Consider the following 136,276-nt stretch of genomic DNA (forward strand, 5'->3'; position numbering starts at 1 on the left):
CCAAATCAAAACTGCCTTAGGAAGCAGTGAGTTCCCATTACTGGAGGTCTTCAAAGAGAGAGAATGCCTGCTCAGGTACTAGTTGATCTAAATGATCTCGGAGGCTCCTTCCAGCTCTGCGACTGCACCTCTGACTCAGGCCTGGAGAAGTCATCGGGGTAGCGGCCCTCACTCTGCAGCCCGGCGGATTGACCTCAGCAGCTTCGTACCAGGTTAACAGGCAATGAGGTTCCTATCTACCAGCAGCCGAGTCTTCTAGGCCCAGAACATCTCGGAAGCTGAGGTCACCGTCCTTGAGTGACATCCTTGGATGCAGCAAATGAGGGGGAGGGGGAGATTTGTAAAGGAGGGAAAGGAGGAATGCAGCTGTTGCCATCGTAATCCCACACCAGGAGCCCAAACTGCCTCTTCTCACCCTCTGAGATCCTCTGATAAGGGCCAAATTGGCGCTTCGGTAAAACAGAAAGGACCGGAAGGATTAGTTTAGAGAGGTCGGAGTCAGTGCCTTTTTGAATCGTAGCCTCCATAATTGACAATCACACAGAAAACCAGAGAATACTTCAGCACTGCCCAACCCACTCCTACTCACGGAATGGCCTTTTCCCCTTCCGGTGTCCCCGCCCTTTGACCCCGGAAGTGAGCTATGAGGCCAAAGGGGGTGGGGGGAGCGGCCTGTGATGCTGGAACAAATATGGCTGCCTCAGTTCCCTTATGCAGCTTAAGCACTGGCCCGGGCCGGCTGCTCTTGCTGCTAGGACTCCTACAGCTTTTGGGTCACCTCGGCCAGGGCCGCGTCCACCACCTAGCGCTCAAGGTAGCAGGGTTTGGGAGGCTCAAGGAGTGGGTGTGTGGCCGAGGGCGGAGCGGGGGGCTCTTTGGGGAGGTTGGGGCCCTTCCCTCCTCTCTCCGCCCCTCCCCTCCATCTCTCCTCCTTCCCTTCCCCTCTCAATCTCTCTCTCTCCCTCCCTCCCTCCTCCCCTTCATCCTTTTCCTCTCCTCCTACTCTTCCTCAACTTCTGTATCTCTTCACTCTGTCTCCTCTTCTTAAGTTCAGTAAATATTTAGTAACTATGTCCTAGACGCTCTTGTCTTCCTCCTCCTCTCCCTCCCTCCCCTCCTGTACCTCTCTTCCCTCCTCTCCCCGGTACCTCTCTTCCCTCCCCTCCTGTACCTCTCTTCCCTCCCCCCCCCCCGTATCTCTCTCTCCCTCCCCCTCGTACCTCTCCCTTTCTCCCCCCCTGTATCTCTCCCTCCCCCTCGTACCTCTCCCTTTCTCCCTCCCTTGTATCTCTCTCTCCCTCCCCCTCGTACCTCTCCCTTTCTCCCTCCCTGTATCTCTCTCTCCCTCCCCCTCGTACCTCTCCCTTTCTCCCCCCCTGTATCTCTCTCTCCCTCCCCCTCGTACCTCTCCCTTTCTCCCCCTCTGTATCTCTCTCTCTCTCCCTCCCCCTCGTACCTCTCCCTTTCTCCCCCCCTGTATCTCTCTCCCTCCCCCTCGTACCTCTCCTTTTCTCCCCCTCTGTATCTCTCTCTCCCTCCCCCTCGTACCTCTCCCTTTCTCCCCCCCTGTATCTCTCTCTCCCTCCCCCTCGTACCTCTCCCTTTCTCCCCCCCTGTATCTCTCTCTCCCTCCCCCTCGTACCTCTCCCTTTCTCCCCCCCTGTATCTCTCTCTCCCTCCCCCTCGTACCTCTCCCTTTCTCCCCCCCTGTATCTCTCTCTCCCTCCCCCCACCTCTCCCTTTCTCCCCCCCTGTACATCTCCCTCCCTCCCCTCCTGTACTTCTCTTTCTCCTCCTGTACTTCTCTTTCTCCTCCTGTACCTCTTTTTCTCCCTCCCTTCCTTTTCCTTCCCACGTTCTATTTTCTCCTCCTTTTCCTCTTCCATCCTTCTCTTTCTCTTCTTAGTTTCTCTCCTCCCTCCTTCCTCTCCTCCCTACCTCTTCTCCCAACTATTCTTCCCCTTCTGTACACTTTTATATCATTTTCCTTTGTTTTCCAAGTTAAGGGGGTTGTCCCCCACTGGTTTGAAATCACTGGTATTCTGGGTACTGGGAAGGTCAGGAACTGGGAGGACTATTCCATTGCTCCGGAGCAAAGATGAAAGAGAAGTAAACTTTAGAAAGTACTTTAGAATTCCATCCCTCTCATTTTACTGATAAGGAAACAGAATTTGTTAATAGTCTTGCTCAAAGTTACTTTGGCAGTAAATTTCTTTTTCTTTTCCAAATTTAAAAATTATTTTTCCCCAATTACATGTAAAGATAATTTTTAGCCTTTGTTTTTTATAAAATTTTGAATTCCATATTTTTTTCCCTCCTTCCTGAAAATGATAGGCAATTTGATATGGGTTATACATGTTACACTAGTGGTAAATAGCAGAATAGGGCTTCTAGCTGAGGTTTTCTGCCTTGAAATTTCTCAAGTCTTTTTGAAGTTTTCAGTTAGAAACAAAATTACTGTTTTGTTTTGTTTTTTCTTATTCCCAGTTTTCTCTCCTAACCTTTTGACTTTCTCCCTCCTTGCTGTCATTTTTCAGTGATACTAGTGTATCTGGTGACATTTAGGAAAAGTTTTTCAGTCTACCTCCTCTCAGTCTACCTACCTACCAACCAATAATAATAGGACTGTAATTCCTTCCTAATAATTTGTGAAGTAGGTAACCTAAAGCAGTGGTTCTCAAACTTTTGTTTTCAGTATCTTTATCCTATTAAAAATGATTGAGGATCTCTCCAAAGCGTTTTTGTTTATCTGGGTTATATTTATAGACATTTACCATATTGGAAATAAAAACTATTTTTGAATTTGTAGACCCTCTAAAAGAGTTTCAGAGCTCTCAAGGATTCTCTAGACCATACTTTGAGAAACACTGATCTAAAGTATCATCTCCATTTATAGAAGAGGAAACTACGACTTAGGGATATGAATTGATCTGGCAGTGTAATGTAGTAGGAAAAGCACAGGATTGAAGAGTCTGAAATATTAGATTCTAATTCTGTATTTTTACTAGCCTCAGGACATGTTGCAAATCACTTTACTTAAGTTTTTCCCAACTTCACTTTTATCCTCTGTGAAATAAGACTTTGGAACTAGATGGTGATAGGATTTAGAGCCAGCAGGAACTTTAAAGGCCAGGTCGTTCAGGCAGCTAGGTGGCTTAGGGAATACAAATGCTTGGCCTGGAATCAAGAAGACCTGAATTCCAAACCAGCCTCTCACTTCCTAGCTGTGTGATCCTGGACATGTGACTTAACCTTATTTGCCTCAGTTTTCTCATCTGTAAAATGCTCTGGAGGAGATGGCAATTCACTCCAGTACCTTTGCCAGGAAAATCCCAGATATTATCGTCCATGGAATTACAAAGAATCTGACAAGACTGAACAACAAGATGCCCAATCCCTTCACTTTATATATGAGGAAGCCACAGTCTTAATTAGCTTGGCCAAAGTTACAACAGTGACTGTGGCAGGTTTATCCTTATCTTCTGTTTCAAGAGCCATTACTTTTCCCACTATATCATGTTTATTTAAGAACCCTTCTAGCATTTGGACGTTTGATGTAGGTAGGTTTTGTCCTTTTTGTTGGTCATGTTTGATTGTGTACAATTCATTGTGATTTCATTTGGGATTTTCTTGAAAAGGCTGGAGGGGTTTGACATTTCCTTCAGCTCATTTTACAGACGAGGGAACAGAGGCAAACAGAGTTAGGTGACTCATCACACGGCTAGTGAGTATCTGAGGCTGGATTTGAACCCAGGGAGAAGAGCCTTCCTCACTCCAGGTCACTCCACTTAACTGTACCACTGTGCTTTCTTAGTAACCTCTAGAAATTCTCATGGGCTTAATTGTAGTTTCTTTGCAGATGACTCATCATTCAATTAAAATCATTAGATTTCTTTTGTTTTCTGTGAGTGTCCTGAAGACATCACAAACTCATGATTTCCCTCCTCCCTCTTACCCACCCCAGATTTCACTCCTTCTATTTCTGTCATGGGCTGCCCTGGAGATTAAGAGAGAGCTCCAGGCCTGGAGGCAGGAAGAGCTGAGTGCAGATCTGGCTTCAGACACTTCCTCAGTGCTTGACCACCTGCTTTTTTCAGTTTCCTTATAATTTATAGTTGGCTTGCTTTCCTGCACTCTGTGGTCAAAGGCTAAACTGGTCTTTTTTCCCCCTTCCCCAGTCTTTGCAGTGGCTATCTGCCAAGTCTGGAATGCATCCTCTCTTCACCTCTTCTTCATTGAGTCTCACTTTCCTGAGGACAGCCCCAGCATACCTGGGGTACATATATCCCAAAGAGTTGGAGAAATTTGTTAAGGGATTATAGGAATTATTTAATAAACAACTGTATTTTCATATTAAAATTATTTAATATCTGTCTCTGTCTCTCTTTCTCTCTCTCTCCCCCTTCCCTCCCTCTCTCTGTCTCTGTCTCTCTTTCTCTCTCTCTCCCCCTTCCCTCCCTCTCTCTGTCTCTGTCTCTCTTTCTCTCTCCCTCTTCCTGTCCCTTTTCTTCTCTTTCTCTCCCTTCCCTCTCTTTCTCCCCCCCTCCCTCCTCTTTTTGGCAAGGACATAGGATTGAATGACTTGCCCAGGATCATACAGCTAAGAGGTGTTAAGTGTCTCAGATCAAATTTGAACTCAAGTCCTCCTGATTCCAGGGCCAATGCTTTATTCACTGTGCCATTTAGCTGCCCCAAAATTATTTAATCTCTTTATTTCTTAAATCACAGTAACTCTAGAATTCATTTGCTTTCCCTGTTGAATAAAGGTTACAGAAAAGTTTTCTAAGGAAACCAGTTAATACAAAACTGAAAAACAGTGGGAATCCTTGTTCTGCACAACCTTTTCCTGATCTCCACAACCGTTTATCCTTTCCTTTCCTATCATGTATTATTTTGTATTTATTCTACATATACTTAATTGCATACATATTCTCTCTCACCCCCTCATCAAATAATAACCTTTAAAGTAGGTTTTCTTTTTCAGTCTTTGTATCCTTATTTTTAGCATAGTGCCTAGCAAATAGTAGGTATTTTATAAATATTTTGGAGAAGAAAATGACAGATTATTTTAGTTTTTTGCGAAGAAAATCTCATCAATCTTGAAGAGTCAGACAGGACTAATCAACTAAATAATTACAGTAAATTTTTATTGAATGATTGACTCCTGGGCCAGGATACTTTCCAATATAGTTCTCATCCTTGCTCTGTGTGCTGAGAGCTCTCTGAAGGCTGAGATCATACGATCACAACATTCTGAGATAGATAATCTTAGAAATCATCTAGTGCAGTTTCTTTATTTTATAAACCTGGACCCCTGGAGGCCTAGAAAGTTTATCCAACTTGTCTGAGTCTCACACTTATAATACGTATTAGAAATTTAAATCTAGGCCCCAAGGATTTCAAATCCCATATTTTTCTCTTTCACTGGAAACCCAGAAGGGGAATTTAAATAAAAATAGCTCACTTTTCTATAACCTTTTAAGCTTTACCAAAGCACTTCCTTAAAACTCTAGTTGTGCAGATGTGCCCAATTTGCTGAACTCCTTCAGGGATTAGACTTTCAGCTCTAACCCACATGCTCTTTACCCATCTAGGGGAACTTTGATTTCTAGAAAACTTCAAATCATCTTTTAAATCATGTTCTCAATTAGAAATCCCCTAGCAAAGTTCTTTTGTATATGGAAGGAAAAAGATACATGTTCTGAAACAAATTGTTTCCCTTTTTAAAAAATCTCTTAGGAGGGTTCCACAGCATAGGAGAAAAGGCTGAGCTTAGGGTCAGAGGACCTGTATTTGCATCCCAGCTCTGTCACTTTAAATCTCTGAGCTTCAGTTTTTTCATTTGTAAAATTAGGGGATCAAATTGGAAGATTTTCAAGATTCTTCCAAGCTCTTAAGGTCAATTGTCCACATTGTTATTAAAACGAGTTTATTTTAAATTGATATGTAAGAAGGGAATAGAAAGGGAACAAGTATTTGTTATTTGATCCCCCTTATAGCTACTCCAAGATAGGGGCTTGTATTATCTCCCTTTTATGGTTAAAGAAACTGATTCAGACACTTGGCCAGAGTCAACATAGCTTCCCAGTGTCTGAGGTCACTTATGGGCTTCAAGCCCTATTTGCTGGGCCACCTTCCTGGTGCTAGACCATAAAGATTATACCATGTGTAGACTAGACTGGACAGTGCACCAGAGAGTCATGGAATTGAAAGGTGAAAAAACCCCCAAAACTTTTATGTTTCTGTCTCTCTGTCTTTGGCCATCTGTTTCTATCTCTATCACATACACACAATCAGTTGGGACATGTTTATATTCATGCATCTGAAGAGTGCTCATATAAAAAGGTGGTGATAGGAGTTATTTTCATAAAACTCATGACATTGATTTTTTAGATATAGTTGGTATACTCTGGATTTTAAAGTCTCGATATAGAAAACATTTTAATGTTTAGTAGTTTCTAACTTTTAAATCAGGGGTGATTACTGACTGGCCCATGGTCCATATCCATGAAATCATTTGGTCTGGTGCTGCCAAGACAACCACCTTCAATGAATAATGAGCTAAAAGCTAGGTACAACAACCTCCCACTGCTTGAGTTTTTAAATTGATAATTTTGTATGGCCAAAAGTGACATCATAAATACCCAAATGGGTAAAAAAGATTTCCCACTCCTGTTTTAAGTAAAAGTCTCATTTGGGTATTACAGCTAGACTGAAGAGATTTGATATATAATACTTTGTGCTCTTTGAAGGAAAGGCTATGAAGAAGAATCAAATGATTTGCAGGTTAAAATGAATTTTAGAAATAAATGTATCTTAGGAACTTTTTGATGTTTTTTATGTTAAGTAACTGCTTCAATTGTTTTATTAGATGTTTAATATATAGTAATATAAACAACTGAACTTACTGAGTAACTTTATATTTAAATAAATTTCATTATGTAACATCATTCCTTTTTTTAGTAATTTAAAGCCATTTTTCCTCATATCAAACTTAAATTTGAATCTTTACAACTTAGAGTAATTATTCTTACTTCTTCTGACTGCAGGGTTCTAATAGAATAAGTCTAATTCTTCTTTCACTTAATAGTCCTTTAAATACTTGAACTAATCAAAGGTTCTCCTCATTCTTCCCAAAGTCTTCTCTTTTTTTGGACCAATATCCTATTGCTTCACCCCATCTTCATTGGAAATCATTTTAAAACCCTTCACCATTTTGATTACCATACTCTTGAGTTGATCAAACTATCAACTTTTTTCCTAAATATGACTCAGAATTGAACACAAAACTCTAGGAGAGAGTTCATAGTGCTATTCATTGCCTCTTAATGGAGTTTAAGATTTCATTTGGTTGGTTGCTCTGACATTCTTTAGACTTATATTGACATATTAGTCTACCAACCTCCAAGATCTTTTTCAGATAAGTTTCTGTCTAGTCTTGCCACCTCCATCTTGAATTCCCAAAAGTGTTTTTGTAAAACCTATGTAAGATTTTTTCATTTAAAATTTTCCCTTTTTTTAATCATCATGAATTTGACAAGCTTCCTTATATGTTTCTTTATATGAAGAACAGAGAATTACATATGAAATCCTGAACACCTTGATTTTTAAAAAATATTTATCAAATTTAATATAATACTGTTCTGCTTATATATAATCCCTTCTGAATTTCCTTCTACAGACTCTTCTGTGTACTTAAAAAAATGTTTTATGGATGCTCTTCTTTTTTTTTTTTTTTTTTTTTCCCTTTTACAGTTATTACTCCACTCTTAAATCTGCACCCAGGGGAAAAAAAAGCATTTCATTATAATAATTACCGTTGAAGGAAATAAATCCAGATGTTCTGCATATTAGAAAAACATCAGACTCATTCTGCAGCTTTGGCCATATCTCTTTACCAAGAATTGGGGTGCATGATTTGGATAATGTAGATGCCATCATGTAGATTGCTGTAAATGTGTGAAATTAGCCTCAATTTATCTATACTTTTATTTTGATAATGAAAATACTAACTTGTATACAGAACAGCCCAGCTTTAATAGCTTAAAATTACACTAAGATTTTTGGGTTATTGCTGTATGTCAAATTGAGCCAGTACCATCATTCTCTTAGGACCATATTTGAATTAGAAAGTGTCATTAATTTTAGTCCACTGTAAATGATTTTTTTGTTCACAAGCTTTTTTCAGCATAGTGCTTTTTTATTTCACCCATTAAGAAATAAAAATGAGTTGCCTATTGTCCTACTATATGACTTTTGTGATTCTTTCTCATGCTTAGAGTCTATGAATTAGTCATGCTGTTCTGGAGTTTTAACAAACTTTTATGCTATTTGGATCACAAACAGATTTTTTTTTAAGAGAAGTCTGGAGTAGAGTAAATAATCATATAATTACTTGGCAAAGCTCTTTATTTATGTGTATGTGTGTGTATATACACACACACACATACACACACACACACACACACATATATATATATATATATATATATATATATATATATTTTTTTTTTTTTTTTTTAAAGGTGAAAATATTATGCTTTGATTCTCATTTAGTCTCCATAGCTCTCTTCCTGGATGCAGATGGCTCTTTCCATCACAAGTCTATTAGATTTGCTTTGGCAAAGCTCTTTAAAAGAAAAAAGAAAAAGAAAACGGATCCCTAGGGAATTTCAAGAATCCTTTTGGTTTCCTCTGCTTTTATTAATTTCCTTTACTACTTTAAAAGTAATCTCTCTCTTGCCTTTCTTGTATCTCTAATTTTACAATTTATTGTTTGTCATTTTCAAATGGTTTTCATTTTTAAAATAACAAAAGAAAATTTTCTATCAAGAAATTTTTTGTACTATAGAATAAATACTCTTTTTTTCCTTCACCTCTAATTTTGTTGATGAATAGAATAATTGCAGAGCCATGAACCCTATAGTTATGTTCAAGAACACTAAATAATTTCAGAATGACTTAATTTATGATAACAGCATTTCTGAACTATGTGATCAAGAAAACGATATTATGTACTTATATTATAATCCTATTTGGAGAAGAGTTTTAGAAATTTTTGGATTGTTTTTTTCCTAACTCAACTATGCACATACCTTAAATTAAATTAAATTCAGTTAGCCTATTCTTTAGTCTCTCTACAGTATACCTAACAACCGACTTCTGCTTAAAGACTTCCAAAGACTGAGAACTCACTTATTCCTTGGGGCAGCCCACAACACTATTGAACAGCTTTAGTTGTTAGGAAACATTTCTTCTATTTGTCCAGTCCTGTCCTTGACATAGAACTCTTGCTTAGACTAATCTGCAACTGTTAGATCCCTTGAGTGAGGTAAGGTAAATTTTCCAGGCTCTCGTAACTATGTGTGTATTACAGGTAAGGGTTGAATCCTATTCTTCCTGTCTCTGAGGCCTGCTTTTACTACTTACTACTACTACTTTCAGTTCTTCCTTATGTAGAACCAAAATATGGTGCTTTTTTTTGTTCTCCCATCACTTTATTCGTCTTCCCTCTATCCTTTTTCCTCCTTTTCCATGTGATAAGCCATCAAATATTTAAAGATTAGCAAGACTCCACCTCAGAGCCCTTCCCATCCAGATCTAGATCCCAGTCGTCCTCCAGTTTTTCAACTTCTGGACAGTAACTAAGTCAGTTCATTTTAATAGCTCTTTGAACCCTAACCAGAAGATCAGGAACTACTGGTAAAACCTGAGAACTAACTTGGTTGATCTCCATACCAGTTGTTACTGCTCCACCTCCTTTCTTGAGGTTTGCCAGGACTCCTAGCAAGCTGGGAAAGTGCTCTGATCTCAGGCTTCTCTAAGAATTTTAGTTAGCAGTACTAACTTTTTGTTGTTTCTGCTGCCCCTAGTAATCCTTTAGGTTTCTTACTTATTCCAGTGAGTATGCGTGGTTAGGCTGGTAAATAGTATTCGGCCATTTTTATGATTGTTCTACATTAAAGATTCTTTTTATCATATCCATTGTTATGTTTCAGTACATTCTAATATACTGAAAGGTTCTGCATATTTGACTTTTTCTAGAAAATGGAATATAATCGACTTGACTAGTCGATATTTTATTTGAACTGTTTTTGCTTAAAAACTTCCAAAATGTATTGCATACCTCCCTGCCTTTTAAAATTATAGGCTAAAATTATGAATCAAGAAACATGAACATTTCCATATAAAGAATAGAAAAACATTATAAATACTGAATGACTTTTACAGTTTGTTTTTTAAAGTGCATATTAAATATAACATATTAGTACCAATATTATCCTGAATGTCTCTGTCCCTTCTATGCTTCCTTCTTTAAATATTTTTAAATGGCTTTTCTGAATTAGCCTGCTCATCATTTCTTATAGAACAATAATATTCCATTACCTTCATATATACATTATACTTCATATAGCATATTCATTTCCTTCTCCATTTCATTTTACAGATGAGGAAACTGAAGCAAACAGAAATGACTTGCCCAAGTTCACATAACTAATAAGTGAGGCCAGATTTGAACTCCAAAAGATGTCTTCCTGACTTAAAGCCCATCAATCTAGCCACTTTGCTACCTCACTACCTAATTTCGAGCCTAAACTTAAGAGTTAAAAGGTTCTGATTGAGGATCTGTGTTTTTGAAGTTTTAACAGAATAACTATTAATTGTTCTTCCCTGTTTTAGTTATCTCTTCCTAGTCATTTTGGAAGAAAAAGTAGCTTTATACAAAATAGGTACCTTTTTGCAATTCTGTTTTTAATTTTCTGATTGCTTTCATGAGTCATCGTTTAAAAGGAACTGATTTATGATAAAACTTAAAAATCAATATTTTTTTAAATCACTGATAAGGTAATACATGAAAGTAAAGGTAAAGTGAGTCAGTTTTTTAGATACTGAAAATCTGATATTTGTAGCTATAAATTGCATCAGTAATTAACTCTGAAAATGAAGACTAGCTTTCTCTGAACTTTTTATTTTGTTTTGTGAGTCTGCTTCCTTGTTAAGCTTTGTGACATTTAGATGATCTACAGAATTTTGGTGTAACATGCAGAGAGCTGGGAAACAATTTTTATAGCCAGTATTTCTGACAAATGCCTCATTTCTCAAATATATATCTATATATAGTGAAGTCAAATTTATATTAACTGTAAGTCATTCTCCAATTGATAAATCATCAGAGGATATGAATAGGCAGTTTAAAAATGAAGAAATTAAAACTATAGTCATATAAAAAAATACCTTAAATCATTGTTGATTGGAAAATGTATATTAAAACAACTCTGACATACCACCTTACACTTATCAGATTGTCTAATATGACAGAAAAGGATAATTGTAAATATTGGAGAAAGTGTGAGAAAATTGAAACAATGCAATATTGGTGAAGTTGTGAACTGATTCAACCATTCTGGAGAACAATTTAGAACTTTGCCTAAAGGGCTACCTTTTGATCTAGCAATATTACTCCTAGGCCTGGATCCCAAAGAAATCATAAAAAAGGAAAAAGGACCTATATGTATAAAAATATTTATAACAATTCTTCATGCTACTTATCCACATCCAGAGAAAGAACCATGGAGTTTGAATGCAGATTGAAGCATACTATTTTCACTTGTTTTTTTTTTTTTTTGTTTGTTTTTGTTTTTGTTTTCTCATGGTTTTTCCCTTTTTTCTAATTCTTGTTTTTACAACATAACTAATGTGGAAAGATATTTAACATAATTGTATGTGGATAATCTGTTTTAGACTGTCTTGGGGAGAAGGATGGGAAAGAATGGAAGAAGAAAAATTTGGAACTCAAAATTTTACAAAAGTGAATGTTTAAAACCATCTTTACATGTAAACATAAAATACTATTAAGTGCAATTTAAAAAAAAAAAAGCATAGTGGCTTAGCTTTATTCAGTACTTCCATCAGTAGCCACTTTCTCCTGAATCAGCCAGTCAGATAAATCAGGAATAACAGTTGGATGTTTTCAAAATGGTGTTTGGTTTTTTAAAATTTGATTTAATACACATGGGATTCTAGTTGTGCCAGAAAAACCAGGTGTACATATTTTCCATTGATTTTAAGTACACAGATTTGCCTTGACCTAAGAAAAAACAAATTTTTAAACACTATTGTTCAGGAAAGTATTATTGAGAAAAATGTCATGTAATTCTGCTTAGTTTATTCTTTATGGCAGAAAATTTGTATTTATTGGGCTAGTTTAGTTAGTTGTGGAATATTTAACTATTGGAAATAGTAAAATCACTCATAATCTTATTATAATCCATGGTAGAGCTGGAATAGCTCTTAGAAGGCCTCACATCTAGCCCTTTCATTTTATAAGGCTTCAAATAAGAGAAATATAGTTTGCTGTCCTGGAAAAGGAAGAAGGAGTAGAGGGAAAAAGAAAAATTGAAAACTCAAAATCTTACATGATGAATGTTGAAAACTCTCTTTAAATGTAATTTAGGGAAAAACTACTGTTAAGTTAAAAAAGAAAAGAAACAAAAAGAGGGGAAGTGACTGGCCCAAGATCACACAGTAACTGAGCCAGGATTTCAACTTGGATTTATATATTCAATTAATTCAATATATATTGAATATACATTCAATACTATTTTTTAATCAAACTGTGAAGCTCTTGAGTTGGGCCTTGTGAAATTCTCTACTATAATTTTTTAAAGTAGAAATAGAAACTAAATGGTGCTTCCAGAATTCTAGCACCTAGTACAATGTCTTGTATATCATATAAGTACTTTATAAATAATGTTGAATTTAATTGTTAAAAATCCTTTTCCTAATAGTCAAATTTAGAAATAATAGTTATGTAAGCCTTTTAAACAAAATAAGCCATGAAATTTATTTGCTCCTAAATTTTATTCAGCTTCATCAAACTTAAATATGTATTCCTTGATGATGTCATTTTTTCTCCCTACTCTTGTCATTAGGAGAATGAAATAGAACTATGCACTTGTGAGACAAGTACTTGGCTCTGCTTCTTAGTCATGGCAGAATTTCTTCCTTCACAGGCTCCCCAGAAAGAGGATTTAAGTAAGGTGCAAGTATAGAGTATTTGGATTTGGATAATAAAAAATTCTTTCTCTTTCCACTTCAATTTCTAGATGCTTTTTGAAGCATTGGTTAGTATTTGTGGACTGTGATTGGGAACTTTGAGTACCCAGCTGACAGACCTTTAGCTACTTTAAAGTTGATTGAGCTGTCAGTGAAAGTCTATAGGCTAAAGAAGAGTGATGGAAACCTCAGATCTTAATTATAAAAAGCATGTGAGACTGCCATTGTGATTGTTTTGTAACTTTTCATTTATAGTTTGAGATTAACAGTAAGTATTACAATAGACTACTCAGGAAAAAAAAAAGAATGACAAATTATCTGTTTTTATTGTTATACTCAAATGGGAAGTAATGGAGGGCAAATCCAGTTTAAAGAAAGCTTAGTAAGAGATCTACGTAAAAAATAATTTCATGAACATTTAAAGAAGAAAATAAGAGAAAGAAAAAATGGAAACACATTTTTTAATATCAAGGACAGTAGAGAAAGACATTTAGATATGAACAATGTATTCCCAAAGGTATCTCAAACTTAGTATGTCCTAAACAGAACTTTTTCTCCTGAATCCCACTTCTTCTGAATTTACCTATTTCTGTCAAGGACACCATCATTCTTGGATTCACCTAGGTTTGAAATCTCTAAGAAGTCCTTTACTCCTCATTCTCCTCTTCACCCCATAAATCAAATTAGTTGCCAAATTTTGTTTCTACCTCCCGTATTTTCTGCATTTGCCACTTTCCTGCCAATCCTCCTTCAGGTATTCATTCATCATCTCTTACCTGGACTACAATATCATCAACTGGTACCATAATGCCAGGGAGATAGTAGGTATTTTAAAATGCTTATCGATTGATTCTCAAGGGTGAAGACTAATTCTTGTTTGAAAACAATGACTGCAAATTGGAAGTGCTTTACAAAGGGAACCCACACCAGTCCAACTTTAAAAAAAAAAATACATTGATTTTAGTTGATATTGAATATTACCATGGGAAAAAACTAGGTATTCACACTTTTGAGTCTTTAACTCTTTCTTAATAACATCTTTATATTTGTCTTTAAATATAATCAACTCATTTGATAGTAAGATCATTACATTGAAGTTTGCAGGACACCATTTATACTTCGCTCTTAACAGAAAAATGCCACGTGTGACTTGATTTATCAAGACTGAGAAAGTTATCTCCAAATTGTTGCTTAGTAGCAGTCTTTGCTCCTGCTACTATATTCAGTACTTGGTGGTAATTTATTGTTAAAAGGCTGACCAAACCTATTAAGTTCTTATATGTAATATCACTTTTAATATTTTATATTACTTTTTTTAAAAAAAATTATTTTTTCCCCTTTAGGAATGAAATAATTACTAATGAAATTTCTGAATTTCTTTATAAAATAAATTGACAAAGGATTTTCTTGAATGAAATCATTCTCTAAATAACAATTTAATCATTTCTAGGAAGGAAAGAAAAGGTATCATGATTATGTATTTTATTGAATATGGTAACAGAGGAATGCAGAATGGAGGAAATGATGGGTAGATTAGGCAATTGAATTGAATATAAGACAGCTTTTGCATGCTACTAAATCTATCACTGTAAAATGTATTTCAGGATGATGTGAGGCATAAGGTTCATCTCAATACCTTTGGTTTCTTCAAAGATGGGTCCATGGTGGTCAATGTCAGTAGCCTCTCAGTTAAGGGAAATGAAGGTGGCTCTGCAAAGGTAGGTATATTTTCTTCTGGTTTTAAGAGATTTGCCTTTTTTACCCATTAAATAACACTGCTGAAGAACACAGAAGAAATTAAGGTTGATGAAAACAATGTTACTTTATTAGATACTGAAAGTTTATCTTTTTAAAATTAATTTTTAATAGTATTTTATTTTTCCAAATACATGCAAAGATAGATTTCAACATTCATTTTTGTAAGACTTTGTGTTCCATATTTTTTCTCCTCCTTCCTTTACTTCCTCCCCCAAACAGCAAACAATCTTAATATAGGTTAAATATGTATGATTCTTAAAGTTTATCTTTTTTTTTAATTTTTATTTTTTATTATATTATAAGCTTTTTATTTACAAAACATATGCATGGGTAGTTTTTCAACACTGACCCTTGCAAAACCTTCTGTTTCAATTTTTCCCCTTCTTCCCCTCATCCCCTCCCCTAGACAGCAGTCCAATACATGTTAAATATGTTAAAGTATATGCTAAATCCAATATATGTATACATGTGTGTGTGTATACACACACACACACACACACACACACACACACACACACACATATAGTTATCTTGCTGCATAAGGAAAATCGGATCTAGAAAATAAGAACAAAACCTGAGAAGGAAAACAAAAATGCAAGCAAACAACAATAGAAAGAGTGGAAATGCTATGCTGTGATCCACACTCATTTACCACAGTTCTCTCTCTAGGTGTATATAGCTGATTCTCTTCTTTACTGAACAATTGGAACTGGTTTGAATCATTTCATTGTTGAAGAGAGCCACATCCATCAGAGTTGATCATCATATAATCTTGTTGCCATGTATAATGATCTCCTGGTTCTGCTTATGAAAGTTTATCTTTAAAAATTAATATTTGATTTTTTCTTGTGTAGTTCTAAAACTCATGATTTTACATGCATGAGGATCTTCTTTTTTGCAAAATGAATACTAAGAAAATACTATATATTAAGTCATAGAGAGGAGACTATAAATCCAGAAAATTATCTGTTCTGCCTTTTGAGGAAAGAGTGTGGTCATACATAAAATCATATGGTTGTTTACCCCTATTATGTGTGTTTCCTTCCTTCTAGATTGGTTTCAGCTTGGACCGAACAAAAAATGATGGATTTTCCCCTTATCTGGTAAATGTAAAGTTCATCTAATCCTGTGTAGTTTTTCAACATTATTGTAATATAATTAATGGACAAGAACTATTATATTAATTCATGTTACTGAGAGTAGTTGCTTGCTTCTAGTTGGTGATGTAATTAAACACCATTGGGATAATATTCAGTCTGAAAAAAAAAAAAAACTTTAAAAACCAAAACCAAAACCTCTTTTCCAGTATTAAGATTATGTGTTTATTTCTTCTCAGGATGAAGATATGGATTACTGTATCTTAAAAAAAATGCAGTCTGTTTCTGTTACACTCCTGATTGTAGACTTCTCAAGTCATCTGTAAGTCATTCTTATGAAAATTCCTTCAGTTCTTTTCTGATTTAGAGCTGACTCATTGTGATAGCAATGTGTGTGCTGATTTTCACAAATTAAGTGTACAAATGAATATTTCTTCATCCATGTCAAATCTAATATAGGTATCCTAACTAGTCATAGTTCAAAGTATCTAACACTTAATGATATTCCCACCAAGAACAGTACTTAATAAACAGTAATTGCTCAGGAGTTTTGCTATCAGCATTCTGATTTATCTCAAAGGCTTCCAAAAAAAAAAAAAATCAAGTTGATTGATTTCTATAATGTCTTCTCAGGCCTGCTCTGTAGTTTTTAGTTAACATTAAGAGCTTTACTCTTTAATCTTTTTTCCTGGTTTTGTATAATTAGATTGTGAGTTCCTAGAGGGTAGGAACGGGTTTGTTTTTTATTTTTAATCCCTAGTGTCTAGTGCAGTTCCTTGCATATAGTACTAATAAATATTTTTCTTGAATTTGATGTATCATTGGTCAATTAACAAATATTTTGTTATGTACCAGCTATGTGCCAGCCACTGTGCAAGGGTTTCTGGGGATATAAGTACAAAGAATGAAACATCCCTACTCCAAATGAGCTTATAGTCTAATGGAGAAAATAATCAATACAAATAAAATATACAAAACATAAATATATAGCTCTGTGTGTGTATATAAATCTGTGAGTATATGTGTTTATACATGTAAAAAGTGATTAAATACAGGGTACTATAAGAGGGAGAACTTTAGCATCCAGACATATCAGGAAAGACTTCATGAAGAAGATGCACCTCAAAAGTCTGAACTGAATTTTAAAGAGAGAGACTCCTGAGTCAGAGATAAAGAGAGAGTGCAGTCCAAGAAGAGAGTATGACAAGTTCAAAGTCATAGAGATAGGAGAGGGACCATCATGAATGAGGAACAGAGAGAAGACCAGTCTGAAAATTGAGCTTATAAGTAGGGCAGTAATGTTCAGCAAGTCTGGAAAGATTCAGTTGGGGCAGTTTGTGAAAAGTTTTAAAAACTATATGAAAAAGTTTCTGTTTGATCCTAGAGGCAATAGAGAGTCACTAGAGTTGATTGAGTAGGGGAGTCACATGGTTAGATCTGTGCTTAAATTCCTTTAGAGACAATATGTAAAATGAACTGGAATTGTGAGACATTCAAAGTTAACCAAAAAAATAATTAGGAGGCTATTGAAATAATCTAGGTGAGAATTAATGAGGGCCTAAACTGAGGAAATAGGCATGTGGGTGGAGAGAAAAGAACAGACGTGAGAGACATTGTAAAGTTAGAAATGACAAGATTTGGTATCGCATTGAATAGTGAAGGAGCGTAAAGCATTAAGAATAACACTTGGCTTTTGAACCTGAGATACTGAAAGGATGGTGATACCACAACACAAATAGAGAAATTTGGAAACAGGAAGAATTTAGAGGGAAAGATAATGAGTTCAGTTTAGGCTTGTTGAGTTTAAGATGTCTCTAGGACATCTTGTTTGAAATGTGCAGTAAGTAATTGGTGATGCAGCCTGGGGTCATGTATGAGTCATCTCCATAAAGATAATATTAAAACCATGAGAGCAGATTATGAGCAAAGAGTATAATGATGGGAAGAAGTGGACTCAGAACAGAACTTTGATAGGCACCTATAGTTGGGGGTATATAGTAGATTAAAATTTCTTAAACTTGGTTCAGGACACCATATGGGGTCTTGTAACTGAATGTGGGGATAACAGAATTATGATTTGTTATCAGTAAATGTTTGGTTTGCATACCTGTTTTGTATATCTATATGAGACCCATAAAAATTTTTTGGGCAAAAAGGCATCAAGAGTGGAAAAAGTTTAAGAGGCCCTGATGAAGATGATGAGACAGCAAAAGGAGACCAAGAAGGAGCTGCTTTTAAATGCAAGAAGTAATACTGAAATTTGACAACTAAGAAATCCCTTAAATTTTGGAGAGAGCAGTTTCAGTTGAATGATGAGGTCTGGAGTCAGATTGGAAGAGATTGCAAAATGAGAGTGTGGTAGCATTGACTACACAACTTCTTCAAGGAGTTTGTTAGGAAAAGGAGGAAAGCTAGAGAATGATATCTTGGGGTGATTATGGGATATAGTTAAGGTTTTTAAGAATGGGGGGAATTTGGGCATGTTTGAAGACAGCAGGGAGGGAACCAGGTGAGAGGGAAAGATTGAAGATTCAAAAGAGAGAAGAGATGTCTGCCAGATGCAGTGTGCCAGAGGAGATGGAAAGGGCGGGTATAAAATACACAATCTGGGCCTGTCAGAAAACAGGAGAGTGGGAAATGATGCCCATAGCGGGAGCTCATTTATTGTAGTCTAAATTTCAGAAAATTAAGAGGCAAGGTTCTTAGATATGCAGGATGGGGAGGAGAAGGTTTGGGAAGTTTTAGGAGGAAAGAAAAGGTTTGGAATAGTTTCTGTAGAGATGAGATAAGGATCAATTATTAAAGACTAAAAGAACTGGCTTGCTGCAATGAGAACCTAGTTGAGGTTTGGGACAGAATAAACTCATGTTAACCAGTCTTAATTAGGCCCATAACTGGCAGGGATACATTGTCATTAGAAAGGTCTAGTTTAAAGTGGAGTTTGTTATAGAATGGTAATTCCAGAGGGCACAGTAGAAAAGAGTGGACTTGGTTGGGACTAGGATATGGTTGAGATCAAGTTAAGAAGATAGAATGAGGAAAACATGAGAAAGGAGCCAGAAACAATTTTATCCTACTGGGTACTGATTAATTATTACAAGAATAAGAAGGGAAATAGGAGAAACTGTATAATGCCAAGAAGTAAATTTGAAATGACAAATTTCAACTAATTTTGAACATAACATATTTATGGGGGGAAATTCTATATCTGAAAATGTTGCATTTTAGCTTTGAAGTTACAAGCTTCTGGGGATTTTGTTGATGCTATTTTTTTAAACTTAGTGTCAAAATAAAGTCTCCATCAGAAGCTGGCAGCAACTTGCCAAAAATCATCTTCAGCAACAATGAGAAAATCCTTGGTGAGAATCCAGAACCAAGCCTTAAAAGTCCTTCAGGAAATAATCAAACTCTTCAAAATCAAGGTAATCATTCATATTCAGTTTTCCAGTATCTTAAATATTTTGTTTAAAAATATTTCTAAAATAAGCACAGCTTCCCATTCGTAACATATATTTGTATTTCATTCCCTGTGTGTGATGGTTTTTCTCTCTTTTTTCCTTCTGAGACTTTAATATCCATTTTTCTCCTTGAAGTCTTCATTTTTAAGCATGTAGAAACTTGTTTTGGGGATGGGAGTAAGGCAGGAGTAATTCTATAAATTTTTGGTCAATTTGTTATTTCTGTTCATCTGTATCATGCAGTACATCTGCATTACTCAGCGAAGACTTTTAATACAGTTAACATAAAACCTTATACTCAAGTGCACTAAGTACATATGATTTGTTGATGATATTGATTTTGCTAGTAACCCTTTTATGGAATAATTTCCATAGTTCAGATATGCCATTACTCCATAGTAGAACTGTTGGTACAGGGCCTGAGGAGATAGAAGTCCCAGAACATGTGATGGCCTTACCATGTTTTTGATTCCTGAACTCTAGTTCATTAAAGAGAAGTCTCATAAAGTAAAGTGATACATCTAAACTGAATCTTGCAATAATATATTGTAAATGCTTCTGCTTCTAGAAGATGAAAAGTCTGCACAAAGTACAGAGGATTCAAAGGTAGGATAACCAGTTAATCAGTAAGTATATTTTTGTAAACAAATTTAATCACAGAGCACAGAATTCTAAAGCTAGAAAGTTCTCCAAAGCCCATTTAATACAATTCCTTCATCTTTCAAATAAGGAAAGTCATCCAAATTAGAGAAGTGACTTGTCTTGGATCGCATGACTGAAGAGTAGAGAATAGTTTAGGCAATGGTTAGCTAGATTGCTGAACTTGTAGTCAGGAAGAGGCAAATTATAATCCTCCCTCGGATACTTATTAGCTTTGTGATCCTGAGCAAGACCTTGTTCAGTCTTAGTTTCATTTATAAAATAGGGATGATAATAGCACCTGCTTCACAGAGGATCAAATTGTTGTGAGGATCAGTTGAAATAATGTGTGTAAAATTCTTTGCAAACATTAAAGCACTAAATAAATTTTAGTCATTATTTTTACTTATAATAATAATAATAATAATGATATTTGTAGATTTGGAATTTAGAACCTAAGTCTCCTAACTCTGAGGACATTATGCTGACACAATTTCATAAAAAAGAAACTAATGATCATCTGAGGATCCTTGTTAATGTCTGCATACTGTGTTTTGGCATACATATATGTATACACACACACACACACACATACACACACACATATTTATATAATTGATCCTCAGAAAGTATTGAACACCTATTTTATGTATTTGTAGTTTGTCTAGATAAGATGAGAGATGGGGAAAAAGTCCTTTTTATAATAAAGAAACATATTCTGATAAATCTGGTAGACTAAGCACCAAATTATTTAGGAATATTTTTCAGGAAATCAAATCTGAATTCTGCCATATACTTCTTTTTTTTTTTTTTTAATAACTTTTTATTGATAGAACCCATGCCAGGGTAATTTTTTACAGCATTATCCTTTGCATTCACTTCTGTTCCGATTTTTCCCCTCCCTCCCTCCACCCCCTCCTCCAGATGGCAAGCAGTCCTTTACATGTTGAATAGGTTACAGTATATCCTAGATACAATATATGTGTGCAGAACCAAATAGTTTTCTTGTTGCACAGGGAGAATTGAATTCAGAAGGTAGAAATAACCCGGGAAGAAAAACAAAAATGCAAGCAGTTTATATTCATTTCCCAGTGTTCTTTCTTTGGGTGTAGCTGCTTCTGTCCATCTTTGATCAATTGAAACTGAATTAGCTCTCTTTCTCGAAGAGATCCACTTCCATCAGAATACATCCTCAAACAGTATCGTTGTTGAGGTATATAATAATTTCCTGGTTCTGCTCATTTCACTTAGCATCATTTCATGCCATATACTTCTACATGCTGTTCCATATATGGTACTGCTTGTCCTGTGCCTTTGCACACTGCCATACATCAGACATGGACTGTTCTCCCTTTTTTCCTTGCCATCTTTTAGAAGCCTTAGCTCAAAGATCATTTTTTCCTAGAGAGCTTTCCTTACTGCCAACTCTGTCCCTTCAGTCACTAAAGCCTTCCCCTTAAAAACTATCTTCCAACAACTTTGCATTTATATTGTACACAGGGAATAGAGACTGGAGCTGTCATTTCATTGGTCTTGGGATTTCTCTGAATGAGGGAACTCCCGCTACCAATGCAGGTTGGTGTCTTATTTGCAACTTAGAGACTTGGATTGTTGCCTAGCACAATGAAAGAATGAAATATTTGTCTAGAATCACATAATCAGTAGGTATTATATATAAGACCCTGGTTCCCTGGTCTCAAGACCAGCTCTCTACAATCCTGCACTGCCTCTCTCGTTTGCAGCTTTTTATTACTTTGGGAGCAAGGACTGTTTTGGGCTTTCCTTGTTTTGCCTAAACTTTTGATTTTTGTGTCTGGCACAGTAGTAATCAACTAATGCTGAATCATTGAATTCTTTGTTGGGGAGCTTTATGGGAAAGATAATCAAACAATTATAGAGAGTTTGGAATAGATGAGATAAAAAGGAAAGGAACTGTTGTCATTTTAACATCATTTAATTTGCTGCCACCACTCTGAAGTTACTTATTATGTCATTTAGGTATCAGGAGAAAACTCTTATCCTGTTCATATCAACAAAGGGGCAGTTTCATTTCAGGTAGGTGTTCTCTTTGAATTAATTCTTTCTGTTTTGTGAAGGTTTTGTGAGAGTTAACTTTAGAATCTCATAGATGGCTTTTAAATTTTTATTATTTTTTAAAATGCTTTTTATTGTTGTTATCACATTTATTTTTGAATATGTTCTCTTCTACCCAGTGAACCACCCTCTGTAACAAAATTGTACGCGGTGGGTTTTTTTGGTTGTTTATTTGTTTGTTTGTTTTTAAAGGGAAGGCAAAAAGCAACTCAGCACAAACAATTAAGTAAATGATTTTTTTTGAGGCAGTTAGGGTTAAGTGACCTGTTCAGGATCACACAGCTAGTACATATCTAAGGCCAAATTTAAATTCCACTCCACCTGACTTCAGGCCAAGTCACTTAACTTCTGTTTACTTTATTCTACTGGAGAAAAAAATGGCAAACCATTCCAATATCTTTGCCTCCCCCCCCAAAAAAAAAAAAAAAACAAAAACAAAAACAAAAAAACCCCTCCATTATAGGATCATAAAAAGTCAGGCACGATTGAGCAACAAATGTTACTTTGAAACGAGTGCAAAGAAGTGTAGGATTTTATAAATTCCTTATAGTTATGTGGTTTTGAAGCAAATTGGTGGCATAGTGGATAGAGTGATATACTGCACTTAGAATTAGGAAGAGTTGAATTCTGATTCTGCCTCAGACCCTTATAAGCTTTGTGACCTCATATAGATTACCAACCCCTTATTCTCAGTTTGCTCACCAATAAAACAAAGGAAAAAAACACCAAAAATTAAATAAAGTTAAAAATTAGAGTCCCTGTGCTACTGGGTTCTTGAAGGATTAGATAAAAAGACATTTGTAAATTGCCTTGCAAGTCTTTAGAGTATACTAATCTAGGATCACAAGATCATTGGTTTATAGCTGAAAAGGGGCTTAGGAATCTCTTTTATTTTAAAGCTGAGGAAACTAAGACACAGAAAGGTTAAATGGCTTATGTATAAGTGTTAGTAATCATTAACTCTTTGGTTATTGGTTTTGTGGGATTTGGGTTGCTGTATGGGACACTTTGTATTCCTCTGGCCTGATAAAGAAGGTGGAAACCACAAATTTGATGGCCCTGTGCCTCACTTGAACTTTACTTTCTTTAGGTGTGTTAAGTAGTGATTAATGAAATTTGGCCTCTTAATTCAACTATTGCTTTTGTTCTTAATGTCAGAACAGTCTGGAAGTTGCACTTGAAAGCTAATGTTTCATATGATTTGAGATTATTGAGGCAGATTTTTGTTTATGAAATTCTTGTTTTCCCCACCATTATAAGTTATTTAAAATATATTCTGCTATTCAGTTTAGCTGACATATGACTGTACAGATTGCTAATGATGCATATTGCACTTTCACTCTTCCATACAAATTTCCAAATTTTTAGTTTCTAGTACATTTGTGCTTTTCAGACATATACTACTAAAACTAAAACCTAGAAAAATGTGTGGTTAGAATGTATTTTGTGAAATATTTTTACCTGAAAGTTTCTATTCATTGTAGAACAAGAAAAAAAACTTGTTTATATTCTGTCCCAGGAATCATTAAGTTTAAGTAGAATGTTTTTGTTCTTTTTTCCTTGTAATATTTTTTAAAATAGTCAATGTATATTCAGTTAAGTTTGAATATACTTACTTTTTCTCCCTGTTTTCTAGTTTTTCTTCAATATCAGTACCAGTAACCAGGAAGGTCTCTACAGTCTTTATTTCCACAAGTGTTTGGTCAGTGAAAGTCGAACTAGTGATGAATTGTCTTTCAGCCTTGATGTGAGTATTTTAAAGACAATATTCTGGAATTGATGACCAAAGAACTTTCTGAACCATGATAAATACAAGACAGTTTTATAATTATTGCATCCCTACCTGTGCTCAGCCCTGGGGTTATTCCAGCTGGCAAGATGCAAAGATTGGCAACTAAAGCTTCTCAGCTAGTATACTAAAGTAGTAGAGGCTATATCAGTGAAGAAATTGAAAAGTGAATTCGAACCTGCCCTAAAGGTTTCTGATCCTCAAACTGCTCTTTAACCATAGCTCTAAATTTCCAGAGATTGGAGGAAGTGTCATTGACTAAATCAGGATATGCATCCCGGATTTGTTTTCAGATTGAGATCACAGAAAAGAATCCTGACAGTTACCTCTCTGCTGGAGAAATTCCTCTCCCAAAGCTCTACATTTCCATGGCCTTTTTCTTCTTCCTTTCTGGGACAATCTGGATTCATATCCTTCGAAAACGGAGGTAAGTTTTCAGCTTCTGGGAAGGTCTCAATTCAGGGCAGCAGCTGATTCTGTTATATTTATCTCTACCTTGCAACTTCCTAAATTGAAAGAAATCTCTAGCAATAGTTTTTCCTAATTCCCTTCTTCTATTTGAATTAGATTATCTGCAGTTTACTTGCTGGTGTTTGCATATTTCCTACTAATATATTTTAAAAGCAAATTCAATATTTAAGTAAAATCTAGGCAACATGAATTTCTTCTGAAATAGAGATATATTATCGGACTCATGGTGATGCTAGCCTCGGAATACAAACATTAGTTCAGGTCACAGCTGTTGTGAATCTTCTTCGTTGATCCAAGTGTAGAGTTTTTAAATGAAGATAGTTCTTCAAAGCTTTTTTACTTGGCTCCTATCCTCAATTCTGTAGCCCCTGCTGTTAGAACTTCCTTAATGTGTTTCTCACAGAAGTACAGCTGCATATGTGTAGTAACATTGTTTAATTCTGTCCATATGCCCCTAAATAACTAGCTGAAATGAGAGTATTGATTTTTCAGTTAGAGAATGATGAACATTTGTTGCTTAAAAGGCTATAAATTAGATAAATTATGGTATGTGAATGCATTGGACATTTAAGCTTCTTCCTGAATGATTCTAAGTATGAATGTTTTGGTGTGTTATTTATATAATTGAATCATCTCTAAAAGCCAGGAGTTATTTTTACTGTTCTCATCTGCTTCCCGGTTGTTTGTATGTATTTTTGAATCATTTCTTTTCTAATAATTAGTGTATCGTAGAATAGGAGAACCTCTGAAGTTTATTGAGTTGGAGTGTGTGGGTGTGTGTGTGTGTGTGTGTGTGTTTGTGTGTGTGTGTGTGATCATCACACATGAACTTTGATGAAAATACTTCAGTGGCTGAATGAAGAATGGATTGGAGCAGGGAGAGATTTGAAGCAGGCAGACCTACCAGCAGACTATTACAATGATAGTTCTAGTGCCAAGGCCAAGTGAGAGTGATGACAGTGTTAAAGGAGAGAAGGGGTATATTTGGGAGATGTTGAATAGCTGAAATTGACAGGTTTTGGCAACAAATTGCATAATAGAGAGGGTTTTCCATAAACAAGACACTCCATCTCAGCTCTGGGCAATTTTGTCTGACTATCTGCTATGCCTGGAAAGCTCTCCTTCCTCTGCTGACTATTGACTTCTCTGGCTTGATAAGTCCCAATTAAAATCTCATCTTTTATAGGACACCTTAATTTGCCATTATTAATTCCCCGGTTTTCCCTTTGTTAATTATCCCCTGTTTATCCTGAATGTAGCTTGCTTTGCATATTTGTTTGCATATTGACTCCCCCATTAGATTGTAAGCTCTTTGAGGGCAAAGACTATCTTTTGCCCCTTTAGTATGCCCAGTGCTTAGCACAGTGCTTGGCTGTTTATTGATTGATAGTAAAGAGTAAAGCAGTATTCCTTGATTCTGAGCCTGAGGACTGGGAGAATAGTGTTGCCTTCTACAGTAAAATAGGGAAGGAAGGAAGAAGAAGAGGGTTTTGGGACAAGATAAGACATGTTTAGTTTCAGATATTTACTGGATATTCAACTTGATGTGTCTAAAAGACAGTTGGAGATGCAAGATAGGAAGTGAGTAGAGAGATTTTAAGATAATCATTATTTCATTTGAGTCAGTTAAGCTGACTTATGACTATAAAATAGTTAAATATATTTTAATTTATATTTAGTAACCATAAAAATTCATTCATACACACAAACAAAAATAAAAGAATATTATACATGAAACTGTAAACATCCCTTGTTTATAATTGTTAGTCTATGTTAATTTTAGGAAAGTAACAGAAACTTCCTGTTCATTTTTGTGCCCTTTTCTGAACTATCTTAACTTTGAAAAAATTATTGTTACTGCTGTTGTTATTCCTCTGCCAAAGTCCTATACCTGTGCTTCATCATAGTGTGAAGGTGACCCTTGACTTTCCAAGTAGATGGCAGATGGACAGAGGAGTGAGTCCAGGTTCTGGCAAAACTGACCAAATTAGAAATGCTTCAAGTACTGGCTCTGTGCCATTTTTTTCTGGTTTTTTTTTTTTTAAAGGCCTAGACATATGATTCCATTGATGTAGGGATCTCTTAGTAAAGAAACACTTGCTACTAAGCCAATCAGCAGCTGCTCAGACATTTAAAAGTTGGAGAGCTTCTTGAGGGACTTCTGGGTTTAGTGACTTATCCAGAGTCAGACAGGCAGGATGTGTCAGAAGCAGAACTTAAATCTGGGTCTTTCTGACTCTGGATTAGTTTTCTATTCATTATATTATAGGAAAGCGAAGTGGTACAGTAAACAAAGTGCCAGCCTTAGAATCAAGAAGTTCCAACTTAGATGCTGGCTGTGTGACCCTGAACAAGTCATTCATCCTGTTTGCCTCAATTTCCTCATCTACAAAATGAGATGGAGAAGGAAATGATAAACCATGCTAGTATCTTTGCCAAATAGGATCCTGAAGAGTCAGACACTACTGAAAAACAACTGAACTCATGATGTTGGACCTTGGTTTTCCTATATGATTATAGCTTTCATCTCCATCATTTCTTATGGTGTAATAACTCCTGTCATGTTCATACACTGTTCTTTATTCGGCTTTTCCCTTGTCCATGGGATATATGGATTATTCCCAGATTTTTTACTATTAGAAGTAATATTACTATGAATATTTTTATTTAGAAAGGCCTTTTTTCTCTTTGAAAAATATCTTCCTATTATTGAGATCATTGAGTTAGAGGGTAAGAACATTTTTCTATTACTGTATATTGTCATGTTGTTTCTCAAAAGGTTGTATCAATTAAAATATTTGGTGACAATATGAATGATGTGCCTATTTTTCCATAGCCCTGGCACTGACTTTTATCATTTTGAACTCTTTTCCAATTTAATGAATATAAGATAGTATCTCAGAATGTTTTAAATTTTCATTTCTTTTATAGAGACTTTTAGTAGTTTTTCAGTTGGTTATTAAATGTTTACTCAGTGGTCCAGGCAACTTTAAGACTAAATTGCAAAACAATTGCTAGTAGAGAATTTGGGAGGGGTGAGGGGGGGGGGGGAAGATATACATTAAAAGTGTATAGAAAGTCAGAAGTCTGGACCCACTTTCTGTTTCCCCTTCACCTCTCAAAAGTGTATTCTCTCAAGAATTGCTTGTTTAATTCTTTTGACTAGGGAAATGGATTTTACTATTAGAAATGTTTCAGTTCTTTATATATTTGAGATGTCAATTTTCTATCATATAATTAAAGTAGATTCTCCTCTTCCCTCAGCTATATCTTTCATTTTTAAAATAATAGCCTTTCATTTTTCCAGATACATGCAAAGATAGTTTTCAACTTTGCAAAATCTTTTGTTCCAAATTTTTCTCCCTTTCTCCCCTAAGACAGCAAGCAATCCACTATAAGTTAAACATGTGCAATTCTTCTAAATATATTTCTATATTCGTTATGTCGTGCAAGAAAAACTAGATCAAAAGAGAAAAAAACACACAAGAAAGAGGGAAAAAACCCAAGCAAACAGGTGAAAATACTATGCTGTGATCCACATTCAGTCTCCATAGTTCTCTTTCATGCAGATGACTCTTTCTATCACAAGTCTATTGGAATTACCTTGAATCAATTCTTTGTTGAAAAGAGCCAAGTCCATCACAGTTGTATATCTTTCATTTTTACTTTTTTGTCTTTTTTTTTTTATCATGCTTACTCTCTTTCTGTGACTAAAATTGATCTTTAAAAAAAAATTTCCTTTTATGTCAATCTTTTTTCTGTGGTTGTCCTTGGATCTAAAGAATAAAGTGAAATTGTACTTACATGATAATTATTTTTGTGGTACAGAACTTTTCATAGATTCTTCTATTTGTCAGCATGACTCAATCCATGCTTCAACAGATGTTTATGTAGTAGTAGATATGTGTGAGAAATTTTTATAGGTGTCTTAGGGGATATAAATATAAGATTAAGATTTGAGCAAGACTAGAGATAAAGGCATATGTAACAATAGAGTAATACGTAACATAATACAATGCCAGTGTGCTTAAGACAAGTATAAATTAAGTGCTATGAGAGTTCAAGAAAAGAAAGGAATCATTTTTTGAGATTATCCCATTTTATATTCGTAATGATGGTAGAGGGCTATACAGTAGGAAAAGAGAAGATATCATTTACTACCTAATAGTCAGTGACACACTGCCAGAAAGGGTCATCAAAATAGAATGTTGCAAACCTGTGCAATTGTTTGTCTTAATTGTCTTAATTAATCTGCTGTTTTTACATTCTAGATAAATCTAGTGGTGTGCCTTTGAGATTGGTCTGTTCTTATTTGCATCCTTTAATGAACTCACAAATAGACTCTAAAGTAGGAAATTGACCCAAATATCTAGGAAGGTAAATATTCTAGGCTGTATCTTCAGTTTAATTATATGACAGATTCTTGTCTCTAGCATTTGTTTCCACATTGCTGACCATTGTAGTCACACTGTAGACTATTCTCAGCAATTCAGGTGATTTTAACAATTCACTGTGGAAACCAACTCCATTGACAATAGTGGTTCAATTTTTGTAGTTCCCTTAGGTTTCATTGTATTCTAATAAATTAATCTGATGTTTGTAGCCTTTTGCAGCTCCTTATAAGACAATGAGCTGCTTCCTAAATTTTTTCCTCTTTTTTTTTATAGGAATGATGTTTTTAAGATTCACTGGTTGATGGCAGCTCTCCCCTTCACAAAGTCTTTGTCCTTGGTGTTCCACGCAGTATGTATAACATTTTTTTTTTATGAATCATTTTTCACTGGTGTCCTTTTTTGCAAATGAATAGAAAGCGTGAGTGAGTAAATTATTCTGAAGGTAGGGGAGTTAAGTGGGCAGCAAATATTAACAGATGTCTTTTTAATGAAGATCTTCATAATTCTAATGCCCATTGCTTCTCCAGATAATAAAAATCTCCTTGCATACTTATAGCATAGAGTCTCTCCTAAATGTCTCCCAAAACATTGATTCTTGCCATTTCCAGGTTTGAGAGTGCCATCTGCTGAATTATTTTCACCATATACTGTATTTCCTGCATTTTCTCTGTTCTGGCATACAGTTATTAAGACAGGGCCATTTAGTTTGTGTTTTAATATGCATGCTGCTGTTTATATATAAATGAATATTTTAAAAGTTGAGCCATCAAAATTAAGCCAATGCTTTGTGCATATAGGATGTTTGCAAATCAAAAGTAGACTTTTAGTTGAATTTTTAATGACTCAACCCCGAAATAACGTTGGAAAAAAAAATTGTTGATTAATCCACAAATAATCCTTAAGTGCCTTCAAATTGCCAGAGACCAGCGTAATATCTGCATTATTTCAAAGTTCAAGACTACTACTTCGTAGATACATTTTGTGATGGGAATTATAACTTATCTCTATTTAAGACCTCAGAGGAAATGGTAGCTGTTTTGATATATTAGTTATCTTTTTTGGACCTATATAAGAAAGTTCTTTTTCTAATGATCTGGATAGTATATTATAAGGCATGTGACTTTCAGGTTGTAGAAATGAATTTTTTTCCCCAAAAGTAATTCATGCCATAGCTTGTGTGATTCTGTATTGTTTTTTTTTTTTTTAACTTCAGTAATATTTTATTTTCCCAAATACATGTAAAGATAATTGTCAACATTCATTTTTGTTAGACTTTTTGTTTCATATTTTTCTCCCTCTCTCCCTTGCCACCTCCCATCCGCAAGACAGCAAGAAATCTGATATAGATTAAATATGTGCAATTCTTTTAGACTATTTCCATATTTATCATTTGGACAAGAAAAATCAGACCAAAAAAAACAAACAAAAAGGGATTTTTTTCATAGTATTTTCAAATCAAAATACTATGCTTGGATCCATATTTAGTCTCTAGAGTTCTCTGGATGCAGATGGCTTTTTCTATCTCAAATCTCAAGGAGATTTTGAGCTCCAAATTTTTTCCCTCCCTTCCTCTTTCCCTTCCCTTGACTTAATCTTTTTTTTTTTTTAAATAGCTTTTTATTTACAAGATATATACATGGGATATTGTAATGACCGCGTATTTAAAATCAGCCCGAGTCAGACAAAATTGGAATTGTCTTGATGATTCAGTTTTATTAGGAAAGATAAGCTTGGAAACAAATGTTAGTCACTTTCCAAGAGTGCAAATCTAGATCTAGGCCAGTTGATTCATAGGATGTGTTTACATTTCCTTAGTGAGGGCTTGTGAGGAAGTTTACTCAGGGATAGTCTCTGAAGATCTTTAATATAAGTAATTCACGTTTATCTGCCTGGAGGACTAGATGGTCATTTTTGATCCCTTCAACTTTTGTAAGTCTTTGGTTATGTGAAATTATACTCTTGTAAAGTATCTATGAAATTAGCCTGACATTTACCAGTGTAATCACATGCGAATGCAACTGGTGAAGTGGCATTGAATTGAGAAGGTACAATAGTATATTATAGTAGTTAAACTATCTGCAGATTAGTTTAAGTGAAATTGTGTGTATGATAGAATGGGATTCTACATGATAACTTGTCTTGGGTAGAAATGTTTTGAAATGACTGTGTGCTTTGTGATTTCAGATTGATTACCATTACATCTCCTCTCAGGGATTTCCAATAGAAGGTTGGGCTGTTGTTTACTATATCACTCACCTGTAAGTATCCAAGGTAGTCCATTAAATACTGCTGCTATGAAATGCTATGTAAGATTCTGCCATAAATGTGATTAGCCATTCATATAGCAATTATGTTTGCCCTCTGCCTTAATGAATAAAAGCTGTCAGTATATTCAGCAAATAATTACACAGGCTTAGGAACTCACAGAACAGGTGGTAAGCTCATGGAAAAGTGCCAGAGTCTGGGGCTGTTATTTTTGGGCTACTGGATAAAATGAGAAAATGTATAACAATAAGGAAGCTAAAATATCAGGCCTAGAATAAGACTGGTTCTTCACCTTTGAAAATTCACCACTACATAGATATTTCTCTTTCTGTTAAAAAAAAAATGTGAAGTAATAAGATACACTTTAAAATATCATTGAACATAGTAAAACCTGTTAGTTTGTTTAAAGTCTTTAAAATTTCTTTTTCAGATTGAAAGGTGCACTATTATTCATCACTATTGCACTCATTGGTACTGGCTGGGCTTTCATCAAACACATCCTTTCTGATAAAGATAAAAAGATCTTTATGATTGTCATCCCATTACAGGTGAGGCAATTCTATTCTTTGGCACTGATATCCTTTGAGGTATTGGTTTACTAACTTCTAACTTAGAGGTACAAATTTCTGAACTTTTGATCTGGGTAAAAAAGTACTTTTTTTTCACTGACTTAGACTTTTTTTTCCTACTTAATAGGATTTTACTTTTTTCTTATTGTATTTAAGAAGTTTTCAAAAAATAAAATAAAATAAATTTCTAACATTGATTTTTTTGAGATTTTGAGCTCCAAATTTTTTCCCTCCCTTCCTCTTTCCCTTCCCTTGACTTAATCTTTTTTTTTTTTTTTTTAAATAGCTTTTTATTTACAAGATATATACATGGGATATTGTAATGACCGCGTATTTAAAATCAGCCCGAGTCAGGAATTCAGGTTAAGGGAAAAATCTTCAATCTTTATTGAAGTGAAGAGATGAATAAGGATTGTGAAAGCAATATGGGCAAGAAAGATTGCGATAGCAATATGGGCAGCTGCGACAGGAAGCCAGCTGACAGAGAGAGATCTGAGCTGAGCAAACCGTCGCAGTGGCAATGCAAAAAATCTCTCCTTCCCCTTCCTTTTCCACTCCCCTGCCTCCACCCAACAAAATTGTCATTTCCTATACAAACACATCAGGACTTGCACAAAGAGTGGATGGGGGCCATTCTTTCTCCAAGCTTATATATTAATAGAGTGTGGTCCAATTACTATTTAGCCTCATGTGCTTGGGACCTCATTACATCAACTCAAGCCTCAGCCCATTACAGGATATATACAAAGACTTAGTATTTAAGCCAGCTTCTAATACTGTTTCTAAAACTGGCTGAGTCTAAACATACATGTGTATAGAAAATGTATGCACAGTATAATATTCTAGAAAGAATATTTGGCATATTGATAATCTACAAGCATAGAAAACTTTGATTTTTTTCTTGCTGAGAATGTTACTTGCAATACAAAGTAAAATTATGTTTTTAACAGATAATGAAGTTTGGTTTTCCATTTCTTATTTTATAACAAAACAGTAGAAACATAAGTTTAAATGACTTTTAAAATGGGGGAAGGGATTTTTGAAAGAACAAGGTGGTAGGAAAGAAATTGGGAGTTGGGGGGGGAAAACTACATTTCAAATAATTTGTATTTGTGGGAAATGAAACAAATTTTTACTTCAGTCATTGAAGTAATTCATCTCTAATCCATTTAAAAAGAGGAACTACACTTAAGATTTTTGAAATATCATGGTGTACTTACATTTATAATTTGGGGATATCAGTGGAATGTCAAGGAAGATATTCTGGAACTTTGGGTTTTTCATGGTACTAAACATATAACCACTGTAGCTTGGGTAATCTGGATTATTTAAACTGTAAATTTCTTCAGAGCATAAGCCATTTGATCTTTTGCAGCTATCATAAATCTCCTAATTGAAATATTATTCTTAAGAAGTGAAACTTGATGGTAAACTAAAACATCAAGTTATAAACTCAAAAATAAAATGCTTAGACAAAAATTAATCAAAAGAAAAGAGCTGATTTGTTTTGAGAGAACTGTACTAGTATCATCTTTAAGCTTTTCTTTTGACAATCTTTCCATCTTTTTGCTCTTATGGAAATCTGATTCACTTCAGAAAACAGTGCATCTGTGGGCTATCCTTTTTAGTGCCGGTTGTTCCCTTCTCTCATGTTCCCTAACACATTGGGCCAGGAAAAATAGTTGGTATGTTCCTTGTTCCCACTCTGTTACTTCTGTATCATCCTTCTGACAGTAACATTCAGCAGTAACTCCTTTGAGGTTCACTGTTTTTCACTGTATTCATCTACCATCTAGTGTAGATCCTTCTTTCCATAATCATATGGACTCCAGATCATTCTCTTTCCTTTCTCAAGAAGTCCCATTAACTAGTTTTAGTTTTTCTTTTCATCCTAAGTGCCACCTTCATACTTGGGAACTTTAACGTACACGTTTATGCCCTCTCAAATAAATACTAAGACCTCTCAGTTCATAAGAGTCCTCCATCACCATACTTTGCAGCTTCATTTGATCCTCTCCCACACAGATCCCAGTTCGCTTTTAGAGTTTATCATGATACATTATTGATGCCATGATTTTGAACCAAGAATTCTTCTCTTGCTTGGCTTCATTGTTCCTAAGCCTACTCACCCTGGTATAGTTTCCAGTCTCCCCATTCCATTCCATTCTCTTTCCCTGTTTGGCCTCATTTCCTTCTTTTCACAGTCTGGACTGAACTTGTAGTTGATCTATTCAATTATACATGTTTACTTTTGACTCCATTCTCTTCTTGTCCTGCTGTCAGTCCTCACCCTGGATTATCCTCCCTCCTCCTCCTACCTCTTCTACCCTACCATCTGCCTTCTTCACTGTCAGTTCATTAGTTGACAGAAATTTAAATACCTAGTATGTGCTAGACACTATATTAGATATTAAGTGAAGCTAAAAATGAGAAAACTCTTACCCTCAAGAAATTTATATTCTATAGGGGGAGATATCATATATGTATACAAAATAAATATAAGATAAATAAAAGTACTTCCAAACTGTTGAATACTGTAGTTGGAAGTTATATATCTTGACTGAGTTTTCCCTTCCATCAAACAAAATGTTTATTTTTCCTTGATTGACATTCTGTCCCACTCCATCAGTAATTATTCCAAATCTTTTTTGCCTTTCTTCAAGCCTCCATTGCTTCTTCTATTTTCTGCCTCCTTATAGCAGTTTCCTAGGAATTTGTGCTAGATGGTTTTCTCCTTTTTCTATATATACAAGCTTTCTTTGAAATCTCTCCAAGTCTTATAAGTTCATTTATCTTTACACTGATGTTTCTCAGACTTGGATATTCAGCTTTAACCCAACTTGAACTCTAATCACATATTGTTATCTGTCTACTGCTTATCTCTTCCTGGATATTCCATAAGTATCTCAAATTTTACATATCTGAAAAAAAAGCTCATTATCTTTGTCCCCTTCTCCTGCTTCTCCTTCAAACTTCTCTGTTTTCATTGAGTGCATGACAGTCCTTTCTGTGAAGCTAGATTCACAACCTCAGAGTCATCCTTACTTTTTATTTCCTATATCTGTTCACTTGTTCACTCTACCTCTGTAACATTTCTCCATCTATCCTCCTCCATTTATAAAATTAACACATAGTATTTGAGGCCCTCATCACCTAGGCTATTGCAATAGCTTCATGTTGGATTTCTCTGATTCCATCCTCTACCAATCCAAGTTAATCTTCACACAGCTGCCAAAATAGTCTTTCTAAGGTACAGGTCAGACTGTTGTCACAACATTGCTCAACAACTTTCAGTGGCTTCCATTTGCCTCCAGGATAAAATTCTTTTATGATGTTACTTCCATCTACTTTTCCAGTCTATTCCATGCTATTCCATGAATTCAACATTTCAACCAAATTTGACTACTAGCCATTCTCACAAGTTTATAATATGCTTATCTCTTGCTTCCTTGCATTCCTATAAGCTCTTCCCCAGGAATGCAGTACACTGCTTCTTTCTCTTTGCTTCTCGGAAACTTTGTCTTCAAAGTTTACTTCATAAGTGCAAATTAAAGCAATTCTTGAGGTACCACTTCACACTTAACAGATTGGCTAAAATGACAAGAAAAGATAATGATAAAGTTGGAGTGGATGTGGAAAACTGGGACACCAATGCATTGTTGGTGGAACTGTGAACAGATCCTGCCATTCTGGAGACAATTTGGAGGTATGCCCAAAAGACTATAAAACTGTGCATACATACCCTTTGATCCAGCAGTGTCTCTCCTCAGTCTGTATTCCAAAGTAATCATAAAAGAAGGAAAAGAACTCATATGTGCAAAAGTATTCATAGCAGCTCTTTTTGCAGTGGCAAGGAACTGGAAATTGAGTAGATGCCTATCAATTGGGGAATGGCTAAATAAGTTATAATATATAAGTGTAGTGGAACATTACTGTTCTTTAAGATCAGAAAAACCTGTAAACACTGAACATGAACTGAGATTGAGTGAAGTGAGCAGAACCAGGAGAACTGTACACAGTAATAGCAAGATTATGAGATGATCGACTATGACAGACTTAACTTTTCTCAGCAATACAATGATCCAAGGCAATTCCAATAGACTTGGGATGGAAAATACCAGTCACACCCAGAGAGAGAATTATGGAGACTGTATGTGGATCAAAACTTAGTATTTTCATCTTTTTTTTGTTTGTTTGCTTTTTCTTTCTCATGGTTTTTTTCCTTTCTGGTCTGATTTTTCTTGCGCATCATGACAAATATGGAAATATGTTTAAAAGAAAACATGTACATGTTTAACTTATATCAAATTGCTTGCTATCTTGAGAGGAGAAAGTAAGGGAAGGAGAAAAAATCTGGAACATAAAATCTTACAAAAATAAATGTTGACCACTATTTTTACATATATATGGAAAAATAAAATTATATTAAGGAATAGAAAGGGGGAAAAAAGCTTACTTTATACACCGTCCTCTCCTGGAAATTTTCTTGATTCTTCTCCCTTAACTCCTGACTCTATAAGCTCTTTGAGGTCAGAGTCTTTTTCATTTTGTCTTTGTATCCCTACCACCTAACACAGTCCCTTAAAATGAATTAAAACTAACTTTTTCCTGTGAAGGAAGAAATAGGAGATTTGGAGCTTATAATTTTCATTTTTTCCATCTTGTCACAACATTGCAATTTCCACAATATCAAATCTCGAAGAGCTTCATTATCTAACGTTCTGAGACCCATGGAAGGATCATTTTGAACTTGTATGGTATAGGGGATGTGGCTATGGGCCATAAAGTGCCAACTGCCCACCTGCTGAGAAGCTTAACCTAAGCTGACACCCAATTTGCGTAAAGCACAAGAATTAGATGGGTTGTTGAAAGTGTAGGTGGATGGATAGTTCTTCTGTTTGGCTACTGTTCTTGGGTCTTCTCTTTCATGTGCCTCTTCAGAATTCAGTGACTGATAATGTTCTGCAGGTTCTGGCAAATGTGGCTTACATTATCATAGAATCAACCGAGGAGGGAACAACCGAGTATGGCTTATGGAAAGATGCTTTGTTCTTGGTGGACCTGCTATGCTGTGGAGCGATACTCTTCCCAGTGGTGTGGTGAGTAATCCAGAAGTGCCCCATCTGCAGAAATCAGAGTCTCTGAAAGTCTATGTTCTTCTGGATAGTAACAGCTATCATTGAGAGAAGTATGAAAATGTAGCCTCATTAATGATAATGTATATATTTCCTAGATAAAAGAGCTCCAATAGATAGCATTTTTCTTGCCAAGAAAAAGATAAGCGAAATAGATAAAATAAAACTAAAGACAGATTTCAGTATGGAAACCAAATCTAAAGATTTTAGATTTGTTTCTTTTAATTAGCTTTGATTTAAAGACTATGTCCAAAAGTAGTAGTAAATATGATGATTCATGTAGTTAAAGAAATGATTCTTAGGGGAATCCTGCCTGAGATTCAAATAGTCAGCGAGTATTTATTAAGTACCTGATAAATGCCAATTTCTGTGCTTGGTCCTGGGGATACAAAGATAAAAGATAAGATTATCCCTTCTTTCAAGGAGTTTATGTTCTACCAAGGGACACAGCATGGCACATATCCAAACGCACAAAATACAAAGTGGTTAGGGAGCAAGGGAACTAGTGGTTTGGAGATCAGGAAAGGAAGACTTCATAGAAGCTGTTTTGATTATTTCTAGAAGGAAGGGAGTCATTCTCTGAGACAGAGGTGAGGACTAAGTGCATTCCAGCACCAATGATGGCCAAACACATATGGAAGATGGTGTGTTGTCTGTGAGGAGCAGAGAAACCAATTTAGTTGGACCCCATAAAGTACAGGAAAGTGTAAAGAGGGCAGAAAAATAAATTGTGTTTAGTTGTAAAAGGCTTTCAAAGCCAAAAACAGGAATTCCTATTTCATATTGAAGGTAGTTGTGAATCACTGCAGTTTATTGAATGGAGAGTAACTGTAGAGCATGGATCAGAGTGGGAAAAGACTTGAAATAAGAGGATCAATCGGAAGCTATTGGTAATAAAACAGGTGAGAGGACATGAAAGCTCTAGTTTAGGTAGTGTTTACATGAATAGAAAAAAGAGGTTAGGTGTAAAAAATGTTGTAGAGGTAGAAATGGCATGATTTGCAAATGAAATGTTTATGTAGGATTGGAGAGAATGAGGAGTTGAGGATAATGCTGAGGATAATGCTGGGTATTGGTAATATCCTTTTAGACTTATATAGGGAAGGAATATAGATATAAATATAGAGATAGAGAAAAATATATATTAGGAAAAGTTTGACAAAAAGAATAAATGAGTTTTGTTTTGGATATTTTGAATTTGAAATGTCTTTGGAATGTTTCTAGTATCCAAAAAATAGTAGGAACTGGACGTGTTTGATTCCTGAACTGAACATGAGACTGGGACTGGTTATATAGATCTGGGAGTCATCTGCGTAGAGGTCACTAAGTATAGTACAAGAAGAGGCTCAAAACAGAACCTTGTATTATATGCTCACTTGGGGGACCTGATGGATGGTGGAGAAAACAGTTTAATTCATTTGATTATTTAGTTCATGGTATTAATAAAGCAGGTATGATATTTATATGATGAATTTAATACCTAAATGGATTAGTTAAATTTGTTATGTTTCATGGACCTGGGCTACAACCTAATCCTCAGCAATCTGCCTTCTGAAAGATAGCTGTTAATTTCAAGAATGAAATGTGAAAGAATATATCAATTAGTACAAGTTGTTTTTTTAAGCTTTGAAGAAGTTTTTTGCAATTTGCACTTATCATTGTTATTTTAACACACACATTAGCTTTGAGTACTGATTCCAGGCCCTTATAGTCGCAGAGAGATTTGTTTATTTATTTACCTACCTGACTTCATTGTACTGCCAGAAATCTTCCAAGTGACCCTTCAAGTGAGAAGTTCTCAGGAAGGATCCATGGAGTTAGAGAAATAAATTTCTTACTGTTAGATTAAAATTTTTTTTCTTTCTTTTAAATAAATGCCCTGGAAATAATTTTGTTTGTTTGTTTTAGTTTGTTTTAATTTTTGAGGTTGGTTTTTTTGGTGGAATTTTTTTGGGGGGGATCAGACTTAAGATTTCACAGATGTGGAGAACTCCCAGTGAGGAAATTTCTTTTACTTATGTATATGTGTAACTCTTCAGCTACTTCTACTTCCAGAGAGTTGCTAAAGGGCATTGAGAGTTTCATTGACTCACTCAGGTCACACAGCCAGGATGTAGTAGAAGTGGGTCTTGAATCCAGGCCTTCCTAGTTGCTTCACATCTACTACACTAGAGATATTAAACTTTTAGAAGCAAAGCTCCATTATTGTCAGAATCAGATTAAAATATAATTGTGAAATTTTAAAAAATAAATAAAACTACAATATGACACAGACAATGCTAATTTATGCTTTTCTAAGTCAATATAATATACAGCCCATATGAATCCATTTCTATTTTAGTTTGACACCATTGCATTATGATATATTCTCAAAAATGTTATAAAATTAGAGAAGAGAAGACCCAAAAGGGGGAATCACTAAATGCTAAAGAATTGGTGTTATCATAAAACCATTTACTCTGTACTGTTCTTTGTATAAGTGAAGGACACTAGCTATGTAGAGACTGATCCAAGGATTGATCTAATTAGAAATAGCATCCTATTGGCATACTTAATTTAAAATTTTATTATGAAAATTAGCTGCAGGCAAGTAGAGAAGGTAAATCAGATAACTACTAAAGTATTCTTAAGAAATGAGTTAAAATCTTAATTTAATGAAATTCTGACTGAAAAGATTAAGACATTAATTTAGTTAGTAAATTATCAGGCTTTTGTTTAGGCATCTTCTGTCACTATTTAATATGTCCAGTTTGGATATGAACTATGATGACTTATTCTCCCCACTGGTAAATATTATTTTATTTTATTTCAAAGTCTCTGATTTTTATCATGGTATCTGATTTTTTTGGTCAAATCCTGGCTCTTGGCAGAATTTTTCCTTCATCTTCACCTTTAAGCAGGGACTTTCCTAGCTAACCAGTAGAGGGCATCTCCATGTCATGCAAGTCTAAAGCACTTGGTAAAATGTTGCTATGAATTTAAAGTTTCTCATCTTTAAAATGATGGAATTAGACTAAAATATTTTTATTTCTATCAATAAAAATTCATAATTTTTATACTCCTAAGATATAATTAGGACATAAGTAGACATAACTACAATATATTTTTTATAGAAATCAAGGAATGCTTCAATGCTTAGAGAAATTTTCCTTGGTTCATGCCAATCTAATAAATATGACGATATTAACTAAAAAAAGATATAGTTTTAGTGACATACCAATCAATTATTGATTGGTTATTTTATGGAATTTGGTAAAATAATAATAATAACTTATTAGGAAGAATATTAGGAAGGAAAATAATGACTTTTTAAAGAATAAAAAGGGCTTAGGATTACTAGGTTTCAAATTACATATTAGTAATCATGAAAACTATTTGGTATTGGTTTTTAAAATAAGAAAAATAAGTCAGGGAAAGAAGCTAGATAAGAAAGACTCGAGTCAAACAACCCAGTAGCCCAATTATTAAACTTAAAAACACAAGCTATCATGGAGAAGAGTCCCCATTTAACATGAACTGCTGGGAAAGGACGCATTTGGCAGAAAGCATTTTGGTAGACTAGCATTTGTACCTACATAATCTTCTGATAGTTGATCTAAAGATAAAAGGTTGTATCATTTAAAAATTAACAGAGAATGATAGGAAGTGCTTTTTCAGATTATGGCTAGGGGAAGAATTCATAACCAAATTCATAATTCAAAGCCTTCTACCTGAAGCCTTTTCTTACTGTCCCCCATCCTCCAGCTAATACTGTCCTTTCCAATCCCAAATTTGCATTGTGTCTGTATTTGCACATGTATGTGCATGCACACACACGTGCACACACATACACACACACACACATACACACAAGAATTGTATTTTGTCTTGGTTTCTCCAGCATCTAGTAAGGTGCCTGGCACATAATAAGCACTTAATAAATGATTATGGATTTATTGACTACTTGACATAATAGGTAGGGGGGTTTTTTTGGTTGTTTTTAAATAATTGCTTTTTATTTTCAAAATATGTGCAAAGATAGTTTTCAGCATTTATCATTGTAAAACCTTGTATTCCAAATTTTTCTCCTTCCCTTCCCCATAGATAGCGTGTAATCCAATATAGGTTAAACATGTGCAGTTCTTCTATACATATTTCCACATTTATCATGCTGCACAAGAAAAAGCAGACCAAAAAGAAAAAAAAATGAGAGGAAAAAAAAAGCAAGCAAACAACAACAACAAAAAGGTGAAAATACTGTGTTGTGATCCATATTCAGTTCCCATTGTCCTCTCTTTGGATGCAGATGGCTCTCTTCATCTCAAGTCTATTGGAATTGGCCTGATTCACTTCATTGTTGAAAAGAGCCAAATCTATCATAGTTGATCATCACATAATCTCATTGTTTCTATGTACAATGTTCTCTTGATTCTACTCACTTCACTTAGCATCACTTCATGTAAATCTCTTTGAAATCATTCTGCTGATTGTTTCTTATAGTACAATAATATTCTATAACATTCATGTACTATAACTTATTCAGCCATTCCCCAACTGATAGGCATCTACTCAGTTTCCAATTCCTTAATAGGTAGCAAGGAGGGGGAGGGAATCTTTACATGAATTTGAAAAAAGTCTGATATCCAAGACATACAGGGAGTTGATATAAAAATATGAGCCAATCCTCAGTAGGTAATTAAAAGATGTGAATAGTTTTCAGAAGAAAAAATGCAAATTATCAAAAACCATATGGTAAAAAGTCTATTAAGAGAAATGCAAAGTAAAGCATGCTATTACATAAATTGATAAAAGTAGAATATAGTATTAAAGGGTTATGGAAAAAAAAGACACATTTTATGTACTGTTGGTACTGTGAATTGATTCGGTTTTGAAAAATTATTTGGAACTTTATGAGAAAAGTACTATTTATATTCTTTGACATTAAAAGGCATATTAAAAGCAATGATTGAACTTGATTCCAGGACTTAGGAGGTGAAATAATAGTTTGTCTTCTTGGTAGAGATGATTGTTATATCAGATGACTTTTGTGTAAAAAAGAGAAAAGTATAAATAAAACTTTTGAAAAATCATAACTGGGTTTAGCAAACTATAATCTGCAGCCTATTTTTGAAGGAAGAATTTTTTTTCTTTTGTAAGTTAAATTAGGCAGCCATTGGATTTGGCTCTTAGGCTATATTTTGCTGGCCCTTGAATTAGAAGAATGATGTAGAAAGATGAAGCTTACCCAGATTTTTAGAGAAGTTTTTCATACCATGGAGTTGTGTGACCTCAACAACAGTTTATTTCAGTGGATTCAGATCTGAGTTTAATGGCTAAAGGCAAAAAATAGTCTTTAATGATTAGACTTCTCTTTGAAAGAGTTCTTTTCTCTGGTACCCCGTAATCTCACTGTGGACTTGGTGCCATTTAACATTTTCATAGTGACCACTTTTTCAGTGGACAAAAAAATTGAAGAGATAAATAACACATTTGAGGGATTGTTAAGGTCTAAAAAGATCTTGACTTTTTAGATCATTGTATCAAATCTAACAAGGTAAAATGTAATAATATTAAATAGTCAGCCTTAGGTTAAAAAAATATGTTTCACAAATATAAGAGAAGCCTGGCTACACAACAGTTCATCTGAAAGTTACTTAAGGTTTTTGCATGCATTATCAGTATAAGTAAACAGTTACTTATACTGAGTAAACAGTGTAATATGGTATATAGCCAAAAAAGATGAATGCAATCTAGGTTCTGTTTATACAAACTCCAGAACAAGAGAAGTACTATCACTTTTCAAATTTGTCTTCCCTCGGCAGATTGTTTTCTGCAGTGTTAATTTTCAGATGCCTCATTAGCAATCACATTTCTCAGTTAAAGTGTATACAAAAGTATAAACAAAAGTTGTCATGTTAAGGGATTTCAGAATCATGTTTTGTGAGGACTGGTTAAAGAAAGTAGAAAGATTTGTCATAGAGAAGGAAATATTTTAAGAGGGGAACCTGATAGTTGTGATTAATGTGAAAAACTATTGAACACTATGTAATTGCAATGATCATTCTTGGCCTTTGAGAGGAGATAAGAAACTTTTCCTCAGAAAATTGGGACACTTGGGTACAGTGTTGGCTTTTAACTTCACTCTTTTTCTTTATTCCCTGCACAGGGAAGGGAAGTTGTGGTTGGAGCTTGGCTGTCATCTGGGATAGTCTTGACATATTTGGAAGTCTGAAATAGAAAAAGGCTTGGGGATGTACTTTTGAGCTATTAAATAATGTATTCCTATTCCAGCTTATTCTTTGCTGTAGTGACTATGGCTGTAGCATTTTACATCCTTTTAATTTTGGAGTCTTGTCCTTTTTAATCCTGTAATAGTAAAATTGTTTCAACTGTGCTTTTTGCCTTACATATGTTTATTGCATTTAAAATGCTGAACTTGCTAGAAACTTGGCATATAATATAGATATATCTAGAAATGGTGGCTGTATAAACAAAATACATCAATAAAACCTTTTTTTTAAAAGAAGAAATAAAAGATTGCACTGTATCCAGAGACAGCTAGGTGGTTTAACTAGATAGAGCCCTAGGCCTATCAGGCTTAGTCAGTAGAACCTAAGTTGAAAGCTGACCTCAGACACAGCCTAACTGTGTGACCCTGGGCAAGTCACTAACACACACACACACACATACACACACACACACACACACACACACACACACACACACACACACACACAATTCCCCATAGTTTAAAAAAAAATACAACTAAAAAAAACAATATCTGAAGGGAGATTTGATTTGTTCTGCTTGTCTCCTGGGGACAGAATTAGGAGCTAAGGACAAAAGTTGCAAAGAGGCTTGGTATAAAGGAAAACTTGCATAGAGCACTCTAAAAGTGGATTGATTTGCTTCCAGAGCAAATAGGTTTGCTCTTATTAGAAGATTCAGACAAAGGATGAACAACCACTTGCCATACGTGTAGTAGAGGAAATTTGTTGTCACATGGGACTTAATATTAGATGGTCCCAGAGATCCTTTCCAGTTCTGGAATTCTGATTTCAAATCTAGTCTTTAGAGACCAATTGATCTATCCTCACTTTATTTTAAAGAATATGTATTTGAGGTTCAGAAATATTAAAGAAAATTTCCCAAGTTATAATTAGTGGCAGAACCTGAAAAAAGAAATGTAAATTCATGAGCTAACTTGTACTCATTGAATATTTGTTTTTAGGTCAATAAGACATTTACAAGAGGCCTCAGCAACAGATGGAAAAGGTACGTTCATTTATTTTTAAGGCCACTTTTCTGATATTTGAGACTACACTAATTTAATAGATTTGCAACTTTCCTATATTTTTGAGTGCCAGAGTAAGAAAAACTATTGGTTAACAAACTCATGTTCTTATTAAATGGCAATCAATGTAGATTGCTAAAATGAATGTTTTTGGTTTTCCAGCTGCCTGGCAAGCCAAGTTGGGTTAATGTTGTTTTGGAAAGAAGCTAGTATTTAAGAGTCCAGGGACTTAGCTGTATGTGGGGGCTGGGAAGATTATTGTTTAATAGAATGACTCATTTCATCTCCCCTCATGAGTGTGATTTTCACCTCACAAACTGAATTGAGAGCATAAAATCCTGTTCTTCGTTGGCTGAGGTAACACTTCCTTGTGAAAATGAGTGGCATCACTTCCAGCCTCTGGAGTTCAGATGGGTATGTGTAAAGCAATCCTTCCTGCTGTTTTGCTTCACAGTTGATTTAACAAGCTGCAGAAATAGATGTGTTCTTATTAATTTAAAATTGTGACTTGGATAACCAGGAAGGACCTTTAAAATTTGGTGATTTTAAACAAGAGAGCCATTAACCTCTACCTTTTTTTCCCCCCTCTAAATTTTTTGTAACCTGTTTTGGTTTGGGGTTTGTTTTTTTTAATTTGTTTTCCCAGTTACATACAAAAACAAATTTTAATTGTTTTTTAAAATTTTGCATTCCAAATTCTCTCTCATCTTCATTAGAAAGACAAGCAATTTGATAAAGGTTATATATGTTCAGGCATGCAAAACATATCTCCATATTAGTCATGTTATGAAAGAAAAACAAGAAAAATAAAGTTAAAAAAATATGCTTCAGTCTGCATTCAAAGTCCATCTTTCTCTGGAATTCTTTGTAATTGGTTTATTAGATAATTGTATTGCCGAATATTAGGGAAGCCATTCACAATTGATCATTATAAGATATTCCTATTACTATGTACACTATTCTCTAGTCTTTTCTGGTTTTTCTGAAAGCATCCTACACATCATTTCTTATAGCACAATAGTATTCCATCACAAACATATATAACAGTTCATATATGACAAATGTTTAGCCATTCCTCACGTGATTACCATCCCATTGGTTTCTAATTCTTTGCCAATTCAAAAATAGCTGCAAATAAATGTTTTTTATACATATAGGTCCTTTTTCTCTTTTTGAAAAAATCTTTTTGGGATACAGAATTAGTAGTGTTATTATGTCAAGAGGTATACACAGTTTTATAACCCTTTGGGCATAGTTTTTAATGCTTTCCAGAATAGTTGAATCAATTAACAACTCCACCAACAATGCTTTAATATTCCAATTTCCCACATTGTCTCCAACATTTGTCATTTTCCTTTTCTGACTTATTAGCCAATCTGATAGGTATGATCCGGTACTTCAGAGTTGTTTCATTTCTTTAATCAGTAGTGATTTAGAGCATTTTTTCATATGACTATAGATAGATTTGATTTCTTCTGAAAATTCCCTGTTAATGTTCTTTGACCATTTATCAGCGGAGTAATGACATACTCTTATGAATTTGACTCAGTTTTCTTCATATTTGAGAAATGAAGCCCTTATCAGATGATTACTATGTTATGTTATTTTTTATTATTATTATTATTAATAGCTTTTTATTTACAAGTTATATGTGTGGGTAATTTTACAGCATTGACAATTGCCAAACCTTTTGTTCCAATTTTTCCCTTCTTTCCCCCATCCCTCCCCCCGATGGCAGGTGACCAATACATGTTAAGTATGTTAAAGTATAAATTAAATACAATATAACATACGTGTCCTAAGAGTTATTTTGCTGTACAAAAAGAATCGGAGTTTGAGATAGTGTACTCTTAGCTGTGAAGGAAATCAAAAATGCAGGCAGACAAAAATATAGGGATTGGGAATTCTGTGTAATGGTTCATAGTCATCTCCCAGAGTTATTTCATTGGATGCAGCTGGTTCAATTCATTACTGCTCTATTGGAGCTGATTTGGTTCGTCTCATTGTTGAAGAGGGCCACGTCCATTAGAATTGATCGTCATATAGTATTGTTGTTGAAGTATATAATGATCTTCTGGTCCTGCTCATTTCACTCAGCATCAGTTCATCCTCCTGCTGGTCATTTCTTACAGAACAATAATATTCTATAATATTCATCTATGACAATTTATTCAGCCATTCTCCAAGTGATGAGCATCCACTCAGTTTCCAGTTTTTGGCCACTACAAAGAGACCTGCCACAAATATTCGTATATGCTATGTTATTTTTACTCTGTTTTTCCCTTTTTTTTTTATTTTTTTCAAACTCTCTTTGTCCCTCCCCTTTCACTTCTTTCCTTTTACTCTTGCCTTCCTTAAAAATGTTTTACTACTGACCACCACTTCCCCCAATTTCTTCTTCCTTCTATCAGTCCCACCCCTTTCCCTCTACTTATTCCCTCTTTAAGCTAAGTCTGATGAGAGTAAGGTTCAGGCATTGTCCACCCACTCTCCCCATCTTCCCTCCCATTATAAAATCTCTTTCATACTTCTTTTTCATGAGATAGTTTACCCCATTTTACTGCTTCCTTCTCTCTTCTCAGTGCAGTCCATTTTCTTACCCCTTAATTTTATTTAATTACATATCATTTCATCATAGTCAGCTTATACCCATGCCCTCTGTCTATGCAGAATCCTTCCAACTAGTCTAATAATGTTAAAGTTCTTGGGAGTTACAAGTTATCTTCCCATATAAGAATGTAAACAATTTAACTTTATTGAATACCATATGATTTCTCTTTCCTGTTTACTTTTTCAGTATTTGTGAATCACATTTTCTATTTATCTCTGAACTTTTTTTTTTTTTTTTTTATCTCTGAACTTTTCATCGGCATTGCTTGAAAGTCCTTTATTTCATTAAATATCACTTTTTCCCCCTGAAGAATTATACTGAATTATAATGTGTTGGTGACTCTTGGTTGTAATTCTGCTCCTTTGCTCTTTGGAATATCATATTACAAACCATTCAATCTTTTAATGTAAAAGCTGCTGAATCTTGACTGTGACTTCACAATATTTGAATTAATTTTTTCTGGCTGCTTGCAATATTTTCTCCTTGACCTGGGAGCCCTGGAATTTGGCTATAATATTCTTGGGAGTTTTCATTTTGAAATCTTTTTCAGGAGGTAATTGGTATAGTCTTTCTATTTCTATTTTACCCGCTTGTTCTAGGCTATCATGGTAGTTTTTACCTGATAATTTCATAGAAGATGATATTTATGCTCTTTTTTTTTTTTTTTTTTTTTTGTGATCATGGTTTTCAGGAAGTTGAGTAAATTTTAAATTCTTTCTCCTTAATCTATTATCCAAGTCAGGTTTTTTTTCCCTCCAGTAAAATATTTCACATTTTCTTCTATTTTCTGTTTCTTGATGTCATTAGCTTTTATTTATCTAGTTCTAATTTTTAAGGAACTAGTTTCTTTTTTCTTTTTTTAATTATTATTATAGCTTTTTATTTACAAGATATATGTATGGGTAATTTTTCAGCATTGACAATCATAAAATCTTTTGTTCCAATTTTTCCCCTCCTTCCCCCCATCCCCTCCTCCAGATGACAGGTTGACCAATACATGTTAAATATGAATTAGTTTCTTCAGTCAGTTTTTGTATCTCCTTTTCCATTTGACTAATTATACTTTTTAAGGAGTTCTTTTCTTTGGTAAATTTTTGTACTTCTTTTTCCATGTGATTATTTCTCATCAGTGCCTTTTTTACAATTTGACCTAGTCTTTTGGGGGGGAAGGAGGAGGAAGACAATCGTGGTTAAGTGACTTGCCCAGGATTACACAGCTAGTAAGGGTCTGAGATCAGATTTGAATTCAGGTTCACCTAGATTCCAGGGCTACCTAGCTGCCCCCAGTTTGTTTTTTAAATTGCTTTAGTTTGTGTATGTGTGTCTATGTCTATGTCTGTGTCTTTTTTCTTGATTTTCTTGCATCACTCTCATTTATTTTCCCAATTTTTCCTCTGCCTCTTTTATTTAATTTTAAAAAATCCTTTCTGGTTTTTCCAAGAATTTTTCTTGAGCCTGAAATCAATTCACATTTTTCTTTTAGTCTTTGAATGTAGCTATTTTGACTCTTGTAGTCTTTGTGTTTTGAGTTTCCCTGTAACCATAGTAACTTTATATAGACAGGTTCTTGAGGATTTTTTTTAGTTGTTTGCTCATTTTTCCATCCTATTTCTTGACTTTTAACTATGTCAAAGTTGTGCTCTGCTCCTAGGGTAGAGGGGACATTGTCTAAGTATCAGGTTTTTCATGCTCTGTTTTCAGAGATAGTTCTGGGAATCTATAACTTTTCAGTTTCTCCATTGTGGTATGAAGTGTTGATAGTTATGGTCATGTCCCTTCAGGCTTGTGCTCTGAATTGTGAGTGACCACAAATACTTTTTTCTGCCCTAGAATTGTCACCAGGATTCCTGTTCCTGCTAGTACCTCTCTTCACCTTGGGACAGTGACCTGAAACTCTATATGGGCAATGCAGCAGAATCCTGCTCCCTGCAAAAAATGTCTCTGATCAGTTCTCTGATCCCTTTCTATTTCTGAGCTGACTGCAGAAGCTATTGCTTCAAAGACTTGCTGCTGACTTGCTGGAGTATGGTCCATACTAGACTGTACTCCTTCTTACCTCAATGACATAAACCTTTCTATGATCTTCTTAATTATGTTGGGCTAGAAATTTGTTTCACCCTGTCCTTTTATTGATCCCACTAACCCAGAATTTGTCTCAGGATATTATTTTAAAGTTTTTGGAAGGAAATTTGGGAGATCTCAGATGAGTTTCTGTCTTTATTCAACCATCTTGGCTTGTACTCTATAACCTGTTTGATTTTTAAGAAAATTTGTTGCATATATTTCTACCTCCTTTTCCTCTTTAAAAGTATAATAAAGTTAAAGTACTGGGGAATGTTTCCATTGCTTCTAATCTAAAGTATGCATTGCAACCTTTATCTGGGACATAAACTATACATAAGAAATGTCATTCCTGACTCAAAACTCTGCAGCACATCAGCTTTTTAGGAAGTAAAGTTTAAATGCTGTAAACTAGCATTTAGTATAGTGTATCACACTGCAGCATGGTATAGTCTAAGAGAAAGCCCTAGTCTTGGAATTAGGATGAGCTGATGTCGAATCCAGCTTCAGACACTTGTCAGCTGGGTGACTCTGGGCAAGTCACCTCAGTTTCCTCATTTTTAAAATGAAGCAATGGACTCAGTGGCCTGCAAAATTTCCTACAGCTCTAACCCTATGATTCTGTGATCCCAGCTGCTTCATAGTATTCTCTTCTACATGTTCTATAATCTGGATGCTTAGACTGTCTTTTACCTGTTGTTTAAATTTTAATTCAGATGCCATCCCTCTAAAAAACTGATTCCCTTCAGATTTGGAACATCGTTTTACTTATGTCTTTCTTATGTACTTAATATATTAATGTATCTCTTATATTCTCTCATTAGAGGAATATATTCTGTGGAATACCACACTGTCTTACACATAATATTTGTTGATTTGATTTTTATTACTATAGGTATTAGGCTCATAAATTGGTCATTTTAACATCATAGCAGATTCTAGTCTTTTTTCAAAAATGTATATACCACCACAGTAGCCATAGGATTGCATATACATTGGTACTGCTTCTTAATGCATATTGGTCTCTCATTTAAGTTGCATTTTTGCTTATAAACACACATTATTATTATTATACATATTATTATTATTAACAACTATATCATATTGTTGATTTATTTAATCTTATTAACTTTCTCCTATGAACTGTATATATGTACACATATATACACGTTTCTCTCAAGTCAAATACTTTTAATTTTAAGTTTTAAAATAAAAGTTTTTATTGATCATTTATGTTTTCCAGTTTCCCTCTGTCTTCTCCCATCCAACAAGCCAGTCATTATAATGAAGAATTAAAAAGAGCAAAAGTAAACCCAATTCAGGAAAATTACCCAATTTATTCCAAAGATTTGATATTGTATATGATGAACCATAGCTATAGTTACCCACCTTTTTGAGAAAGTGGTTGGAGTGTCTTTATTTCTCTTCTTTGGAGTTAGGCTTGTCATTGTAATTTTTCAGCATTCAGTTTAGATTGTTTGGCTCTTGATCTTTCCATTTATGCTTTAGTCATTGCATATATTGGTTTCCTGATTCTGCTTGTTTCGTTTTCCTTTATTTCATATATGTTTTTACATTGCTTCTTTGCAATTACCATAGTGATCACATAACTTTTAGCCATTCTTCAATTGATAAGACATCCACTTTGTTTCCACTTTTTTTGCTATTTAATCATTGTGTTTATATGATCTTTCTTTTTTGTCATTGATCTTCTTGGGATATATGATTCACAGTGGAATTTCTGAAACAAAGGATATGGACAGTGTGGTTTCTTTATCTGTCATTCCAAATTGCTTTTCAGAATGGTTGGACCAATTCATAATTTTACCAACAGTGAGTTGAGTTGCATTATGAAAGCAAAGAAATAGCCTTTTTACATAAAGCAAATGAACAAGTCTGAGAGCTGAATATGCTTTTAAAGTCATTTAAGCCAACTTCCTTTTTTTATTGGTGAGGAAGCTGAAGCCCAGAGAGGAAAGATCAGAGTAATGACTGAATGAGAACTTGAACCCATTTCTTTGGCTTCATATACAATGGTTTTCCACTTATGCTGCTGATAATTAAATGGAGAGATTTTCCTCCCTTCAGTTTTCTTTGTTGAGTTTAGATATTTGGAATTTCTTCTGGCATTGTGTTATATCCATCTCCATTATTTTAACTCTGATTAATTTTTTTTTTAAGTCCTGAGAAGTACTTTTCTTAATTGAGGGAAAATAAATGCCTATTTTCCCTCTCCTTCTCTTTATTTCTCTTGTTTTCCTTGCCTCTCTACCCTTCATTTCTGCTTTTCCTGATTTTCTTTTACAGACCTCCTGCATTCTTTTCTTTTTTTCATCCCTAAAGTATATTGAAAACATGAGGCAATCACTGTCAGCAGCATGTGTTAACTTATTGTTAATGTTTTCCTTCCATTAACCAATAGTTGGTCCCAAGTACCCAATAACATTTCACTTTGTCTTATCCAGAATGCCAGGAAGTCATTCCCAATAACATTTGATGGCACTTTATGTTCTACTGCGATTTCTGCTTGTGAATGAAGCTGTATTCTATGCTCTTCTTGGTTGAGAGAGTATCAAGGAGGAGATCATAATTGCTATCCAAGATCCTCAATGAAGGGAAGCAAGGTTGAGCAGACATCCATTGAATTTGTGACCTATGACAGTACTATACAGTCTGTCTCGCAGTTTGTGGTTTTTCCACAAGGTGACAGCATGGGGCCTTTTCAGTGACCAATTTTGAAAGGAGAGACAATGTACAGAATGACAGAAAGTGGAGAGTGACTAGACTTACTAAAGTAAAACTGTTTCATTGCCACGAATGCAAATGAAATGGGCATGAAATGTAACTCTTTCTTTCACTTCTGGTTTCTTATCTCTTCACCTCTGAAGTTACAAAGCAACTTGGATATCTATAAAGGGTATTTAGATAATATTAAGGTAAGGTAGATATTATTTAATCTGGACAAGACTTTGGTTTTTCTGGTTTAAAAAACCATCTCTGTCCATCAGGCTATTCTATCCTGGTGCCTCTTTTTCTGTTTCATTTCTGGAATTTTACCATCTTTGGAAATTTCTAGACTATCGTAGGCTAGAAACTATTAATTTCCTAGCTAATTGTCTGGTCCCTGTCCATGACCTCACAGGTGGAAACCAAATTATGCCTGCCTGAATGGAATCTCTCCTCTTGCTCCAAAGTACCTGTGCAGCTCTGGTCTAGGACTTAATGTAATTTCTTTATTCTCAAATAATGCCTGAGTGATTCCCATGATTCCCAAATTATTTAGTCCGTCCTGCAGCACTGGTCCAGGATTCCTAGATCTTCATGATCTCCCTTTTCCTATCATGTTCTGCCTATTCTGTCTAAGACTTCTGACCATATACTTTCCCCATCCTTCTTAGATGTATTTTTCTCTGTCTTAGTAGAAGGAGATTTAGGGTTTATTCTAGTTTAGAGCTACTCATCCTAGCCTCATTGAAACAAGAAGGTTGAGATGCTATCCTTGCTTTAGATGTTGTTTTTAACTCCTAAAGAATAAAGAGAGAGTTAGTAAGCTGCCCTTGTACTCTTTGTTCACTTGTCCTTGCTCTCTACTTCCTTAAATGCCCCCCCCCAGTTTTCCCTTAAATATGCCAAATAAAAGGGTCTGTTGCTTTTAGTATTGATTGCATGTTTAATTCTTTGGCACAGCTCTTGGACTCTGACAGATGTTCTATGTTGCTTCATAATATTCCATTTATATTGCTACATATTTTTGTATTAGTTCAGAACTTTTTTGATCAAACATTTTAGGGGACTGTTAATGCTTTTTTTTGGTCAAAGGAGTTATGCTGCACTCTAGCTAAAATCTTTTGCTATTTGGGAGCCCAGGGAAATATTACAAACAAAAAGGCAAATCTTTGTTAGAATCAGGTTTTTAAATCTTAAAATATATTTCTTTCTTTGGGCTAGTGGGATATATTGTAACAAAGTCAAATTAGGTCTACCATCTAACTTCAGATTTTGGGGTTATGGTGTGAATTGTCCATCTGTTCTAGCATTCAACAGTAGAGCTATTATAAAGGTCTGACTTATCCTGATGGCAGTGAAAAAGTACAACAGAATTTGTAGATGATAGCATTTTAAACTGGAAGGAACTTTAGAGGTAACTTAACCTTTTTTTGTTTCATTGGAACCCTTTGTCTGTCTGGTGAAATTTAGTGACTCCTCACTAAAAAGATATTTTTAAATAAAGAAAACATAATATTTTAAAGGAAACCCGTTTTATCAAAATACAGTCATCAAAACATTTTTAAAAACAAGTTCATTGGCCCAGGTTTAGAACCCCATCTCTCATATAGCCCTTCATCTCATACATGAGGAAACAAAAGGTAACGAGCAGAAGTGATTTGCCAATGTCTCTTCATGAGATTTAGAGATTTATGCAGCAGAGCCAAAATTTGAACTTGTTTTGTTTTCTGTTTAAGATAGCATGAGCCCATCGGTTTTAAGTTTGCATCCTTATTGATCTCTGTGATAAAGACTTTCTGTCTAAGATTTTGCTTTTTTTTTTTTTTTTACTTCAAATATGCCTATATACTAATAATAGTAATAACTACTTATCTGTTATTAACAATTATGGGGGGCAGCTAGATGCGCAGTAGATAGAGCACCAGCCCTGAAATCAGGAGGACCTGAGTTTAAATGTGGCCTCAGACACTTAACACTTCCTAGCTGTGTGACCCTAGGCAAGTCACTTAACTCCATTTGCCTCAGCAAAAAACAAAACAAAACAAAAATTATGGTAATAATAAGCTTGTATTCATAAGAGACTGTACAAATACTATCTAATTTAATTCTTGCAAAAATCTTGGCAGATGAGAATACTATTATCACCCCTACTTTACAAATGAAGAAAGTAAAGTAGACAGAAGTTAATGTCTGATGCTAGATTTGAACTCAAGTTTTTCCTGACTTTGGGTATAATGTTACGTGCTATACTCCCTGGCTTCTAACATTTATATAATATTTAGAAATTGCAACGCACTTTACATATATTATCTCATTCATGCCTTTTTACTGTCTTTGATTCCACATATTTCATCTATTTCTAAGATCTATTGATTTTATCTTTGTAACATATCTCAAAAATATTCCCTTCTTGGGAAAGTGACCTGTATGTGCAAAAATGTTTGTGGCAGCCCTCTTTGTAGTAGCTAGAAACTGGAAATTGAGTGGATGCCCATTAATTGGAGAATGGCTGAATAAATTGTGGTATATGAATGTTATGGAATATTATTGTTCTGTAAGAAATGACCAGCAGGAGGATTTCAGAAAGGTCTGGAGAGACTTCCATGAACTGATGCTGAGTAAAATGAATAGGGCCAGAAGATCATTATATACTTCAACAACAATACTATATGATGATCAATTCTGATGGACATGGCCATCTTCAACAATGAGATGAACCAAATCAGTTCTAATAGAGCAGTAATGAATTGAACCAACTACACTCAGTGAAAGATCTCTGGGAGATGACTATGAACCACTACATAGAATTCCTAATCCCTCTATTTTGTCCGCCTGCATTTTTTACATATACACATATCCATACAGTTATTGTATCCATAAAGTATATGTTAAATACTATATATATATATATATATATATATAAACATACATACATACATACACACACACACACACACACACACACACATATATATATATATATAATATTTAACATATATTGGACTACCTGCCATCTGGGGAAGGGGATCGGGGAAAGGAGGGGAAAAGGTGGAACAGAAGGTTTTGCAAGGGTCAGTGCTGAAAAATTACTCATGCATATATCTTGTAAATAAAAAGCTATTAAAAAAAAAAAAAAAGATATTCTCTTCTCTCCTCTGACCCTGCCAGACTGTTACAATTGTCTGCTGCTTGGTCTTCTGTCCACTTGTCTCTCCCTATTCTAATCCATCTTCTACTTAGCTAAAATGATTTATCTTCCTAAAATGCAAGTCTGACCATTATCCTTCCCTTCTGCTGAATAGGTTCAATAAACTCCTATTGCTCCCTATCACCTCCAGACTCGAATATAAAATACTCTCTTCAGCATTCCAAATCCTTCATTATTTTCCTCACAACAGGCACATGCGCGCACACACACACACACACACATACACACACACACACTCACACACACATTTTCTGTCTCTCCTTTCTTCCCCCCCTTTTCTCTTTTCTTTCTTTCTCTTCTCTCCCTTCCTCTCTCCCTCCTCTTTCTTTTCCTCCCTTCTTCTTTTTCTCCTTCCCTCCCTCTCTCCTTTTTACCTCCCTCCTTTCTTGCTCCCTCTCTCTCTATCTCACTCTCTGTTCATCTCTCTCTTGGGATTTTCTCTCATAGCTGTAATCCTCTCACATCTTTAATGCTTTCCCTCTTCAATTCTACCTCTTGACTTCCCTGGCATTTTTCAAGTCCCAACTAAGATTCTACCTTCTACGGGAGGCCTTTCCTGGGCCCTTATAATGTTAGTGCCGTTTTTCTGTTAATTATCTCCAATTTATCCTGTATGTGGCAGCTTGTTTGTATATAGTTATTTGTATATTGTTTCTTCCATTAAACTATGAGCCCCCCCAAGGTCAGATACTATCTTTTTTTTTTTTTTTTTTTTTGATATTCCCCAGTACTTACCGTAGGGTCTGACTTTGAAAGTGCTTAATAAATGCTTTTTGACTGATTTACTAAAGTAAAATAAGTTACTTTTCCTAGCCTTACTAACTATATCTCTTCTGCCATGCAAGCTTTCTCCTATGATGAGCATATTCTGGGAGATGGCTAGACTGAGGCTAAAACTTACTAGTTTTAGTTGCTTCCTAGTTGTCCTGCTTCCACTTTTTACTAGCTATTATTACTCTAGAGCTTGGAATAATAATAGCCTCTAAATCCTATAAAATCCCCTTCTCATTCAGATTTCATTAACTTGTAAGAGTGGCTTGGTAACATACACCATAAATTCAATAAGCAGTGTCTCTTCTATTGGTCATTCATTTTACCTCTGCCATTGGTAAAGAATCTAAGTCCTTTCAGGAAGTATTCTGCTATTTAGATTCTCAGTAACCTTCAGAAGTATTAAGGAGATTGAGATTGGCTAACCCCAGGCTTATAGATTGAGTGGTTTGGTTTTTTTTTTTTAAGCTGTTGGCAGTGTTCTGAAAGTAGCCCACACGTACCCAAACTGCATTCATTATGTACTGTTTTCTTGACATCTGAAAAGCATTTATTAGATAATAAACTCTTGACCTTAGCGTAGTTGTGGTACCTCTGTAACAAGAATAGAAACTGAATCAAACACTGCTTGATGCTTTTTCTTTTTGGCTACTGTCACTGTGGAGCTGACTACAGACTTATGTGGCCAGATGCTAGTGGCTATTTAAAATTCCCATTAGATCTGAGGGACTCATGCCAGAGAACTGTTTTATTTCAGTATGTTCCTATCTATGACCACAGTAAAAAAGTATTTGTGGGAATTCAGGGAAATCTTTGTTTCCTTCCTGGCCATGGCTGGGCCATCTTGCTTAGATAAAGAAAATCACCCCTAAATATACTGATTTTTATTTTTGTTTTTTAAATAGATATTTATTACTAATTTTGTTTTTCCATCACCTTACATTTACCCTTGTATCCTTCTTCCTCCCTCTCCTAAGTAGTCATCCCTAATGATGTGTTTTTTGTTTTGTTTTTCTACTTATTTTTTTATTTGCTTTTTTTCCATATTAACATTTATTCATACCTCATTATATATGTAAAAATAACACAATATAATGATTCTCCTAGTTAACAATTTCTTACAGTCTTGCAGACTTAAAGACTGAGACAGTCTTATGTATTCAGATTAATAGTCATTTATATGTGATAACACTTTTCTATCTTACCCTAGTCTCAAAACAATTAGAAATGCTTGTAAACATTCAAAAAAAAAAATCTGCTCTATCTATATTGGTAACTGAATTTGTCTGATTTATAACAGCATATTAATATAACAGAATTTTTTATCTTTTTTAGATGAATTATTTTATTATAGTTTTTTATTTACAAAACATATGCATAGGTAATTTTTTCAAAATCGACCCTTGCAAAATCTTCTGTTCCAAATTTTCTCATCCTTCCCTCTCCTACCCCCTCCTCTAGATGTCAGGTAGTCCAATACATGTTAAATATGTTAAGATATATGTTCAATGAAATATATGTATACATATTTATACAGTTATCTTGCTGCACAAGAAAAATCATATCTAGAAAGAAAAAAAGAATCTGAGAAGGAAAACAAAAATGCAAGCAAACAATAACAAAGAGTAAAAATGCTATATTGTGGTCCACACTCAGTTCCCATAGTCCTCTCTCTGGGTGTAGCTGATTCTCTTCATCACTGAACAATTGTAACTGGTTTGAATCATCTCATTGTTGAAGAGAGCCACGTCCATCAGAATTGATCAGCATATGTTATTGCTGTTGAAGTGTATAATGACCTCCTAGTTCGCTTATTTCACTTAGCATCAATTCATGTAAGTCTCTCCAGGCCTCTCTGAAATCATTCTTCTGGTCATTTCTCACAGAAAAATAACATTCTATAACATTCATGTACCACAATTTGTTCAGCCATTCTCCAGCTGATGGACATCCATTCAGTTTCCAGTTTCTAGCCATTACAAAAAAGGCTGCTACAAATATTCTTGCACATACAGGTCCCTTTCCTTTCTTTGAGATTTCTTTGGGATATAAGCCCAGTAGTAACACTGCTGGATCAAAGGGTATGCACAGTTTGATAACTTTTGGGGCATAATTCCAAATTGCTCTCCAGAATGTTTGGATCTGTTCACAGTTCCATATCCCCTCCAACCTTCTTTATCATTTCCTGTCATCTTAGCTAATCTGAGAGGTGTGTTGTCTTAATTTGCATTTCTCTGATCAATAGTGATTTGGAGTACCTTTTTATATGACTAAAAATAATTTCAATTTCTTCGTCTAAAAATTGTCTGTTCGTATCCTTTGACCATTTATCAATTGGAAAATGGCTTGATTTCTTGTAAATTTGAGTCAGTTCTCTATATATTTTGGCAATGGGGCCTTTATCAGAACTTTTGAATGTAAAAATGTTTTCCCAGTTTATGGCTTCCCTTCTAATCTTGTCTGCGTTAGTTTTCTCAAATTTCCCCCTCCCCTGAGGCATTTGGGGTTAAGTGACTTGCCCAGCTTCACACTGCTAGCACTTAAGTGTCTGAGAACAGATTTGAACCCAGGTCTTCCTGACTTCAGGGCTGGTGCTCTATCCACTGTGCCACCTAGCTGTTCCTGCATTAGTTTTGTTTGTACAAAAACTTTTTAACTTAATATAATCACAACTATCTATTTTATGATCAATAATGATCTGTAGTTCTTCTTTGGTCACATATTCCTTCCTCTTCCACATGTCTGAGAGATAAACTATCCTATGTTCTTCTAATTTATTTATACTATCATTCTTTATGCCTATATCATGAATCCATTTTGACCTTATCTTGATAGCCAAGAATTTTAAAAAGAGAGAACAAATATTCAGCAACACTAATCAATATGTGGAGAAAAATTTAATCTTATTGCAGTGTTCCCCATCCATGGACACTTTCACCTCTGGACATGGGGTGGGGAGGAGAATGGTGGAGAAATGCCTTCTCATCTTTCCAGGGATCAAGCTTGGGTCTTTATAATTTTGTGACATTCAGTTTATATTGCTTTATGTTGGTTATTATTTCCATTTATGTTGTCATTGTCAATGTGTCCATTATTGTGCCATTGTGTCTTGACTCTGTCTTACCTTGTATCAGCTTATATAAATCTTTCTGAGTTTTTCTGTCTTCATTATGTTTATAATTTTTCACAGAACAATAACATTCCATTATTTTCATGTTCCCATCCATACTCTGTTTAGTTCTTTTCTAGTTGAAGAGTATCTACTTTGTTTCCAAGTCTTTGATACCACAGAAAATATTGCTATAAAGATTTTGTTGTCTAAGACACCTTTTTTTTTTTTTTAAACACTCTTGCTTACTAACCTTAAGCTATGAGTCTTATCTTTGAAATTCAGGGTTATTGTGAAGATCAAGTGAGATCATATTTATAACAAGTGCTTAGCACAGTGCTTGGCACACAGTAAGTGCTATATAAATGCATATTTCCTTCCCTTTGTATAGATTAAAAGGCACTAATATATTCTGGGTACATCTGTACCTTAAAGTGCTACCAATTTAGGGCTTAGTATTTTAGTACTCCCTTTCAAGTCTTTAGTCTTCATTTCCTCTGATTTTTTCTTGCCATCCTTTGCATTTTTGGTAGGGAAAGACCCTTACCTATAAAAAATTTTTTTCAAATCTGGATTTATATCACTGCCCTGAGATGTCCATTTAGCTACTCTTTTATGAATTTTTCTTAGTTCAGAATGACTCAAGTACTTGGTTCTTTACTCTTCTTACCCCAGGTTTTCTGTTACATCTGTGGATATATAAAAATCTATCTGAGTTAATGTTTCCATAATTCCTTTCCCTGCATTTGATTGAGAACCTAGTGGCAATTATAGCTTTGTCAAAGTTGTATCATCACTCACTTTTCAAATGGAAGTAAAAAAATTGATTCTATTAACACTGAAGATTATTGGGAATGTAGGTCTCTTTTAAGTCAGCTTTAGACACAGGCACAGAAGCTTTAAAAAGGAAGGGAAATTCTTGTGAAGTACAAAAGAAAAATGTATTAATATTCTAGTCATATTTGGATCATGTTTTGGAGGCTTTACAAAAGACCAAAATGATGCATATTGGGTTATAGGGAAAAAAACCCCTCAATATTCTGTTTCTCTTAAGGATTATGAGATAGTGAGCCTCCCTCACTTCCTACAGTGTTTTGTTATAATGTAAAGATTCCTTTATTTTGCTTAATGTAGAGCAAAAATATTTCTTAGCTGTAGACTTTTGTTCTGTTTTCTCTTCCTAAGAGTTTGAGTAGTGCTTTGAAACTTGGTGCAGTCTGGTCACGAATGGCTAGCTATTTCCTAAGGCACTGCAGCATGTCACAGTCAGCTTTGCTACTGAACAAAATGCAATAGAACCACAGTTTCCTAGGCATTGTTCTTTATATTCAGTAGAACAAGTATGAAGGGAAAAAATAGCCTCACCCTCTTCCTGACCCCTCAGGAAAATGTTCACGTTATTCTAGCTTACCATATCAAGATCTCACTAATTTTTTACAACTCAAAAAATGTTTTATTGATTTTTTTTTTTTGTACCTTAGGCACTCTGGTCATAGACATCTGCCTTAAAATCAGCAAAAACAGGCAGAACAAATAGATACAAGGATCACATTTGACTGCATACACAACAGTATATGTAGTTCACTATCTCTCTACTGAGAGGAAGTATATTTCATCAGTTGTCTAGATCCAAAATTAAACTGATCTAAATTTTAGGCATCTTTATTTTCATTATACTTGTTATATATGTTGTTTTCTTGGTTCTCCATTTTTCATACAAATTCCCCCATGTTTCTCTGAATTCTTTATTTTTGTCATTTTTTTTTATGGCACAATAATTTCATATACTATAAAAGGTTCAACCATTTCCCAATTATTTTCAATTATTTTACAACTAGAAAGAATGCTTTTACCAACCTTTTCTTTTTTCTTTTTCATTTTCAATAGTATTGTATTTTCCAAATACATGCAAAAATAGTTTTGGCATTCATTTTTGGAAGATTGTGTTCCAAATTTTTCTCCTTCCCTTCTTTACCTCCCACCTCTCCAAAACAACAAATAATCTTGATATAGGTTAAATATGTGCAGTCTTTTTAAACATATTTTCATATTATGAAAATTTTATTTCTGACATTTGCTTGATTGGAGGATATGTACAGTAAACTAATAGATTTTGAATTCATAGGATATTTAGTACACTTAAGGGCTCAGGTGCCATTTTACAGGCTTCAGCACTACTTAAATAATTTTTTTTTTAACACAAGGCCCATTTTCTCATCACGCCACTGTTAGGAAAGCACTACTTCTTTCTTTTTTGAAGCATGAACTTGAATGCTTTAACCTAAAATTGCTTAAATATAAGTTTAGAAATCACTCCATATGAGTATAGAACTCTTATCTGACCCTGCAGGAAAATAGGAGGGGAATAGGATATGGACCGGGCAGGGTAATAAAAGAGAGGGCATATTGGGCAAGGAAGTGGTCAGTAGCAAAACATTTTTGAGGAGGGACAGGATGAAAGTAGAGAAAATTAATGGGGGAAATACAGTTAGCAATAGTAATTGTAAAAAGAATTTTGAAGCAAGTTTGTCTAATAAAGCTTCATTTCTCTCTCTTTTTAGGATTGGATTTAGTTTTTTTCTTTTTTTATTATTAAAGTTTTTATTTTCAAAACATTTGCATAGATAATTTTCATCATTCATTCTTTTTTTTTTTTTTTTAATAACTTTTTATTGACAGAACCCATGCCAGGGTAATTTTTTACAGCATTATCCCTTGCACTCACTTCTGTTCCGATTTTTCCCCTCTCTCCCTCCACCCCCTCCCCCAGATGGCAAGCAGTCCTTTACATGTTAAATAGGTTACAGTATATTCTAGATACAATATATGTGTGCAAAACCGAACAGTTCTCTTGTTGCACAGGGAGAATTGGATTCAGAAGGTATAAATAACCCGGGAAGAAAAACAAAAATGCAAGCAATTTATATTCATTTCCCAGTGTTCTTTCTTTGGGTGTAGCTGCTTCTGTCCATCCTTGATCAATTGAAACTGAATTAGCTCTCTTTATCGAAGAGATCCACTTGCATCAGAATACATCCTCAAACAGTATCATTGTTGAGGTATATAATGATCTCCTGGTTCTACTCATTTCACTTAGCATCAGTTCATGTAAGTCTCACCAGTCCTCTCTGTATTCATCCTGCTGGTCATTTCTTACAGAACAATAATATTCCATAACATTCATATACCACAATTTACTCAACCATTCTCCAATTGATGGACATCCTTTCATTTTCCAGCTTCTAGCCACTACAAACAGGGCTCCCACAAACATTTTGACACATACAGGTCCCTTTCCCTTCTTTAGTATCTCTTTGGGGTATAAGCCCAGTAGAAACACTGCTAGATCAAAGGGTATTCAGCATTCATTCTTACAAAACCTTGTGTTTCAAATTTTTTTCCTTCCCTTTCCCCCACCCCATCTCCTAGAGGGGAAATAATCCAATATATGTTAATTATATGCAATTCTTCTATACATGTTTCCACAATTATCATGCTGCACAAGAAAAATCAGACCAAAAAGAAAACAATATGCAAGCAAATAGAAGCAAAAAAAAGTAAAAATGCTATGTTGTCAATCCACATTTAGTCCCCACAGGCTCTCTCCATCACAAGGCCATTAGAATTGGCCCAAATCACCTTGCAATTGAAAAGAGCTACGTCCATCAGAATTGATCTTTGTATAAGCTTGTTGTTGCCACGTACAATGATCTTCTGGTTCTGTTTACTTCACTCAACATCAGTTCATGTAAGTCTCTCCAGGCCTCTCTGAAATCATCCTGCTGGTTGTTTCTTACAGAACAATAATATTCCATACCATTCTTCTACCATAATTTATTCAGCCAACCTGCAACTGATGGGTATCCACTCAATTTCCAGTTTCTTGCCTCTACACAAAGGGCTGCCACAAACTTTTTAGCACATGTGGGTTCCTTTCCCTCTTTTAAGATCTCTTTGGAATACAAGTGCAGTAGTAACACTGCTAAATCAAAGGGTATGTACAATTTGACAGTAAGGCCTCATTTCTCAAACATAGAAGGAACTGATTCAAATTTTTAAGAAATAAAAGCCATGCCCCAATTGATAAATAATCAAAAGATATGATTTATGCCTAAAGTGCCGTAAATTCATGCATATTCTTTGATCTGACAACACCATTATTAGGCATGAATACCAAAAGAGTTTTTTTTTTAAAAAAGCAATGACCTATATGTATAAAAAATATTTAAAGCAGCTCTCTTCTCAGAGCAAAAAAAAAGAAAAGTGAGGGGATACCTATCAATTAGGGAGTAGCTAAATACATTGTGGCATATGCAGGTGATAGAATATTATTGTTCTATGGGAAATAATGAGCAGGATGCTCTCAGAAAAAAAAAAAAAACCTGGATACCTCCATGAACTCATGCAAAGTGAAATACTATATATAAAATAATAACAAAGTTCTGAGATGACCAGCTGTAAATGATTTTGTTATTCTCAGCAGTACAATGATCTATGACTATTCTGAAGGACTTATGATGAAAATTCCTATCCATGTTGCATGACTACAGATTGAAGTATTCTCTCTCTCTCTTTTTTAATTTAATTTAATTTTTTTTCCCATTAGGTTGGGAGATCTATTATTTCTTTTACAACATGACTTGTATGTGAATGTTTTGCATAATTTCACTGTGATTTCTTATTTGAGGGTGGAGATAAGGGAGAGAACCCAGAACTCAAAAGTTTTAAAAACAAATGTAAAAAAATTTGTTTTAAATGTAACGGAGAAAATATTACAATATTTAAAAATAAACAATCACAACAAAAAAGATTGGTGTTAAATCCAAACCTCTACTCATAAGTTCTTGATTTTTTTGTTTTTTGATTTTTTTAGAAGTTCTTGATCCTGTTATTGTTCTGTAGTTTCTAGACGTTTGGTTTTTTATTGTATGTTTTGTTAGTTATTCAATTGTACTCATTGCCTTTGAATTATTCCCTTGCCTAGTCTATGTAAGCTGTAGTTGATTTACTTGTGCTTAAGCTGCTGTTATTTACTTGCACATCTTATTCAATTAACTTACATATTCAGGGAAGGTCAGATTTATTCATCAAACAAAGTTTTGCTGATTGCTATCCAGGCTATTCCTGCAGGCTATGTATGACCTTTTTCATTTTCAAGTATGTTGCTGAATTGTCAATAAGGAAAGCAAAGTAAGGAAGATATTTGAAAACTCAAATTAGAGCTTAGGGTGGAATATTTGACTGACACAGCCCATAGTGTTGCAGGGGCTACCCACAGACTAACTGGAGATATAAAGGAAATTAATGATCAGATGCTGGATCTAAGAATATTTTAGGGCCAGTAAGACAGACCATTATTTGAAGGTGACTTTGCTAGAGAAATTTTGGAGGAAAAGGTGGGGAAATGTTTAACTTTGCAGTTACTGACAAACGATTTTGCAGAATAAGATTGACATTAAAAAGCATGACATCTTTACTACTAGCACAAGTATTTTTTTTAAAAACTTCGTAATGACCAGAATTTCTTTTTTTTTTTTTTAATTTAAATTTTATTTTATTTAATAATAACTTTGTATTGACAGAATCCATGCCAGGATAATTTTTTACAACATTATCCCTTGCACTCGCTTATGTTTCGTTTTTTCCCCTCTCTCCCTCTACCCTCCCCCCCTCCAAGATGGCAAGCAGTCCTATATATGTTAACTATGTTGCAGTATATCCTAGATACAATACATATTTGCAGAACCGAACAGTTCTCTTGTTGCACAGGGAGAATTGGGATTCAGAAGGTAAAAATAACTCGGGAAGAAAATCAAAAATGCAAATAGTTCACATTCGTTTCCCAGTGTTCCTTCTTTGGGTGTAGCTGTTTCTGTCCATCATTTATCCATTGAAACTCAGTTAGGTCTCTTTGTCATAGAAATCCACTTCCATCAGAATACATCCTCATACAATATCGTTGTCGAAGTGTATAATGATCTCCTGGTTCTGCTCATCTCACTTAGCATCAGTCCATGTAGGTCTCTCCAAGCCTCTCTGTATTCATCCTGCTGGTCATTCCTTACAGAGCAATAATATTCCATAACATTCATATACCACAATTTACTCCACCATTCTCCAGTTGATGGGCATCCATTCATTTTCCAGTTTCTAGCCACTACAAACAGGGCTGCTGCAAACATTTTGGCACATACAGGTCCCTTTCCCTTTTTTAGTATCTCTTTGGGGTATAAGCCCAGGAGGAGCACTGCTGGATCAAAGGGTATGCACAGTTTGATAACTTTTGGGGCATAATTCCAGATTGCTCTCCAGAATGGTTGGATTCGTTCACAACTCCACCAAAAATGCATCAGTGGTAATGACCAGAATTTCAGTAATTATAGCATTTGTTTTCAATTTACCTGGGAGGGTCAGAAATTGTTTTTGTTTTTGTTTTTGTTGTTTAATCATTTCAGTCTTGTTCAGCTCTTTACCCTGTTTGGGGTTTTCTTGGCCAAGATACTGGAGTGGTATTTTCTTCTTCTTCAACTTATTTTACAGATGAGGAACCGACACAAACAGGGTTAAGTGACGTGCTCGGGATCACACAGCTAGTAAGTGTCTGAGGCTGGAATTGAACTCATGAAGATGAGACTTCCTCTACCTAGGTGCTCTCAGATGTTTTATAAGGATTCAGAAATAAACTTCATCCCTTCTTCTATTGGTAAAGTTACTTCTAAAGACTACATTTTGAAGATAGAATCAGGTTGCATAATCCCTTTTTCCCACTGTGCTTCTGACTCAATAGAATTTTTTTTTTTTTTGGCTCATTCTTTCAGCCTGCTTCTTGTCTTCAGATCAATGTTAGGACTGGGCTCTCTATACTTCTAGAGGGAAGATGTGTTCTGGTCCTGTTGCTACTTTCTTAGGTACTGGGCTTTCTATATTTTGGGGAGAAATATGTTGTTTTCTTACATATTTGTTGTTCTAGGATCTGTCTTGGGATTAATTCAGGTTGAGATTGTAGTACTCTCACAGTGGTAAAAGGGGAAGGGGATGATTGCTGCCCGCTAATCTGAGCTCTTCAAGTTTGACCTGGATTTGGTATGAGATTCCTATCCTGGCTATTTCTCCAGGCTTCAGACTGGGCTAAAGCTGAAATGGATACCCCACTCTGCTCCTAGGATATAAACCACACTGCTAATGCTTATTTCTGAATGTCTCTGGATATACTATTCAAGGCCCACAGCTGTTCTTCATCCTGGACTGCTACCCTTAGGTGCAAGTCCCATCCTCAGTCTTCCCTCGATCTGTGACACATGGGCATTCCTATCCAAACCCTCTCCCCAGTGTCTACAGAACTCTGGCTCTTAATGTGCGGATCTCTACTAGAAAAATGATTTACAAGAACCCTTTTCTTAGATTTTCCCATTTGAATTTAGTTTGGGCATTTTCTAGATCTGTTTGGAGGAGTTTTAAAGGAAAGTTGTCTGTATTGCTTCCTGCTACTCTACTATCTTGGTTCCCCTTTTTAGTTAGCCTTAATAAATGAGCCATTTAACAAATGAGGATAATGAAAACTAGGCTTTACAACATGCTTGTCACATAATCAATCCATTGTTGAATCACTGACTTTGTGTATAGTTGTCTATGGACATTGTGTTTTCTGTTTATTACATATCTTAAATCCTTTGAGGATTCTGAGAGTTTTGATTAAAAAAAAAAAAAAGCATTATTCAGTTTTTAAGAGATCTTGTGGAAAGTAAAAGCTTTGCTTAACCATGCTCTTTCTAAAAACTGGAAAGAAGTCTTTTCCAAAATGAGAAAGTCTTAACATCATTTTAGATTCAGGTTTGCATTCAGTCTTCCTCTGATTTTTTTCCTTTCTGGTTATTCTGAATCTAATATCATCACTTTTTGAGTTTGTCTCAAGATTCCATATGGATCAATATCTGTAGAGAAAAAAGAGGAAAGGAAAAGGATAGTGTTGAGTATAGGTTAAATCTATGTAGAATCCTTCCCCTGCCTCTCTGTTCTATCTTCACCCTTATTTCCCAATTATAGTTATAGATGCTTTTTGTTTTTGTATACCATGTGAAACATTCAGTATTAAACTCTTAAAGTAAATAAATGATGATGACTGAGCATTGGTAGTCTTGTATTTTGAGTCACTGTTGTGTTATATCCTACCCCTAGGTTCTAACTTTGTCAATTGCTTCATTATTTATTTAATCATTCTGTAAGCATTTAGGAAACTCCTCAGGGAAATGAAGGAGACTGCTTCTGCTTAGGAAATAAGGGAGAGCCCCTCACCTCATCAGCACACACTGGCAGAGCACACCATAAGAAACCTGCGGAGGGGCCTGTCTGCCTGCTTTGATCTGAGGGGGAAGAGAGAACCACAGAGAACTGATTACTGATAGATGCATATTTGTGCTTCAACACAAGCAGCAGTAGCATAGGTCAGGGAGATACTGAATCTTGGAATGAGGATTTGAAGAGGTGGTGACTTCCAGGGTGTTTGATCTTCTCCTTTGTAGTAAGATCCCTTGGAAGTAAGGTGAGGCACTTGGCCTTACATTCTTGAGATAATGTGGTGGTGGCTATTATTTTTAAACAATATAGTAAAAATTGTATACATATGGCCCTCAAACATTTGCGTAAAAGGCTATCCCCTCATTTTACAGAAAAGGAATTTAAGGTTCCAAGAGGTTGTGTCAAATTACATGTACTCATTGAGATTGTGTCAGAATCAGGTTTAGAACCCATGTCTCCTGGCTTAAGAGTTTAGTGTTCTTTCTTGCTATTGATTTATTGTCCCTTTCCATTATTTTGCCTTTGTTGTGGTAGAACCAGAAATAGCATTTGTCTTCCCCTTCCTTTTCTCCCCTCCCAACTCCCTTCTCCCCCAATTAATAATCCCTTTGGCACCTAGCTTTAGTATTTTCAAAAGAATCATTTAGCAGGCACTGCTTTGTAGCTCCTGTGAAATCCTCTTGTGAAGAATAGCAATCTGAAGCTCAGGATTCCAGCCCTCTGATAACTACATCACTGACTCATTGCATAACCCTGGGGAAATGTCACATGCTGCCTAGCTAGGAGGAGTAGCTCTCTGTTTTCCCTTCTTACCAGTGAGACATCATCTTTCATTGCTTGCCCAGCACCCTGACTCTTCATGTGCCAATCAGAGCTATTGGCACCCATGGTGCTATGCCTCCCATGGACAGCCAGACTCTGAATGTCTCCAGTTCATGATTTTTTCCTACTTACTTTTCTAAACCTGAATTTCAAGGCAGGTTTGATAGCCATTGTTGTACTATAGGAGCACAGAATTCAGAACTGAAAGGTGCCTATCAAACCTCTCATTTTTCATATAAGGAAATTGTGGCCCAGAGAAGTTGAAGTGGTTTATCCAAGGTCACATAAATAATAAGTATCAAAGCTGGGTTCCTGCCTGGGCTCCTGGTGCTCCTTCCATTGTATGCCACAGTCTCATGTACTTTAGCTAGTATTAACCTATATAACCATTCTAGTAAATGACCACTTTAACACTTAGTCTTCCACTTAGAAGACTGAACCGAAAATTTCAGAAAGCACTCTAAGATTCTCTTAGTGGCTGTAGCTGCAAGTAGCAATCACTTTTCAATTATGCCTACCACATGACTGATTAGTAAAGGCAAAAACATTTTGATAGTTTCATTTTTCTACTCTATCTCCAACAGAAATAAGTTCTCTAAAATGTCATAACTTACCCTTCAAAGTGGCATGGCTCTTGTTTAAGTTGACTTACTCAATTGGCACTTCTGTCTCAATTTTCCTAACATGTTTCCATAAAGGTTCACAGACTTCTTGCCTTCAAAGAATTTTCCAGTTTTAAGAACAATTGAACCCACACTTAACACCATATACCAAGATAAGATCAAAATAGGTCCATGACCTAGGCATAAAGAATGAGATTATAAATAAATTAGAGGAACATAGGATAGTTTATCTCTCAGACTTGTGGAGGAGAAAGAAATTTGTGACCAAAGATGAACTAGAGACCATTACTGATCACAAAATAGAAAATTTTGATTACATCAAATTAAAAAGCCTTTGTACAAATAAAACTAATGCAAACAAGATTAGAAGGGAAGCAACAAACTGGGAAAACATCTTCACAGTTAAAGGTTCTGATAAAGGCCTCATTTCCAAAATATATAGAGAACTGACTCAAATTTATAAGAAATCAAGCCATTCTCCATTTGATAAATGGTCAAAGGATATGAACAGACAATTTTCAGAGGATGAAATTGAAACTATTACCACTCATATGAAAGAGTGTTCCAAATCACTATTGATCAGAGAAATGCAAATTAAGACAACTCTGAGATACCACTACACACCTGTCAGATTGGCTAAGATGACAGGAAAAAATAATGATGAATGTTGGAGGGGATGCGGGAAAACTGGGACACTAATGCATTGTTGGTGGAGTTGTGAACGAATCCAACCATTCTGGAGAGCAATCTGGAATTATGCCCAAAAAGTTATCAAATTGTGCATACCCTTTGATCCAGCAGTGTTTCTATTGGGCTTATATCCCAAAGAAATACTAAAGAAGGGAAAGGGACCTGTATGTGCCAAAATGTTTGTGGCAGCCCTGTTTGTAGTGGCTAGAAACTGGAAATTGAATGGATGCCCATCAATTGGAGAATGGCTGGGTAAATTGTGGTATATGAATGTTATGGAATATTATTGTTCTGTAAGAAATGACCAGCAGGATGAATACAGAGAGACTTGGCAAGACTTACATGAACTGATGCTAAGTGAAATGAGCAGAACCAGGAGATCGTTATACACTTCAACAACGATATTGTATGAGGACATATTCTGATGGAAGTGGATTTCTTTGACAAAGAGACCTAACTCAGTTTCAATTGATAAATGATGGACAGAAGCAGCTACACCCAAAGAAAGAACACTGGGAAACGAATATGAACTATCTGCATTTTTGTTTTTCTTCCCGGGTTATTTTTACCTTTTGAATCCAATTCTCCCTGTGCAACAAGAGAACTGTTCAGTTCTGCAAACATATATTGTATCTAGGATACATATCTAGCATATCTAACATATATAAGACTGCTTGCCATCTAGGGGAGGGGGTGGAGGGAGGGAGGGGAAAAATCGGAACAGAAATGAGTGCAAGGGATAATGTTGTAAAAAAAAATTATCCTGGCATGGATTCTGTCAATATAAAGTAATTATTAAATAAAATAAAATAAAATATTAAAAAAAAAGAAAATGAAGTAAGAAAATTAAAAATAGAGAATGATCTCGCATAGAACTTTGAAAGATAGAGTAAAAATTAATCCTATGTTATTATTATTAGAATTATTAGAAGTTTTGAAAGAGCATATATTGAAACAACCACATATACTTTTGTAGTTTGTTAATGTTTCATTATTGAGAATTAAATCCAAAGAGTATTTACAAAAAAAAAAAAAAGAACAATTGACACACCCTTTTAGTGTGCCACTGAAGGCACCGCTCTGGACGACGGAAGAGATGAGGGTAGGGGATGCGGTTCCTTTTCCATTAAAGCAAACCTCTGCTTTAAATTCTCCCTCTGACAGGAGAGAAATAATGATTCCCAGCATAGTTTTGTGAAATGAACCTGATGTGCTTAGAAAGTACTTAGAAATTCAAGCAGAATAAATAAATAAGTGACACTTTTATGTACAGAAGTAGTTTCTTAAATGAAGATAGCCATGGTACATACAGATCTCATTTGTCGTATTTTTCAGACAAACAAAATGGAACAGAAAAAATGTAAGCATTTAAAAATGGATGGACTGCTCCTTGACTGTTACTCATTGAGCAGAAGAAAAGGTGCAGCTCATTGCTTTCTTAGGGAAAGCCTCAGTTCACTCAGTCAGTCACTAAAAATGTTTATATAGAGTTTGAATGTTAACTATTTCTTTGTCCTCCCAACAATCTAAACGTTGAGATATTATTTTTCTTCCATAAACAAAAAGGACTAAAGGATAGTTTATAAATAATCATAAGTGTTAAATGATGGAAGAACCAGAGAAGTTAAAAAGGTTTTAATAGTAGGGGGTAGTTTAAAAAAAAAAAAGAAGATAAGGGGTAGTGAAGAGAGCTTTGGTTGATGAATGTATTGTACATAAAAGCAAATATTCATATGTATGTCCCTCAGTTCTCATCTATTCCCCAAATCTTTCTCTCCTCAAGCTGGAACATCCTTATTACTGTTGAGGACACCATCATTTTCTCAGTTACCCAGATTCAGGATCTCAGTGTTGCCTCAACTTTTCACTCTCATTCTAACTACTATTCACTCTGTTGTCAAATCTTGCTGTTCTGTCCTCACAACATGTCTCATACGCATCAGCTTCTCTCTACCCCTACAGTTACATAACTAGTTTAAACTAGTTTACCACTTCTCATCTGGACTATTGCAACAGGTTTTCTGATTATTAGTCTTCCTCCAAGTCTCACTCCACTCCATTTCATCCTTCACTCAGCTTACCTTCCTAAAGTCCAACTCTAACTGTATCACATATATCTCCACATTTAAACTCTAGTGATTCCCTATTGCCTTTGACCTCTTCCTATCTTTTTTCTTAGACTTTACTCTCATCCACATACTCTGTGGTCCTCACAGGGCTCCTTGCTGTTTCTTGCATACAACAGTGTCACTAGACTATTCCTTTTCATTGGTTGGTCCAATTTCTCATTATCTTTTAACTCACTTCCCACCTTCTTCAGGAAGCCTCTCATGTAACTTCCCACTGCTAGTGCCTTCCCTTTTCAGATTATCTTTTATTCTGTATATATTTTATAGTATTTAATTATTTATATGTTGTCTCCCTCATTAAAACACTTGAGATCAAAGAGTATTTTTACCTTTGTATCCTCCTAAGCACAGTGCTGGCATATAGTAAGTATTTAATAAATGTTTGTTATTTTTGCTTTGCAATTGTTTAATTCCTAAGAGCTCTGATTCCCTTAGGAATTTTCTGTGCTTTAATATCAATTTATCTAGGCATCCAAATTGTATTTTTGAATATACTACAAATTGTTAACTGTGTAAAGGGTAAATTTCTTCTTGTGTTTGCATATCTGGCACTAATCATCAGTCATAAAAAGAATAAGAAGAAAAAAATTTGTCTTTACCACCAACTATCATATGCTTAAATTGAGACAATAATTGATTGTTACTAATCAGTATTTACTAAAATTTATGAGTAATGAATTATCAAGCTAGAAAAAGACTCATTGTACCTTACTTAGTATCAGTATTTCATGATAAGTGAAGATAAGAAAGTTTGTTGTCTCTGTTGACCTTGGGCACCAATTTTGATGGAATTTAGCCAGAAAAGTAGCAGGTTATGTGCTTAAAAGGGTTATCACGATTACACAGTGAAAAAGGATCACAATGAAAACCTAATTGAATTCTTCAAAAGGCACAGATGTGGTTAATTGAAATCACCACCTCAGTTGTAAGAGATTCTTCCAAATGATACCTCTGGGCCAGTTTGAGACAGTGCAATTCTGTAAGCAGAATTCAGGATTTCAAGTACTTTGCTCCCACATCATTCTTACTTGAAGCATGCATTGCCAAATGAACAGAACACCTGTGATGTATAATTTTTACAGGGGAATGCTGATCTGCACCAGAGTTGAACTCTCTTTTTGGAGAAGCTATTGCAACCACCTGATTGTAACTTCCTATAACATAAAATAATGATCCTTTCTTTTGTTTCTTTCTCTCCATAGCTGCTATTAACTTAGCAAAGCTGAAACTATTCAGACATTACTACGTATTGGTGAGTAAGAAATCTTAGCACTGTAAATGAGGACCGTGTTGGGGAACAAAAGTACTATATGTTTTTTAGGTAGGCCTTAAATTTTTACCCTTATATTTGATTTTAAACCTTGATTCATAAATGAATCTCTCAATTCACAGAACTTAATTTTTTAATGAAATTCAACAAACATTTTTCTTTTATTGAATAAAATAGCAAATACCTGTTACTTGTCATCTTTTTCAGTAAGAATAGAATATCATCAATCAGTATATTATGTACCTACACTGTGTCACATGTCCTAGGAGTTAGGGATACAGAAACAAAAATGAAACAGTCCCTGCCCTCAAAATAGTATACATATAAGCATAGAGAAAATACAGCTACAATATAGCTATTTTATAGCTGTATACTCCCTGGTAAAGAACTTCCATTCTTTGAGAACAGAAAAAGTATTTGTAGCAGGTTTTTTTTTTTTTTAATCTTGAAAACGAGATAACAGATGAGAAACATTTCTTAATTATAGCATTACAAATGGAACTTGTTAGAAGTCATTCAGTTCACAGATTTTTCCTAAAAAGATGAGATTCCAGACCCTTTGTGGGGGTGGCAAGCAAGAACCTTCTAGAATTGGTCTGCTCATTGTGAAAGAAGTGTTTTATGAATCTTATCACACCATCTGTGGCTTTGGAATTGTGAGCAGCTTCAAATAGTTCACTTTCCAAAGCAAATGTTAGAGTTGTAAATAGCAAAGATGACAGGAGTGCATGAACCATGAACCAATTGGTTGTATTTGTTACTTAAAAAACTAAATCTGGAGATTAAATATTTCTACTCTTGAGCCAGATAAAGGAGTCATTGTAGGACTGTCTCTAAATATGTGTGCCTTAAGAGTTTAACCTCAGATTGCAAAGTCAGGAGTATTTCATCCAAACTTTGTGAAATTGGAACATTTGAGACCATCCAAACCCTCTACTCTCAATGAGATTTGATGATTAAGACAGGCATTGTGGTTAAAACCATATGACATGATAAATGTGGAAATGTATTTAGAAGAATCAAACATGTGTAATCTATATTGTATTATTTGATGTCTAGGGGAGAGAGAAGGTAGAGAGGGAGGGAGAAAAATATGGAACACAGGATTTTGCAAGGGTGAATGGTGCATATATTTTGAAAGATATTGTAAAAAAAAATTTTTTTTTTAAATTTTTAAAAGAAAAGGCTGGGGAAAAAAAAAACAAAGCAAGCATATGACAATAAGTTGTTGTTTAAATATTCCAGAGCGGTGTTTCAAGGCTGTCTTGTATCAGCAAGGGAAAGAATTTAATATTTTAAATTTCCTTGAATGTGCCCCTCACTTTGATGGAGCAGAAATGTGAGGATCTGAATGTTTGGATTCTCTTTTGTTGCATTCTTTTCTATTGTCACTTTTGAAAAACCATTACAAATAAAACTCTCAAGCCTAAGGATTGAAATTTATCTTTTGGGGACTAAAACCAACAAAGACATTATTTTCTGCTGAATATAGCGAAGGGGTATATTTGAATGACATACCAAAGGGATCATTTTAGAATTTTGATTGGCCATACTTTAAATGTTTTGCAGTCTTCTCTAGCTGGACTATGATGAACACTTATATTGTCTAGAGATAATGAAGGTATCATTTAAAGTATAACTGCTACAAAATCAGTTTTTTTCCTTACCCTCTCGCCCCATATTTATTAACTAACATTATAAACCTATAGTGATATGCTCCAAATGGCTTTCTATAATTTTAAATGCATTTGAGTAGAAGAGAATGGTGTCATGAAGGCAGTGTGGATTTTACTTATTTTACCTTTTCCTTTTTCTTTAGATTGTCTCTTATATTTATTTCACAAGGATCATTGCAATTCTCCTCAAACTTGCTGTTCCATTCCAATGGAAATGGCTCTACCAGGTATGCACATATCAGAAGGAAACATATCAGACTTCCAGCTAAATGAATGTAACAGCATCTCCCACTCCAGAAAGAAAATCAATGATAGCTCTCTACTATTATCTCATTACCTAAGGATAAACTGCTAAGTTCTTTTTCTGATTATTTTCGATTAAAAATATTTTGTCCATCAAAGATGCTGGGTCTTTGGAAAATCTGGAAGTAATTGCATTATTGATTTTATTTTTCATTTTATAAAGATTTTGGCAGGGAGAATGGGGGCAGGGAAGATGGAGCCTAAGCAGAGGAAAAAAAAAAAGATAGGTTGTGCCCTTGATAATTAAAGTTTCTCTTCATGTGCTAAAATTATTTTTTCCCTTTATTTATGGATTTGTTTATATAAAACAGCTTTGATACCTTGTCCCCACCAGCTCTAATAGCTTTTTTTTAATTAAAAAAAAAAATTTGTGGGGCTGGGAAGGCAGGCGTGTATTTCACCAATTTAGGGGACTCATGGTATGAAAATTCCCTACACCTATACACAGCAAGTCCTCTAACAACCTTGTCCTAGAGATTTTCTTGGAGCTGATAAGTTTTGATTGTTTTGTTCTTGGCTACACAACAACATATAGTTAGTATGGATCAAAGGTAGAATTTGAATTCAGGTCTTCTTGACATGAAATCCAACTCTCTATCCACTATTGCTGCACTGCAGCATAACATAAATAGAAATGTAATGTGTAAGAGATCCTAAGGGATCTTCTTACTTTAAAAAAGCAGTGTTAGATTTAATGTTAGGAAAACTGAGTTCACATCTTAATTCTGGCACTAAATCATCTATATAACTAAGTTACTAATGTCTTCAGACTAAAGTTTCCTTGTAAGATAAGAATATGAGTAATAAATTAACTATTCGGAGCTGCCAAACAATTTTGAGGAAGGTTTATTTTCCTTTAAAAAGCATAGCTCGTAATTTGGAACTATGCTCAAAAAGTTATCAAACTGTGCATACCCTTTGATCCAGCAGTGTTTCTACTGGGCTTATACCCCAAAGAAATACTAAAGAAGGGAAAGGGATCTTATGTGTCAAAATGTTTGTGGCAGCCCTGTTTATAGTGGCTAGAAGCTGGAAAATGAATGGATGCCCATCAATTGGAGAATGGTTGAGTAAATTGTGGTATATGATTGTTATGGAATATTATTGTTCTGTAAGAAATGACCAGCAGGATGAATACAGAGAGGACTGGTGAGACTTACATGAACTGATGCTAAGTGAAATGAACAGAACCAGGAGATCATTATATACCTCAACAATGATACTGTTTGAGGATGTATTCTGATGGAAGTGGATCTCTTCGATAAAGAGAGCTAATTCAGTTTCAATTGATCAAGGATGGACAGAAGCAGCTACACCCAAAGAAAGAACACTGGGAAATGAATATAAACTGCTTGCATTTTTGTTTTTCTTCCCGGGTTATTTATACCTTCTGAATCCAATTCTCCCTGTGCAACAAGAGAACTGTTCAGTTCTGCAAACATATATTGTATCTAGGATATACTGTAACCTATTCAACATGTAAAGGACTGCTTGCCATCTGGGGGAGGAGGTGGAGGGAGGGAAGGGAAAAATCGGAACAGAAGTGAGTGCAAGGGATAATGCCTAAAAAATTACCCTGGCATGGGTTCTGTCAATAAAAAGTTAAAAAAAAAAAAAAAAAAAGCATAGCTCATGAGTGAGCTTTTAAAGTGAATGCTTCTAAATTCATTTTCTTGGAATAGTACTAAAAGATGACACTTTGGCGAAACTGCCCTAATGAGACACTGGGATCAGTGAATTTTGAGTCTAATAGAAAAGTAAAGATTAACTGTAGGAAAGAGGATTGTCAGTGTTACTTTGTTTAATGTCATTTCTGTATCAAATATTGTCTTGGTTAATTCCTTTATGGGGGATATCTTTTATTTTGCAGCTATTGGATGAAATGGCAACTCTGGTGTTCTTTGTCCTGACTGGCTATAAATTCCGCCCAGCATCTGATAACCCCTACCTGCAGCTGTCTCAGGAAGATGATGATTTGGAAATGGAATCTGTGTAAGAAACCTCTATCCTCTTCTCTAAAAGATCCTTTTTTTTCTTTCTTTGTCCATCTTAGTCTTCATTGAATATAAATACCCAGTATGACTCGGATAGACTGAGTTAGCCTATTTAGATGCACTAGAGGTACACTTCTTCTTTATTTGACAGAAAGATTTAGAAGTCCATAACCTAGTTGTGTGAAGTGTCTGCCAAGCATTGCACTTTTTTTTTTCCAGCTTAAATTAGAGATTGCCACTTTTTAAGAATGGTTGATGTATTTAGGTTTATAGTTCCTTTTAGTAATTAATGTAATGTGTTGCTGATGACATTTAGGACTTGGAATATACTTGGATACTTTGGGTAGATTCAAAACCATTGTGAATAGGTGATAGTCCATTTTAGCTTCTGTCTTTAGGAGCTGGTAACTGAAAGTTCAGTAGTCTGTTGTTTGTATTAAATCTGCTAATCTTGCATATTTACAAATATCATTTGTAATCATGAAGTTTGGTTGACTGTCCTAGTTAATGCATTACCATTAAATTCATATGACTGTTAAAGTGGACCTTTCTGTTTAATATATAACAAGTGGCTTTAAAGCTTTTATTTCAGAATGGAAATAATTGTAATTCATAGAGGAATTCTGAAATGAATTCCAATTTTTTAAAAAGGAAGAGGTCCTTGTCAATGTCTTTTTATTATGCTTTATTATACTTTTTTATACTTTATTATACTTTTATTATACTTTTTATTTTCAAAATATATGCCAAGATAGTTTTCAGCATTCACCCTTGAAAAACCTTGTGTTCCAGATTTTTCTCCCTCCCTTCACCCACCTCCTCCCCTAAATGGCAATTAATCCAATATGTTAAAAATATGTGTAATTCTTCTATACATATTTCCACATTTATCATGTTGCACAAGAAAAATCAGATCAAAAAGGGGAAAAAATGAGAAAGAAAACAAAAAGCAAACAACAACAAAAAAGGTGAAAATACTATGTTGTGATCCACATTCAGTCCCCACAGTCCTCTTTCTGAATGCAGATAGCTCTCTCCATCACAAGTCTATTGGAATTGACCTGAATTACGTCATTGTTGAAAAGAGCTACATCCATCAGAATTGATCATTGTATAATCTTGTTTTTGCTGTGTACAATGTTCTCTTGGTTCTACTCCCTTCACTTACCTCTTACCAAGTCTCTCCCTTGTCAGTCTTGAGAGAAGTAAAAGGTATAGAACTCAGAAAATGCATCAGATGATATAATCCATACTTGCTTGACAAATGCAGGATTTTAATTGATTTGTGGATTTGTTGAGGGGGTTTACCCAGAAAGCAACCATATTTATATTCTCTTTTATTTTGTCAGATCAACCACATCTATTAAGCGCTTGCTGTGTGCCTGAAGTTCTTTGTATGCAATGCTGGAAGCATTTGATTTTTTGCACCTTAAATGATGAGAAACAGCCCATGCATGCTTACATGTAATCCAAACGATTAAAATATGTAATGACTTTTTTTATATTTATTACTGCTACTAGAAAAATAATTCAAAGAGTGTACTATACTCGTGGGTCAGTATTACCACCCTCTTCAAAGAACAAATATTTTTCTTTTCCCTTGATTCTGAATGAACCAGCAGTGAAAAAAAGCAAGTAAGACAGTAACAGGAAATATATTTGCAGAATTAGCAAAATCCTAGTAAGTTGCTTTCCTGCTAAGGACCCACAAACTGGAGTCAATTTAATAAGCAGTAGCATCTGCAATCCACCATGCTGACAGAATTTCAATTAGACTTTATCTCTGTGGCAACATATGAGAGAAAAAACTATCCTCTCTGTAATATATTTTCAGGTTGCAACTTTTCAATTTTAATATTAAAAAAATAATGTGTTTAAATAATAATGAGTTAAGAAATGAGATCCATGGGGGCTTTTTATTCCACATACTTTGTTACTGAATAATAGTGCTAGAAGAAACATTAATTGGCTATAAGTTTCTTAACTCATATATGATGAAACTTGAAGACATCCCTGTATCTTTCATCATCTTATATTTGTTTCCTTTTGCCACTTTTTAGTGTAGGTGTGATAATAGATGCTTTAGAAGAAATTGTGAATATTCATGTAATATGATGGTGCAAGTGCATCAGTGGTCAAAAAGCTAAACTGTCACTGGACAAAGAGAAGTGTGAGCTAATTAATATGTTCTGGCAAACATAGAGTTTATACTCCAGATAAAATGAAAGTGATAGTCCTAACAACCAGATTTATTCTGCTAAATAATTTTAAGTGACTTCTGTAAGCCATTCAGAAATTAATTATTTGACTATTCTTAGTGAAATTTTGCCTTTAAGTGCCCTAAGGCCTTTTCTTGCTTGGGATTATTAGATATCTGTGTGTGAATTTAACTAAAAACTGAAAAAAGGGTTCAGTTCAGCTGGGGAAAACATGGCACACAGAAGTTTCTCTGAGCTTTGATAAAGTGATCTGATTTATTCACTCCAACATAGGCTGTATTCTCTGCATCTAAGAAGTAAATGAGAATTTCTGCAGTAAAGATAAGACTTTACTACACAATTATGGGACTTGAAGATAGGTGTTGCCACCAAGGAAGCTACTAAATGCATATACATACACTGGCTATTGAGGGAGTGGGAGATTTTTGGTACTATGCCACAGGATTTTATCTTATAAAAATGAAGTCTGTGAAGGAGAACAACCATCTATCCCATACCATCTATCCATAGATACATCTTTATGGATTGAAACTAATAAGACTGAAAAGCCTTAAAGAAGAAAAAAATTGAACTGCTTTCCACCTAAATAAATAAATAAATGAATGAAGAAAGGTACATCTGGGAAACTTCTCCTGAGTTAATAAAAATTTCTTTGTTGAAAAAATTCTATGAATTTATTAGAGATGGTGGGGCATCTAGGTAGTGCAGTGGATAGAGCATCAGCCCTGAAGTCAGAAGGACCTGAGTTCAAATCTGGCCTCAGACATTTAACACTTCCTAGCTGTGTGACCCTGGGCAAGTCATTTAACCCCAATTCCCACGGGGGGGGGGGGGGGGAGTGAAAGGGGGAGGAGAAAAAAAAGAATTTTATTAGAGGTGGCACAGCTGAAAAGGCCTGAATTCAAGTTCAGGTTATTAATGCAATCTATATTCATCTGAATGAGATTGAAAAGCCCAAATAGGAGAAGCAATCCAGAACTATTATTTCCCTTTTCTGATTAGGGAAATGTCATTTCTAGATGACTTTTGTCTTAATATCTTAGAAATCATTTCAACCAAACGCAGCCACAGTTTCATCTTTTAGAAAGACTTGAAGCCTTTCTAAACTTGTTAAGCACCCATCAGATGTTAAGTTCTGAGAATACAGAGATGTCAAAATGACCTCATCCCTATCTTTCAGACAATGATGTTATCTTATAGACACAGGCAGCATAAGACAAGGTAGAATGTAGTTCTCCCACACAAAGAATGCAGGTGATTCTAAAAGCTCTAAGAAAAATTTGAGAAGGAAAAGAAACACTTTCATCTGGAAAAAATAAAAGAAAGGAGTTTAAACTGAGCCAAACATCTATTCATGTCACTGAGGGAATTGAAAGAATTAGAATACCAAGTAGTTGGTAGGAATTGAGTGAGTCACATTGACTCTGTCTTGTGACTCAGAAGTGCCAAAGTTGAGGAAGGTAGCTGGTCCTGATTTGTTACACATTTGGGTTGGCCTGCATTGCTTTTTAAAATCAGTATGCATGGGAGTTTGGTTGTTTCCTCAGTCATTTCATCTTTTACCCACCATGTCTCCTGTTAACTTGCCAGGACATATCAAAAGAGAAGGAATGTATTTTAGGTATAAGAGAAGATTCTATGTAAATATACAGAGACAAGAAATTTGAGGAGAACTAAAAACACCAAAAGTTATTTCCTCTAGAAGTTGTTATTCTGAAGGAATAGAGTACTTACATCATTCTTTCAAAACATAGTATCTTTTGCCAGTCCATTATAATCCTCCTTTTATCCCTTATGCCTATCCCTAAAAGTAGGCAAACCTATTTCAAATAGACTATTAGTTTTCTGTACTCACTAGGGGAAAATCATCCACATGGGGCTGTGATTACCTCACAGGCAATCAAAAGCCTAGTAGGCCTAAACAGATTATTACACATGAGTGCTTCACAGCTTTTTCATGGTTGAAGTTTAGAAGACCAGATTTGGACTTTATTTGTAGTGAAGAACCCTTCCTAGAGTTCAACTTCTTTGTGACAAACAACATTCTGGAAGGCCTTTGGGCTCTGATTTGTCCAGTGTTCTCCACTTTTTCTTTCCTCTGATCTGAACAGTTTTTGGAGATTTTCCTCTGATACATTTCTTGTTTGTGATTTCTATCTTACCTCCTATCTGATGTTTTGCTCTAAAACTTCCTGTGACTGTCACAATGCTGTTATATAGTCTATTGGTTGATAATATTTCTGATTAGTTATTTATGAGTATTTCAGAGAAAATCCATGTGTCAGGAAAGGCTATATAGATTCTTATTTCAGCCATGCCACTTAGTGAAAATCCTTTCTGTTCATGATTTCAGAGAGAACAATTGTTTGCTTTATATGCAATTATTAAACTACCAACCAAACATGATGTCTCCCTGTGAGAAGATATAATGATGGCTTAATTATAAGTAACACTGATTTTCAGTTTTAGTCCCCTTCCCCTCTCACTTCATTGTGTTTCTCTGGGAGGAGATTCACAAAGATACTTCTAATTTTCAGTAATTTCACTTGTTATTAAAAATTCAGCAAGTTAAAAAGTATTAAATGCAATTTTAATTACTAGACTCAGTAGCCTTTACAGTTAGTCATGGTGATCTGGATTATTTCTGTCATGCTGTTACTAAGAGCAATAGGGGAGGAAATGCTTTCCTTAGAGTTAGACTTCCAGTCTACCCTTCTCAAGACTGCTATTAACCTCTTGCAGCCTGTTGATGATTTGATTTGTTGTGAGAAGTAGAAGCTGGGAAATGGAAGTCTGCTGTAGTCATCTATTATCTATGCCGAGCAACACTTAAATCCAGAGGCCATTCTGTGTTTGGTTTTAGAAACGGCCATGTTAATTACTCAGGTTGCAACACAGTGAAATTCAGAATGCCAGACAGAAAGGCAGAAGGTCTCGCCTCTAATTAATCTTGGTTTTTCTATTAGCATTTATATGGCCTTGAGCAAGATGCCTTGTCACCTCTGGGGCCTTTTTCCTCAGCTGTAATGTGGAGACAGTGATGATGGAGGAGATAACTCTACAGCTGCTCAAAGTTCTGTAGGTCTGAGATTCTATATGAGGGGTCTCTTCTTTACTGGGACAATTATCATGGCTTATCTGTCAGTTGAATCATTTGCTAAATGGAAAGAGCACTAGGCTTGGAGTCAAAAGTACCTGAGTTTAAATCCAGCCTGAGACATTTACTAGCTGTATGACTCTGGGCAAGTCATTTAACTCTATTAGCCTCAGTTTTCTCATCTATAGAATGAGCTGGAGAAGGAAATGGCAAGCCACCCTAGTATCTCTGCCAAGAAAACCTCAGATGGAGTCATGGAGAGTTATATGCAACTGAAAAACAACTGAACAACTTACAATGATGATCATTATGGCATTGCTATTAATTGAATCATTTGCAAAGCTTTTTGCCCAGTTCACCATAAGTGCATTTCTTATCACATTGGAAAAGCAGCTGGGTCAGTTATATAATAAGAGCAAGAGGAGTAACAGATGGCCATTGACCACAGATCTATTGAAGGATAGCTCTCTATAGCAATGCCAGTGAACTCTTTGGTCACTTTGTCATTTGCACCTGGGCTAGAAGAAAAATGTGAAGCAAAGAAATTGCTGAAATTTCCCAAGTTCCTTATTGAGATCTTTGAGACACTAATGTAATACTGACTTACTCTTTGTTGATGCTGTACCATGCAGATCCTAAGTTTGGCGCTAACATCAAGAGAATCCGTTGGAGGCCCCATTAGAGTGAAATAACAGACAGTGGGTCATATTTAGCTCACTTGAGCTACAGAAATGCTATTCTTGAAATCTTGTGAGATTGGTAATGCTTGGAAAGGGCTAATTGTGGTCAGCTTCTTGAAAATTTACTGGTAAAATAGGATAGTGCGAAATACAGATTTCATGCTACAACATTCCCATATTGGCTGATTTTAACATCTATTTCATTTTGACAGAGTAGATTATCTTTAGATTGTAAAGGAAAAAGGGGAGAGAAGATAGAAAAGAAGAAAAAATTGTCCATGTATTTCCAGAAACTTGGCAAATAGAATTTTCAAGGAATATGTTCTGTCTATTTATATGTCAATTTTTGTTGATCTTCTCTTTCTTACTTTTTTCCCCCAAACCAGATTATCTTAATCTAAGAAAGGTTTAGTCTTTGATAGAGAAAACTTTAGCTTGCATTTTATTTCTGAGTTAAGTATTTTAGGATCAGTGAAGAAAGGGATACTAGATATCAAAAGGTCCATTGTCTTATTTAATGATATGAATACAACATTTCCCAGTATAGTCCGGCTGTGTAGTAGAAGCAACATTGTATGTATTTCACAGAAATGTGTGAACTCTTTTCTAAACAAGGTCAGCCATTACATATAAATCAGCAAAGAGTAAATGATAATGGGTTATGTCAGTGGAATATTTTTCTATGCTTTAGAAAGATAGATGTCTGTGATCTTCAGGCCTGTATTCGTTAATATTAACATCTACAATAAGACTTTTTAGTTACATTGTTACCAAAGGCAGAATGAATATATATATACACATACACACACATCCATATAGAAAGAATAAAGATTCCTTTGTAGGATACTTTTGTCCTTTCTCTTCTTAACAATAAAGTGATCTGGGATTGTCAAAATCTCTAAGGAAATAATTCTCTCCCCTTTCAAGATTTCTACCCAAAATAGTGATGGCTACAACTTTGGGTCAAGGAGAGTGTCTCCATATCAAGTGACTAGCTTCTGCAAACTTTAGCAATGTAGTGTTCTCCCAGCTGGCCCACAGATTGTGTTAGTTCAACCAACACTTGTTTAAGAATCTTTGTGGTGCAAAATAAGCTCAAAATGGGTACTTTATTTATTTCCTCAATGGTATTTTGTTTTTCCAAATACATGTAAAGATAGTTTTCAACATTCTTTTTTTTTTCTTTTTTTGCTGAGGTAATTGGAGTTAAATGACTTGCCCAGACTCACACAGTTAGGAAGTATTAAGTGTCTGAGGTCAGATTTGAACTCAGGTCCTCTGACTTCAGGGCCAGAATTCTATCCACTGTACCATCTAGCTGCCCCAACATTCATTTTTATAAGATTTTGTGTTCCCAATTTTTTCTCTCTTCCTTCCTTAGCTTCCCCATCAATAAAGAAATTAAAGCCTTCTGTAGCTATATGAAAAAAAATGCTCTAAATCAGTATTGTTCAGAAAAATACAAATTAAGACAACTCTGAGCTATGACCTCACACCTTTCAGAGTGTAGCTAAGATGGCAGGAAAAGATAATGATAAATGTTGAAGGGGATGTGGGAAAACTGGAACACTAATGCATTGTTGGTGGAATTGTGAAATGATTCAACCATTCTGGAATACAATTTGGCACTGTGCCCAAAGGGCTATAAAACTGTGTATCCTTTGATCTGGCAATGTTACTACAGGGTTGTGCATCCCAAAGAGATCACAAAAAAGTGAAAAACACCCATATGTGCAAAATGTTTATAGCAGCTTTTTTTATAGTGGCAAGGAATTGGAAACTGAGTAGATGCCCATCCATTGGGGAATGACTTAAATAAATTCTGGTATATGAATATAATGGAATATTATTATTTTATAAGAAATGATGAACAGCCTGATTTCAGAAAAGCATGGAAAGACCTACATGAACTGATGCTGAGTGAAGTAAGTAGAACCAGGAGAATATTGTACACAATAATAAAAAGATTATGAGATGATCAATTGTGATGGACTTGGCTCTTTTCAATAATGCAGTGATTCAAGGCAGTTCTAATAGATTAGACTGGAAAACGTCAATCACATTCAAAAAGACTGAATGTAGATTAAAGCATAGTATTTTCACCTTTTTGTTTCTTTTGGTTTTTTCTCCCTTTTGTTCTGCTTTTTCTTATATACCATGACAAATATGAACATCTGTTTTTTTTAAAAAAGGCAATCTGAGTTAGGTTATACATGAACAATACTTTTAAATGTATTTCCATATTTGTCATGTTGTTCACAGAAAAAATCAGAACAAAAGGGAAAATACCACAAGAAAAAAAATCAAACAGAAAAGAAAGAAAAAGAAAAAAGGTGAAAATACTATGTGTCTATCAACATTAAGATTTCATAATTCTCTCTTGGGATGGAAAATGCCATCTTCATCCAAAGTCTATTGGAATTGCCTTAAATCATTGCATTGCTGAGAAAAGCTAAATCTATCAACAGTTGATCATCACATAATCTTGTTGTTCCTGATTCTGCTCACTTCACTTAGCATCAGATCATGTAGGGTCTTTCCACGCTTTTCTGAAATCAACTTGTTTATTTCTTACAGAACAAAAATATTCCATTACATTCATATGCCATAACTTATTCAGCCATTCTCCAATTGATGGGCATTCGCTCAATTTCCAATTCCTGGCCACTGCAAAAAGAGCTGTTACAAATATTTTTGCACATGTGGGTCCTTTGCCCTCTTTTGTGATCTGTTTGGGATGCAACCCAAATTAATCAGCCATAAAGGGTAATGTCATAATCCAATTTTTCCACACATTGGGAGTGTGGAAAAAATTACCTCTCTAGTTAAAAGAAGAGTTCATGACCAAACAAGAAGTGAGATCACAGGAGTTCAAATGGATAAATTTTTTTATTATTAAAATTAGAATGTTTTTGTACAGACAAAACCAATGAAGTCAAATTTAGAGGGAAAGCATGAATCTGGGTTGGAAAAATTTTAGAGCAACTTTCTCTGATAAATGTCTCATTTCTCAAATAAATGGAGAATGGAGCCAGTTTTATAAAATTAAGTACCATTCCCCAATTGATAAATGGTCAAAGGATATGAACAGGCAGTTTTCAGAAGAAGAAACTAAAACTATCAGTAGTTACATGAAAAATGCTTTTGACTCCCTAAGAATTAGAGAAATGCAAATTAAAACAATTCTGAGTTACCATGTTATAGCTGTCAGATTGGCTAACATGACAGGAAAAGAAAATGACAAATGCTAGAGAGAATATGGGAAAAATAGGAACAGTGATGCACTTTTGGTAGAACTATGAACTGGTCTAACCATTCTGGAGAGCAATTTGGAACTATGTCTAGTATACAATTGTTCATACCCTTTGGCCCTTTGTACACAATGGTATTGCTACTAAGTCTATATCTCAAAGAGATCAGAGAAAAGGGAAAATGACTCATGTATGAAAACATTTCTGTTTTCTGTTTCTGTGACAACAAAGAATTGGAAATTGAAAGAATGCTCATCATATGAGGAAATGACTATTGTGGTATGTAATATATAATTTCAACGAAATTCACTCTTGTGCTGTAAGAAATGATGAGCAAAATAGTTTAAGAAAAAGTTGAGAAGATTTTATTACTTGATATAAAGTAAAGTGAGCAGAACCTAGAGAATATTTTATGTAATACTATGATTAATGTGAAATGTTAGGTCCTCTGATCTATTAGTACAATGATCCAAAATACTCATGATGAAAAATCTACCTCCAGAGAGAGAGATTTGATGAGTTGTGAATGCAGACTTAAGGGGTTTTGGTTTTTGATTTTGCTTTTTTCCCATTAAAAATTTTTTTTCTTGCCTATTTTTGGGGGGAATGTCTAATATGGAAATATATTTGGCACAGCTTCCTATGTATAATGGGTATCATATTTCTTACTTTTTCAATGAGTATGGGAGGGGATTGAAGGAAATTTTTTTAAATTGAAAATAAAATTGGGCAGATTCAACTAGAATTTCTGGAAGAAATGAAACAAGAGTTTTGTTTTGTTTTGTTTTAAACTTCAAAACTTTTTCTAAATGAAAACAGAGTATTAAAGGAAAACATAATGAGAAATGTGGAAGAAAGACGTAGAAAGGGAATTAGCAGTTTAGCAAAGAAATAAAAAACTTTGCCCTAGTAGCTAACTTCCTGATAATTAGAATTGTCCAAATAGAATGCAAAAATACTATGAGAAATATAAAAGGTATTTCATAGTGAAAACATGAAACTAGAAAATAATTTAAGAATCCTTGAATTACCTGAGTCATGACCAAGTCACATTTCAAAAAATTGTTTAAAAAAAAAATAACCTGCTCAAATCTCTGAGGAAATGGAGGGTGAAGAAAAAATAGAGTCTACAGGTTACCTCTTGAAAGAAACCACAGAATGAAAACGTCTAGGAATATAGTTGCCAAAGGTCAGAGCTTCCAGGTCAAAAAGAAAGTACCATCTACACCCATAAAGAAAGAATTCAAGTAATACAGAGATATAATCAAGATCCAACAAAATTTAGCAGCCACTACTGTAAAATACAGTATAGAATATAGTATTCTATAAGGAAATATAGTTTTAAAATATTAATAGGTAAAATATTACCTAGCAAAAATGAATATCATCCTTTAGAAGGGAAAATGGATTTTTAATGAAATAGAAAACGTATAAGCAGTCCAGATGAAAAGACCAGAGTTACATAGAAACTTTGAACTTTGAGAGTTAAAAGAAATATAAAAAGGTAAACATGAGGGAACCATCATCAGAGACTTCATATGGCTAACCTGTTTATACTCTTGTATGAAGAGATGACTGAATATGTGTTCCCTTTGAAGCTTATCATTGGGAATTACAGAGGAAATCTAATTAGAAGGCCTGGGATTGGTTTTGTTGTGTCTTAAGCTTCAAAAAAGAAATGGAAAGGGAAAGATGGAGAAGATAAGGAAAAATACTACATAAACAGGATGTGCAAGTAAAAGACTACACAAGAGAATGGGATGGGAAGAGTAGACGAGAATTGAATTCATCTCAGATGATCAAAGGAAAAAAGAATATACATACACACACATACATTTAACCCTACAGGGAAATAGAAAGGGATGGGGAAGAAAGGAGAAAAGAGAATAAGAGAGAAGAAGTAAGTTAAGAGAAGGACTGGTACTAAGCAAAACAAACTAACATATATATATATTGAAAACTAAAGGAGTTCCCCTCAATTGGGGAAATAGTGAATAAGTTGTAGCTTATTGTAGTTGTAGCTGGCTATAGAATGCTATTATGCTATAGGAAATAAGATGGTTTCAGAAAAACCTCAAGAAACTTGTATGAACTGATACAAAGTAAAATGAGCAGAACCAAGAGAACAATTATACAATAACGATATAAAGACAAACTGCTAAAAAAATCTTTACAGCCAGGGTTTCTAATAAAGCATTGCTAAAATATATAAAGAACTATGTCAAATTTATAAGAGTTCAAATCATTCCCTGATTAATAAATGATTAAGGGATATAAACAGACAATTTTCAGATAAAATTAAAGCCATCTATAGTTATTTGAAAAATGCTCTAAATCACTATTGATTAGAGAAATGCAAATTAAAACAATTCTGACATACTACCTCACACCTCCCAGATTGATTAAAATGACAGGAAAAGATAATAATAAATGCTGGAAGGGATGTGGGAAAGCTGGGACACTAATGCATTGTTGATGAAATTGTGAAATGATCTAGCCAGTCTGGAGAGCAATCTGGAACTATGCTCAAAGGGCTATAAAACTGTGTATACTCTTTGATCCTGCAGCCACTACTAGGACTATATCCCAAGGAAATCTTAAAGAAGAGGAAAGCACTCACATGTACAAAAATGTTTGTAGCAGCTCTTTTTGTGATAACAAAGAATTGAAAAAGGAGTAGATACCCATCAATTTGGGGATGGCTAAACAAATTGTGGTATATGAAAGTAATTAAATATTATTGTTCTATAAAAAAAATGATGAACAAGCTGATTTTAGAAAGGCCTGGAAAGATTTATATGAACTGATGGTGAGTAAAACAAGCACACACAATTGTACACAATAACATCAAGAATGTTCAGTGATCAATTATGAAAGGCTTGGTTCTTTTCAGTGATTTAGTGACCCAAAATAATCCCCATAGACTTTGGATAGAAAATGCCATCTGCATCCAGAAAGAGAACTAAGGAGACTGAGACTGAATGTAAATCAACACATGCTATGTTCATTTCTTTTGTGTACGTGTGTTTTTAATCTTTGCCATGGCTTTTCCCTTTTGCTCTTGATTTTTCTCTCCCAACATGATTCATGAAGTAATGTGTATTAAAAATAAATAAATTTACTAGGGGGGGAGAGGGGAAGAGGGAAGACAAAGTGCTTAGAAAGATTTAGGAACTCTGATCAATCACAGTCCAAAGGTCTAACAATTAAACATGCTACCCACCTTCTGATAGAGAGGTGAAGGAGTCAGTGCAGAATGTGACTTTTTTTTTTCCCTCAGATATAGCTAATGCAAGATTTTGTTTTGCTTCACTATACATGTCTGCAATAGAGGGTTTTTTCCCCTGCTTTTTCAGTTTAGAGCAGGAGCGTGAGAAGGGAAAGGAATGGAAACAAATTTTTTTCTAACTAAATTTAATTTTTAAAAGAAGTATAGGCAGCAAAGATGAAAAGAAGAAAAGACTGACTTTCCCTTCCAACTAAATTTTTAAAAATTTTACTGATCTCAGCTTTATTTGCATAAAATTTATAGGTAGCACTACCTCCTTTTGAATTACTGTTCTTAGGTGAAATAAGATTATATGGTATTTGGGTTTTCCTGAAGTAAAGTTGGTTACACACACACACACACACAATTTATTAAGCTGGTAATAAATAGCTTTCTATATAGGAAGCTCTTATTTATCAGTGGGGGAATACTGTTGCCTTGATCCTACTGTTGAAATTGCATTATGGTATATGCAGTTTCTACCATTTCAGCATATTTTTAGTTTCTCAGCATCCATGCTTTTCAGCTATTCCATTCGTGCTCTGCCTCACTGAATTCTAAAATTTTTCTTCTATTATAAATGAATTAGCCATGTAGGTTGGTGAGCTCTACTTTTTGTGACCCTGGCTTCTTTAATAGACTTTGTTGCATTTGATTTTATCAGTATATAAAAGACTGTCACTTTTAAGTCGTGAATTCAAGGTTCTTATTAAAGTCAAATCAATTTTCATTCTGATCTATAATATCAGACTTTTATTTATAGAGGTCAACTGCTACCATGTTCAAGCTCACAAAGTAAAAAAAGACAACAGGAATTTTAGGAATAAATATAACTATATAATGTCAGTCTGTAAGTAAAATCTTTGTACAGCTGGCAGTCTGGATTGAAAGCAAATTTATCAGAACAGAGAGTTGTTTCACACTTGAGATTGAGGGTGAAATGAAGACTTCTGATTCAGGAACAAGAAGGAATTTCTACACTACATGTGTTCTAGTACTCCTGATATTAAGAATTACTATATCTTCACCATCCAGGCTAAGTGGTTTTCCTGTCTTTCTTTCAGGTAATAAACCTTTCATTTCAAAGTGTTATTCTAAGTACAGGTTGATCCCAGGATTATCATTGCTATATAAGGTGACAGTATAAATAGTCCAGAGCTTGTAAGGTCAGGAATGCAAAATTAGTAATTGAGACGCCATTTCTTGCACAAAAATCTAAACCTAATCCAGCCTTGACATGGTACTATTTAGAAACTTTCTTCCTTTTAAAATAGGCATTTCTCCAAGTGAGAAGCTAGGAACTATATAGAGCCTTTTTCCCAGCATGAGGCACATTTTTGTTTGTTATTCCTCCATCATTTTCAGTCACGTCCAACTGTTCCTGATCCTGTATGGGGTTTGCTTGTCAAAGGTACTGAAATGGTTCACCATTTGCTTGTCCAGATCATTTTACAGATGAAGAAATAGGCAAACAGGGTTGAGTGACTTGCCCAGAGTCACATAGCTAGTAATTGTCTGAGGCCAGATTTGAATTCAGAAAGAGGAGTCTTCCTGACTCCAGGCCAGGCACTATATCCATTGTACCACACTCATGGCAGAAACTTAAAAGTACAATGATAAGCAGGCTTTTTGGGGTAAGATAATTTTTATTTCCAAAACTGCAAGGCTTTGATGTGCTTTCTTTCTCTGGAGAATCCCTCCAAAATTCAATGAGACAAAAGGCATAAGTATCAGTGATCGATTAGTTGCTTTATTGCCAGATAGGACTTGCTTCTCAGAGTGTTTCCACTGGACATATCAGTTGGCTTCAAGGCTGGGCCAGGTAAATCACTTGACTGTTGGGCTGGCTCTTTACAAGATCCATTTGGTCTATTGGTTAATCTATTAGAGTCTGGATTCTCTCTTAGATTAGCAGTTACTTTACCACTTTCAGCCTCAGACTCAGTTGAATACTACTTTGCTCTTCTAGGAAAGGGCAGAGAACTACAATCTTAACTCCGCTCCTTTAGTACCTTACTTCTATTTGTTATCTCCATAACAGCTATGATAGACTTAATTCAGCAATGTGGTGATCCAAGACAATTTCAATAGACTTGGGATGGAAAATGCCATCAGTATCCAGAGAGAGAACTATGGATTAAAGCACAGTGTTTTCACCTTTTTTGTTTTATTTTGTTTGCTTTTTCTTTCTTGTAGTGTTTTCCTTTTGGTCTGATTTTTCTTGTACAACAAGACAAATATGGCAATATGTTTAAAAATATTTTATATGTATACATGGATCAGATTGTGGTCTTAGGGAGGGAGAAAAAATTGGGGACACAAAAATCTTACAAAAATGTTGAAAACTATTTTTGCATGTTTTTGGAAAAATAAATACAATTATTCCCAGCCAAAAGTTGGAGAGGTATAGTCTTTCCAATTACACTGCTCTTCCTAATCACACCTGGATTACATTAACAAGGGACTTCAGCTTAACTTATGATGAACATCTAGTACATCTTTTTAAATTAAAATATTTTAATGGACAAAAACTATTGAACCAAAAAAAAAAAAAAACAAGAAAATCTTTGAAACAAATATGTATAATCAAGCAAAACAAATTCTTTCATTGTCATGTTCAATAAATATCTAATCATCTTGAATCAGGAAGTGGATAGCATGCTTCTTCATTGAGATCAAGCTGGTCATTGTATTAATCAGAATTCTTATCTCTTTGGGTATTGTAGGTTTTTACTGTATTAGATTAACATGGCACAATAGTGTTCCATCATATTTATATATTAAAATTTGTTTAATCATTCTTCTATTGATAGATGTCCAATTAGTTTCTAATTCTTTGCTCTTGTAAAAAGAGCTCCAATAAATATTTTTGTACATTTTCTTCTTTTTTTGACTTATTTGGGCATATAGTGATGTCACTGGGATAAAGAATATACATGATTTAATAGCTTTTTGGTCATAGTTCCAAATTATTTTCCAGAGTAGCTATACAAATTTCACAGTTTGTCCAATAGTACCTGACACTGGCAACTTTTTCCAGAAGAATTAATTTTTTTTTAACCATATAATAAAAATTCGGTGGACTATTAATCCTGGCCCAGTGAAGGACTCATTATGATATCTTAGTATCCTTTCCTTATCATGGTCTCCCATTTCCTTATGTTTTGATTATATGACATTTGCATTTAAGCCCTTAAACATGCCTATTAAATCAGTTCATAAGCATTTATAAATAAATGCCTTCTAGGGTTATCAAACTGCATACCCTTTGATCCAGCAGTGTATCTACTGGGCCTATATCCCAAAGAGATCATAAAATAGGGAAAAGGATCTTAATGTGCAAAAATATTTGTAGCAGCTCTTTTTGTACTGGTAAGGAACTGAAAATTGAGTGGATGTCCATCAGTTGGGGAATGGCTAAATACATTATGGTATATGAATGTAATGGAATATTATTCTATAAAAACCAATCAGCTGGATGATTTCAGAAAGGTCTGGAAAGACTTACATGATCTGATTGATGCTAAGAGAAATGAGTAGAACCAAGAGGACATTGTATACAGCAACAAGAAGATTATGAAATAATGATAAATTCTGAGGGCCATGGCTCTTTTCAACAATGAGGTGATTCAGGCCAGGCACAATAGACTTATGATGGAGAGAGCCATTTATATCCAGAAAGGGGACTATAGGGATTGAATATAGATTGAAGCATAGTGTTTTCACCTTGTTGTTGTTTGCTTCCTTTTGTTTTCTCTTTTTTTTCCCTTTTGATCTGTTCTTGTGCAACATGATAAATGTGGCAATATTGTAGAAAAATTGTACGTGTTTAACATATATTGGATAACTTATTACCTAGGGGAGGGGGGAGAGGAAGGGAGGAAGAAAATTTTGGAACATGAGATTTTGCAAAGGTGAACGTTGAAAACTTATTTTGCATGGATTTTGAAAATAAAAAGCTATTATTTACTTCTCTTTTTTTTTTAATTTTTATTTAATAATTACTTTATATTGACAGAATCCATGCCAAGGTAATTTTTTTTACAACATTATCCCTTGCACTCGTTTCTGTTCCAATTTTTTTCCCCTCCCTCCCTCTACCCCCTCCCCTAGATGGCAAGTAGTCCTATATATGTTAAATATGTTACAGTATATCCTAGATACAATATATGTTTACAGAACTGAACAGTTCTCTTGTTGCATAGGGAGAATTGGATTCAGAAGGTATAAATAACCCGGGAAGAAAAACAAAAATGCAGATAGTTCACATTCGTTTCCCAGTGTTCTTTCTTTGGGTGTAGCTCCTTTTGTCCGTCATTTATCAATTGAAATTCAGTTAGGTCTCTTTGTCAAAGAAATCCACTTCCATCAAAATATGTCCTCATACAATATCGTTGTCGAAGTGTATAATGATCTCCTGGTTCTGCTCATTTCACTTAGCATCAGTTCATGTAAGTCTCGCCAGTCCTCTCTGTATTCATCCTGCTGGTCATTTCTTACAGAACAATAATATTCCATAACATTCATATACCACAATTTACCCAGCCATTCTCCAATTGATGGGCATCCATTCATTTTCCAGTTTCTAGCCACTACAAACAGGGCTGCCACAAACATTTTGGCACATACAGGTCCCTTTCCCTTCTTTAGTATTTCTTTGGGATATAAGCCCAATAGAAACACTGCTGGATCAAAGGGTATGCACAATTTGATAACTTTTTGGGCATAATTCCAGATTGCTCTCCAGAATGGTTGGATTCGTTCACAACTCCACCAACAATGCATTAGTGTCCCAGTTTTCCCGCATCCCCTCCAACATTCATCTTTATTTTTTTCTGTCATCTTAGCCAATCTGACAGGTATGTAGTGGTATCTCAGAGTTGTCTTAATTTGCATTTCTCTGATCAATAATGATTTGGAACACTCTTTCATATGAGTGGTAATAGTTTCAATTTCATCCTCTGAAAATTGTCTGTTCATATCCTTTGACCATTTATCAATTGGAGAATGGCTTGATTTCTTACAAATTTGAGTCAGTTCTCTATATATTTTGGAAATGAGGCCTTTATCAGAACCTTTAACTGTGAAGATGTTTTCCCAGTTTGTTGAAAAAGCTATTATTTAAAAAAAAGAAAGTGAGTGCCTTCTAGAGGCACTGTGTTAAGTACTTGGGATATAAAGACATGGAATAAAATAATTCCTACTCTGAAATTATCTTATATTCCAATGCTGAAGATAAGAAATACATTTATACATCTTACAGAATAAATATAAGGAAAATACATGTAAATAAATAAAAAGTAGTTAAACACAAGATAATTTTCACTAACAGGAATTAGGAAAAATTTCTGTTTGAGCTACTTCTTAAAAGACTCTTAATAAGCAGAGGTGAGGAGGGAATAGGTTTAAGCATTTGAGACAGCCAGTGAAAATGCTTGCAGATAGATTGGAGGGTTGGATTGAGGAACAGAGAGAAAGCCAGTTTAGTGCATCTCAGGGCAAGAGATGGGAGTTGTGTCCAGAGAGGTCAAAAAGATAGATTGAGATCAGATTGTGAAGGATTTTAAAATTTAAATAGAAGAGTTTATGTTTTACCTTCAAGGCAATAGGGAGCTGATAGAGGTTATTGGGCAGAGGAATGACATGATCAGATTTGTCCTTAAAAGACAAGTACTTCGATAACTCTATGGAAGCTGGACTGCAGTGAAGAGAAATTTGAAGCAGGGAAACCATTTTGGCTACTGCAGTAATTTAGATGAGAGATGAAAAATGCCTCTTCTAAATTGGCAGCTATGTAAATAAAGAGAAGAGATAAAATTTGAGAGATATTGTGAAGGTAGAAAGATTGAGTTTTGGCAACCAAGTGGATATGTAAACAAGGGAAAGTGAGGATAAGGCCAAGATAATGAATCAAGAACATTCACCTAATGAAAGGACTTGTTACTTTCAAAAATGTATATGTAGAGGAGTTTGGGGGTGTGCGTGGACATGTGTGGAGGGGGAGACAGACTATTGAAAAAAGCCTTTGCCTGAAGTTTTCTTAAGTACATCTTTTTTTTTTTTTTTTTTTAGGGTGACAACTTCAGGAGTGATGGAGAATATGAAGAAAGTCAAGAAGGTGACAAATGGATCTGTGGATGCCCAAGGTGAATGGGAGAGCACAGCATGATGGAACAAACTTTGAGAAGAGCACTTTCAAAAAATCTTTTAATTTATTAATAGTACTGTCAGTGAACAGGAGCAGTCTTTACCTCCCAACATTGATGCAACGAAAGATGTTGACTGGGAGCAGAATGCCACAGAAACCTAATTTCTTCCTCTGTACTTTAAGGAAATGGATCTGTTGCTGCCCACAAGAAAGTTCGAACTTACTCCAAGGTGGGAATGATATGTGGGGAACACAAAGGAGGAGAAAATGAGGATTTCCTTTGTTTTAAATGTTTATATGCACATACTTTCCCCTCTCCCCCTTTTGTTAATGATTGGGTATTCAGAAATGTATTTGGTTCTGTTCTAGGATGTGTCATACCAATGGAAAGAGAAACACAGATTGAAAGAGAGATTGAGATTGAAATTGAGATTTGTGATACAAATCATTGTACATGAAAGCTATATTGGACAAGGGGAACAAAAGTTAAAAGAAAATACTTAAAGTTACTCTATTATTTTGATAGTAAAGGATAAAAGTTAAATTGTTGTGGGAATGATAAAAGGAAAACAATGAAATTAGGTTATTTTATGAAGCAAAATAGGCATCACACAACCTTGTATGGGAGACCCACGAATCTTGATCAGTTTTGAGAGCTGTTATTAATTCCAAGTATGGCCTTGAGCAAGTCCTCTAAGTCACCTCATTTGCAAAACTAGATAATGCATTAGTAAAGTGCTTTACCATCCTAGGACTATGACATCATGCTCAAGATGAAGGATTGCTCTCTTTCTCTGTGATTTAATAGAAGGAGAATGTTATTTTCCTTATAAAGAGGGGGTATACTTGGAGCTTGCCATACTGTAGCTGTCTTTTTTACCTCAGAAATGAGAGGGAAAGTCATAGGCTTGAAATTTTTAAAATTATTTTTTCTTTGGAGTTTTCCCTACATCATTCTCTGTGCCCCATATAGCACTAAGTCCTTTCTCTCTTCTCTTGGGACCAATATTTCTTTTTCTTTGTTATAAGAAAAAGCGAAATGTGTGGCTCACCAGGTCATGAGCCATGTGTTTAAACTGTGGAAATATCAATGGAAAGGGATATGGGGAAGAATCATACACATATGAGTAACTGCAAGAAAGTGAAAATTTATTCTTGAACATTATTGAAGAGAAAGGGAAATTTGGGGATAGTACAGATTGTATGGGTTAGGAGATTATTAAGAGGGTTTTATATCTGTCTGCCTGAGTGCTAGGCAATAAACAAAGAGACTCTCTGGTCCCTGGCTTTGAAAAAATTATCTCACAATGAAGAAATCTGGGGCCATTAAGTGGAGCTATCAGTGAAATCTTTTACTTGGGGGTTCTAAGTGATTTTTTTTTTTAAATTGAGACAACAGGAAATCTAATCACCTTTCAAGAATGCTCTTGGTAATGAGTGAGCGAGTGAATAACCATCTGAAAATAAAAGTATTATAACTCATGATGATTTTTTGGAAAATGTGATGGAGAAGATATTCTTTGTTTTTTAACAGAACTAGTGACAACTTACAAGATTCAAAGGAGGCTGCATTCATAAGTGCTTTTTGATCTAAGTAATGTCTATTATGAAGGAGTCTATTAATGAATTTAGGAAAGGGTGTTTGGTTAATCTCTAGCTGCTTTGGTACACCTGTGGATTTGAATCTTGAATCTTATATTTGCCATTCACTACTATTATCTTCACAGAGCAGGCTGTGTTCTCCTGAACAGTGGATATAAGAACTTTGGGAAATTAATTATTGAATTTTGAAAGAACACTGAGAATTTTGTTTTCAAGGCATAAAGAACTTGGCTAGTATGGCAAACTGAAAGATTTATGATCTGGGCAAGGTTGTGTATTTCTCTTACATTTTTTTTTCCCTAACTTTTTCTGCAGAGTTGGTGATGGAGGAGCATATATATTAATACTTGAGAAAGATAGATGAAAAAACATATAAAAATAAGCATCTGTCAGCCAGTTGATGAAATATACCTCCACTAATTTATCTTTCTCTGCATGATACCCCCTGAGCAAAGTATCATCTCTGATGTTTGAAACATCTAAATGTAGAACAAGAGTCATCTTAAGTGCTGATTGCTAGCCATGTGTTCTCCAGATCTTTTATGAAGGGATTTTCCATAGGGAAGAGATAGAAAAGATGTCTTGAATATTCAGATATATGCCTTCTCATTCAGTAAACTCTTGAAAGACCACCTTAAATTGAGTGTAGAGAGAAAGAATAGAAATGACTATTTAGACTTTTTGTTCTCTTCCTGCCCTCCCTCCCTTTTCTATACCAAAATAATATAGATGGTGATTCCAAGACTTCTGAGGCACTCCTTTCACATCTCACTTCATGGGGTACATCACCTGAAACATACTTGGGTACTTCCTAGTGATAGTGACACATGTGCGATTTCTCCTACATGAAGTTACTTAACTAAAAGTGCAACAATAGTCCCTACTATGAAGGGCTTGGGTGGGGAAGGGGGATGTCCTTAATATCTATATATTTTTAAAATAAAAATATGAGTGAGAGACTGTGTGTGAATGCATGGGTATATTTACTCAGTCAATGCAACATTAATAGCCTCTGTTGTACTGTACCAGTAACATTATTGCTGCTACAGTTGTTAACAGCAGCAGAGCCTTTGGGGTATAATTAGCATGTGGACATTGGTCTCAGGTTTCTCTTTGGTAAAAACCATTTATTAATTCTTCATTTATACTTCCAGGCTTACTCATAGATCTGACTTTCTGTGGTTTTGTAGCTGAGCAGCAACCCCTCTGGAACATGAAATGGACAAATAAAATGTTAGCTTTTAAAAATAAATAAATAAATAAAAGCTAGATTGACCCGCAACTATTGGAACAAAAAAATTGTTTTCCATCACTAAATGTTCTAGCAAGAAATGTTCATAAATGGATCTTAAGGGCTTTGTTATACTAGTGAATTAGAAAAATATTGGGCATGGGACTTGGATAGAGACAAAATACAATTAAATTGCCTCACTTCTTTCTAAAATAAAAAGATGGATTCTATCTTTTTTTATAAATAAATCCATTTTCTTTCCCAGTACCAAAGCTATTATTTCTGGCTTATTCCATAATGAATAAATGATTGATTGATGCTCTGAACTGAACAGATTTGCCCAACAGTTCTACCAAATTCAAAAACTACCCCCTCTCCAGTGTGACTTTAAGAGTTTATGTGAACTAAGAGTAAATCCTTTTAAATTTTTCAGAGGGTAGCCCAAAAGGAGTCTATAATCCCATCCTCCCCCATGCCTGGGATGTATTTTTCATTTTCACCTAGTAGAATCCTTAGCTTCCTTCAGAGCTCAGATCAACTGCTACATCCTACACAAAGTTTGTAATCCCTGTCTACCTGTGCCAAACACTTCCCCATCCCCCAAAGAAAATTATTACATTTTGGGACAAGGCTGTGAAATTTCAGGAAATTGAGAATCCCATTTTTGAAAGAAATTTCAATAGACTGCCTTTATTGCTAGAAAATTATTTCTTGGACAGCACGAACAGGAAATGTTCTTTTAATTCAAGCTGTCCACTCTAGCCAAGCACTCAGTCCTGCTTCTGAGTCCTTTGGTCCTTTAAAATTTGAGTTGCAATCACTTTCCTGCCGAATAAAACACTGAGGAAATCAACACTGATGAATTGGAAATTGATCTTCCTTATATTTACATCTACTCTGGTGTGAGGATTGTTTCTTGGGCTATGGCCTTGGTAAATTTGGTATTTCTTCTACTAAGACTAGACATAACACTACCCAAAATTCTCTTTTCTATTCCATTTTATTTAAGCTAGCTTGTGACTAGAAGGGAAGTCTTGTTGAATTTTCTTTCTGGAGTTATTAAATAATTAGACTGTCATGATCTCTTCTGTTGTTCTTTAACCTGACCTTTTCTTTCTCCTCCCCCACTTCCTCCTATTGATTGCCCTGTTCCACTTTGGCAGAAACTGGGAGAGTATTGTAAAGATTTTGGTGCATTGCAGCATTTTGTTCAGTGCCAACTGTGTGAAAGATGTATTTCCTAAGCTAGGAGACTCTTCATTGAAAGAATACATTGCTAATGATGCTTCATCTTATTACCCTATAGCATGTACCTCCCTAAAATAATATGCCATGTCTTCTTTCAAAAATAAATTAGTATCATGGCCCCAGGGAAGATGTACAGGATTCCTAATTATGAAAGGTTTTCTGGCTATCTTCTTCTATCTACAAAATATTCTCATTGAGAAAATGATCCTAAATTAATAGGCAGCTTTTGAGGGCTGTTGGCCCTATTCCATGCACAATTGGGAAGAAAAAAAAAGAAAAGAAAAGTTGTCTTATCGTCTCCTGCCAAGCTGTTGAGTTTCAAAAACACAGATTTTGGCAAAATCCACACTGGTCTTCAAAATGCCATTCCCCTCCAAATGTGTTAGGACAATACCTAATCCACATACTATGGTTTAGAGTACTTGAGTCCAATGTGTGTATAGCTATGTCTCCTTCATTTCATTTCCTCTTGAGGAATTTAGCATTACTGATCACCACTGTAAAAAGCTACCACATCTCAACTTTAATGTTTTGTGGAACTTCAGAAAATCTTTAGTCTACAACTGTTCTTTTTCAACAAATCTGCTCTTTACTGTGATAATCCCTTGGAATGTTCTTGGCGGGGTATACTTAAAAAAAAAAAAAAAAACCTTTACTTTGTTGCCACCTGAAATATAGTTAGTTCTTGATCAGTAATGCTGAAGGTTCTCAAAGTTCTTATGTGTCTATGCCATCTCAGATAGACTTATGCATGAAAGGAGATAATTTTTAATGCTCAGCTTTGATGCAAAAATGTCTCCTGCATTAATTATCAAATGGAAACATTAGATTAAGGAAAGAGCTGGGTAGTTTGGGGAATGGGAAAGCATCTGCATGTGTATTGAATTGAATCCTCTTAGAATTTTCTAACTAACTAATTGTTAGAATTAATTAACATTGCAGTTAGTTTGGAGGAGTCTTTGAGGAAAGCAATAAATGTCCAAATGATAAGGAAAAAAATTCATTTGACACACAATAGACTTATTACAAGGACTGTTTCAGTGTTTTATAATGCTATTTAGACTACTCAAAGGACCAGAGAAGGGCTAAGGAAGCTGTGGAATTGGCAAGTGAGAGCTATTACCTCTGGCGTTACTTTTAGGAAGTATGTATATCTTGAGTTGGATTTACTTAGTTATATGATCTCCAAAGAACCCAGGTAAGGTGTTTTATCCAGGAGCAAATTTCTGGGTGCTTACAGACAATAAAGAGTACTTTCTTCATTTGAGATTAAGGTTCAGAAAGAGATTTTTTAGTATTTTTTTCTAACATTATTTAACAAATCACTGTGGGGTATTTATATAATGGGTATAGGAGAAAAATTATAAATCAGGATATTGTATGTAATTACTTTTCTTTCTTTGGTGCAAATGTGTAAAATAAAAAAATCCATAACAAAATGTACATTTGTAATCTTGAGAGCTTTTGATAAATGATTCCTGCCTCAGTCTCCTGGATTCTTTCTTCCTTCTCTCATAATTTTTTTTTCCTTTTGTTTTTAGTCGATCAAGCTTCCTGCCTTCCATAACTTTCCAATTGCTCCCATTAATAGTCATGGTGACCTGCTAAAGAAATTCAATATAAGTTATAACAATTCATAGTACCTGTCACTATTGAGAAACTCATCCATGATTTGGCTGGCTACATATTCAAAAAGTTTTTTTCTTTAGTCACAGAAAGTAGTGTCATTTTGACCAGGATTTATTCCATTTCAGGAGACAACTACAAAAAGATTCATGATTCCGGTCCCAGTATAGATGACAATTTGCATACTACATCATCTTGATAGTCCCTTCAAATGTTAGATGCTACTGGTTACTTTAGCTACTTCCCATTATATTTATGTATTTTAACCCCCTTGTGAGGCCTAAAGGTGGTCATTTGCTGAAGGTCACATAACTAATTGGTAGCTCTTCTGGAAGAAAAAACTAGATCTCCTTATTCCCAATTCTCCTTTCTGACTGCTACTATATTATGGTTCTGACTTTCCCACCTGTGCCTAACAAATTTACATGTCACTTACCCCAAAGCTTGACCATGAGGTCATAACCCCCAGCTTCCTTGGGATGGATGGGGAAGATAGACTATAAGTGTATCTCAACATGTTCCTGAAAAGGATGTGTAAATTGGATCACTTTGCTCTTGAGGCACTTATCTCTGTCTCTGATTGATTTTTCAATTAGTAGGGTCTTCTAACACGGTTACTCTTCCCTCCACAGACTCTTCCATGTGGCTGTGATAAATTCCTTTTAAAGTGACAAAAAATAGCCTTAGCTTTAGCCCTTCCACTTTATTGTTTTGTACTTTTAAGTGGATGTTAGGATTTCCCAACACAAGTAAACCTGTGCATTATGAATGGTAAGAAGCCTGCAAAAAAGGTGCTTAGATTCCACTGGCCAGCTGTTGCATGTCCTTTGGGTCATGATGTTCATTTTCATACAAGGGATGCCCAGCCTTCATTTATACTGTTTATTTTTAGAATATCTAGAAAGCATTCTTTGCTCTACACATTTCTATAATCTAACTTTTATTTTTAAATCCAGTTGTCCATATTTATCAGTGTATGGTTATGTCCCCCATTCATTGCCCTGCATCTTTCATAGATTTCCTAATCTAGATGGTTATTTAAATCTAAGTGGAGTTGTCTAAAAAGCTGGATACAGATTGTCCTGCAGCTACTTTCTCTAACAGGCCTCCTTTACCAGCTGTTGTCAGGGATAGAATTTGAATTCCAGTCTTCTGACTTAAACTCAACACTTTTTCCACTGTAACATGCTATGCTAGACATCTTTTATTCGGCATTAAGGATGATACAGAAATGACAAACCATGATTTCTTCCCCATGGTCAACTTTCGTAGGTCATTGTCCAAACATGGTTTTTGTAAAAGCCACTGCTCAGTGGCTTCCAAATTTCCCTTGCTTTTATTTGTTCTTTGAAATGTAATTAGGTAGCTTTTATAAGTTTTTCTTTCATAGAATGATAGCATAGATATTTCCAAACCATGGCTTTCTAAGAAAGGTGCCACCTTCCATCTGGAACCATATCAGAAATTACATTTAATCTAAATATGATATTCAGCTATTTTTTTCTTATTAGAGGAGAACAATTAGTCACCATCTTCATCATCGCCACCTTTTAACTTTTCTAAATGTTTGAGGACTTTCATTAAATGGTCTCCACACTTTCCAATAGCTATTAGAATAGATCAGTTTTGCAAATTGATAGTTACTTATATCCTCAGGTACATAAGAGATAATACCCATCAAAGGCTTAAAAAATGTTATGATAAATTTTACATAGTTATCTAGGAGTTTCTTGGATGGTGAAGTGTTAATCCTATGAGATTTCATTAATTCATAATGTCTGAGAAGGATAAAGTTGATCTTTTCACTACCCATGAAACAGTCCACTCAACATATTAAGACTGGAAACAAGTATAGCACAAGACAAAGCTACATTTGGAGTCAGAAGAACCAAGTTCAAATCTCAGCTTTGCTGCCTGAAATGAATGAAAAGCATTTTCTAAATCCTTACTAGACACTGGTGCTGGGGATGCAAATACAAGTGAGCAGACAGGGAGAAGGTAAGCAGGAGGCAGCATAAGGCAGGAAAGGAGTACAGTGGTCTGGTTCAAGAGAAGGAAATAGCTGATGGACAGGAACCTAGGATGTTGGGTAGAAAGGGATAGGAAGATGAGGTGGGCTAGTGGCATAGGGAAGGGAGAAGTATCAGGAAGAGGGGTAGGAAAAAAATTATAGATTGCTAATGCTGGGCACAGGGTCTACAAACATCTCAGTCTCACAATAGGGCTGTGGGAAAAGTGCTGTTATTATCCCCATTTTACAGATGAGGAGACTGAGCAAACAGAAGTTAAGTGACTTGCCTAGTGACAACTAGTAAATGTCATCTGAGGCCTTATTGAACTCAGGTCTTCCTGATTTCCAGCACAGTGGTCTCTCCACCAAGGCTTGAAGTTGGCCAAAAGGTGATATGATGGCCAAAAGGTGATATGATGACCTGATTCCTACCTGTTTGAGTCATTTTATCTTTTGGGGGCCTCAGTTTCTTCATCTGTAAAATGAGGGTGATAGGAGTTGGACTAGATCAGGGCTTCTTAAATTTTTTCCACTGGAGACCCTATTTCATCCAAAAAATTTTTACATGACCCGGGTATAGGTATATACAATAGATATACAAATCAAACATTTACTGATAATCAAACTGTCACACATCCCACATTCAGTTACAAGACCTCATTTGGTATTGTGACCTACAGTTTAAGAAGCTGGGAACCAGATATTCTCTAAGGTCCTTTCCAGCTCTAGTTTTCTCATTCTAAGATGTTAGGGAACTCTCTGCCCATTTAAAAGTAAGGATTGCAAAGCTTTTTCCACATTGATTGGGTTAGGTGTATGTGAATATAGATAAGTTATCTGCTTTTTAAGGCTTACTTTTCTGGACCTCTGTTTAGCAATTCCAGTTTATGAATCTGATATTCTCTTATAAACTAATAATGTTAAGTTTGGTTTAAGGAGTAAAATAATTATATACTATATTGTCTAGGACAAGCAATGTGATCCAGAACAAAGCTTCTTAAAACTATAGGTTGCAACTCCATTTGAGATTGCATACCTGAATGTAGACATCACAAAATTATGCATTATCATTAAATGTTTGATTTATATGTCTATTTTATATATCTATATACCTGGGAGTCTATAAAAAATTTCTTGGCTGAAAAGAATTCATGAGTGGAAAAAGTTTTAAGAAACTCTGCTCTAGAATATCTTAGGAAACCTGAAGATTTTTTTTTTTTAAATAGTGTTTGGTTATCTTCACTGGTAGAAGGACATATAGACAACAATAAGATCATAGCTCCATAGTGGTATTGAAGCTGAAATATTGGTGTAATATATATTGCATTAGTGATTTTCAAGGATAGTTTTCATTTAAAAGAGACCAGCAGAACATACTCTTCCTTGGATATATTAGACCAATGAGATCAGAGATGGGAAAGAATTTCAAACTCTTTGGAGGAGAAATGATATTTCTATCCAAACCTGTGTGGCAATAATAAAATCCAGTATCTATATGATACATTTTCCTTTTTATAAAAAATGTAAATATATGTATGTATTTTTAAGTTCCAAACTGCTTACTGTACAGGGTCACAGTCAGTGGGGAAACTCTGGGTGAAGTGTAAGACCCTTTGGTCCAGAGGGAACCTGCTGACACTGTCTGGTTCGGCTCCCCATGTCCCCAAGGGCTCTCAGCCTTCCTGAGCAGTAGGGGGTGGTGACAACCTGTGTTGAGATTGAAGCAGAGTGACACCAGGTGGAAGAGTGATACCAGGTGATAAACTACATACAATAGCAAGTTGTTTGTGTGGTCCCACATGCACAGTATATGCTGAGCGCATACACAGGGTTTTTGTTACATAAGGCTATGAGGGTATAAAAGGGGGAAAGTCCTTGTAATAAAGGGACTCCATTTTCCCACCATCCTTGGGAGTCTCACCTCATCACTTCTCCAGTAGGAAGGTATATTTTAATCACCCCACTATTGGGGTTCTAGAAAGCAGGACATAACAGCTTCCCTCTCCCCATCCCTACCTACCCCACATTAGAGAAGACCATCATTTGACACAGATTTAAAAATAAATGTAAAATTATACTTTGTATATTTTTATTTATTCTTCCATTGTAGGTTCTTTCTAATCTAAGAATGAATAATATTCAAAATAACTTGGTTGTTCGTAATTATTCTTTAAACAAATAATGTTACTGTTGTATATACAATGTTCTCTTAGTTCTGCTCATTTCACTTTTTATTATTTCATACAAATCTTTTCCATGTTTTTCCCCCTAAAATCAACCAGCTCATCATTTTTTAAAGCACAATTGTATTCCATCATAATCATATACCACAATTTGTTTAGCCATTTCCCAACTAATTGTCATCTCTTTGATTTCCAGTTCTTTGCCATCACAAAGAGCTGCTATAAATATTTTAGAACATATGGGTTCTTTCCCTTATTCTCTGATTTTCTTGAGTAACAGTGGGTCAAAAGAATGTAGTTTTATAACTCTTTGGGCATAACTCCAGATTTCACTCCATAATGGCTGATCAGTTCACAGTCCCACCAACAATGTATTAATGTTGCACACTTTTTTTTTTTCAAAGCACTTACCCAAGATCACACAGCTAGTAAATGTCAAATGTCTGGATTTGAACTCGGGTCCTCCTGCCTCCAGTGGCAGGTACTCTGGCCACTGTACCACCAAGTACCTCTGCCTTCATGCTTTCATTCATTCTGTTCCTCTTGCTCAGAATGCTCTCCTTTCCCATACCTATCTTTTTAGAACCTCATTCATCTTGCCCTGCAATGTTTCCCAGTATCTATCACCCTCTTCTCCTTGATACTCTCTTCTCTAGATTTTTGGGATACCACTCTCTCCTAGTTATTCTACCCATCTAACGACTCTTTCTCTGTCTCCTTTGCTGAATCCTAATCCAGAGGAAACCCACCTACCATGAGTGTCCTTAGAGCTCTGTCCTGGGCCACCTTCTCCCTCTATTCTACTTCACTTGGTGAGCTCATCAACTCCTTTGATTTAATTATATCTTTAAACTAATGACTCACATATCTACTATCTAGCCTTAATCTTCCTGCTGACTTCCAATCTTGCATTTCCACTTGTCTTTCAAACATCTCAAACTAGATGTCCAGTAAATACATTCAGCCTAAAAAAACTTCAGCCTAGTCAAAACCGAACTCATTATTTAAACCTTCCATCCTTCCAAAGTTCCCTATTACTGTTGAGGATGATCCTCTAGTTCTCTAAGTTTGCAACCTAGGTGTCCTCCTTAGTCCCTCATTATTTCTTGCCTCCATATCCAGTCTTTTGCCAGGGTTTGCCACATTTCTCATAAACACCCCAATTTCTCCTTTCATATTGCAGGCCTTTATCACTTCATGCCTGGATTATTGCAATTACCTGTTGGTTGATGTACCTGCCAGGTTTCTCCCCACTCCAGTCCATTCTGTCTATTCAGCCAACAGTGATTTTGCTCAAGTGCAGATCCAGCCATATCACTCCCCTACTCAGTAAATTGGCAATAAATGCCAATAGCTCCCTATTATCCTCTGAGATCAAATGCAAAATACTCTGGCATTCCAAGTTCCTCATAAGTTAGCCCCATCTCCTGCAGGCCCTTCCCCAGCCTTTCCAGTTGAATTACACTTCATATCCAACTACACATACTCTTCAGTCCAATGATACTGATGTCCATTCTATTCCATCTCCTGACTCTGGGAAGTTTCTCTGGCTGTGCTCTGCTGTTGGAGTGTTCTCCCTCTGCATCTCTGCCTCTGGCTTCCTTCAAGTCCCAGCTTTTATATATAAAATCTTTTATAGGAAGTCTTTCTCTATCCCTCTTAATTCTATTGCCTTCCTTCTGTTAATTATTTCCTATTTATCCTGCATATAGCTTTTTTGTATGTAATTGTATATTGTCTCTATTATATGATAAGTTCCTTGAGGGCAGGAACTATAACTTGCCTCTTTGTATCCCTGACTCTTAGTCTGGCACATAATAGGCGCTTAATAAATTATTAGTTTTTGTCCCCAGTGTTTAGTACAGCATCTATAGTGCATAGTAGACAATAATACTGCAAGATTCAGTTCATGTGCTACTTCCTATAGGAGGCCTTCCTTTTTTCTCCCATATTTTGAATTTACTTCTCTGTGGATGCAGAATTTCACCCCAATAGGATAGGAGCTTCTAGATTGCTTCCTTTTTATCTTTGTGTCCCTACTGTCTGGTATATTAAGTAGGTGCTTGGTAACATTATGTACTGAGTGGGTTTTGATGGTAAAATTCCAATAGAGGTTCCTTGACCCCCAAGTTCAAAGTTCTTTTGACTACAACACATCCTCTTTCCCCAAAATTAACTCTATGGGGGAAACCCTAATATACCAAGGTTAGTGGTGTTTCTCTTCAAATGCATCATCAAAAGAAGGGTCTAAATGTTTCATCACTCAAAGTTATTAGAATTAAAAAGGACCTGAGCAATCTCCTAATATTTTATGAATGAGGAAATTACTTTCCTGAGGTTACACAGCCCACTAATGGTAAAAACATTCTCCAGAACTCAAGTCTTTAGACTCCTGACCTCAAGTCTTTTCTAGTGTCAATCTACTTTGTGGAGATGCTTGGTGAGAAGCTTCAAACTGTTCGAATAGAAGAATTGGGAGTTGAGGGGAAAATGAGAACCTCATATTTATCCATAATATAAATTCAAATTCAAAAACCATCTGTGTCCCCCCTACTTTGTATCTCATACCTTGACTTTCTTTTGCTGGAATTGCCTTTTTCCCCTCCATGTTCCAAGTCTTAGTAAAATTCTTTACAGGGCAGCTACATCGATTTTTAATAATGTTTTGCCTCAGTATAATGAGTCTCCAAAGGCTCTTTCCCATACTATTCTAACCATTTGGAATCCAGCAACCTCCTGCTTTTTCTGTTCCTGTCAAGGAAGCCAGTAGTGGTTGGCTTGAGCTTATATAAATGGAATTAACAAGGAGCTTCTATTGGCCACTCTAGAAGTAGTACTAGCAAATCAAGGTGGGGAAAAGGTAGAAGAGCCTCTCACATGGAGGGGTCAGTTGTGAGCAGAACTAGGTATATTCCCTGCCTTTATACCTTGAAGAACCAATTAAAAAACATTATCACTTTCTAAGAATGATGGCATAGTCAATAAATACCTGCTGTGTGCCAAGCACTGTGCTAAATGCTGGGTCACATATTAAAAACAAAAACAAAACTCACAGAGGTTTGGAGTTCATGGCTCACCCTCCATTCAGGGAGGCAAAGAGTGATAGAGTACCAGGGCTGCTAAAATCTTTAAGGATGATGAGATTATCCCAATAAGTTTCCTAAGGCATAAAATGTTTGTAGTAGCCCTGTTTGTAATGGCTAGAAACTGGAAACTGAGTGGATGCCCATCAATTGGAGAATGGCTGAGTAAATTGTGGTATATGAATGTTATGGAATATTATTGTTCTGTAAGAAATGACCAGCAGGATGAATACAGAGAGCTTGGAGAGACTTACATGAACTGATGCTGAGTGAAATGAGCAGAACCAGGAATTCATTATACACTTCAACAACAATATTGTATGAGGATGTATTCTGATGGAAGTGGATTTCTTTGACAAAGAGACCTAACTGAGTTTCAATGGATAAATGATGGACAGAAGCAGCTACACTCAAAGAAAGAACCCTGGGAAACGAATATGAACTATTTGCATTTTTTATTTTCTTCCCGGGTTATTTTTACCTTCTGAATTCTCCCTGTGCAACAAGAGAACTGTTTGGTTCTGCAAACATATATTGTATCTAGGATATACTGCAACATATCTAACATATATAGGACTGTTTGCCATCTAAGGGAGGGGGTGAAGGGAGGGAGGGGAAAAATCGGAATAGAAGCGAGTGCAAGGGATAATGTTGTAAAAAAAATTACCCTGGCATGGATTCTGTCAATATAAAGTTATTATTAAATAAAATTAAATAAAAAAAAAAAGTTTCCTAAGGCATGGCAGAGAAGTCAGAGAAGTCCCAAAATAGTGCTCCCCATTGCTGGGCAAATGAGAAGACATTGGCCCTGGAGCCTTTGAAGCAGCTGCCTATTAGTATGTCTCAAATATAGACATCTCATAAAGAGATTATGCAAGCATCTCTATTTTACAAATCAGGAAATTGAAGTTTGAAGCACTTAATTTATGCAGAGTTGGAGTAAGTGTTAGAGCTGAGACTTGAATTTAGCCTTCCTCATTCTCAATTCTGACCTTTTTTATAACATGGTACTGTTTCTTCAATGTCCTGTCTTCCTAAGTTTTGAATTTTTCTTTTTACCCAATGGACATTTTGTGTTATTTTGTAAGGTTAATTTGTCTAATGCTGGCAAATGGGAATAATTTTCAGAAGAGAGAGGTCTGGGGAAGGGCTCAAGAGAATCTTTCCAAATCTGAGGATTATGTAAAGAAAGCAAAAATCCAGGAAGGCATTTCAAGTGGAAGGTAATACAGGGACTGCAGAGTCTCAAATATGCTGGATAAAGATCCTACCTTTTCTTTTCCTCCCAGATTCTCTAGACGACACAGTCTTTGGAGTCAGCTGAGTCTCTGACTCAGTGGATAGAGTGATGGACCTGGAATCAAGAACATCTGAGTTCAAATGTGACTTCAGATAGTTACAGGCTGAAAGATCCTAAGTCACTTAAACTCTCTCTGCCTCAGTTTCCTTAAATGCAAAATAGAAATAATAATAACATCCATCTCCTAGGGTTATTGTGAGGATCAAATGAGATATTTGTAAATAGCTAGGTGTAGAGTGAGCATTTAATAAATGTTTTTCTTTCTTCAAAGATGGCAACATAGACAGTCCCCATCACCTGATCCTTCTTATATAGGGTTTTTCAAACCCTTTAAAACATCCATTATGTAATTTGGGTTTATAATATCTGCTCTGCTATGTAATGGAAAGAGCACTAGATTTGAACTCAGAAGAACAGGGTTTCATGAAATCATGGCTCAGAAGCCATCTAATGCCATCTATAACCACATAGGGATCTTCTGAATATTTCCAGACTCATAATCCAGCCTTTAGTTGAAGACCCAATGATTTGAATACTAATTCTATTATTCTGTGACTGGAGCCTCAGTTTCTTTATCTGTAAAATTAAAATCATATATTATCTGTAGGATTACTTTTGGCTTAAATCTTATAATCCTTTGATGGACAAATTAGGGACAACAGAAAATGATATTGTAACACCCTCCCCCAATTCCATTCAAAATTACAAGTTGGATCTCATAGGGTGCCTGCTACCTTGGTTTTAACTCATTGCAACTCATGAATTCCCTAAGGGTCTGCTTCCCATTAACAATTAGCCAGTAGATTCAATTAGCTCTAAGAAAAGATATTTACTCAAATGCCACAGCAGAAACGAGTTATACCATTATTCCCTTGCTCCCCATAAGATTGGGAGTATATTCTCCCACAAAGAAACATAGCATCCAAGTGAACAGTAAGCTTAAATTTAAGAATACAAGTAGGCATATGCATAGGGTACATATGGCAAAAGCAACTCCATTTCTGGTATTGTGGGGCCTGAAAGTCCTTGCTATCTTGATACAGTGTGCTCATACAGCTCCTTTATGTGCAGTGTCTCTGCTAGACAAGTTGCCCAGCTCTGTTCACAAAAGTTCCTCTCCATAGTCCTAGTCTCACTCCTTGGAACCACTTCCTCTCTCAAGTGATGATCTCTTTGTATCTCTATGTCTGTAATGTATTTCCCTACTCTCTGATTGATTCAGCATCTCTTATTGGTCAAGTAATTTCCAAGAGACGGTCTTTTGGCACTGGATGGGAGAAGAGAAAATCCCCTTTGTTGCCCTCAACTCTTGTACTCAAATGCATCTAGGGCCTAGTCATTTAAAACCAGCTTGCTCAGAGCAGCTGTGTGGTACACTGGATAGAGTCCTAATCCTGAAATCAGGTAAACCTGTGTTCAAATTTGGCTTCAGAAATTTGACACTATATGACCGTGGGCAAGTCACTTGCCTCACAAAACAAACAAAAAAATCTGCTTGCTCTTCCAATTAATGTGATCTCTTCCTGACTCGATCAGAGAAATCAGTTTAACATTTCATTAATACCATATGATTACATTCTGAGCCTTCTGAGACTATATCAATTGAATTGAAGGAATATGGAAGAAACCATATCCAACAATACTGTGTTATTTTTAAACTGTTCACCTTCTGAGTGAAGGAGTTATTCATGAAATGTCAGAGTGGGCAGGGCCATTATCCATTTGCTCCTTCTTGTACAGAAAGGCAAATTCTCCAATAAAGAGGAGAACTAGATGACACCATACAGTTTATTAGAAAGAGAATTGAATCACGAGCTTAGGGCAAGTTATTTCCACTCACTGGGCCTTGGTTTGCTCCTATATATAATGAGGAAGCATCCTTCCAGCTCTGATATTCTGTGCTTTACTCCAGACTGAAACTGAAAATAATCCTTGGGGACCCCTCTTTGACTTTTGGAAAGGGCAGGTCATTTATAATTTTTTTGTTCTTTGATCATTTCAATCATGTCCAACTCTTCATGACCGTATTTGGGGTTTTCTTGGCAGTTTAGTGGAGTATTTTGCCTTCCTTTTCTAGCTTATCCAGAAAATACCTAATACCAGATAAGAAAACTGAGGCAAACCGGACTAAGTGAATTGCCTGGGGACACACCCGGACATCCACACCCACCCACACAGAGTAAATGTCTTAGGACAGACAAACTTTTCGACTCCAGGGGGGGCATTCTACCCACTGCACTGCCTCGCTGCCCCCAGATAATCTATAAACTGCTGTAATTTGGATCATTATTCAATGACAACCACAAATGTGAATATTAAGAGCATGTGGCTCCACGGGGAATCTGAGGACTGAAGTTGAACACTCTGCCTGGTTCCGAACTCCTAACACACTAACCTGGGAATTCTGTGATCTAATGATAAAATCCATTAGCATTCCTATGGACCTGGGTAGGGGGCAGGGAGTGCTAAGGGACGGGGCTGCTGCTAACATGGGGTACGGTCGGGAGACTGAGCTAACTGGAATCCTTCCTCATGGGCTCCTTTCACCTTCCCCAACTCACTCAATGCTTCCAGCCACAGGAGCCCTATAGCTCACCATCTGCACAGTACTTCTAACCCTGCTGGTTTCTATATTTAGCCTGAATATGGGCAGGGTTGGGTTTTTTTTCCCTTCTCTGTATATTCCACTTGGCTATGAGAGACCTCAGGCAAACTGCTGGTATGGCTTATTTAAAAGCCAAGTCCTTTCCTCTGGAGGAAGAAGATGTTACTTCCCTTTCATTTCCACAGTAATATTAATAAATTTGCTACAGTATTTCCTTGCTTCCCAACTCAACTGTTGGCACTCGTTATCCTCAGGAAGATAGTGAGAGGTAGAATCATGCAGTGGACTCTGGTTTTTTCCTCATAACAAAATAGCTTCATTTTGCAGTCTGGGACAAGGCCATCCCCTAAAATGGTTAAAATTAGGTTAAATTAAAGGCCAAATGTCCATAGCAAACTACTGATAGACTAGGACTTAGAACTCACTGCTGTTGAAGCTCTGACCTGGCAGCCACTTTTTTGCCTGAATCCTAGGTTGCCTTTTATTACTTCAACTGAACTTGCAGGAATTAAAATGATGACTGCGATTGAGTGGGAAGAGGGAAATCTGGGCATTTGGGATTTTTTCAAGAAAGCTGTATTTCTTTGGGAAGTAGATCAACTTAGGGAAAGCCTTTCTGGCTTGTAGCCGGGATCCTTTAATCTGTATTACTGAACCATCTGCTTGGGAAATGCTGAGCCCCAGCTCCTGAGCAAGATCGAACCTGGCCCTTGTTGCCAATTTCCACAGATCAGAGGGACATCTGGGGCCCAGAGCTCTGCCCAGGGGCAGGCTCTGGCTCAGGATGTTGTATACACAAGGATCTATATACACAAATACTTGGAATCCCTGGCTCCTCTCAAGGCTCAACTCAAAGGTTACCTCCTCCAAGAGGCATTTCCCAGTTCCCCAAATTATTAATGCTCCCTAGCATCCCTACCCTGAAAATCAATTTCCCTTGCCTTTGTGTTTCTCTTCCTTCTTTCACAGAGTTTTTTTTTTTTAATTTAATAATAACTTTATATTGACAGAATCCATGCCAGGGTAATTTTTTTTACAACATTATCCCTTGCACTCGTTTCTGTTCCGATTTTTCCCCTCCCTCCCTCCACCCCCTCCCCTAGATGGCAAGCAGTCCTATATATGTTAGATATGTTGCAGTATATCCTAGATACAATATATGTTTGCAGAACCGAACAGTTCTCTTGTTGCACAGGGAGAATTGGATTCAGAAGGTAAAAATAACCCGGGAAGAAAAACAAAAATGCAAATAGTTCACATTCGTTTTCCCAGTATTCTTTCTTTGGGTGTAGCTGCTTCTGTCCATCATTTATCAATTGAAACTCCGGTCTCTTTGTCAAAGAAATCCACTTCCATCAGAATACATCCTCATACAATATCGTTGTTGAAGTGTATAATGATCTCCTGGTTCTGCATATTTCACTTAGCGTCAGTTCATGTAAGTCTCTCCAGTCCTCTCTGTATTCATCCTGCTGGTCATTTCTTACAGAACATTAATATTCCATAATATTCATATACCACAATTTACTCAGCCATTCTCCAATTGATGGGCATCCATTCAATTTCCAGCTTCTAGCCACTACAAACAGGGCTGCCACAAACATTTTGGCACATATAGGTCCCTTTCCCTTCTTTAGTATCTCTTTAGGATATAAGCCCAGTAGTTTGCTGCCCAAATAGTGATCTTATGAGCTCTTATCTCTAGGCAGATGTCTCCAAATTCTATATATCCAGTCCTAGTGCATTTCTTGGGTTCCGGTCAGTCCTATATCATCAACTGCCCATTAGACATTTTGAACTGGATGTCCCATAAGCATCTCACATTTTCCACATGTCCAAACAGAATTTATTGTCTTTTACTCCAGACTCGTCACTTTTTCAACTTCCCTTTTCCTGCAGAGGATACCATCAACCTTCCAGTCATGCAGGTTCAAACTTTATTGTTATCCTTGACTACTCATTTTTCCCCCAACATGTACCATCACTTGCCAGATATTACCATTTCTATTCCTGCACCAATCTCATCAACATCCCCTTCTGTTCACTCATATAACCTAGGTTCAGTATTCCATCATCTCCCTCTTGGACTATGTAATAGCCTTCAATTTGATCTTCCTTCTGAGTGTCTCCACTCCAATTCATCTGCCACACAACCATCAAAGTGATCTAATCATATCACACCTTTTCCCTACCTTCAAAATAAATTTAGTGACTCCCTGTGACCTCTAGGATCAGAGATAAATTTCTCTGTTTGATATTTAAAACACTTTATAGGATAACTTGCTGATATGAACCAAAATGAAAAAATTATTAGACTTTTGGTACAGCTGTGATAGAGATGACTATAGACTCCACCTGTGATTTCATTGCTATAGGAAACTCTCAGATAGATAATAACTTCACTGTCATCTTTATAGTCATCGAAAATTTCCTAGAGCACCAAGGAGTTAGGTGACTTGCCTGGTATCCCATAGCCAGAGACTAGACTGAACCTCAGCTCTTCTTTCTGCATCTGAGGTCTGCTATCTACAGTCATACAATCTTGGTTTGTTTTTTGTTTTTTAAATGCCAGAGCTATTACCTATAAAATAAAAGTTCCTTTTGCTCATAATCACGCCTAAGATATTTGCTTAAGCAAAGGTTTAGACAAAATGTTTTCTTCTAGTTGTGAGATCTCTGATTTACCTATTTAAGAGTTAATACAGTTGTAGGCTATATAAATTTATATAACAAGGGAGGTGAAAAACCTTTTGCCTCTGCCTTGTTCTCACATTATCTTAAGCATTGTGTTCAATTCTGGGAGCCATACTTTGAGAAGCACATTGATAAAGTCAATGGCATGGGGGATGGCTTGACTTCCATTGTAATAATGGTTGCTCATATTTTATTGTTGTTCTGTCATTTCAGTCATGTCTGACTCTTTGTGATTCCCACACACACACACACACACACACACACACACACACACTTTGGATTTTCTTGGCAAAGATACCAGAGTAGTTTGCCACTTCTTTCTCCAGTGCATTTGACAGATAAAGAAACTGAGGCAAACAGGGTCAGATGACTTGCTTAAGGTCACACAGAAATTGTCTGAGGCTGAATTTGAATTCAGGAAGATGAATCTGACTTCAGACCTGGCATTCTATCCTTTGTACTACCTAGTTGCTGAAATCTTTCATTTCAGAGAGCTGACACATGGAACATATATTAGACTAGGCTGCTTGGCTCCAGTGATCAAAACAAGCATCAATGATCTTAAGATACAAGAATTCATAATGAAAAAAAAATGCAAATGAAGGTGGCCTAGTTGTACCAGACCTAAAACTATATTATAAAGCAGCAATCTTCAAAACCATTTGATACTGGCTAAGAAATAGAGTAGTCGATCAGTGGAATAGATTAGGTTCACAGAACAAAATAGTCAATGACTATAGTAATCTAGTGTTTGACAAACCCAAAGACCTCAGCTTTTGAGATAAAAATTCACTATTTGATAAAAACTGCTGGGAAAATTGGAAACTAGTGTGGAAGAAACTAGGCATTGATTGACCCACAACCTAAGATGTTGTGGTCACACATATGTGTGTGATATGGTATTAACCATATATCAAGATAAGGTCAAAATGGGTTCATGATTAGACATGAAGAGTGATATTGTAAGTAAATTAGAAGAACATAGGATAGTTTACCTCTAAGATCTGTGGAAAAGGAAGGAATCTGTGGCCAAAGAAGAACTTGAGTACATTATGGAATGCAAATTGGATAAATTTGATTATATTAGGTTAAAAAGTTTTTGTACAAACAAAATCAAAACAGGCAAGATTAGAAGGGAAGCAATAAACTGGAAAAATATTTTTATAGTCAAAGGTTCTGATAAAGGCCTCATTTCTAAAATATTTAGAGAATTGACTCAAAATTATAAGAATTCAAGCCACTCTCCAATTGATAAATGGTCAAAGGATATGAACAATTTTCAGATGAAGACATTGAAACCATTTCTAGTTATATGAAAAGGTGCTCTAAATCACAATTGATCAGAGAAATGCAAATTAAGACAACTCTGAGGTACCATTACACACTCTCAGATTGACTAAGATGACAAGAAAAAATAATGATGAATATTGGAGAGGATGTGGGAAAACTGGGACACTGATACATTGTTGGTGAAGTTGTGAACTAATTCAACTATTCTGGAGAGCAGTTTGGAATTATACCCCAAAATTTATCAAACTGTGCATACTCTTTGACCCAGCAGTGTTTCTACTGGGCTTATACCCAAAGAGATTTTTAAAAAGGGAAAGGGACCCACATGTGTGAAAATATTTGTGGCAGCCCTTTTTGTAGTGGCAAGAAACCGGAAACTAAGTGGATGTCTATCGATTGGAGAATGGCTGAATAAATTGTGGCATATGAATGTTAAAGAATATTATTGTTCTGTAAGAAATGACCAGCAAGATGATTTCAGAAAGGCCTGGAGAGACTTACACGAACTGATGCTGAGTGAAATGAGCACCAGGAGATCATTGTACATGGCAACTACAAAACTATACGATGATCTTCAATTGATCAAGGATGGACAGAAGCAGCTACACCCAAAGAAAGAACACTGGGAAATGAATATAAACTGCTTGTATTTTTATTTTTCTTCCCAGGTTATTTATACCTTCTGAATCCAATTCTCCCTGTGCAACAAGAGAACTGTTTGGTTCTGCATATATATATATTGTATCTAGGATATACTGTAACCTATTTAACATGTAAAGGACTGCTTGCCATCTGGGGGAGGAAGTGGAGGGAGGGAGGGAGGGGAAAAATCAGAACAGAAGTGAATGCAAGGGATAATGCTGTAAAAAATTACCCTGGTATGGGTTCTGTCAATAAAAAGTTATTAAAAAAAAAAAAAGACTATATGATGATCAATTCTGATGGACATGGCTCTCTTCAACAATGAGATGATTCAGACCAGTTCCATGGTTTTGTGATAAAGAGAGTCATCTATATCCAAAGACGGAATGTGGAGACTGAGTATGGATCATAATATAGTATTTTCACACTTTTTGTTGTTGTTTGCTTGCATTCTGTTTGGTTTTTTCTCATTTTTTTCTTTTTGATCTGATTTTTCTTGTGTAGCATGATAATTGTGGAAATATGTATATGTATATGTTTAACATATATTGGATTGCTTGCCATCTAAGGGAGGGAATGGGAGAAAGGAAGGGAAAAAATGGAACACAAGGTTTTGCAAGGGTGAATGTTGAACATTATCTATACATGTTTTGAAAATTAAAAAGCTTGAATAATAAATAAAGATATAATAAATAAAGATATAATAAACATTTCATTTTAATATAAGTTAGAGATCTTCCTCACATTTAGAGCTATCCAAAGATAAAATTTTTTTAAGCTGCCTCATCAAGGAAAGAGCTCCTTGTTATTAAAATGATAGGAAAATATACTATGCTACATAAGAATTTGTAGAGGGGATTCTTATATCAAATGGAAACTTAGATTCCACAACTTTTAGGATTCCTTCCAATTTTAGTATTTTATGATTCTGAAAGAAAAATCAAATGAAGATATACAGTTTAAAAACAGCCACTGTGGAGGTTTATTTTGCTTGATTATATATATTTGTTATAATACCTTTGTTTTTCTTTTTGTGTAATGGGGGGCTGGAAGAGCTACAAGTAGGGAGAGTTAGGAGAACAGAGCAAGGGATGAGATTGCCAAAAAAAAAAAAAAAGAGAGAGAGAGAGAGAGAGAGAGAGAGAGAGAGAGAGAGAGAGAAAGAAAAGAGGACTATTGAAACAATTGCAGAAAAGAGAATAGAAGGAAGATCAGAGAGAATCATAAATAAGCAAGACAACTTTTTTTAAAATCTAGAGCTTTTCCTTTCTTTTAAAATATTTTATTTTTTCCAATTGCATGTGAAAACAATTTTTTAACATTTATATTTAAAATTTCTAAGTTCCAAATTCTCTCTTCTTTATTTCCCCCCTCTCTGAGACAGTAAGCAAATCTAATATAGGTTATATATGTGTAATCATACAAAACACATTTCCATATTAGTCATGTTGTGAAAGAAAACACAGACCAAAAAAAAAATGAAAAAAGTAAAGATTAATTACTTGATCTGCATTTAGATTCCATCAATTTTCTCTAGAGATGGATAGCATTTTTCCTTATGATTCCTTTGGGATCGTATTATTAATTGTATTCCTGAGAATAAGCTAAGTGATTCACAATTTGTCATCATACAGAATTATAGTTATTGTGTAAAATGTTGTGATTCTGTTCATTTCACTCTGCATCAGTTCATTAATTCTTCCCAGGTTTTTCTGAGATTACTCTGCTTATCATTTCTTATAACAAAATAGTATTCCATCACAATTATAAACCACAACTTGTATTCTATTCTATTTCCAGTTGATGGGCATCCATTCAATTTCCAATTCTTTGCCAACATAAAAATAGGACAACTTTGAAAGTAATATGCTTACTTTAATATGTTAAACATGTATGGGACTACCGGCTATCTAGAGAAGGGGGTGGAGGGAAGGAGGAGAAAAGTTGGAACAGAAGTTTCTGCAAGGGTCAATGTTGAAAACATATATTGGATCACTTGCCAACTGGGGAAGGGAGTGGAGGAAGGGACGGAAAAAATTAGAACACAGGGCTTTGTAGGGGTGAATGTCAAAAATTATCCATATATATTTTTAAAAAATAAAAACCTATAATTAAAAAAAAATTGATTTCATGTCTTCCAAGCTCATTTATCAGATAAATTAATTTAGGCAAATGTGACAGTGAGAAAGAATTAGGAGACCACTCATCTCCCCCATTTAAAACAATTTTAACTCCTTTCTTCCTCTCCCTAATCATCAGATATATCCCCTAATTGAACTCATCTTTTTATTAAAGAAAAAGTTAGCTAAAAACAACCAACACAATGACCCTGTCTTCCAGTAAATATAACATGCTGCCCTTGCAGTCTCTCACCTCTTAAATGAAGAGAAGGTGTGCTTTATTATCTGTTTTCCCAATCCATTATTGGCTTTTCAATTTCTCACAGTTTGACTTCCTTCTATAAATTTTTTCCAATATGCATTTTCACAGAGGGCTTTTGAGACCATGGTCTGGCTTAAAAAAAAAAAAAAAAAATCTAACAAGGGTGTGACTCTAATGATGGGAATCTCATGTGAGGATAGAAATATCTGAAAAACAATTCCTCTGTCTTACAATGTCTTTTATGTAGAGCTGGTTGTATGTCCTCTTCATCTTTCTAGAACAATCAAGGGCAGCCCTTTGTCTGGTCCAAACAGCTTCAATGACATTCTTCATCCTAGGAAATGTTAGAAATGTAGAACTGGAAGGGAATACTAGGGTCATAAAGAATATTTTGTAAATGAGGAAACTAAGACCCTCTAAAACAGCATAATACAGCATTAAGTTAGGGGTTACAGGACCTGGATTCAAGTCCAAACTCAAGTACATAATATTTGAGTAACCTTAGTTCCTCAGTTAAGTTTCTAAGACTATTGAATGAAAAATATTCTGTGAAGGAACTGATGATTAGCATTTAGGAATTCCTCCATTATTCATAATATCTCAGGTTCAAACCAAAAAACAAAAAAAACAAAACAAAACCCAAAATCCAGTAACCCAAGGTAGAGTTAAGATTAGAACTCAAAGCCACTTAGTGGCTTAGACTATTATTAAAGAGCAGTAAAACATTTGGACTTAGAAGCCCTGTATTCTGTCACCTAATTTTGTCACCATCTGAAGTTGAAATCATTTAATTTCTCTAAGCCTCTGTTTTCTCATCATAAGCTTGTCCTCTCTAATTCTAAATTTTAAATACCTTCAACAACATCCACCATTCTCTCTTCCTATGTTCTTTTTCCTATTCTTTTCCAGTCTCTTACTGGAGTTTGTCCTTCTTATTATCCTCCTTTAATTTTCAGTATCTCTTAGTCCACTGTTTTTTTTTTTTTTCTCTGCTTCCTGAAAACATGCTCATTCTTTAAAAATCTTCAAATCTTCAAAAGCCTTGATTCAACCATCTCAAGATATTATCCTTCATTGCTCTTCTCTTTCATAGTTAGACTCTAGGGAAAAGTTGCCTATTCTTTATGCCTCCCCTTCTTCCTACCCTATTCTCTTCGCCATCTATTTCTCTGTCTCTTTTTGTTGCTGTCTTTAAATTTTTAAAAATTTAATCACCAATTATGTGTAAAAACAATTTTTAGTGTTCTTTTTAAATATTATCCATTTTATTGTATTTTATTATTAATTAAATGTTTCCCTTTTTAGTTTAATGTTTCCCATGTTATTTTATTTTTTAATAATATATTTTCCAAATATATGTAAAGATAATTTTCAACATTCATTTTTGTAGTCTTCTGTGTTTTAAATTTTTCTCCCTCTTTCCCTTTTGTTTCCCCAAGGGAGCAAGCAACTTGATATAGGTTAAACACATACAATCTTTTTAAACATTTCCATATCTATCATTAACATTCATTTTAAAAAAAACTTTTGAATTTCAAATTCTCTTCCTTTCTTCCCTCTTCAGTATAGGGTATGCATGTGCATCTGCTTTATTCTAAAGCCCTTGCAAGCTAGTTTCAATCTCTCCACTGGATTGAAACTATTTTCATTAAGGTCACCAATAATCTCTTAATTGCTAAAGCAATAGTCTTTTTTAAAATCTATAGGACAAAAGTCTTTTTTAGTTTGTTTGACATGGTGATCACTCTTTTCTCTTGGCTTTTTTCTCCCACCAGGGTTTTGTGATTCTGCTTTCCTGGTTTTTTTCTCACCTATCGAATTCCACCTCTTTCTTTACAGGATCATCATGAGGTCCCACTCTTTGTGGTTTTAGCGCAAGGTTGTGTCCTCTTCTCTCTATTTACTTACTGTCTTGGAAAGTTTATGAGATCTAGTAGATTTAGCTATTATCTCTTTGCAGATGATTTCCCAAATCCACCTATCTAGCATTCATCTCTCTCCTCAACTTTCTTTTTATTATTATTATTATTATAACTTTTTATATACATATTCATGGGTAATTTTTCCGTACTGACTCTTGCAAAACCTTCTGTTCCAACTTTTCCCCTCCTTTCCCCACCCCCTCCCCTAGATGGCAGGTAGTCTAATAAATGTTAAATATATTAAAGTATATGTTAAATCCAATATATATATATATATATGTATATATATATATAATGTGTGTGTGTGTGTATGTATGTATATATAGTTATCTTGCTACACAAGAAAAATCAGATCTAGAAAGAAAAAAACCTGAGAAATAAAACAAAAATGCAAGCAAACAATAACAGAAAGAATGAAAATGTGATCCACACTCATTTCCCACAGTTCTCACTCTGGGTATAGCTGATTCTCTTCATCACTGAATAATTGGAACTGTTTTGAATCATCTCATTGTTGAAGAGAGCCACGTCCATCAGAATTGATCATCGTATAATTTTGTTGTTGAAGTGTATAATGATTTGCTCAGCATCAGTTCATGTAATTCTCTCTAGGACTTTCTGAAATCATCCTGTTGGTCGTTTCTTATAGAACAATAATATTCCATAAGATTCATATACCATAATTTATTCAGCCATTCTCCAACTGATGGGCACCCACTCAGTTTCCAGTTTCTGGCCACTACAAACAGGGCTGCCACAAACATTCTTGCACATACAGGTCCCTTTCCTTCCTTTAAAATCTCTTTGGGATACAAGCCCAGTAGAAACACTGCTGGATCAAAGGGTATGCACAGTTTAATAACTTTCTGAGCATAGTTCTAAATTACTCTCCAGAATGGCTGGATCTGTTCATAATTCCACCAACAATGTATCAGTGTCCCAGTTGTCCCCTCCAACACTCATCATTATCTTTTCCTGTCATCTTAGCTAATCTGTCTCTCCTCAACTTTCAACTCATATTACCAACTGTACATTTCCACTGATTATCCCATGGGCATTTCAAACTCAATATGTCTAAAGATAAGCTCATTATCTTTCCATTTGAACCCATCCGTGATAGGCCAGAGTCAAGGAGCCACCTAGCCCCAAAATGGGCTGGGCTTGTTTTTCCTTAAAAAGCAACAAAGCTTTCCCCAGAACCCGATAGCCCAAGATTCAAGCAATATTTCCTTTATTCAGCTTCATGAGAACTTCTGGACGTATTTATGTGGCTTCTTCATCACCTAATGAAATCATCAAATTTGGACTTTTTAGACCTAGAGAGAGGCTGCTGATTAGAAGCTCTTACAAGGGGAGTTGAGGAGGAGTGCTACTTAAGCAAAGTACTACAGTATCCTTGAAGAATATCTTTCCAAGTGATGTGAATCTTGAAATTAGATTCTTTTCTCCCCTTTTTCAGGAAATGCCAAAACTTAGTATAAAAAGACTGTCTTATTAACATAATTACAGCAACTATAATGTGCCCAGACAGTCTTGAATAGCATCTTTAAGATACCTATAGGATACCAGTGAAAGGAACTTTCCAGGCTGTTTTGTTAAGCCCATTTGGGAACCAAGTCTTCCCAGAACATCTTTAAGATAGTCTTATTATCAATATACATCCTTTATCTCCCCAACTCTTCCCTGGTACTTTCCTCTCCTCTCTTGAGAAACCTCCAAGGCTATATTTCTTCCAAAAATTATGTGTTTATGATGAAGGTTTTTGCTTAGCCCTTTTCAGGACTAAGCCCACTATGAAGTTCTCTCTCCCTCCTCATCTCCTCTTCCCTTTAACTATAGCTATCTCTGGTTAGTCTGCTAAAGTCCTCTATGGATTTAGCCTACCAGTCAATGACAACCTGCAACTCATGGCATATTCCTTTAATGGCTTCTTCCAAATTCTTTTTTCTTGCTAATTTTATTGCTCTTCCTAATTTATTTCATATTTACTACTCCTGGTGCCTATTTTAACCTTTCATTTTGTCTGTAACCTCTTCTCTTAAATAAAAGCACCTTTTGGCAAAGGGAAAGAAAGTCCTTATGAATTCATCACGTGTGCCTTGTGTCTTGTATATCAAACTAGGAATTGTTACCCTGACCCCACGGCAGGGAACCACTAAAGTTTATTTAGTACAAGGATCACATGGTCAGACCTGTAGTTTAGGAAAACCACTCTGACAGCTGTTTTGGGAATGGATTATAGAGAGGAGAAGTTTGAGATAGGGAGAATACAAGCTATTTTAGTAGTTCAATTCATCGAGCTCTTCCCATGGTTCTCTAAATTACTCATATTTGTCATTTCTTAATTCACCATAATATTAAATTCCATACACCACAAATTCCCCTCACTTTCAGGTGGTCTGCCCTCACTACCAGGTGTGATTATGATGAACTTCATTTATAGTCTGATGTTCTCAGCACCCAGGTAGTGTGTCAAATTATGTCAGTGCTTCCATAGTCCTGCGATCTTCTCTTCCAACTCAGGTATCTACGGGGTGGGGTTATTCCAGTTATCTAGAGTTGTTTGCTCCCACTATTTGTATAGTGGGTTTGACTAGGGCTGGAGAAAATCCAAGAATTCTGCAAAAGAAAATTTGAAACTTCCCATCATATTTTTTTTTTCAAAGCATACTATTATTACACAAAGACCTTGTGAAGTAGTTCTGTTTCAGGAAGGGTTTTAAACTTTTTTTTATGTTAGCTAACTCATTGGCAATCTGGAACTCTTTCTCAAAATACTGTTTGTAAATGCATAAAATAAAATCCATAGAAGTACAAAGGAAATCACGTATATAAAAGAATATTCTTTTGATGCTATAGCTAATTAAGCCTTCTTTTGGTTAACTGTTGAATGACCTATGAGTGCCTCATTTTGCTCCAACATTGAACTTGAACTAACAGAATTGCAGCCTGGGGTCAAGTCTACCTCCTAACAATCCCTTCCCCTAATTTCCTTATTTTTGTGTGACATCTCTCCCCCCTCCCCCATTTGTCCAGTCACCTATGTTTGCAATTTTGGAATCAGCTTTCACCTTTCATTCTCTCTTACTTCTGTTATGGGAGAAATATCTCCTCTCTAAGTTCATATGGTGGGTAACAGCTGCCAAATATATATATTTACCACAATGTAGAAATTATAGAAATAAAAACCTAAATTTTATTATTAAGTTCAAGCTTAGATTCAAGCCCCAAAGAAAATCTGAACAAACATGAAGATTCTGACAAAGGCAGAATTACGTCAGAATTACACAGAAATAATTCTTTTACATGTTGTAATCTTGTACATTCCTCTTAGGCTTTTGTGACAGAATATGACCCAACAAGGCCATAAAAGTTAAAGAGAAGATAGATACATAATCTCATACTTCCTTCAAAGTTTTAAGAGCTGAACAAACTTGGTTATTTAGAATCAAAATCTCATCCATCCCCCAAGGAAACAAATTTCTTCAAATAAACTCCATAGGTAAATTTAGTATGGTTACAGATTAAACTACATTTAGAGGGTTCACAGATAGGCTAATTGAGGAGGATTTATTAGTCACCCAGGAATCAGGGATAGTTGAGATTCTTCCTCCAGCTTCTTATCTAAGGAATGTTTAAGGCACTGGGTAACTTTTCACATCCCCTGGGACAGGTTTTAATTAGGTAAATATTAACTAAAAAATGCAAGAAGAACTCAAGGAAATCAAAGATTGCCCTAATACTTCCCACATTCGATTACTTGCCAAGACTCTACATATATTGGCAGCCTCTCTTGAAGCTGTCCTTTCCCTCAGCGTGCATGGCAACCACCCTAAGTCAACCCTCCCATCACCTGTAAATCATTCCTGCTTCCACTATTATTTAGGAACGTCCAACGGATACCCGTTGGATAGTCCTAAAGCAAAGGTTTAGGTATTCCTTGTCTTTGCCTGACAACATCTGGCCTTTCATAGTCTGGCTCCAGACTTTGGGCACTTTTGGTGCAAATACTACTTTGCTTTCCCTCTAGCCAGGTATATTCTAGGCAAACTGATCTGCTTGCTGTTTGCCGAGCATGACTCCATAACATTTCATCTTGTATAATGTCTTGCTTGGAATGCTCTCCCTCCTTATTTTCCTGCTTGACTTTTGTGCTATTATCCCCATATTCTAGCACAGTGCCTGGTACTCTGTGGGCTTTTAATATATATTGAATTGAACTGTATTTGTAAAAAGAGGGATATTTGTCCCAGATCTCTTATAGGAGATCCCTTCTCCTGTAAATCTATGATCTGAGAGTCCAAATCAAAGGGAGGCAAGTGCTCCTAAGCCCCTGCTGAGGTGGGCCTGAAGTCCCTGCTTTGGGTGGTATCAGGTAGAGGAGTTTAGCATAGTTTCCACTCAGCAAAATTCTGCCTTTGTCAGTGGGATTCCCCTGTGCAGACAAAGGAGGAAAGCACTGATTAGTTCACAACAGCCAGGCCCTCTCTAGGTTTCTCTATTTGCATATTAATTAGTGCCCTGGAGGCAGCTAAGAGACTGCAGTCTTTAAAAATGTACTGGAATTTAGCAAGAGAATTGAATACCGAATTAATGGGGGCACCATCTGCCCTGCCTCTACCAACCCCGTCCCTTAGCTGTAAAATGCCTTCCTCAGAGAAAAGAGAAAATTATTATTAACTCTCAATTATCCACAAGTAGCTCAAATGCTTGGTTGCTTATCTGTAGCTGATTTCTTCTGCCAGCCTGATTTTCCCAAACCTTTCTTAGTTTGCCCTGAATCTTTTAGCCACTTATTCCTTCGCTTCAAGGAAGAAATGTGCTAGAATGTACAGAATCTTGACAGCTGATTGTTAAATTTTTAATGTGGACATCTCAGAAATCAGCAAAGGCTATTCAAATCATGGCTTTATTTATTGTCTATGCTTAATAAAGTGATGGAGAAAATGTTAATAGTGCACATTAAGCTTAAAAGTATGTTATATGTTTCCGAGAGCTGATTGTTAAATATTTACCAGCACAGCCCTACTTATGGGTTAAGGCTCTGTAAACTAACAGATCAGCCTCAAAAACAAAACAAAACACGTGTGAGACTTCTGCCTGGTTTGGTCAAAAGAGCCCAATAAAATGCTAATAAGGAAATCTGGGTTTAAATGTAAGCTTTCCCAATTCAAAGTTATAATCTCAAAGATCTTCCTCATTTGGAGTTCAGTTCCCAAAAAGAAAGATGGGGAAGTTGAATTGTATAATTTTCACAGACCCAAAGAACCGCAGAGTTGTAAGGCATCTCAGAGGTTAAAGTAGACCTGAAGAATCCCTTTCAAGTTGCCCAGTTTTCACTTAAACACCTCAGGGAAGGGGATCTCCTTACAGCTGGGTGACAAAGTAAATAGAATACCAGATCTGGAGTCAGGCACACCTGAATTCAAATCTAGCTTCGGATTCTTATTAACTGTATGGCCTTTGACAGGAACTTAATAAGTTTTTGCATCTATAAAACAGGGATATTAACAGCACCAGGTATTCTTGTGAGGATCAAATAAGATAATAATTGGATTCCAGGTATAGTATCTGATGAGGTCTAGATTTGGGGTACCTAAATGAAATTAGGGTTTAATTGAGGTCTAGTGGCAGGTTCTGGGTACAGGGAGTCAAATAGAGCTCCCCTGCAACCCCTTTGGATTCGGCACAAGGATAGGAGTTAAATGAGGTCTAGTGGCCGCACGAGTCCCCAATAAAGGAATTTATTGGCCTGAAAAGCTAGATTGATAAAAGAGGTTTATTATGGGGTTTGGAGATAAGGTTAAAGTATAGTTAAGGAAATAGGTGAGGATAAAGAAATAAGAAGGGCACCGGAAACAGGATTCCAGTGGACAATGATCCCTGGCATGCCAGGCATAAGGCTGGCATGTTAGGAACCTCTGCCAAGAGAGGATTACAGCTTAACTCTTTTATAATGAGAGATTTAGCTAAAGGGGCCTGTGGGTGGAGTCCCATGTTTGGCTCAGGGTGGGGCTGGGACAGGCCCAGATTTTCTATTGGAATTCAAAGGGACCAGGATTTGTGAATCAAAAGGTCCTGGATTGATAATTACATCAACTAAGAGGGGTTGGGAATCAGAAAGAAAGGAATAAATCAATTCTTAAAGGGACCACACCCACATCAGTATCCACTATATAAATGTTAGCTAATATTACACATCACAAAATAGCCCATTCATTTCACTTTCAGAGAATTCATTTGGTCTGAGGATCAACAGCTCCTGCCCAGTTAACTGCTGTCTTTTTGGTGGTGGTCAGCATATAAAGAAGAGATTCATCTTTTTCTGCTTGGCCACAGACAGCAGAATTAGAATTAGTATGCAAAAATTTAAGAAAAAAAAGTTTCACCTCAAATATGAGAAAAAAACTCCCAACAACTGGAATATGACTAAGGGCCAAATACATGATACAGATTGTGCTCTAAGTAATAAGAAAAGGAAGGGATGAATCCATTCATTTTTCATTTTTATCCTCTTGGCAAAGTCACAGCTTAACTACTCTGGCTGTAGGTTCTGATGCTCCAGATAGAAAGGGCCTGGCAGGAAGGACTCAGTGACCTTAAATCTTCTTTAAGAGGGAACCTTCTTTGAGGACTAATGCTAGTCTTGTATGGCTGTCACTGGACTATAAGAATTCCCCCAGCCTATTAATGATTCTACTACTTGCATCAATATTGGCTACATGAGCCCAGGGGAAAGTGGGCAAAAGTGACAAGACACTTTCAGATTTAGATCTAGCATTTGTTAGATGTCCTTGGGGCAGCTAGGTGGTGAAGTAGATAAGATTCCCTACCTAGATTCAGAAAGATCTGAGTTCAAATGCTCCAGCCTTTGGACATTTACTAGCTGTGTAACTCTAGGCAAGTCACTTAACTCTATTTAACTCAGTCTCCTTATTAGTAAAGTGAGTTGGAAAAGGAAATGGCAAATCACTCCAATGAATCCCAAATGCGTTCACAAAGAGTCAGACACAATTGAAGTGACCGAACATCAAAAATCTTGTCCCTTTATTTTATGAAGAAGGAAACAGAAATCAAGAGAGGCTTGCCTAAGGTAACACAGGTGATAAGTAGCATTGACAGAAATCCATATATTTTGTCTCTTTCAGTCATTCAATCCCTTTCAATTTTATTAATCTTTTTAGAATTTCTAATTTCTTACTTAATTTGGGGGTTTTAATTTGTTCTTTCTTCAGCTTTTGTAGTTACATGCCCAATTCATTAATTTTCTCTTTCTCAATTTTATCCATTTAAGCATTCAAAGATATAAAATTTCCCATAAGAACTCCTTTGGTTGCATCTCATAAGTTTTGTTATCAGTCATTCAATCAATAGGCAGTTATTAACTGTCTATTATTTGCCAGCCGTGATAGATGCTAGGTTTAACAAGACAAAAATGAAACAATCCTTGATTTCAAACACCTTAATTTAATTAGGATTTACAACATGTATATATGTGTATATGTACTGAACTTGGAAGACCAAAGATGAAATCTTCCCTCAATCACTTACTAGCTATGTGATCCTGGGCAAGTCACTTAATTTCTCAACCTTAGAACATCTATAAAATAGGGATGATAACGGTATCTTCTTTACATGGTTAAGATCAAATAAGACAGTATATAAAGTATTTTTCAAATCTTAAAGTGCTATGTAAATGTTAGCTACTATTATGGAATTATGTGCAAAAATATAATATATGCATATTATGTTTGGACTTGTGATTTTATTGATGTGGACAGCTCCTGATGAGGAACATTTTGTACCATAGTAGTTTGGCAGTTGCTCTGCAATTTATAATCTTTATACCATTCTGGGAAGAGAGGCAAACGCAAATAAAAAGGATCCCTGGTGACTATAGATTGAGAAAACCACAAATTACCATTATCTATGTTATACCATATTTTGGTTTAGTTAAATATTTTCCAATTAAATTTTAATCCAGCTGGACCATACTTGATTCCATTGTGAATCTGGCACATTTGCCTTAAAATACTGATAGATAGAAGTGACTTCACCAGACTCACGCTACCTACCAATGGTAGGTCCTGAAGTCCAACCTTCTAGAATCTGAGACCAATTCTCTGTATCTATCACATCACAATCAAGATGTCTTTCAAAATGCAAATATATGCATTTATTTAAAATAAATGCAAGGTAATGAGGGAAAGGAGGAGGCACCAGCAGCTGGGGCATCAGAAAAGACTTCTTGAAGTAGTATCATTTCAACCAAGTTTCAGAGCAAACTAGGAGGAGGCAAAAAGAGGGAATGAATTCTGGGAGACCTTGCAAAGGTAGGAGATGGGAGACAGAATGTCCCATGTGAGGAAGAAGTAGGAAGCCATCCTGGCTGAGTGATGGAGTTAATGACATGATGGAGTACAAACTCATAATAACTCTTGAGAAGGTGTGTGGGAGCCAAGCTTCACTGGTCTTGACAAGAGAGCCAAGGGGAGAAGAGGAGAGAGAATTTTGATTATGGTGCCTTAAATGAACACCTGGCATATTTACAACCACAAAAAGGACTCAGAAGGCTTTGTGTTTAATTAAATGGATTTTTATCTTCCTCCTGCTGAGCTTTCTCCAGTTCATTTGCCTCAGGATTTATTCCTGGGGAAAAAAATATATTCCTTTGCCTTCACATGGAAAGAGCTCTAAGCTTTAGGTCTTGCTAAGAGCTTTAGGTTCAGGACACTTTGCTTTCACTCTCAGCTTCTTCTACACTTACTGCCTGTGTGATAGGGAATAGCTCACTTCTTTTGTTTAAATTTCATCTTCTCACCTGTTAAATGAGGATAAAAATGACCGTAATACTTGTAAGTAAAGTGCATCACAGATCTCAAAAGTGTCATAGAAATGAATGCTATTAATTTACTAAATAATGCTATTATTAACATAATAAAGAATGTCTTTTAAAAAAAATTATTTGTATCCCTAGCTCTTAGCACAGTGTCTGGCAACAAATAGGTATTAATAAATGCTTACTGAATTGAATTGAACTCAAAGACAATGTTCAAATCCAATGCTGGCTGTGGGATAAGACTTTGAGAGGACTGAAAAACAATTTCCTTTTTTTTTTTTCTTTTGTGAGGCTATTGGGGTTATTTGCTCAGAAAGTGTTAAGTGTTCTAAGGCTGGATTTAAATTCAGATCCTCCAGACTTCAGGACTGATACTTAATTCACTGCACCATCTAGCTGCCCCAAGAATTTTCTTTTTAACCTGGACTTGTGAAAATCTGCTGATGGATGGTGGTCTTGGGTGGAAGGGGAAATAATATCTCTATTGACTTACATAAACTGATGTTGAGTGAAATGAGCAGGGCCAGGAGATCATTATACACTTCAACAACAATACTACATGATGATCAATTCTGATGGACGTGGCCCTCTTCAACAATGAGAAGAACCAAATCAGTTCCATTTGTTCAATAATGAATAGAACCAGCTACAACCAGCAAAAGAACTTTGGGAAATGAGTGTGAACCACTACATAGCATTTCCAATCCCTCTGTTTTTGTCTGCTTGCATTTTTTATTTCCTTCACAGGTTAATTTTACTTTATTTCAAAGTCCATTTCTTCTTGTGCAACAAAATAACTGTATGGATATGTGTGTGTGTGTGTGTGTGTGTGTGTGTGTGTGCATATATTGTATTTAACATACTTAACATGTATTGGACTACCTGCCATCCAGCGGAGGGGGTGGGGGGAAGGAGGGGAAAAGTTGGAATAGAAGGTTTTACCAGGGTCAATGCTGAAAAATTACCCATGCATATATCCTTTTTTAAAATTTAATTTAATTTTATTTTATAATAACTTTATATTGACAGACTCCATGCCAGGGTAATTTTTTTACAACATTATCCCTTGCACTCGCTTCTGTTCCGATTTTTCCCCTCCCTTCCTCCACCCCCTCCCCTAGATGGCAAGCAGTCCTATATATGTTAAGTATGTTGCAGTATATCCTAGATACAATATATGTTTGCAGAACCGAACAGTTCTCTTGTTGCACAGGGAGAATTGGATTCAAAAGGTAAAAATAACCCGAGAAGAAAAACAAAAATGCAGATAGTTCACATTCGTTTCCCAGTGTTCTTTCTTTGGGTGTAGCTGCTTCTGTCCATCATTTATCAATCGAAACTCAGGTCTCTTTGTCAAAGAAATCCACTTCCATCAGAATACATCCTCATACATTATTGTTATTGAAATGTATAATGATCTCCTGGTTCTGCTCATTTCACTTAGCATCAGTTCATGTAAGTCTCTCCAAGCCTCTCTGTATTCATCCTGCTGGTCATTTCTTACAGAACAATAATATTCCATAACATTCATATGCCACCATTTACCCATTCTCCAATTGATGGGCATCTATTCAGAAAATACTCTTTTAACAGAAGATTAGCGATTTAAAATAAAGACACCTTAAACCCTAATCTCATTCTACAAATGAAGAAACTAAGGATGAGAAAGGTGAAGTAATTGATTCCACTTCTATGGGTAGTATGGAAGAGTAAGGATATGAAGCCAGAATTCCTACTCCAAATCCAACTGCACTATGGATCTCATATAATACTTACTATCTATCAGGCATTATGTGAAACTAAATTTAGCTAATTTTAAATTATTATCTCGTTTGATCCTCACAATAACCCCAGGAGGTAGGTGGTATTATAATTCCCATTTTACAGGTGAGGAAACTGAGGTAAAACAGTCTTACATGACTTGCCCAGGGTCACAAAGCTAGTATGTATCTGAGACTGTTTTTTCTAACTTCAGGGCTAGTATTCTATCCCTAGTTCCACTAGCTGTCCAAAATAACAACCTCATTGCCCCACACAACTCTTTTTTTTTTTTTTTTGTTTTTTTTTTTGTTTTGTCTTGTTTTCTTTTTTTTTTGTTTGTTTGTTTTTTTTGTTTTGTTTTTTTTTTTAAATTTTTTATTTAATAATTACATTATATTGACACTCATTTCTGTTCCGATTTTTTTCCCCCTCCCTTCCTCCACCCCCTCCCCTAGATGGCAAGCAGTCCTATATATGTTAAGTATGTTGCAGTATATCCTAGATACAATATATGTTTGCAGAACCGAACAGTTCTCTTGTTGCACAGGGAGAATTGGATTCAAAAGGTAAAAATAACCCGAGAAGAAAAACAAAAATGCAGATAGTTCACATTCGTTTCCCAGTGTTCTTTCTTTGGGTGTAGCTGCTTCTGTCCATCATTTATCAATCGAAACTCAGGTCTCTTTGTCAAAGAAATCCACTTCCATCAGAATACATCCTCATACATTATTGTTATTGAAATGTATAATGATCTCCTGGTTCTGCTCATTTCACTTAGCATCAGTTCATGTAAGTCTCTCCAGTCCTCTCTGTATTCATCCTGCTGGTCATTTCTTACAGAACAATAATATTCCATAACATTCATATGCCACCATTTACCCATTCTCCAATTGATGGGCATCTATTCAATTTCCAGCTTCTAGCCACTACAAACAGGGCTGCCACAAACATTTTGGCACATTTACATCCCTTTCCCTTCTTTAGTATCTCTTTGGGGTATAAGCCCAGTAGTAGCACTGCTAGATCAAAGGGATGCATATATCTTATAAATAAAAAGCTATAAAAAAAATTTCTATCCAAAGTGTGTTAATGAACAAGGTATTCTGCAGTCTCAGTTTGCCACGTGTGAAATAAAGGAATCATACTAGATTGTCTTTAAGGTTGCTTCCATTGATGTGCTGTGATTCTGTGAATTTTTTGTAAAGATTCCTAAGTACTTGAAGAAATTTAGAGAGATTAAATGGGGAAACTATGTAAAGGCAACATAGCTGTAGATTGCTGAAACTGGAATCAAAAACACTTGGGTTTGATCCTTGCCTCAAACACTTACTAGCTGTGTGAGCAAGCCATTTAACGTCTTAGGGCCTACATTTGCTTATTCATAAAAGTAAGCTAATAATGGCATCTATCTCAGTAGGGTTGTCATGAGGCAAATGAGATAATGTAAAAAAAATACTTTAAAAACATCAGTTATTATTAATTATTACATAGAAGTAATTAGGGTGACTGCCAAATCCATCAGTGTAATCATAAGAATTTTACCAACCTTAATGTCCAGCCATACCTGACTTATTCCTGATTGATATATTTCAAGGAGCCTGAGATCTGTTCATCCTGATTTGTTGCATTTGTTAAGAACTCCATTTTCTTCTATTCATTCCTTCAGTCAATCAGCAAATGTGTATTAAGAACCTACTATGCACCAGACATAAAAACAAAAACAAAAAATCCATATTTTCAAGGAGCTCATAATGTAGGGGCCAACATGCAAATAACTATGTACAAAAGAGCTATGTATAAGATAAAAGGAGGAAAATCAGCAGAGGAAAGACACTAATGATGGGCGGGATCAGGAAAGGTTTTCTGTAGGAGATGGGATTTTAAAGCCAGGGAGGCCAGGGAAAAAAGATGAATGGGTTATTTGAGTTCAAACAATAAAGAGGGCATTATCACTGGATTGTGGAGTATGTTGGGGTAAGGCATAAGAAGACTGGAAAGGTAGAAGCTAAATAGGTTATGAAATTACAAATTATATCCACGTACATAAATATGTGAATTATAAAATTCAAACAGGATTTAATATTTGATCCTGGAAATGATAGCCATTGGAATCTGTTGATTGAATTGATGGCAGGGCAGGTGGAGGGGTGGGGGAGAGAGTGATGATACAATGAGTGAAGGATAGACTTGAGTGAGGAGACACTAACCCATAAGCAGGCTATTGTAATAGCCTAGATGATGACGAAATCTTCCCCAGGCAGTATTGGAGTTAGAGGACAGAAAAAGACTAAAACTACAACCAACAGGAATTGGCAATAGATTGGATGGGAGGTGTGGGAGTGAGGGAAGATTTGAGAGGAGAAACTTGTAGGTTATGAGTGTGGGCTATTATGAATATAGCATTGCCCTTTTCAGGAAAAGGAAAATTGGGGAAAAGGGAGGGTTTAAGAGGGAAACATGAGTTCAGTTTTGGATTTGTTGAATTTAAAATATTTATAAGATGTCCATTTTGAGATGTTTAAAAGTCAGTTGGAGATGTTGGAGTAGACATCAAGAGAAAGGTTAGTACTGGACCAGTAGATCTGGAAATTATTAGCATAGAGATGATCATTGAGCCCATGGATGCTGATGAGATCACCAAGTGAAGTGATATAGAGGGAGAATTCATGGGAATTATTCATGATTAGTGGACATGATTTGGATGAAGATCTAGCAATGGAGACTGGGAAGAAGTGGTCTGTCAAGGATGAGGAGATCTAGGAGAGGGAAGTATCAAGAAACGTGGAAGGAAGAGAATATCAAGGAGAAAAGGATGATTGACAGTGTCAAAAGCTGCAGAGAGGTCAAGAGGATGGGAATTGAAAAAATGGTCATTAGACTTGGAGATTAAGAGATCCTTAATAACTTTGGAGCGAGTAATTTCAGTTGAATGATGGTCAGAAAGCATATTGCAGTATCATGAAGAGAAAAGGAGAGGAGAAGGAAGCATGAAATAAATATCGTTTTCTCAAGGAGTTTAACCACAAAATGGAGAAGTATGGGATGATAGCTATCAGTGATAGAGCAGTATAAATAAAAAAAATAAAAATAAAAATTCAGGAGCCACTCAGGTCAGCCTGTGGTTCTAATGGAGTGGACTTATCTTCAAATGCCTTTGTTTAAAAGAGATAAATTTCAAGTAGGTATTTCACTGTGAATAGATTGTGTTTTTCTTCCCTCACCCCAGAAGAAATCAGACCACTTCCTCCCCCCGCTGAACTTTGAATTACACTTGGCATCTTTCCAGTCACTGCATTCCCAGAGGGAGTTGATATATCCCTGGGACTGATATTCCTCTCTGTGTTTTCCCACTTTATCACCTTCATAATCATGTTTGTATATATGGATGGCTGCTAGAGATGTTTGTATTTTCTCAAATTTGACCCAAGAGAATACCTCTCCAGAGGGGTTTTAAAGCATCTTTTACCTAACATTGTAATAGCTTATATTTATATGACTCTTTGAAGTGTTCTATAAATTATTTTGCCTGATCTTCCCTACATACCTTCTAAGTAGATAGTTTAAGTAGTAAGCTGATTTTTAAGAATGAGGAAACCAAAGTCCTAAAGGGAAAGCAACTTAACCATACTCCCAGAATTCATCACCCACAGGGCTGAGATTCAACCAATGTCATAGGATCAGATTTGGAATTAGAAGACATCTCATAAATTTTCAAGGCCAAGCCCATCATTTTCACAGTTGAAGAAACCAAGGGAATTCAGAGAGATCAGTAATTTACTCAAGATTATACAGGGTGTAAGTGGCAGATCATAGGCAATGATTCCAAATCCAATGCCTTTTCCATTCTATCGATTGCTTGAGTCTCTGGGCCAAACATACTTTCTGCTGCCAGACTGCCTATAAAGTACATGCCCCCCAATTAGTGGCTTCTTCTTTTTTGATCAGTCATGGATCTACTCTCAAGTCACTTAATCCTGTTTGCCTCAGTAAGAATCTGAGGACAGTTTTGAATTGGGGGAAGATGAATCTTGCCTCCAGGCCTAGGGCAAGTGCCTGTTTAAAGCATTCTATACATGCTCTCATATATAAAGAGTAAAGCAAGAAAACCTCTAAAATCCCTTCTAGCTCTAAATCTATGAATTATTGATTATTTCAATTGATTGATATGATGTTTTTTAAATATTCTCCAGTTATTTGCTACCTTCTCAATTAACCATAAACTTCTCCCAATGGTGAATTCTATTTAGGAAGCCTCTCAATAGGTGGGATATACGAACTAGAGATAGAGTGAAGGAAAAGTCAGGCTTCAGTTTAAGGAAATGTGTGTGTGTGTGTGTGTGTGTGCATGTGTAAAGTAGAGTAGATATCAAAACTGACAGAAAGAATGGAGGATGATTGCCTTAGGCTAGAAAGAGTAACCCTGAACTGAATTTGGAGGTGGGGTAGCAGCTCCTCAGTCTCTTCTGGGATTCCAGATTTCTTTCTTTTCCAGCAGCATCCAACTAATTCAGGAAAGAACATTTATCTAGAGATGGGGCAAAGTGACATAGAATTATCTTTGGAATTGACCTTCCTCAATACTTCCTCAGAAATGTGGAGAGGTGGGAAGAAAATTGGATTATGAAGAGAAGAGCAGAGAAGGAAGGAACGACAATTTTACCTTCTTACAAACTTTAGGTGCTGAAACAGATGAAAGTATTATTCCCACTGCATAGAAGAGGGAACTGAAGATGTGATTTGCCTATCATTTATGAAGATTTTTAATCTAGATTGGCCGGAAAAAGGCGGGATGCTGTACTTTTGATTAGAGCAGGAAAAGGAAGGAAAGAACGGGAAAGGGAAAAAAAGGGAGAGATCAAAGGATTATAGGTTTCAAGCTTGGAGAGATTTTATTAACCTTAGAGACC

General features: G+C 35.5%; 1 protein-coding gene across 3 annotated transcripts; it reads left to right on the forward strand.

The window, feature by feature from the left end:
* The first annotated feature begins 654 nt into the window (after window positions 1-654).
* On the forward strand, window positions 655-100,517 carry GPR107 (G protein-coupled receptor 107). Of its 3 annotated transcripts, none has more exons than XM_051980193.1 (18): window positions 661-814; window positions 14,661-14,774; window positions 15,867-15,917; window positions 16,151-16,233; window positions 19,194-19,333; window positions 19,938-19,975; window positions 22,007-22,063; window positions 23,739-23,849; window positions 24,185-24,318; window positions 29,030-29,105; window positions 30,941-31,014; window positions 31,452-31,569; window positions 36,559-36,689; window positions 43,936-43,979; window positions 72,247-72,296; window positions 74,134-74,217; window positions 76,164-76,285; window positions 94,875-100,517. In XM_051980193.1, the coding sequence occupies exons 1-18, from the start codon at window positions 692-694 to the stop codon at window positions 94,969-94,971; spliced, it is 1,647 nt and encodes a 548-aa protein (XP_051836153.1). In that variant the 5' UTR covers window positions 661-691; the 3' UTR covers window positions 94,972-100,517. The 3 variants fall into 3 exon arrangements, with proteins under 3 accessions (XP_051836155.1, XP_051836153.1, XP_051836154.1); XM_051980194.1 differs by lacking the exon at window positions 94,875-100,517 and adding an exon at window positions 77,637-80,058; XM_051980195.1 differs by lacking the exons at window positions 72,247-72,296; window positions 74,134-74,217; window positions 76,164-76,285; window positions 94,875-100,517 and adding an exon at window positions 65,026-69,957 and having other exon boundaries at window positions 655-814.
* Window positions 100,518-136,276: the final 35,759 nt, after the last annotated feature.

The sequence above is a fragment of the Antechinus flavipes genome, chromosome 2, assembly GCF_016432865.1.
Source record: "Antechinus flavipes isolate AdamAnt ecotype Samford, QLD, Australia chromosome 2, AdamAnt_v2, whole genome shotgun sequence".
Classification (NCBI taxonomy): Eukaryota; Metazoa; Chordata; class Mammalia; order Dasyuromorphia; family Dasyuridae; genus Antechinus; species Antechinus flavipes.

What these genes read in the sequence shown, in the direction of transcription:
- GPR107 (XM_051980193.1), top strand. Translation starts at nt 692, where the DNA reads ATGGCTGCCTCAGTTCCCTTATGCAGCTTAAGCACTGGCCCGGGCCGG. An exon ending in ATGAAGGTGGCTCTGCAAAG is followed by an intron (nt 14,775 to 15,866) that starts GTAGGTATATTT and finishes CCTTCCTTCTAG; the next exon opens with ATTGGTTTCAGCTTGGACCG. An exon ending in ATACTCTTCCCAGTGGTGTG is followed by an intron (nt 36,690 to 43,935) that starts GTGAGTAATCCA and finishes ATTTGTTTTTAG; the next exon opens with GTCAATAAGACATTTACAAG.